General features: G+C 29.6%; 3 protein-coding genes across 6 annotated transcripts; all 3 read left to right on the top strand.

The window, feature by feature from the left end:
- Nucleotides 1–827: 827 nt before the first annotated feature.
- Nucleotides 828–1716, top strand: LOC112694463 (craniofacial development protein 2-like). The gene is made up of 2 exons (XM_025569926.1): nucleotides 828–1216; nucleotides 1677–1716. The coding sequence occupies exons 1-2, from the start codon at nucleotides 828–830 to the stop codon at nucleotides 1714–1716; spliced, it is 429 nt and encodes a 142-aa protein (XP_025425711.1).
- A 384-nt stretch (nucleotides 1717–2100) lies between these two features.
- Nucleotides 2101–2693, top strand: LOC112694462 (craniofacial development protein 2-like). The gene is made up of 2 exons (XM_025569924.1): nucleotides 2101–2434; nucleotides 2530–2693. Exons 1-2 carry the CDS (start codon nucleotides 2101–2103, stop codon nucleotides 2691–2693), a joined length of 498 nt encoding a protein of 165 aa, XP_025425709.1.
- Nucleotides 2694–52426: 49733 nt separating this feature from the next.
- LOC112694564 (transient receptor potential cation channel subfamily V member 5) lies at nucleotides 52427–141442 on the top strand. 4 transcript variants are annotated; one of them, XM_025570075.1, is made up of 16 exons: nucleotides 52427–52744; nucleotides 57981–58159; nucleotides 79733–79817; nucleotides 79913–80089; nucleotides 80492–80681; nucleotides 81284–81437; nucleotides 90102–90252; nucleotides 92411–92514; nucleotides 97463–97545; nucleotides 105889–106345; nucleotides 108983–109162; nucleotides 110565–110716; nucleotides 113642–113751; nucleotides 116932–117113; nucleotides 120326–120442; nucleotides 141254–141440. In XM_025570075.1, the coding sequence occupies exons 1-16, from the start codon at nucleotides 52654–52656 to the stop codon at nucleotides 141398–141400; spliced, it is 2559 nt and encodes an 852-aa protein (XP_025425860.1). In that variant the 5' UTR covers nucleotides 52427–52653; the 3' UTR covers nucleotides 141401–141440. The 4 variants fall into 4 exon arrangements, with proteins under 4 accessions (XP_025425860.1, XP_025425861.1, XP_025425862.1 ...); XM_025570076.1 differs by lacking the exon at nucleotides 120326–120442 and having other exon boundaries at nucleotides 141254–141442; XM_025570077.1 differs by lacking the exon at nucleotides 116932–117113 and having other exon boundaries at nucleotides 141254–141441.
- The last annotated feature ends 2737 nt before the right edge of the window (nucleotides 141443–144179 follow it).

Genomic DNA, 144179 nt, shown 5'->3' with positions numbered 1-144179 from the left:
ATAAATATAGCGGTACGATAACGTTGTGATACCAAGGAGTTTTCAAGGATTTGCAAACGGTCAATTATTTCAACCAAAACATACCAATCTTTTTCCGATCTACCGAGTAATACATTACATGATAAGTATTTTTAAAACTGTTTTAAATTCTTTATTATGTGTACGTATAAGACTCAGATTATTATACTTATACCATTAGTACTTGAGAGATTGATCACTTTAATTTTTCAAATTTTAATTCGTAACTATAAATTTGGTTAGAATATTTTAAAATGTAAGAAATTTTAAATGTTGATTGTTCCAAATAAAAATAAAAAGTTGAAATGTGATTTGATCGATCTCATGTAGACAAAATAACGAATTTAAATATTTCTTTTTTGTAAATTTTATCGCATTACTAAAATATTATGACATCACGCAAGCTCACAAATAATTTCCCTCATATCAGGATCGTCTAAACACAGGAATGAACCTTAAGCATTCTGCGCATGCGCGTAATTTATTCACCACTATCATAATGTTAGGCTGTTTTACAGATATATATATATAATTAGACCCCCTGTGGATAGGGGGCCAGAATACACCCATCGTAGTCCATGCCTGTCGTAAGAGGCGACAAAAATGGACCTGAAGGTGAGTAGCAGCGCCTTCAGTATTGGCAATAGGTGGATGCTTCGTAAGCAGGTACAGCTATAGCCAGGTAGAAGTAGTAGGCGTGCATGGAGACCGTGAACACGGCTACCACACTGCGATGTGGAAGGCAAGAGGAAACCACCACATTAATCTCCTTAGTCAAATAACAAATGACCAGCACAATAAATGATAACATGTATGGAAACGACCTTATCGGAGAGGTTATTCCCGGCAGGAGGCCAAACAAGGTACCTCAGATCGTCACCAAGCGAAATCCTTGTAGTATGATAGGAACATGGAATGTCAGAACCCTGTTACAAACAGGGAAACTAGAAAATCTTAAGATTGAGATGAAACGTCTCAAAATTGATATTTTGGGAATAAGTGAAATGAGATGGAATGGTCAAGGTGACTTTATATCGGGAGATTACAGAGTCATTTACTCCGGTGGTGACAATGGAAATAATGGAGTTGGCATTATTCTGAATAAAAAATGGACACAATGTGTGAAAAGTTACATAGCTTACGATGATAAATTGATAATTGTAACGTTTGACTCTCCTCTATGTGTCGGATTGTCAAGGTATACGTATATATATATATTTCCAAGTATATTAGACAGTGTTTTTATATAAATAGATGATAATAATATTTATTTTTATTTTTTATGAATAAAATTACAAATATGACACAAACATATATAGCATTTATATGAAGATATATTACTGATTATTTTAGTTTTAAATGTTAAATGATTGATGGAGAACAGTTCCTCCCAAACCGTAAGAGCTGCTTGGCTTGTTCGCGGCAAAAGTGTCGGGCGGCTGAACCAGCGGTGGGATGTCCTGGATTGAGTTGGTAATAATAAATAATAAAACACAACTGGTAGTGGCACTGTGGATGGCGGCTAATGTTCTGATTGCTAGGGAAGTTGACGATGTCACAGTTGATGAAGTTCAACTGACAAGTTGTTAGGTTTACTTATCTACGGAGAACTATGTAACATACAGTGAAATACAACTAATTATATTCTATATGCATAGTACCCGTAGAAGTTCAACTGGACAACTGCAAGAGAGGTGATTTTGAGTTTATTCGTTAGGGTATTTAAGCGTGTAAGATCTGGATGTGTATAGCAGAGTGTGGATTGGCGATGTTTTTGGTTTTTCTTAGTTTTTCTTTTAAATTGAAGATGTATTGTGACGCGGAGTAGTTTCGAGAAGTGCTTACAGATATATATTGATGATTTTTTAGCAGTGGAGATCACGAAATTAATTTGATAGATTAGAAAATGTAAAAGGAAGTTCGGAAAGAAAATCGTCAGTGAAAAAAGAGCGCTCTATATTGGGTATTAAATGACGCGAAAGGTACGACGCGCCGCGCATATCAAAGAGAGCGGGTGCGTCGGTGTCGGTTGCATAATCGGACACCACTAGGTGGCGACACATACGTGGTTTACGCTACATAATGATCAAATTAAAATCAGTTCCCAATGACATCGCAATAATACAAGCATATATGCCCATAACACAAGCGAACGACGGAGAAGTGGAAGAGATCTACGAAAAGATAGAAGAACTCATTAGTCTCACAAATAGTAAGGAAAATTTAATTATCATGGGAGACTGGAATGCGATTGTGGGTGAAAATATAGACGGCAGAGAAGTTGGTAAATATGGACTCGGAACAAGGAATGAAAGAGGTGATCGTCTTGTCGAATTCTGTAGACAACATGATTTAATTATAACTAATACTTTATTCATGAATCATAAAAGAAGACGCTACACATTTAAAATGCCAGGTGATATTAACAGATACCAATTAGACTATATCCTATATTAGACTAGGTAAAGAATAGATATAAAAACCAGATCAAATCGAGTAAATCTTACCCAGGAGCTGATATTGACAGTGATCACAACCTGGTAATGATCAAATCCTTATTGAAATTTAAGAAATTAGAAAGACCGAAAAATAAAGGTCATGATTGGAATTTGTGTCAACTAAAGCAACCAGAAATAAGAAAACTGTTCGAAAAAAAAATGCAAAGAAAAACTTGATATCAAAGGTAAGCCAAAGACAGATGACTGTTATAATATAGAACATGGGTGGCGTTGTATAAAAGAATCTATTGTCCAGTCTGCAGAAGAAGTATTAAATAGGGAGAAACCAATACCGAAACGCGAATGGATAACAATGGAAATAATTCAAGATATAGAAAGAAGAAGATTGCTTAAAAACAAAACAGATGAAGAAAGTAAAAAACAATATAAGACGTTAAGAAATAAAATAAACCGTGAAGCGAAAAAAGCCAAAGAGAAGTAGATCGAAAAGAATTGTGAAGAAATAGACAATATGATGAAATGCAATCAACTGGACAAAGCATACAAACTCATCAAACGATACTTTAATGAAAAAAAGTCACACACGTAAAGGATAAAGAAGGAAATTTACTTATAGATGAAATAGCGATAGCGAATAGATGGAAATAATACGTAGAAGAACTATACAGAGAAGAAGAAAACACCGAATTACTCGTTGAGAACCTAACCGACGGTGACTTTGATTTAAATGCAAATACAAGGATCCTAAAATCAGAATTTGAAGACACACTTCAATTAATGAAGAAAAATAAAGCACCAGGCCCAGACAAACTAAACGCAGAACTCCTACAACAGTCAGGTGATGAAATAAAGAACGCCCTTTACGAACTGTTATGTCAAATATACGAGACTGGGAAAATTCCGAGAGATTTTGGATGTAGTAGATTAGTTATCCTACCAAAAAAACCAAGAGCCAACCAGTGCGAAAATTTCCGGATCCTAAGCTTGATATCGCATGCGACTAAATTGCTGACAATAATTGTAAGCAAAAGGATTAGTAAAAGGATAGAAGCTAGATTAGACAATGACCAATATGGTTTCCGGAAAAACAAAGGGTCCAGGGAGGCTATTTTAGGTCTGAGAGTAATAATTGAAAAACAAATTGAGAGACAAAAAATCACTTATATGGCTTTTATAGACCTGGAAAAAGCATTCGATAGCATAAATTGGGCAAGTCTCTTTAAAATTTTGGAAGAAACAGAGATAGATTTTAAAGACAGGCGTATTCTCTATAAGATTTATGAAGAACAAGAAACCATTATCAACATTAATAAAACAACAGTGACTGCTAGAATCCAAAAAGGTGTGAGACAAGGGTGCCCACTTTCACCTGCATTGTTCAATGTATTTATTGAAAAAGCAATAAATTTCATAAAGCTTCGGTTAGAACAAGAAGGAATCGGAGTAAAAATAGAAGGGGTACTAATACCAATGCTTCGCTTTGCTGATGATATAGTCGTTCTCACAACATCTGAGAAAGACTTACAAGCAGCACTAAATGTAATGAATATTATGTTTAAAGAATATAGAATAGTCTGAAAATAAATGCAGCCAAGACCAAAACCTTAGTATGTTACAAGAAAAACGTACCATCTATAAATATAACATTAGAAAACAAAGAAATTATCCAAGTAGATTATTTTAAATACTTAGGCAGCATTATAACAGACGACGGAAAATCAATTAAAGAAATCAGAAGCAGGATAGGTCAAGCAAAGAATACATTCCTTAAAAAGAGAAAAATATTAACATCAAAAAATATGAACATAGCAACGAAGAAACGGTTCATAAAAATATAAGTCTGGAGTGTGGCATTGTACGGAAGTGAGACCTGGACAATTAATAAGAAAGAAAAAGATATGTTAGAAGCTCTCGAGATGTGGTGTTGGAGAAAAATGCAGAGAATAAGCTGGACTGATAGAAGATCAAATGAAGATATCCTGAGAACAATAGATGAAAAACGATCATTGATAGACACCATAAAGAGAAGGAGATGGCAGATGATAGGACATACGTTGAGGCATGGAGATGAACTGCATAGTATAATAATCGAAGGTATGATAGAGGGTACAAGATCAAGAGGAAGACCTAGGACGAGATACATCAGTCAAATAATACAAGATGCAGGAGTCATTTCCTACAGGGAGCTTAAGAATATGGCAAATGATAGAGAAAAATGGAGAAGTCATTTATTGTAAAACATTTGTTAAAAACCAATCTCCGGATTGAAAAAAAATATATATATATAATTAGATAGCCGAATCCTTTAAATTATTGAAGTCTGGCAGCCATATGCAGTTTGGGCAATGTTTACACTTTGTTATCATTATTGATCATAGTGATAAGTAACTGATTATAAAAAATCAAATTTCAAATATTTAATTTTTATTATTCTATTGGTAAAAAAATAATATTTATTATTGTGTAACACTCAATTACCATAACTGAGTGCCCAATATCAATAGTGTATATTGGCCTTTGAAAATTTAGCAATTGCACCACTAGAAAACTGTGAACAATTGCATAGGTAGGCACCTACAATTTTTATTTTCAAATCTAAAAATGTACAATTACCTATTTGTATAATGTATATTGTAAGTAATATTTATTTAATGTTGCACATACAAAGAAATCAGGTTAAATTAAATAAATTAATATATTATATAATAATAAAAGATTCAATAAATTATCAAGTGTTAACATAACAATACATAAATATAAATATATACATATTTACATAAATAATTAACACACCATAATGTGTTTTTGGATATAAAAACTGTACAATAAATATAATTCAGTAAAGTTACAGCAAAACATAAGACGATTTTCGAGTCACAAAAGTTTACCGTTATACAAAAAGCAATTAGAATTTTGATTAATTAATAATACGAGGATTGATAACATCCATATTTTGTAAACATTGCCCAACCTGCATATGGCGACCAGGCCTCATATTTGTATGCATAGTCTATACATAGTCGGCTATCTAGTTTAATATATATGTCTGTGGGCTGTTCAATAAAGTTACTCTATGGGCTGTTATCAATATATAATATCAAATCACTATAATACGATAATAATATGAGTTATGAATCAAACTATTCAAAATTTAACTGCATATCTACTTCTTATGTAAATAATACATTGTCATTTTATTTTAGTTGTTAAATAATAATTTTTAGTTTCGTTATATTTTTTTTTTTTTTGTAGTAGTATATTATTAAGATGTTTAATTTCAAATCTAGTGTAATGTACTATGTATACATTATATCTTTTCATACGTATTTTATAGTTCCTATGTAATTACAATTTACAATTATAACCATAAACAAATTAATAGATGTAATATGAACCACGTACGAATCGCAAAATTTCGAATAGGAAATAGTTGAGAAACAGCATTAGCAACCAAATGTATCCAGCCATCCAGTATATACGCTCCGCTTATATTTGTTACTATCATTTACTTTGTCTATGTTGATGTTAAATTAAAAAGTGTTAAGTAAAATATCAGTAATACCGTAATAAGTATTCTTGATGAAGTTATTAATCTAACTCTAAAATCCTTATATCCTAATACTGTGTAACCGATATGAACTCACAACTCGGCACACTACACTAGTTGATTTTAATAATTCATACTTGTACTTACTATTAAGATAATTGTCATTTATATAGATATTAGATAATATTGAATTTTTATGTTTAAGATGTTTGTGAATTGTATTGTTAATAATCAATAAAACATTAAGTAAATAGCCTTTGTATAGTAAATTTTGATAAAGTCTGTTTATGAAATGTTCAAATAGGTAATTGGATAAATGTTGATATAAATAAACATTATTAAAAGCCATCTCAACATATAAGATAGCAGACTTGGATAGTATTCCGAATACAATATTCGGAATACTGATTCAGAATACTTTTTTGTTCAGAATACTTTCGAAAACTTTTTAAATATTTTTTTTGAAAGTACTCAATAAAGTATTTTGAATACTTATAACAAGTGTTCTGAATACTGTATTTCGAATACCGTTAAATCATCTCTTTTTAAATGATTTTATTATTTCTCCGTCGTATCTTGTATAAGGTAATATCAGGTATTTATTATTGTTGTAAATCATAAACTATAACAATTATGTACTCGTAATATAAAAATACAATACAATAACGTATATTTAGTCTACAATTTTAAATATTTCTGTTAATTGGCCATTCATTATTTTTATAGTACGAAAACTAGAAGTATTTTAAAAGTATTCGGAATACTTTTGAAGTATTCTAAATAATGTATTTGGAATACAATTTGTATAATGTATTTGAATACATATTCGGAATACTATTTTTTGTAAATATTCGAGTATTTATACTAAATACTTTTAAAAAGTATTTTAACCAAGTCTGTTAGATAGTTATTGCTGTTTTGATTTTTTTTTTCAAATGTATCTGGTATGTATAATGATTTATTTACTGAAGTGGTCGAAGCACAAAAAAAAGAGTAAAATATGTAAGTAGTATGTTCAAATTTTGAAAATTTGATTCAAAACTTATATTGTTATAATAATATTATTATCGTGTTATAGTGATTTGAAATAACAGCCTAACATTATGATAGTGGTGAATAAATTACGCGCATGCGTAGAATGCATAAGGTGCATTTCTGTATTTAGACGCTCCTCTCATATCACGTAATGTCACGAATAATCGCGAATAGTGATACTAATATCATGCTACATATCACATCGTTCAGGGATATCAGTGTACTTTCATTTAAGATAGAATGTATTAATGTGTGGGGGATAACTTCAAACTAATAATGACTAGTAAAATTATTTTATTTTATTATATTCCTTTTTAATAATTTAAATACTCAATTTAATAATATAACATATGATACACGTGTATACATATAAACTATTATTCATATCATTATCACTAGGCTTAGGGACTTCTAGCATTTGTATACTTTTTTTAATTATTGCTAAATATAACAGAGTGCGAAATAAATTCTTTTTTCGGTGCCATGATATCAAATCTAAAATTTGAATGTGCATATTTTTGCATATTTGATAGATTTTGCAGAAGAGTGCTTATTTTAATATAATTATGTTTATTTTGCATATTTTGACAAATTTTTCAAATTTTATTATTTCAAATTAAAAACTATAGATACATATAACTATATATACATATTTCAACCAATCGAGAAAAAATGTACCAAGAGGACTTTTAGTAATATTCTATTTGCAAACTACCTCTCATATCTCGTTATAATTTTTGTTTAAGTATAAATAATACTATAACCCCGTATCGACCGTATAACCCCCTGGATATCAATCGGATGTCGATAAAGATAATAATAGATTATTTGTTTAGTGTTCAGTTGAGTCGATTATTATCCGTCGTTGTTTTTGCGTGTCGCAACTACACATCGTCGATTCTACGTAAAACATCGTATGCGTATATTTTGTAACATTGTGTAATGCCGAAAGTACAACAGTTTACGAGTAGCCGAATAAACGAACAAGTCAATAATACATAAAAAATTGGTTACTTACATATACTTAGTTTACTTTATAAAATGTGTTAATAAAACAATATACACTAAAAGTATGTTTAAATATATTTTGAATTGATTAAGCATGTCCTTAGGCCCCTCCCTCTTTCAATGTTTAACATCTCGGAAACGGGTTAAGCATAAAGGACGGAAATAAAAGCACAAACGAAACACAAACGACTGTACAAATTTTAACTCGAAATTCCGAGATGGGCGGGCTGGGGACATGCAGCTAATTACAACGGTCTACAAGTAGCCGACTATAAAGTTTTTTTTTCGGAGTTTAAAAGTATATTTAAAATCGATGGACACGTTTTATTTTGTGTACTATGTGGTCATCTTTTTTTTCTTTTTTTTTTTTAATGCATATAAAAGCATATTATAATGCATATTTTAATCATTTTAGAAGCACATTTGTATACATATTTGTGTATTATTTAGAGCTATAAATCCCTCAGCCTCATTATCACAGTATAAAGTGCTATTATTATTTTGTAATAAAATTAATTTACAAGTTATACAACATTTTAAACCACGTAGTGTAACGGTGCATGACTCATACTCTCTATCAAGATAGGCAAACATTCCACCCACATATACGCACTACCGTCACTAGCGGTGAAGCTTTAAAGATTACGCCCAGGTCCCACTTGAACATTCCATTTCATGTTAGATGGCGCTGATTGCCTCTACCTTAATGCACAACTTTAGATTATGAGTTCATCAAAGAAATTAAAACTCGTTAATATGTATATACTAATTGACACTAATTATCATATTAATGTCATCAACAGTATCACCGGTAAGATACATCAAAACCATCGAGTCAATTACGTACACGAATTAAATGTTGTGCTACACTGACTATAGTCTCGTCTCACATATTATAAAACGGAAAATCAACATGGCCCTCATGACCAGTGCAGTATAATCTCGCGGTATCCCAATATTGGTCTGGATACATGTTAGTATATACACTAGTATTCCCGACTCCTCCCGTGTGATGATTATACAAAGCACAAACCCGTACAGAAGCGCTCTGTTATATTCCATACCTCCATACCTCCGCAAGGTCCATACTCTAGTATTTTTGCAAACTTTATAGTTGACGTGTCTCCAAAAGAAATTTGTACCCAGCCAAATCTGTAACAATTTCGCAGCTACGACATGAAGAACTCGCATCAACCAGCAGTCTCTGTCATGTCCAGTTTTCCTCCCTACTGCTTACTACTCTACTCATTCCACAACCCATTAAATTGAAATATAATGAGATCAACTTTAGTGTGTAAAACACTAACATTCAATTCTGTGTTCATTTGTGTTATCACGTTCACGGCCACGTGTCAACTATAGTTGACATAGAGTTCTCTTTAGATGAATCCATGGCAAGTATAGTCATGGTGTCCATTTATTTGAATACATAATTATTTGACTCTGATTTATTCTAATAAATATTATGATAACATGGTTTTTTTAAAAAGTTTTCTGTGTATCGGTTGATGTACTTGGTTTTAAAATCCAGCAGCTGGATAGCGATATTAGTAGTGCTTATTGTAGGCATACTATGTATGTTTTTTAAGAGTGACACTGTATGATTCTTGCATATGTTTACAGTTTGATTTTTAACAATTTATAATTGGATAGAGTAAATGCAAACCCTCCATAGTTTTTGACTATAATAATAATATGTCAGGTATAGACTGAGCAAACCAGATGATAAAATACTACCCGACTCTAAAGAAATGGTTACGTTGGTATATTAAAGTTTTTTTTTACACTATGGACATATGCTTATGGAATGCTAATTATTTGTATAACAAGTAAAAAACAAGTATGCCACATTTAGATTTTAGAAGAATTTTTACTTTAGCTGGTGTTATGTGTATTTACGTGATATATTATTCCATATATTGTATTTAATCCATTGATTGTTTATATTTCCAAAGATAATACATAATTCTATAGATTTTATATAATCCTATAGATAATATTTAATCTATAGAATGTATATAATTCCATAGATTGTATTATATTATATTCTATGGATTATATAAAATCTATGGAATTTTATGAATTTTATGTTGCGGTTTTTTTATACGACTTTTCTAATTATGGGATGGCCGTGAACGTAGCCGTTTACAAATTATTGTAAATCTTTCGGAGTATTTGTCAATTGAAAAGTATAATGTACATATATGCATGCATGTGCATTAAACTAATAAACCATTACACCTATACATCTGTCTTGCATTCCACTTCAGTAATTAAGTGATTGTTAAAATCATTATATAGTATATAATGTCTTTGTCCAATAACACTACCAGTTGCAGAATACATTATATGACGAAAAATTTCAATAATCATTTAATAGAATGTGTTGGGTACAAATGTCACGTGAGGATCGCGGCGTCTTGGTCGATAATATGATCGATTGTTCGAGAGGGGGTGGTTAGCTGTACTGTTTCCGATCGCCAGCCCGTCGCTCGATCTCGAGACCGATTTGTCGTCAGTCGTCTGCGCGTTCATCGCCGTCGTGTGCTTGTGTTCCTGTTTTTTCACGTAGCCGTCTAGGCAAAAAAGTATATCCGTCATTGTGCTTACCGGTGCGTCGCCACCGTTAACACTGACAATCGCCGACGTCGTGTACACTGTACGCCATTCCGTCGTTAGTGATTTTGTTATATATTTTGCCGCCCGTAACACGTGGTTTGACCGTCACCGTCTTATTCACTCCGTTCTCGTCATCGTGAGAACTCAAAAAATCTTTTACGTGTCGTGCTCTCGTTGGAATTGTGAACTTTCCGATCGCCACCGTCGCGTTCGTGTTAGCCTTTGTCGCACCGTTTTTTTATTATCGTTCCGTGAATGTTTTATTTGTTCGCCGACGTCGAGTGCGCCATTAATCTCGTCACCCGAACGGTTGGGAATTTCCGCATTTCAGTTTATGACCTTGTGACGTAATCGCCGGGTGCCGAGTCGACGTTCTGCCGAATTTTCATTCGCATTTGCAAGTGGCGCCCTCCACAGAAGCGACAAGGAACCTTCCAACTATTGTGACAGGTTGGTCACCGACCATACCGTTACCATACTTCAATTCTGCATTGGTATTAACAGGTCGTACACCGTTATCAATTTTTTATTTATTATTATTATTCTTTTATTATTATTAATTATTGTTATTTCGGGCGACCGTATGTGGTCGACTCACTTAGTCTAGAAGTTGCAAATATAGGTATACATTATTTTTCTTTGTACGATTCTTTAATATAATTTACAATTGTTATATTTATTAATTACTCTAGTCGATTACCTCACCTTCATCCACATCACATCCAAACCAAATCCATACAGTCCATTCTTTTTCTCACTCTCTCAGGATTTATTCCAGACGACGATTTGACTATTTTACGATCGGATCTCTGTTGGGCGTCGTCTGTGCTTACAAGCACTAGCCCACTTAATCGTCGGTTCCGGTGTATAACCGTTAACTGTCATACAGAAAGTATAAAAATTAAGAAAAAGCATTTAGGTTGCAGCTAGATGAGTCTACAGATACTAATAAGGATGTTCATTTGATAAGATATCTAAGGTCCATAGATTATATCACTTCTGATAAAGCTAAGATCTCTCAAGATATGATATCCTTTTTTGAAGATCATTTATCACAGCTAGTCATCTGATTAAATTCAGACTGATACATTAGCATAGATCCAACATATATTCAACTACATTATTCCGTTTAATTCATTTCTATCAAAATAAAAAAGTTTAATTAAGATATATTGGATAGTAGTTTGAAAGCAAAATTTACCAGCATGGAAATTATCAAATTATAAATTTCAATAAGAGATGAACGTTTTTATATACCTAGGTTTTATCAAGAGCGTCATAAGAAAACCTTAGTTCCAAAAAAGCGACGTAGGTCGAAAAAGTTTAAGGACCACTGCTTTAACACATTAAATTTCATTATAACGTCAAAGTGTTAGAGCATAATTTCTTTAAAACTTTCAAAAGCATATCCTGTTTATGACGTTTTAATTAATAATATAGTAAACTAAAATTTAACTACATGTAATATTAAATTAAATACTGTTATATTTGTGTATATTTATCTAACAATTGTTGTCTATATTTTTTTCATTATTAAAGTTTTAGCTTAAATCTACTAATTTATACATTTTGTTGTATTTAATTTATATATGTATCTAAAGTTAACATGTATATCTACGTAATTATTTGACAGTAAAAACGATGCCACGTTAACATAGTTTAATCAGATTAATTATAATTATTAACGCATAATGTTTGTTGTAAAAAATATATGAAATTATTCATCAAGTTAGTTTGTATGCTTAAATAATTTTTTAAATAACTTATATGACAAAATATAAATTTCCACGAAAAAATCTAAAATAATATTCTTATTGCCAGGGCTGAAGATTTACTGCTCTATTAAACCCAAAAATGCTCCTAATCCTGAAAAATGTTAAATAAGTTATACTATAAAAAATTAATTGTTAAAAAGTTTTAATATGTTTTATCATTAATATTTTCCAATAATATTATCAAATTAAGCGTTTTAAAATCTTAAAATGCATTTTTAAGTTCGAATTTTCGATTCAAAACCACAATGAATTCTCTAAGAGTCTTAAAATATTTAAAAAAAAAGAAGAAATTGTCTTTTAAATCAGGAGTTAAAGAATTATCAAAAAATATTAAAATTTTGGTTTCTTATTCAAAAGTCTATGAAATTAATTTGTGAAAATACGATCATTGCATAGAGAGCTTTAGATTACAGTAATAATTGTATCGAAATACTATTCCTAGACTTATAACACAATTTATTTTGTGTATTGACGTCTTTTAATGTGTGATATTAATACACATATAATAGTGTTTTCTAACCTGGGGGTGTGAATACATTGATGGGAAGTTGCAAGCTGCAATCATCAAGGAGTTAAATTGTTTTTGAATTATTTATATATTTATATTAACGGGGAAAAAGATCAAAAATGAATGAATTTTTTTTAATTTTTTTTTGTATACCACCACATATTAAAATTAAATATTAAAAAACCGTAAAGGAAGGGTTTCTATTTTTACTTTATTATTATTTATTAAATAATAAAAAAAAAAAAAACAATATTTTTTTTAGGTACATTTAAATGAGGAATGAATGCGTGGGGTTTTTGAAAATGTGCAAGAAGACATAAAATATAAAAGCTGGGGAAACACTAACTTTAACTAATATACCTATGCCATATTAATATCAAACTCTCGATAGGACTGCATTCGTATGATATTCGTTGATGTAAAAGCAAAAGATTTTTATCAATTTTATCATTATTTGAATTTAAATTAAAAGAACTGATGTGTTAACGCTTTAGAAAAATATTTACTATTTGAAACGATGATGACTGAATCAAAAGTGTACGATAATATTATAAGACTCCAATTAAATTCTCTAATGATAATGCATCTTGGGTACAAAATATAGTGGTATACTGCAGTATTAAATTTGATCGTCGCTTCTGAAAAACGACTTTACGAGTGCTAGGTTTGTTTGGAAGTGATCAACGATTTGTGACAATCTACTGTTTGCGCTTTATTCTTCCCATCCTCTTTTAATGATTTTCTTAAATACCACTGAGGGAAAAAAATTAAACTAAAAACATACCACTCTTAAATGTCCAACCCACATAAGTGATACCATCCATACGAGATTCGTATCGAGAAAACTAACTGAAAACAATTCGTTATAAAAACGGCAATAAATTTGGATTTCTGCTCACAATATAAAACTTACACTGAATCCATCACATTATTTCGCACGAATTACTGCATTTAAAATGGTAAACAAATCTGATTGGTTACTTTTTAGATTTTGAATGTAACGAAAACGACATATTATTATAATAATATAGTGTTTATTATTTTTTTTTTTTTTTTTGTAGTGTTATCACAATTTTGACCAGAAAGCTTGCATAAATCATAAAATATGTTTTTGGTAAAAATATTGAATAATAAATATTGATGAGACTCAACAAAATGTTCACTGTTTGTTAAGATTAATAAAACTTATAATTTTTACACCAAAGTTTAAAAATTGAATACAATTTAATGATACAACTACAACAGTAAACATTACATTTATCTAAAATAGACATAATTTTGAAGAAGTTAATTCTGTGGTGATTGAACCGACCTAATAAAAAGTATAAGTATTAAAATACTTATGTAACAATATTATGTACATACATATAGAAACAAAGAGCTGCTGATTCATTCGTTGTCTATCGCTCAGAATCGTTTTTCTAATTCAGGGAAGCAGTCTTAGTTTCAAATACATACTAAAACTTTACCTAATACATCATTTTTAGTCACCCGTCCCTGTATTTCATTCCTTCCAAATGTTAATTTTTCTTTTTGTAAATATAAACCTAATTTTGTCGATTGGTATTAAAAGTATATATTTTTGATCACGAACTGAAATGTATTTAGAGTTTTAATGTCCCAGGTAAAATTTTATTGCCACCCATATACACGTTTTATACGATTATTCAAGAAAGATAATACTTATTATCTATAGATTTTACGCGGTCAGCTTTTTATAATTTTATCATGAAAATAAAAATCACTGTGTGATTGCTATACAAAATCTTAAAACATTAAGATTTTTTAATTGACGAATGAAAATGGATGATGGATTATGGTTATAAAAAAATGATGCCACTCCTTAATTTCAAAAAAATGTGTCACTCGGTGCGATGGTACCAACTCACTCCCACCCCCGTAAATACGTCCCGGAATCCGAACATTTAATTCGTTTATCTAAAACGTAATAATATAAGTATGAGTAATATTTGTCTTATACACTAGACCATCTCAGCCAAAATTATATTAGAATAGTAAATAGTTTTGTTTAAGAGCATAAGGTATTGAATCAAGGGGCGTTTTTTTTTATACTAATTGTGTTTTTCGTGTTAAGGCCTATTTCGCAAAGAAAAGCACTAACTATGTGTCTACTGCAATATTTACTACTAAAATATAGTCAAAATATAGTATATAATTAATATTTATAGTACATAAATCGTACATATTTTTCACATTGTAACACAACAATATAATTATGGTTCATGTTCTGTTATAAAATCTGAATCGATCATGACTATTGAAGCATCGCATTAATTGAATAAAGTTTACTTTAGTTAAAAATAAAATTAATTGTTCAGCATATAACTAACTAAAACTAAATATGACTACGAAGTATACTTACACTAAGTTCAGGTTCTTAATAATATTTATTTCTACAACGCACAAACTTCTCATACATTATAAAAGTTTGTTTATTTACACACCCACCGTTCTGTTCATTAAAACCATATAGTTAGACAGTGAACTCTATAATGTTTTGTCCATATCAAAAAATAGATATTTTATCAACTTACCAGTGGTGTCGAACACGTATTTCAGGTAGTTCATTTGAACTGTCTAGAAAATTGGAATGTTAAAAACAAAATTAAAATTAAAAACTGTAAATTAATTTTTTATGCATTACTTGGCAAGTATTTTCTATTTAGAATAGTATACTTAATAATGAAATATTATATAACATCTTTAATTATTAAAAATATTTGAAAAAAAATATATATTTTGGTATTTAAATAGGTTATAAATTGGAAGAGTGGGTAGGTAAATCCAATTATTTAAATTGGCAGTTTAAATTTCATTTAGCGCTACTGCTATTACATACACCCTGTTATCAAATATAAATAAGTCCGCACACGTGTTTCTGTTTGAAACGATTTCGGGCGAGTCCAAAATATATTCTGCTAAGTCGTTAATGAGAAAACATTATCATCATACGATATGATATTGTAATAATATAGACTTGTGATCGTATGTGTAAATAGTAGAACGTTAACATTGCAAATACTGGTTATTATTCAAGGTCAGGATCGCCCGAGGGGGGGTTCTTGGGGGGCTCCCTCCAACGAAAACACCAGTCGGCAGTCGGACTGGTTTCATTGGCTATAGGTGAGTTGCGGCCCGACATGTCCTTTACGTGTTGAAGACCGGTGAATTGCGGCCCGGTCATATTTTATGACTACGTTAATTGCGGCCCGGGAAATGTATTTATTTTCAATTTTGTGCCGGCAGTATCGGCAGTATCTTATCTAAAGTAGATACCATAACGTCAATAGTTCAAACGAAAAATATTACAGTGTTAGTCTGTTTACCACTTAGTATCTATATCTACGAAAACTAAAAATTCTGTTTGAGTGTGTTATACAGTTTATTATAAGTGCGTTATGGAGTTTGTAAATAGTAAAAAATCAAAACCAATTATTCTCTACGAAGGCTACAGATTTCGTTTCCACAAAACACTAAAAAACGATGTATAGCGGTGGCCTTGCAGTGTCAAAAGTTGTAAGTGCTTTTTAAAATTATCTCCTTTAAATAAAATAGTTGACAGTAATACTAATCATAACCACAATAAAAACGACGAAAAAGTCCTGAATAGGCAAATATTAAGTAATTCTCTGAAAAGAAAAGCCATAGAAGACATTTTTTGCAAACCTTCAAAATTAATTCATTCAGAATTGAAGAAAGGCGATATATCGACTTTGAAAACGAATGATTTATCATTAATTCGACACAATGTTCATCGTGCCCGTTCATTTTTACATCCGCCCGTTCATTTTTACATCCCCCTCTGCCAAAATGCATTAAAGAATTTAGAGTCTTTAGAGTCTATGAATATCAAAACTAATATAGATGAGCCATTTTTGTTTATCAACGACAAAGAAAATTTTATAATTGGTTTTTCTACAACACAAAATATAAAAGTGCTGTGCGATGTAAATAAATTTTACGTAGATGGAACTTTCAAAAACTGTCCTAAACACTTTTATCAACTTTTTACCATTCATTGCCTAAAAAATGATGTATATTTACCACTGGTGCTTTTTTTACTACCCGGCAAGTGTAATACCACGTACAAGTGTGCATTTTAACATTTAATTTGCTATTCCATGTCCATTGGTCTAACGTGCTCTCCTACTGAAGTTGTTATAGATTTTGAACAAGCTATCCACAGTGCTGTAGCGGAAGTCTTCCCTAATACTAAAATAAGAGGATGTCGATTTCACCTAGGGCAAAGTTGGTGGAGGAAAATTCAAAGTTTAGGACTCATGAAAATGTATAACACAAATACAGATGAAAGTTATTTTTTAAATTTTTTTTTGGTTTGCCATTTTTGGATTCTGACAACGTCATTGATTGTTTCACGGATGACTTTTTATCAATACTGCCCGCTAAAGATGATCGGATTGTACAATTTACCGACTATGTTTTCGAAAAAAATATATCTCCGGATGCTATGTTTCCCCCAAATATTTGGGCACAGTTCTCAGCTAGCTGTAACCGTACCACTAACGGCTGTGAAAGTTTTCATTCACACCTAAATTCATCTTTCTACTCTAGTCATCCTAACATCTATAATTTTATTGATGTGTTAGTAGAAATTCAATCAGAAACATATATTAAATGTAGAAGTAATGGAATAAAAACGAAGAAAATATGTGAAAAAGAAGCATTTATAAGACAACAGATGACAAAGCTAGCACAAAAAGAAATAGAACACTTTGATTTCGTCAAATCATTAAGTTTTAAGTTTTTGCCCAACCAATAAATATATATATTTTTACATATTTTACATAAATATTAAAATTCATTTTACCATAAATTACCATACATTTTGCCATTTTTACATAAATAAATAAAAACAAATTTTTGAGAGACGACTCAGCCAACCTCTTCGTGGTGTCTTCTGGGTAACGCTGATAGGCTGATATGAAGTGATAAATAAAATGTAAAATGTGGCCGCAACTTTTACGTCTATTTTATAAACACAGGCCGCAACTTGCATGTCTGTTTCATAAACACGGGCCGCAATTCGTACGTTATTTAGGGATCGGGCCGCAACTCACCAACACCGGTTTCATTATAACCTAAAAGGTCCTAATTTTACTTACGGAAAACAAATATTATATATTTCGTAATGCAGTGTATACATGAATAAAATTTATATAACTACTTATTATACAATATAAAATATTATTATATATATATATATATATATATATATATAATTAAACTGTCGTTTTTAAAAACGTGCTACACTAACACAAATATACATGTTAAAAAGTAAAAATATGACTACATATAGTTAATTATACTACATATATAGAGTAAAAAAATTGTAGTCGGTAATTATCATATTATTTACTCCCCCATGATTTTCATCTTCAGGACGGCCTTGGTCAAAATTATAGGTTATGGGGGTTATTGTTATTAAGCTGAAACTTAATGATTCCGAAAAAATAATTGCTTTTTTGACCTCATGATATTTTCTCTTAAACACTCATGTACACAATAATATGCGCTGCACGCGAAAAACTCCTATTATTCATATTATAATTTTCAATAAACCCGTATTATGATATCGATATAATTAGAATACAACTATCGTTATTTTTCTTATACCTTAATGTTATTTAGATTTCTTTAAAAATATACATTGTACTTTTGGGGTTCGTATTTTCCATCATAAATCTCGAAACCAACAATTATAACCATCGATCTAGTGGATATAAAAGGTCTGGCGAATTGACTAACTTTTTAATTCGACTTCTTTCCAAAATCGAAGTTAGATCTATCTGGGCTATTTTAAGTAGCTAGGAAAGAACTCCTCCCAGCAAAACTCGTCATACGGTTTCAGAATCGAACAATGGTGGAAGAGTGAGAATAATTCCGGCATTGTATCTCTCTCTCTCTCTCTCGGACCATCCTATAGAGCAATAGCCAAAATTATTCTGGTATTGAGCGGTATCAAACCGCTCGATCAGTTTATGAATTAATATTTAATAATATATAAATTAGTGTTCAATAGCTGGAATGATAATCAAAAAAATTAAAAAATGACTGAACGTCTGGATGCTACGTTATAGTTAGTATGATTATGAACAATAATATTTAACAATACAACGAAATATCGTTCCATAATTGCGTCTCCAAACTATCATTTGCTTGCACTACTTTATGGTCTGACGTAAATTTTTTCGAGCTAATCAAGTCCAGACAGTTTGTTTGGGATGGTCAAGATTATATTTACGAAGAATCAAGTGTTTTATAACAATCCTTTAATTTGATGTTATATATTTAATTATTGAATGATGTTTCATAGTGGATATAGTTTTTATTATCATTGTTAGTGTACTTTATCATGTACTTTGTCATTTTTAGTGAAATACAAGCAGCAATTAATTCATCAGTCAATGTATTTCTTTCCTTGCTTACAGTTATAATAATAATTATAATATATGCAAGTTAGTGATTTTAATTATCGGCATGCACGAAAATTGGGATTTTCGGTAGTTATACACTGACAATAATAGCATCGAACACGTACTATAGGTTTTTCGATTGAATTATATAGACAATTGTATTAATAAATAAAAATTAAGATAATTTTCATTTACAAAATCAAATTAATTATTTTATATACTAAAGGTAAATGTTTTCTATTTCAAATTATTAAAATAAATAGTATATTTATTTACAGATGCATAACAAAAGATCTTTGGATATTTGAATGGGTGGTAAATTGGAAGGCGTGGTTGGTTTAATCTAATTATTTGAACTGGTAGTTTCAATTTCATTCGGTGCAGCTGCAACCTACCATAACTCAACTACTAATTTTAACAAAGTATGAATAAATAATAATAAATATAAATTCACGTGGTAACCACAATCTAGTTTTCGTTGTTCACCATACACAAATTAAATAACAACACGTTTAAAAAAGTAGATGAACAATTTTATATAAAAAAACCCAATTAATGAAATAAGAGTGATGAATATAAGTGCATTCACTAAGTATAATACATTTGCTAAAATATTTTGATTCATTGTATTTGTTAATACAAATAAATAATACTGTTATTAAGTTTTCCAAATTTTTGTTTATTCTATCAAATCAATGTCGGTAGGGCGTACTGCCTCTTGATTTTTTTCTGTTAGGTATTTAGCCACTAACCTAATGTATTAGTTTTTTCCCAACCTGGCATATATGATTTACCCACTCTAACCTTTTAGCTTTTAGAAATATTGGTAGAGTTGGTTTGTTGAAAATTTTTTCGGTTTCTTCATTTTTTCTCCTTTTGTAATTTCTTGATTCCGGATTTAATGCGACACCATTTATTTTCCTTAGGATTTTTCTTTCAAATATTATAAGATTTTGTTCACCACCTTACATTTTTATCCATGTCTCGCATGCATACACAACAATGTTTTATAATTTGATTCCTGTTAACGATATCGTAAGTCTGCTTAAAGCCGATAAATATCATGTAAAGATCCTTATCAAATTCATAATATTTTCCCATCATTGATTGAACAGTAAATATATAGTCACTAGTTCATTTTCCTTTTCGAAAGCTAAATTGATATTCACCGATTATCTCTGAGGTAGACGTTTCCATTCTATTTAATACAGCAAAAGAGAGTACTTTTTAAATAGTATCCAACAGACTTATCTCTCTATAATTATTGGTATTTATTGAATTGCCTTTCTTAAAAATAGGGTTTAGGATAGCTGTGTTCCAGTCATTTATTATTATTTCACTTTTTCATATACACAAAATAAGGTGATGAATGGTTTTAAAAGGTCTTGGCTAGCAATTTTGATTTGATCCGAGTTTATCTTGTGTTTTTATAATATTTTTCAAAGAACTAACTGTTATATAGATTACATTATTATATATGATATATTTTATCAGAAATAGTGTACCAAATAAATACGTGTATTTTAATGACTTAAAAATATTTTAGAATAGTTAAAAGTTCAGTGCTAATGTGGAGTCGTACGAGTCATAAAGTTTAATAACACTTAAGTATTTCAATATATGTAATCATTTTTTTTTCTTTTTTCCGTTTAAAATCTTTAGCTTTAAATTCAACCGACAATTCATTACTTTGTCCTCCTACCTGGAAATGTAACATAAGTTAAACACTCTTTTTCTATGATTCTTTCAGTGGAGACCAAGTAGACCAATAGAAACAAGTAGGTGCACGAGATTTTTAATGAAATCAGAGTGATACAATGCATTATGGATTAAGTAATTTACGCAAAAGCACTAGACCAACGAATACTTTATTATATATACTCGTATATGTATGTATATATGTATTCAATTTTTAATTTCTATCGTCCTAACCGTGACAAAAATTAATCGTTCTTTACGTATATATATACATAAAATAACAGAATAATATAAATTCCAACAACTATCATTAACGCTAAGAGGATCACGGACAGGGATAGATATCTTCGTTTATACGAGTACTATTATATTATTATACGTGCGCGTGATGAACGATTATACGGCTATACGCAAGTTCGCCTTAATTTTTACGACTCAAAATGAGTTTATTTATACTGATCGGAATCATTTCAATAGATCACTGAATCAGGCACCGGAAAGACATTTTAAATGTCGTTTTACGATTTGTATATTGCAACTATATTTTATCGAAAGGTCTGTACGATTTTTAAAACTAATATTTGCTAGAATACATTTCAACACAAAAGTGTTGCATACGCAAATAATAAAAAAAAATTTTTTGTAACAGTCAATATCACTTTTGGTACAAATTTCGGACTTTTCGATACGAAATATTCCGATTTAGAAACCACATAAGAGTTTGTAAAATTGACGTATTTTAGAAGAGTAATTTGTTCGATATATAGTGTCAACAGTCGGCTTGTTGGGTCCAGAACAGGGTGATTCTAGACCATTTTTTCATGGACTCTTAAGGATTGATGGTTACTCGGGGGTTTACAGAGTGACTCTTTTCAGAATAGTTTCAAATAATCATAAAATAAATCAAATCAATCTGTAATTTATAATTGTAATATAATGCGATGATAATACTTGTCATATGAACATTAAAACACTAAATAAAATCAGGATGATAGATATTTCTTTTTTTTTCTTGAAAATAGTTTATTATATCTTAAATAGATCCATGAACCATATTAGGTAAATATTAGCCAGTCAAAAACCTTTCGGCGGCGATACCACTTTGGTGTAGCTTGTAAGTCATTTTGGCACAGGGCCGTTGTCATGTTAACTTGATATAAAAATATATGAATTTAAAGGAACGTATGAATGAATGTTAGTGCAGGTGAATTGATTTCCGATAATTCCCTTAATCCGTGTACTAATGGATTATTGAGATTATTTGGATGGATTCCCATGTAGCATAGTTTGTAACGGTATAGCAGGAATTGACTCATAAACGACTATTTCGATGTAACAGGTATCCCAGAAAGGAGTCAGGCAACAAGTCATTGAACGGTCGAACAGATATGGTGACGTCAAAACATCGGGATTCACGATTATAATTACGTTGCAATAACGATTACGTATATTTTCGAAACACAGGAATCCGTATACGACATACGAATTCACAATATACAATAATATATCTCATGTCCTTTGCTTATATATATATATGTGTGTGTGTGTGTGTGTATAAAGATAGGTTAGGTAAATATCCGGTCACATGGTCGTTGACTTGATGATACGTAGACACGGAACTGTACTTACGAAAGCGTGAAGTAATAATATTATTGCTACTTAAAATGTCGATATGACACGATAGTGTCGGACCGGAAACCACTCCCCACTCTCAATTCCGTAATATTTATACACGAATTAAATATTAAAATTAAATATTATTATTATAATATGATTATTTATACAAATATGTAAGTGTGTGTGTTTTATCGCGTGCGCGAATCCTTCCGTCGGCTCAAAATGCGCCGATTTATGTGTTACATTATGTATTTATTTCGGTTCCCGTGAATAGCGAACTATGATTTTTTTGTATGGGGTATATTCAGAAGGTGAACTTTCTTACTTTCTTACTTACTTTCTTTCTTTTCTCACCACCACCACACGTGTGACACAAATTTCCTATGAAACCAATTTGCTCGTAACTCGAGTGAAAAAGTTAAAATTCGGTGTGAAACGTTCCCCTGAGGACGATTTTCGCGGCCGCGGTTGCATACAAATGTCCCGCATTTTTCATCCGGACGATTTTCGTCCAATAACTAGGGAATAGGCGAACATTTTTCAGTGTCAAGAGAAAAACAAAACTGCAACGTCTGAACAGGAGATTTGTTTTTCCCTATTGTGCGCGTATGTCCGTACCTATGTGTACATGTGTACATACGTTCTGGGTATATTATACAGAGTGACCCAACATGATTGCTCGACATGGAAATATTTTCCAATTTTTTTCCGATTAATTTTTTTTTTTTTTAAGTACCATAATTTTACAGTGTGGAACGTTATACACAAATAAAGCAGTAAAATCGTATTCCTCATATCTTAGCTGGCTTGGCAAAATAACTTTTAACGCTTTCAATTCTCTATAAACTTTCAAAATTGTTATATTATGAAATGTTTAGCTATGAATATTTTAAGGTGTTGTGGTTGAAAATCCTATAGTTGGTTTCGTACTTGTAGCTAATGCAAGTTTTTAAAACACGGCTATTGCAATCAATCAGTATAAAGTAGACAATATTTTCAACAACAGAAGCTGCGTTATGTTGGGTAAGTCGGCATTAAATTTGTACTACGATAAGATTGCACAGATAAAACCACACAAGATCACATTCTATTGTATTATAAGCAGCTAGGTATTATTATCGATATAGACATATACAGACTTGTATTTCAAGGGATGCCTGTATTATTTTTGAGCCCTATCTTAACATAATATGTAGGTATATTTAATACATTATAATGTATAAATAATTAAATAAACACAAATTTAATTTATTATTTGGTATTGTAGTATATAAGTTCCAATTACTATGTTTTTCTCGACTCTATTATACTTTTCATAGACAGCTTCAATTATTTATGATTTGATCTTTTGCAATCAATTTTAGCCGTTATATTATCATAATAAATCTATCATAAATTATACTATTATCATAAATAAATAAATAAATAAATAAATAAATAATTGTATTATATTATATGAAAACATTAAAATATTAGAAAAAAAACGAAAACATAATCGTATCAAAGACAGAAAATCAGTCGATCGTATGAATATGAGTAATAGAAGTTATAATAATTATTAGTTAGGCAAGTCATAACGACTACGCTTTTTGGTAATCTAAAGGAAAATAAAAATTTAATGATACTAGCGAATTTTTTATTCTTAATATACCTAATTATTTTTACCGCTGATAATAATCTATATTATCATAATAAATCATAGTAAATAAATCAATTGTTTCCACTTCACTTCAAAAAACTAGTTAAGAATTCTGAGCTATCAATATATTATCAAAATGTCAGAAGTCTAGTCTCTAAAATTGATAAACTCATTTCTACAATTAATACTAATTTCTTTGATATAATTGCGTTCTCTGAAACATGGCTTTCTAATAATCTATCCAATTCTGAGATCAACTTTAATAACTACATAATTTATAGATGTGATAGGTCTCTACTAAATAGTAATTGTATTATAGGTGATGAAGTTTTAATTGCTGTTAATTATAATTTAAAAAGTAAAAAATTACATATATCTATTGACAGCGTTGAACATGTATTTGTTCAACTGTAATTAGGCTCATCTACCTATATTCTTTGCTGTGTTTATATTTCTCCACATTCAAATTGCATTATGTATGAAAATGTTTTTTCTGCTCTTGTTGAACTCTATCAGAGAAATCTTGAAGCTAAAATTATTATTCTAGATTATTTTAATTTGCCGTCATTATCTTGGTCAAATTCTACCTTACCTATTAATTGTTATTTACATATAGATTCATATTTCATTAGCATGTTACCTTATTTTAATTTAAACCAATTTAATTATGTTCGTAATTATAATAATGTTACCTTAGACTTAGTATTATCAAATATTTATGCCTGTGTCTCTAATGATCCTGACCCATTATTGTCTATTGATGAGCATTACCCACCGATAAATGTATCACTTTACTATAATCAATTTAATATTCCACCTGTGTCTAAATCATTTTATGATTTTAAAAACTGTAATTATCTGAATATTATTAAGTACTTAGGAGACTCTTTTTCTAATCATGATTTTAATTCTTCTGATGTAAACATCTTAACTAATATTCAACCCTTTATAAAGCAGTACATATATTTGTCCCAATAAAATGTATATCTCTAAATTCTTTCCCTAAATGGTATTCTAGCAAACTTAAGTTGTTAATAAAAGAAAAAAAATTGCTCATTTAGCTTATAAACAAACTAATAATATTTATGATTATAATAATTTTTTACAATTACGAGCTAAATGCAAAAGTTTAGCAAAGCTTGACTATAATAATTATATTATAAAATCTCAATGATCTATTAAACATTACCCAAAGAAATTCTGGCAATTTATAAATAATTGTAGAGACAAGACAGCCCTACCTAAAATTCTCACGTTAGATTTCACCTCAGTGGATAATGACCAAGATATTGTTAACCTGTTTGCATCTTATTTTGCTAAGGCATATTGTAATCCTAATAATACAACTCATAATAATTATACTAACAAAAACTTAAATAATTATATTAATAGTTCTACCTTCTTATTTAATCAACTAACCTTTACTGAAAACGATGTTTTAAATTTAATTTCTAATCTATCTTCTATTTCTAGTTGTGGACCTGATGGTATACCCCCTATTTTCTTATATAACTGTAGGTTTATTTTAACACCTAACATATATCTACTATATATTCTAACATATATCTACAATACCTCACTTAACATAGGTACTTTTCCAGAACTATAGAAAACCTCATTTGTTTCTCCACGCTTAAAGAAAAGTAACCCCTCAATAGTTTCAAATTATCGTCCCATTTCTAAACTTTCTACTATTCCTAAAATATTTTCTAATTTAATTTCAACTAAACTAACAACTTACTGTTCCCCTTATCTTTTTAATAATCAACATGTTTTTATATCTAAATGATCAGCGTGTATTAATTTATCCTTAGTCAAAAATTTAATATTAAATTCATTCGTCTCTAATGCACAGACAGATATCACTTATACAAACTTTTCCAAAGCCTTTGATCGAGTTAATCTTAAATTATTGTTCAGTAAATTACACAACTTTGGATTTTCTAATCCTTTGCTTTCTTGGTTTCGCTCCTTTCTATTTGTTCGTTCTCAAATTGTTAAACACCTAAATTTCTATTCTCCTAAATTTAATGTACTGTCAAGTGTTCCCCAATGCGCTGACTTATCAAACCTCCTTTCTAATATTTTTATAAACAATTTACTTAACGTCATGATAAAATTTGAAATTTTCTTATTCGCTGATGATACTAAACTTCTCAAAATAATAAAAACTGATCAAGGTGCTTTAGATTTACAAACAGATTTTAACAATTTACAAAATTGGTGTACAGAAAATAATCTCTTCCTAAATATTGAAAGATGTAAAATTTTACGCTTTAATTTAATCAAAAATCCAATAATATTTAATTATTCTTTTTCAAATTCTCATCTTGAACTGGTCTCTAATTTTAATGATCTCGGTATAATCTTTGATTCTAAATTTAATTTTTCTTACCATACCGAATTCATTAAAAATAAAGCAATGCATATTCTTGGTTTTATAAAACGATCATGTAAAGATTTCCATGATCCTTCTGTGCTAAAACTTTTATATTATTCTCTATTTCGTTCAAACCTTGAATATTTCCTATTAATTTGGATTAATTATACACAAAAACAAAATGAAATTATTGAGTCTATACAAAATAACTTCTTAAGATATATGTCTTTTAAATGTAATAAACAAAGACTAAAGCATGGTCCATATGATAATATTCTAAACTATTTAAATCTTATTCCACTTAAAGACAGGCGTTTACAATTGCTCTCTCATTTTCTACAAAAATTAATCTCTGGTGGGTATGATTGACCTGATATGCTTTGCTTAATCAATTTTAAAATGAATTCCTTTAATTTTAGAAATTCTATATCTTTTTATCCTAATTATTCTAATAAAAATTATATGTTAAATGCGCATGCTAACCTTTTAATGATGGCAGGTAATACTTATACTTTTGATTATAGTTAGTCTTGTTTTATTTATGTACTCTTGTATACCTATTTATTGTATTCATTTAGTTAAATCTTATTTTTATCAAATAGTTTTATAATTATTGTTGTATATTATATTTAATGTACCATATTAATTTTATTAGTGTATCTTGTTACTGTTATTATAAACCACATTGTATAAAGACTTAGTCCGTTCAATTCAAATAAATAAATAAATAAAATATGATTTTGCAAAAAAATTAAGAACATTTTATTTTATTTTTTCTATTATGCGAACTATTAATTCAGACCCTAATCTCTTAGACTTTTAGTGGTAGGATTATAAAATCTTAGACTAGAATCACATAACGTTTTGTTTTCATTGTATTTAATATGTATACTTCTATAACAAATTATTTGCTTTCCATTATTTTAATGTTATATAATTATATATTAATAACAACTGTTTCTTTTAGCATTAATTATTATCTATATTGTATTAAAATGTATGTATTTTCTTTGTAAATTACCGTCAGGCGTAGAAATATAAAAATAAAAATAAAAAATAAATTAAATAAAAATTATAAAACAGCATTTGTTTTCACCAAATATTTTAGAATTCATTACATTTAATTTAAGCAACATCAGTCCAAATATAGCCTCCTTAATCTTAAATTTAAATTATTGATACGTTTCGTGCACATGCCTATGATTATAGATCAAATAACAGAACATATCGGTTAGTCTGTTAGATCTATAATTATTTGCGTAATCATCAAGACAATTACTACGGAAAAGTATTGATTAATATATTCAAATATAATTTATTGTAATTAAAAATAGGTATTTACAACTAAATTTGATGGTCAATGGTTATAAAACTTTACTAATAATTGCATTAAAGATGTCCGTGACATTACACGGTTATAAAACAAAAAATCTAGGTACAGTGTTATTTATTGTTGATAAAAAATTAAAACTTATTGGTATCTACTTTAATGTATCTTGTAATCATAAATACATTTGTACTCTATAAAGTTTTAAATTTTATTTAAATGTGAACATATAATCGACTTTTTATATTTTTATTAATTATTTTGGTTATCATGATAAATGTTTACTAGTCTCTTGAATTCCATAATAAACGGTTACTAGTGTATAGTATTATATCTACATTTAATTAATATTCAATTTATTTTTTCTATTATACTATTTCAGTAGTGTTTAGTTGTTTGCTATTGATCATCAAGAATCAGAAATTTAAAAGTTTAAAAATATTTCATGCATAGATATTCGATATACAAATAAATCGAAATTTTAAGTTAAAAAATGTTGCTAATATTTCAAGTACCATTATTTTTCATAGTTGTACGTCGTACTTCCAGTAATCAGTTTTATCATATTCTACCCTTTTACGATGTCTAATTAAATTTGTAACATGATTTGTAATATACCGTTCACAATCCGACCACTCTATTGTGTGCAGTAGAATAACATGTTATTTCGAGATGAACGATAATAATCAGCTTAGTATAGGTATATAATGTACTGGTTGGTGCATTTATACAAGTACATATTATTATGTATACAATTAATTTTAGTATTACGTTTCATTTATGCAAATTAATTAACACAACCATTCAGTTCTTCCACATTCGTACATCTTTTTTTAACAATTATTTACACTTTTTATACTTCAATCGTAATATCGTCTAAATATCATGGTAACATAGAATATCATGATAATGTAGTGTGACCTGGACGCCACGTTCTTTTTACTTGATGAAATTAATAAATATTAAGGGAACTGGAGTATATTAAAATTAAAATAATATTACACAAATATGAGACATGAACATCACAATAAATAAGTAAAAAGACTATTATGCTATAGAGGTTCTGTTGGTTAATGTCCCAAGGCACTCTAACACCTCATTCCGTACAGGTCCCATTGGTTACCATTCAAAATTCCGAAAAAGTATATTTGAGTAGTCGATGTTTCCCTCGCAACACATAATAAAATTCAATAATAAAATAATAGTAAAACTAACTGACAATAAGCAGAAATCGGATTTTGTAAGCATTTAATTTTTTCTATTGGTCTATAATTTAAATAGCTATATGTTTGATTTAAATTGAAATTTACTTTTCCTTTTTTATTTTTTTTTTTTTAACCTTTTATCGGTCTCATTACTACAAAATTTATTATTTTGTATTTTAATAACATTTTTACAGAATTTCTTCAATATTTTAAATATCTAAAAGGTTAACATTTATTTTTCTACCATATGTAGCTTTATTGGTTTTTTATCGAAATATTTCAGTTATCAGTTTAGTTATTAATTCTAGCATATCTATATATTGTCCTTGTAATCATTTGTTTAATTTAGAACTTTATCATAACTTAAAGTCTTTAACCTGTTAAATCATACTTATATTAATCACATTGTATGAAATTAAATAATAAGATTAAAACAAATACATCTGTTTAAATTTTTGTGGATTTTTAAAAATGAATTCTGCTACTTTTTATAGGATTTGTTGTTTTTAGTACTTTTTTGCTTTATTACAAGTCTTTTTTCGGAGTTTTTTAAAACTACAAATCCAAAAACTAATGATAACTACTAATTAAGGTCCAAGGTTTATTTTATCTTTAGTATTCATTATTAAGTTCAAGAAAACGGTCCATTTTTATTTTAAAACATTACGTTTAAAACTTCAACCCAAAATTTAGTTGTAAAAATCACAGGAAAGTCAATTTTATTAAAAAAAAAAAAAAAAAAAAACACTGTGAATAATGAAGAACTGGACGGTGTAAGATGAGAAGGGTATTTTCTGAACGTTAAGATAACGAGATAGCATAGCATAACGTTTGAAAAATGATAAGAAGTTCGATTAACTGTAAAACGTACTAATATTATGAACTCGTACAAAAAAGGCACTTGAGATACCGGATACTATTAGAATATATTTACTATAAAATATAATCTTGAATTTAAATGTCATGAGTTAAAACACGAGATTACTTATTTTATCAAAAGAAATCGTATAAACAAAAACCCCATGTGTCGACATTTTAAAATTGAAAAGCTATTTTTTTTTTAATAATACATCTCATATTTTTTAGTTTCCGATCAAAAGAGTTTTTTCTCTCAACTGTAGTAGAAATTGTATTTGGCTATTTGAAAATATTCCTGAAAAACTTGTTATTATGTATAACCTTCATTCTCTAAGAACCAAATAAATATTGTCGAATTTATTAAAAACGAATGATTTCGACTATATTCGATTTGACAACAATAAATAAACTAGTGGTTAACTAAAGTGGTTAGTTTTTAAATTTTTGTTTTATTCTTCCTTGATATAAAAAAATTACTGAACCCACGATCATATATACTATAGAGAAAATGTGTATATTCACATATTGAAAAATTCAAATTTTTCAAAACAAACCACAATAACAGGTGTCTAACTATACACAAATAATTTAAAAATACCAAATTATATTACCTATTCCCCTTTGAGTCTTGTTTTGATTAAAATCTTGAAAGAAAAATGTTTGATCATTTAAAATGTTAAATATTATAATACTGACGATAACATAATATTCCAGGTAAGTACATGAGTAGCTAAAAATAGTACTGCATACGGATAAATCGTTGTCATTGGCTCAACAAAGAGCTCTTTTTCTCAAATTTATTTTAGCCTCCCTTCAAACTTGTTTTACTTGAATTTTCCCTAAATATGAAATAATATTATTATAATCTTAATAATATTATTCATACTCATATGTACCTACTAACAAAAAATTGATGTTAACCAATAATCAGTATAAAATGTATATTTTATAAGATAGTATTCAATAATTACGCTAAAAATAATAGAAAAACTAATCCTAAACTATGAATTGTTTTTCTTCTTCTTCTTCGCCTTTTTCTCAACTATTTGAGGTCGGCCACCCTTGTCCTAAACCTACACTCCTCTCGATTTTTTACATCTCATACACGCATACCAACAACTCTCATATAATTTTCATACTTAATTAACCATCTCTTTTTTCGTCTTCCTCTTCCTCTTTTCCCTCCAATGTTCATTTTTATAACATCTTTTACTGCATTTGATTCCTTTCGTCATAAACATACCCAAACCATCTCAGTGTATTTTCTATCATCATGTCATAAATCATACATTATAATTCAAAAATTTTTCATGTGTAAACGTAATTGTTTTATTATAATATTCATATAGAATTGAAATTTGTATGTAAAACATGTATACCTGTTTTGTTTTAAATAATTATTATATGAGTTGAAGACGAAAAAGTTGCCATTCATAATTATGTAACTATAATTGTGGAATTACTATCCTATCCTCCCTTAACATTTTAGATCTAGTGACATCAATGATTGATGTAATGTTAAACATTCCCTTTTAAGCCGATTATATCTGTTATGTAATTTATATCGTGCTTCAATTTCGAGTGAGGTACGTGTTAGATTAGCATCGGTATTTTTTTTTTTTTATTATAAACATTATTTCGGGTAGTAAACTAAATACAAAAACTTTCGTACGACAACTTTATATATATTAAATGTAATACAGATGGTATTTTAGACAGATCATTTTTCAATTTTCTGATTAATTGTTTTTAAGTGCATCTAATGAGAGCTCAAAAGTAATTCCCAATTTTTTCAAATAACACTTATAATTTAATAAGCAATGTAAATCTTAAAAACTGATTTAGTCTATCGAATAAAATTACTAGACAGTGAAAGATTTTTATATTAGTATCGGTAGAAGGGTTTTTTAAACTTATCTCTGTTTTTCTCAATTATTCGGAACACTGGAATATTGGTAAACATTTTAAAACTATCAACTTAATGTATCAACTAGACACCAAAACCTATAATTTACTTCTTATCTACTGATGATCGGAACACTCCTTTGAGTCAAAATCGTGTACACGCACAACTTCAGAAATAGATTTTAGTAAAAGTAAAAGCTTTCTCAGATGATAAACATTTATACGGATAAAATGTATACACTTCACATAATATAGCGAAATAAATTTTCGTATTGTTATTATTATTTAAAGTAAAAGATAATTCGTATAGTTCACTTTCACTTTTAAAAGGTTTTTACTTACTTAACTAAATTATTAATTGGTCGAGTAACCACTTATTATTATCGTGTATTATTTTCTATATTGTAAAATTCATCTCTTCGTATCTGCAGGTTTACTATTTTGTGCATCAAGGACAGCGGTATATTTTTAAATTTCAAAAATAACTACTGAGCCAAATACCCCCATGAAAAAACAAAATTTAAAAAAGCGATAAATCGAAAAAAATCATAATCAATATACAGTGGGGCTTTTTTTTCAGGAATATAATACGCATTTTACAAGACATTTAATATGATCATATATTTTTTACAGTATTTGGAAATAATATATATTGTGTATGTGTATACAATTTGGAGTGTTAGTTTATATTACGCAAACTTTAAAGGGATAACATTTAAATACCTACTCAAATTGTTAAAGAGTTTTTGGACGAACTTTGCACAACCGTCACATCGTTATCTCGTCACGCCCAAAGCAGGAGTAACAACAAAAATATTGTGTATGAAGTCTACTGAAGTCGAACAATAAAAGTTTCTTTCTGTTGTTTGTTGTTTAACCGTGAACGTAGAAGCAATACGTGGAGCACTTCGTTTCACTGCCGGGTTAAAAAAAAAAAACATTCGTTCGGTGATGTTAAAACAAAGCGGCATGTACAGTGAAATGTAAACCGATCATGCAGAAAAACTAAACGCAATATTTGTTAAGGTGGCATAGCTTTTACCGTGGACCGATTTTCGCTAAGTATAACTCCAGTCGTCTTAATTAAAATTTGTTGGCGTAAGACACTCACTACTTTCCGTATCGCATCATAAATGTTCATTATATTTTCAAAATTCAACAACTAACCATACGTATGCATTCATCTAACATCAGTAATCATCATTAATAAACGATAATCATTTAAGTTCAGGCATAAATAATAAAGTAATTGTGTTACGTGTGCACTGCACGTTCCAAGTACTTCCATAGTATAGTAATTATAACACTTGTAAAAGTTTTTCAGATACTATTTAAGATTCATGTGGCCAAAACCATGAAAACCACATTATTACAGCAACGCGATCTATTGCATCGCGCTTTTTACACGATCGATTTATGCGTCGAAAAATATTAACATCGGTTTAAAATCACCACAAATGTATCGATATATAAATATAATGTTGATTAATATACTATTATCATCTAGGTTAGAATGTTGATAACATTCACATTGTCTTACAATTTATAGATATTTAACTTGTCAAGGAACTTTTAAATATTTTCCATAAATAAAATAATGTATTTATTATTTTTTCAATACTATAATAATATTATTTTAAATAAATAGTCGAATAATATAAATGTATAATTTCAATTGCTGAATTCCATAATTTCCTTTATATGTTTAGAGATAAATAAATAATTTTTAAAAATGTTGTTTAGTATTTATTTAAGACACTATTTTGGGTTTTTTGGGTTATTAAAGGCATTAATATTCAGATCTTCATTATCAACAAGTCACTTAATCTGCAGTTATATATAGTTAAACAGTGATATAATTACCGCATTAACTACAGCCTAGTGTTATGAATGAATTTCAAATAAAAACGTCTTCACTTAGAAAAAAATAAAAAAATTGTTTTTGGCTAAGGAATAATTGAAACAGGGATACATGTGTTTGTAACTGTAAAAATGCTCTATCTGAACCATGACTAAATCAATCGAAAAATTAACAAAATAAATGAGATACTCGTATGTCGGTAGAAATAAAAATTCTTCAGGCAATACGCAATCAGTGCACGATGAAAATTACTGCCAGCATTGAATACCGATGGATGTTATTGTATATTATATTATTCACACGGTCCAATATTTTATTATATTATCAATTTTTTTATTGACGAGCCTATGGACTAAGCAAACATTGAACGAGATGTGTATAAGTGGTCTTAGTGCACTCTTCAACAACTCGAAAATTGATTAAATTAAATTTATTAACAATGAGTTGTCATGATAATAAAAGATACACATATAGTACTGATATATAGATGTACATAAAAAAGACCAGAGAAAACATACCCACGTATATAAAATGTTTCTTTTATCGTTTATACAAATCATTAGAAAAAAATATAAATACCAGCAAAATACTCCAATTTCGGCTAAATATTTATAATATACCTACTGGACGAGAAAAAATGACTAACTTTACAACAATAAGTATTATTCATTAAACTGTCTATTTTATGTATTTAAATATCTGTTTCACTTACTATCAATATTTAATAACGATAATTCAAGTGGTGCTAAATAGTGTGTCATTTGGAATTCGTCGAAATGTTTGAATTGAATTCGATGAATATTAAATATCGTTTGATATGATCAGCTCGTAAAAGTGGCGTGACAAATATAACGCGTAAAATTTCAACGGTCGTCAATGGTTTTTACGATTAAAATAAAACGTGTTTTAAATCCTTATATATATAAAAGAAAAGGCCTTTTATTGTTTTCCAATTTTTGTGACGACACTATTTAACATTTTCTAATTTTTTTTTCACATAGTTGTTTCAAATACCTTCCTGAGTATTACCACGTCACCCGATTTTTCATATTTTTTATCGGATAGAAGGAAGAGGGAGAGATTGGAAAAATGTTAAATAATGTCGTCACAAAATCAGAATATAAAAATACAATCCCCCTACCCCCTCAGATATAAAAATGAGAAATCAGGTGACGTGGTGACACTCAAAAGAATATTAAGCATAACTCAGAAAAAAAAAAAATTCTTTTATATATTTAAGGATAAGGATTATAGAATCATTTTTAGTAATGATATGTGCATAGAACTATTAGAATAATTTGTAAAAATTATTATTATTATTTATAATTCAACTTCTACTACTATTTAGCACTTGATTAAACTAAGTTAAATAAATTTGTTTCTTCTTAAAAATACAACAATGTTTGTAGATGGAAGCATTTACTTTCGAGAAAAAAAAACTGGTATTATACAATCATATATCAATCATATACAATCATAATCAAGTAATTCGTAAAAGCCGTATAAAATAAATAAATAAAATAGATCAGTTTTTGTAATATTTCTTAACATTTCGGAGTAACTCGTTGTACAATACGCGTTGGGTTGGACGCACGCCCATGGAAACTTATTTACTCGCACAAAACCCTACGCGTGCATCTCGCGATTTCACACCGGACACAACAGTTTCGGAATGTCCATTGAATGGCTTTAAGCGACGTGGCTAGAACAAACAATCAGATGAAGAATTCGAATGCGCATACGTGTCCGCGTAGACGTGTGCGAATACTCAAACCATCATCGTTTCTTGATCCAAACACAGTGACCTAAAATCATGGTCACGAATAATTTTTGAAAGGGTCATCAATAAATTAAAATGTCTCATCGCGATACATTTTCGTTTTAGACCACCTTCATCAAATAGTTGTGAAGGGGAAAAATATAATGAAACATTTTTTGTAAACTTTTCCTCTGTGCAAGCAAATTATGGACTCGGCGTCTTCATCTTTTAGAACTGTAAAAGTATATCGAAGTCATAGGTTTCATAGATTATAATAAAATATTATTGTAAATATATTGAATATGGATTGGATTCGACAAGATTTTGACGAGAACCAATTGACTTGCATTTTTCTCGCTATCAATACTATCAATAATGTTCACATCACTAACAGGTACGCCTATTACTGTTCAAACGGGTACTGACTGTCTGCGTTAAATATGAAAGGTCACAAGACTGGACAAATATTCTGAGTCATCTCCACACGACGAGCAAGAACCATTGATTCACAGCACTTGACCAAGATCTGCATGTACTGTCACGGTTGACCGCGGATAGTGTCACTTGAGAAAGTCCTCGAACGCGTGGCCGGCTTTTAAATGTAAGCTACTGCGGTTTCATTACGCTCGGTTGACCAGCAAACTATTTATTACGTCTTATACATTGTTTGATCGCATAGCAAGTCGTAAACCGTGTCGGATCGTGTGATAAAATTTCAATCACTAATCGACTTCTACCAAGTACCTGGACGCTTTGGTCAACGACATCACATAAAGTATAACGACACCGAGAAAGAATCCATCCACGTGTTAACTTGACACGTGGTGGTGGTTTTAGCGTACGAGCAGGGCGGGACAGTTGTCCTGTTTGTTAAAAATGCCTCGACGGCCATTCTGCAGCGTAATACATTTACGTATTACTGTTCACTCGTCGTGCTACCAATGCGACGCACCGCATAGATATGTACGATAAATAAATAAACAAATAAATATTGTACACGTCTGTGATGCACCGTTATTGTTTTTGTTGATAACAATACGCGTGACTGGGAGCACATAATTTATTAGTTTGTTTACGTCGCGGTGGTAATTTCGTTTTTCTATACCACAAATTTATATTTTTATTCAGTATTTCTTGAGATATTTTACTGATTTTTTTTTTTTTTTTTTTTTTTTATGTATTTCATTTAATATTTTTATTACATCCCTGCACTCGCAGGAAATTCTCTCCTCAAGTATAATGGAGATGATGAAGAGATCTTCTTAACTATTGATTTAATGTAATTTAACTCATGACTAAGTGTCACTAACGAGTGGCTTCTTGATCACGCAATCAAATTGTTTATTGTTTTCATTTTACATATACCGATTGTGCTAAATAGTATAGATTGTATATTACTCGTAAAAAAATTAAAATTAAATAAAAAACATTTGTATTAATGGTGTTGAACATAAATCAAAGAAATATTTTTTTCAAAATTTAAGATTGCATGAACAATGATATAATGTTTAAATTCACTGAAAAAAATCAAATATATGTATAGATTCAATCAATTATAAATGTATTTATTAACTAATTTAACAAATACGTGTGTATTAATCATATAACAATAATAACTTAGTAGAATTGATAAAATAGCAGTGATTAATTGGGAAATCTCTGTTGTTAAATGCTTCAAAATTGTCTCACGTACATCAAAAAATATATGGTGAAGCCTTTACTAACTAGAGAAAAATATTTATATTGTTTTTGGTAATCACTGTAATCAGAGCTGATAGTAGTTTTTCTATTATGTGACGTATTAAAACTTACAAGAGAACTACAATTCAAATTTCAAGATTAAGTAATCTAACTGTATTATCTATAGATAAAGAGAATCATGAAAAACAAAGAACTCTAAATGATCAGACTCCGGTTCTAGAATTATTAGAAAAAATTAAAAATAAAAGATTACAATTTGAAATGTAATATTAGTCCTTATTTCTAAAGTGTATATGTATTTTTTTATAATAAATAATTAACATATATATATAAATGGAACCAAAAATATATAAATTTCGTCAATTGAGAACGGCTGTGCCGATTTGGCTCAAATTTTATTTTAATTTTTCGTAATTGCCAGAAGAAGGTTTTTACAAAAAAAAAAATTGTTAAAAAAATGCTATTGTTTAATAAATCGTAGCTTAATTCAATAATTTTTTACCAGGTTGATAACTGTGCAATTAAAAATTAATTATTAAATGATACTATTAAAAAACTATTAAGAACTATTTATTATCTATTAATTATATTTTTGGTATTAAATGACGGGTATTGCATAAATATTAAACAGCAAGATCCCGCAACAGGTGCCAAACCAATCAAAAACATTAGTTCGAAGGATTATTATGCATATCAGTTGATGATTAGATGCGATCAGGACAATGTTATTTTACGATGTCGTGAGCTTTGTCGACTATTCATGGTCGACATGTATGTAAGGATAGAGAGCGAAAGATTACGATACTTGCGATTCAATCAAAAAAGCTGCGTGCGGAAGATTCTCAAAACAATTGTTAGATATCGGTGATGAGAAAGTTACTATAGATGAAACGGTATCCATACAATTACCGATCAATTTCTACACAATTATTGATTCGCAAGGTACTCTCATTGACCAGATAATTCCCAATGTACATAAACAATACATAAATCATGAGCGGCTGGCAGAAAGTGCAATTTTAGCAGAAAAAAATGTGGACCTTTACGAATTGAATTTAAAGATACAACATTTGTTACCAGGAGACTTAGTGTTATACAAACCTATTGATACAGTTTGCGATGCTACTGAAGCTGTAAATTATCCAACCGAGTTATCAAACTCATTGGATTTACCAGGCATTTCACCGTATAATTTACAACTGAAGGTTGGATCTCCGGTTATTTTGCTTCGTAATTTAAACCCACTACGGTTGTGCAATGGCATGCGATTAATCGTTAAAAAAATTAATGAAAAATTTTATGGAAGCCATTTTAAATGGCAAATTCTGAGGTGAAAGTATATTATTACCACGAATCACTATAATACCCACATATGTGCCAATATAATTTAAACACCTTCAATTTCAAATTAGATTGGAATTTACAACAACTATCAATAAGTCTCAAGGTCAAACTATGCCTGTCTGTAGCTTAAATTTGAGCACATCATGTTTTTCACATGGATAATTATACGTGGCGTGCTTTTAAACCATCCATTAGGTTTGCGTAGGCAAAAGATGGAACAACAAAAAATATTGTACACTGGGTGCCACTTATTTACTTAAGATTAATTTTTTATGATTGTGCCCCCTAATTTTGTTTTTATATATATTATGAATAAAAATCTGTAGTTTAAGCTTAATTGAACAAATTTAACGCATGGCGACTTAAACAGAAAGTTAAGCGATAATAATTATTTCAGTTATAATATAACTATTATTATGGTTATAATTATAAATGATAGCGATATCTATCTGATTATCATTATTACGCAATAGCATGTATTAAATATTATTAATAATCTTTTATCGTGCTTGGCAATATTCCGTTGACTTATATCCATTTAATTCCACTGTAGTTATCACACCAAATAATAAAACATAGTGTCAGTGTTATTTGTTGTGTAGTAACAGTAACTATATATTTAATTATTACATCGATACAATCGCTACAGGTACGATTTTCAACAATTATTGGGAGTACCGAAAGTGTTGACGGAGACAGGGCTTGAAATTTCACCTGCAGTTTTCGATACTTTAGAAAGTTGGGAACTACTAAATAAAACTCAAGCATTTGTTTTTGATACGACCGCGTCGAACACTGGCAGATATAATGGCGCTTGTACATTATTAGAAAATAAATTAAATAGAGATATTATTTATTTTGGTAGTAGACACCATATATTTGAGATAGTTCTAGCTGACATTTTTAGAAAATGTAAAATCTCACCTTTGACAGGTCCAGATATTCCTTTATTCAAACGGTTTAAGGCAAAATTAGATACTATAAACTTAAATAAATGTATTACCGGAATATCTTACATAGATATTAAAAATGCATTAGGAAACAACTACATTGACATTGTGGAATATGCAAAACTTAAACTTTCGATAAATTTAATCCGAGACGACTATATAGAATTATTGGATTTAATAATTATTTTTTTGGGAGAAGTACCTACCTCCTGGAAGAATTAAGTTTAAAATGCCAGGTGCATACCATCATGCAAGGTGGATGGCCAAAGACATCTGTCTCAGAATATATTCGGCAAGATTTTAAGTTAACAAATAATAAGATTAATTATATTTCTCATTTCAATTTGTTTTTAATTAAATGCTATGGCACGCTTCTGCGCCAAATTCCAATGAAGCTCCATTAAATGATATCATGTTTTTGAGAGCCTGCTACGAGTATCGCACAATTAATAAAATGATTTCAAATTCTGCTATTCAAATGTTTCTTAAACATTTGTATTATTTAAACGAAGAATGTATCGCGTTAGCACTGTTTAATGACAGAATAAATGAAGACACCAAAATGAAAATGGCCCAAAAAATGATAACAATTGATAACAAAGAGGATTACGAGGAAGAAATAATAGAGAAAAAATTAATTTTGAATAATGAAGAATTAATTTGTCTTTTAGAAAATTACAATAATAATATTTTATTAAAACTCGTGAACCATAAATCTAAACATTTTTTAGAACAATTTAGTATTTGAATTGCATTTTTAAAATCAAATCCAAATACATGGACTAATTTATCCGAATTCATGAAAGGGAAAAAAATAGCAAGTGATCTTAAATTATTAAATGATCCTGCAGAACGGAGTATAAGATTAATGGAAGAGTTCAATCATAAAATTACAAAATATTTAAACTAAAAGCAATTTCTATTAAAAGTAAATGATAAATATTAACTTTGTGTAATAAAGAATAATATATTAACAAACATTTTTATATTTTCAGATTGTTCAAGATTATCGTAAGAAATATCCAAAATCTGCTACTTTGAAAGATCTTAAAAAATCTTTATAAATATGTTGTCTTTTAAATAAGTTAATTTATAGTGTTATAATAATTAAAACATGTAATTGTATAGTATATCGGAAATAAAAATATAAATTTTTTCAAATTTAAAATTAAATTAATTATATACCAAAAACCAACATTTTACTCTTTTCCATAAAACTTTGAGCTTAAGTCGCCACCTGTTAGTTAAGTTCGATCAAGTTCAAATTTTACAGACATTAATTTTAGATGTATTGTAACAAAATTCCGGTCCGCACTTTAAAAAATTTAGCAAAAAATTTTCTCTTCACATCAGTAACTGGCACCCTATTGTACACTTTGTTGCATAAGAGATTGGTATTGATTTTTACTAATATTATCAAAAATAGTGATATATATAAATTTAATGGATCAATTTTAGTAAATTATAAAAAAAATAAATGTTTAATGTTTATCATTTTTATATTTTGTCACCGTTCACAGCACCCCATACCTCTTCCACTTAAATACCATATCCTTGCACACCTATATCATATTAGTTATTTTTTTTCTAGCAAAATATTCTCTATAAGTAATTTATATGACAAAACAACGTTTTTTCGAGTCAGCTAGTAGTTTATATTTATATAACATATTAAACTAAATGTTGTTTGAAGAATAAAGGAAAATCTACCCAACGATTTTTGAGTGTACATTTTTTCTATATATCCATTTTTAAAGAAAAAAGTTGACAATTAAGAATTACCATCGACTAAATGACTTATCGATAAGTTCATTCATATTCATTCGAAATTTGTATCCTAGAACTACCCAATTAACACAATTTTCAACGATGCGAAATTCCTACTGTAATGTAATAACAAAATGTCATCGTTTTATACATAATCTTTTATCATTTGATTAAATATTTTGTCGACAGCCATAACTTGATCCATTTGGATTTTTTTAAAAATGTATATTGTTTCCCTTTAATAAAAAAAATCAACAAATAGGCTTGAATTTTTAACCAATTGAAAAATATGGCAACTGGAGAAAATAAAAATAAGAACTAGAAGTACCTAATAAATAATTTGAACGTTTATTGAATTAAATTCTGAAAAAGCAATTATAGTGTTATAGCTTAAGAAAATAATTTTTAATCATTAAATATGTTCTAGAGTCCTAAACTTAAAGGATTATATATAGTTTTGGATATCAAATCATACACATTGTTAGAGTACATATCTCAATGGATATATAATTTAAAAGCAAACATAAAAATAGTTCAAATATTTAATTATATTTCGTTTAATATATATAAATTTACAATTACAATAAGCTCGATAACGAATATGTAATATCAATATAATAATTATTAAAATAATAATAATAACTATAATAAAAATCAACTCAATTTAAAATATTACGATTGATTCAGTTTATTTATAAGTCAATGATGAATACGTAATATTTGAAATATAGAATTAGAATAGTAATACTTTAGATAAGGTACATTACTATAAAAGAAAAAAATCAAATGGATATATTTATTTAATTTATAAGCACATTAAATTACAAATTTTGTGCTTGTACGTAAATTCGCTCGCTATCGCGGTTAGGCACCACTAATATATGTACATTATTACACTATCTCGATTATCTACTTAAAAATGTAATATAAATAATTAAAGTGTAATACACGAACAAAAATAATATAGGAAATAAATGTGAAAATTATTACGCCATTTATGTTTTGAATAGAACGAAGATCGTAGTGGGTTTACGATGATTTATTATGTTTATTTAAAACGTACACTTTTCCTGGTGGCATATCTGCACCAAAGTTTCACGTACCAACTTTTTAAATAGGAAATTAAACACAGGTATAGCTCTTCGGCTGGTCGTATAGATCATATATCATAATTTAGGAAATAATAAAATGGAGTAGGCAATACAATAGTTCCCTGTTTCTACATTTCCCTCATCAAAATTTTAAATTATTTCAATTAATCAACGGATGGTTTAAAATTTAATTTTTGTGTATAAATTATTCCATGCGTTTATAATCATATGTTTTAAGAAATATACAAAATTATGTTACATAATATTTTATCATAGATATATTAAAAATGGCTTACGATGAATCGAGGGAAATTATGCGTTATATGAATATTCAATTTTTAACCACAAGGATCCTCCTAGTTTGAACTTAAGTGTTATTTGTTTCGTAAGTTGTATTATAAAAACATTATTGGTATATTGAAACTTAAAAAAAATGTTTGGTATTGTTTTTAATTTTCATAATATTCGTTTTATAAATGACTTATAGGCAATTTTTTAGGATGACCATAAACAAACATACATATTTGATTTGAAATAATTTACAGTCAATAATATTTTCCACGAATTATTAATATATATATTCTATTTTCTATAATCTTAGATAGTACAATTATTGAAAATATTTTGCCGAAAGTTAATTGTTAGTGCGTACATAAATTTTGAAATTATTTAATGTAAAGGACCTTTGAACTAGATGATTTAGAAAGGTAATATCTATGATTAATTCATAAAACTAAATAAACTTTAACAGCAATAAAAAAAAAAAATTACTAATTAAAAAGTAAATATTATTTAAACGGGTAATATTTTCGGCTTACGATACCTTTAACTGTGATCGATACGAGATTACCAAAAACAATAAATCACTTATATAATCACGTTATCGCGGTTACCGACCCACAATTATCGCACGTTGTCATCCGAAACGCGAGTGTTTATTTTTCCAACGCAACCAATTATTATAACTGTGTTTGCTCAACTCATCAAGTATATGCATATAATTGCGTTGAAAGTTGGGGACCAGCTACAATACGGAATGATGTTATTTATCAAGATTTATGTAGAATATGTAATAAAACACATTCGTACACACGCGCACACATACACACGTGCGCGCACGAACATGCACACAATATGCTCGTGGAGAAGTACAACGTTGTAGTTCACGACAAAGTTTACACAATCGAGATTAACTACTGCAAACAACTCAAATATTCGATGATTTATATTGCACATACATTAATTAAAATGAACGATCGATGGCAGCAAATCTGCAGTGAACCTTCATGAAAGTGTTTATTGTATACAAAACATTGTATTAATAATAATAATCATATTTAACTACCATGCGTCTTGAAATATTTACAGGCTTTAATTTTGCAGGAATAATGCCTTAATTAATTTATTTATTTATTAATTAATCGAAATAAGTTCATTATAGTTTTAGAGAAGCTGTGGACAGTAAAATATAAATAAAAATAAGTAACAAAAATGTGATACTGGTACCAAATATCGCACAGTAACTACAGGTTCCTTATATGTGTCTTGTTGTAACAGTTTTTTGAATCGGTGTACGATTAATAGTAACGACAAATATTTACAATTATTTTGATTCACAATTCGATCGAGTTAGGATCGAAAATATTCTTTTTATAATACTAGAATCATATGCATACCAGGTGGCCCATAATATTGTCCTGATGGAGATAAATTATCTTTGAAGATATTAATTTTTTGTTTCAACACAGTTTTCGTCATATCATTGTCCTTATACTAAATAATAGTTATCCGATAAAATAACCGGAAACGTCCTCTCCCATAATTGTATATTAGCAACTTATATTAAAACCAATTATTTGATTTTCTCCACTGTATAATTTTTAGGACAACAATCGCAGTATGCAGTAAAAAGCTGCTGTTAATGCGGTCATAATGATAATACCTAGAGTTCTTATACATTTTTAATGTATAATGTATACAGAGTGCTGTCTATATTCACAGAATATTCTGTTATAATATTATCATTTTAATTATCAATTCATCGGTTGACGTTAAAAACAATTTATGTTCCGCTTTTATTTCGTTATTTGTGCTAATGAGACATTAAGTGTTTATAACGTTCAAGAATAAAATAACGAACTACTAATAATATACACTAAACTATGTTGCAAACAGTTTTAAACCTATTTTTAGTTTTCACCACTAAAATTAGTAAAATTATATAATAAAGCGATCTTATGTCCTTAACCTATGACATATTTTTTTAATGATCAAAGTTCATATTGAAAAATCAGCCTCATTTTTTGACAAAATTATTTGACCGCCATTGCTCCAACCCTCTTTAAGGACTCATACGCCCACCATTAATTTTACATTATAACCCGAATATATTTATGCTAGGCCGGCGTTTTCTTTATTATTAATGGCCGTATGGTTATTCATTCACGTTATGCTATTGTTTTTCGAAGAACATTACGTGTGCTTTATTTCAGTTCTTTACTATAAAAACGCTTCTCTGGGATTCACTATTGTCTCGACGGTTTCAGTAAAATCCAAAGACACGTTAATACCATATAATAACATTATATTATTAGACATAATTATAATTATAAGCATGTTATTACCATCAATCATATCATTATATATATATAATAATAATATCATATCATTATCATTATATCATCATATAATATATCATTATAAGGCGAAATTCCGTAATAAATTATTGTTTTTCTATTATTCGACATTTTTTATTATTGTTCGTCTTAACCTCTGGTACCACACGCTCCCGAATACAAAACAATATTTTCTGGTCCAACTGCTCTTCTGTCCAATTAAAAATAAAACTTGAAATAATCAATAATTACTCATTTTGATCCAGGCACGCCAAACTCGTCGGCAATGTTCGCAGTCACATTTAAATAAAACACACGGACGAGTGTTTGGTGTTTATTACGAAATCACTTGCATTGTTGTTCATTCGTCTGACAATAAACACTCGTGTGCGGTCTATTTCCGTAATCCTAGATAAATCGTAACCCCGAAACTATGCTGTAACAGTATGAACAACGATGGGGTCGGCTAATGAGTTTTGAATATTGTACCGGTGTCATGACGGACATGTGTACGAAATCTGACAGCGTAAAGTGTCCAGCGTATACGAGACGCAGTGTTATATTTTATGTTTTAGGTTGAACATTTACCAAAACGTAAGTAGCGCAATACACGCACAATGTGACTAATATTTATTGCTATCGTACGTTTTTTTTTTTTAAAAAAAAAACTCTATTGTACCACCGCTATCGTACCAGTTTACTTTACGGTAGTTTATTCTCAGCAATATACAAATAAAAATTTTTTTTCTAAAAAGTTACCCACGTGAAAACGTAATACGTTTATACCTACAACTGTGTCTTAGGTAAATAAATAAATGAAATCGAGCAAACTACAATGTGTAGAGGAGATTGCAATTGTCGTAATTTCGTTTTTTCAACTAATTTATGTTACGTCTGCAGTTCTAAATAACCTCTAAAAAAAACTATTGTTATTAAAAACAAATGGAATCGTTAAAAATAAAAATAAATACCATTACGTACCTACAATTATTATTTGCAAGCATTCTAAATGCAAAACTGGCGTTCGGAATCTTTTGAATGTATAACGGAGAAGGGGGAGAAAAAGTTTTGAACAAGAATTACTAAATTACCTTAGTTGAGATTATATACTCGGCAAGAAATATGAGTGTTGGTGGGAGAACCTGCGGTTACTGTTACATAAATATAAATTTGATTTAATGTTATAAAGGTAACGTGATAAATTACAACAAAAGGTCTTTGTCACTACAACATGTTAGATAATTTATAGTATTTTTTTTTAATTTTTTTTTTCTTCAAAACGTTTTTAATTTTTTATTAATCAGGACCAAGTAATAACACCTTTTCTTTTTACCACATGTATTCGCACGTTATTATACTTATCAATTTATAAAACTCGAAAAGAGAACCATTACACTATCGAATTATCAATTAATTCTCCGGGTCGAGAAAAAACATAATGCTCCATGTGACAAAATATTTTTAACAGAACGGTAATAACGAAATAGTATCATACACGTCATGTTGTTGTTTTTCGAAGACTATTACGTGTGCTCTATTTCAGTTGGATTTTATGTTTGGAAAAGTTAATACCGTTCTGAATTGGCTTAAAATTAAAATAAATTCAAGGGCATGATTCGTTCATTTTTAACAATTTTCCAAAACTACCCACTATATTCAAAAATATGTTCATGACCGATCTATTTACTAAATAAATAAAGAAATCAAAAATAACGAAAATCAGTGCATATTATATTGGTACTTATAAACACACTTTTACGCAGAGTTGAACGTTTTAATACTCAAGCACTCTACTGTTTTATCTATAAACGTTATAATACTCGTATTTAGAACATTGTACGTATATACTTGCAGATTTTAATACATTGATGTATATAACACACTTTTCCCATAGATTTAAATACAATTACATTAAACACTTTACAATGTGTGTATACGTGTGTATGTTTATGCATAACATATAGTCGAGCGAGTTCTAGAGTATCCAGAGAGATTGTTTATTTATGAACTCGCGACTGAAATGCCGATCGATGAACGCGAATTTTTAATACCGTTTGAAGAACGAATTCAATAAATATTACACACTATATCATTATTTATTATTTATTTCGTTCTTTATCAACCGTGTTGTGGGTCAAGAAACATTACGGACCGATGTTTATAAAAAATAAACGTGCACATAGTCGATGTTTTTACATTGTACTAAGACCCATTCATGAGATATTTTATATTCAAAGGCTTACAATATACAAAAATAGTAAAAACGCAATTCAAAAATATTATTTAGCTACTTCCGAGTAAAATTATAAAAAATTTAAAAAATTGCATGTGACCATGAATAGGAAAATAATTTATCAACGTATTTCATAAGCAACACATAATATTAGTACTAGGTAAATGTTTCATGTTGCTGCGATTGGTATTTTTAGAGTAACAACAATACAAGTAATATCGTTCAATCGAAATTCATTGATGTTTGGTATCCAATTTCGTCAAAATTTATTTTTCTTACGCTTTTAGTGCGACGGCCCGCAAGAGAGTCGACACAAATACATCGTTGACGAATAAATTCTTGAACTTTTGACGTCTGTGACAACAGCAACAGTAGCTGTAGTTAACGTAGTTCGGTAGTTAAAAGGACTTCAAATAACAAAGCACTATGGTTTAATGTTAAACCAACAAATATAATAATGAGTCATACATGGTTAACACATACGAAACAGTAATTAGTAGGGCTGTGAATTTGATGTACTAAAGAACCTTAAAAAATGCATTAAAAATTTCAAAAAATGCAATAAAATATGCACTTAAAATGCAAAAAATGCGAAAAAATTCAATATAAAATGCCAAAGATTATAGTATAAAATGGTTTTTAATTTAATTTTATATTTATATTACTATTAGATACAAGGTATTATACATTAGTACATTAAATGCATAAATAAATGTTTATTTAATAAAAAAAAAAAAAATAATCATTAAGAAAAATAATCGAATTTGACTTTTCTATATGTACTATGTTTTAGTATATATTTTGTTAAAATAAGAAAAAAAAACTTTAATATATTTATTTTTAGGTACCTTTTTTAGTCTTTAGTCTTTAGAATTTGATTAAAAATACCAGAAAATTAACTAAAAAAGGAAAATATGATCTAAAAATGCACAAAAATGACCTAAAAAATTAAAAACAAGAAAAATGCAAAAAAAAATGCAAAATAAAAGTTGCGTAAATGGATTCGTAGTTACATAATTTAAATTATGTACTTACAAAGCTACGATTTATAATCAGCAAGAAAAAATGCACTTTTCTACAAATTCTCAGCCCTAGTAATTAGGTATCTGAGGACAGTGTGTGAGCTCTGGCCGAGAATAGTAAAAAATGATACTCGGAGTTACTGGCGATGTCAGGCGCACGGGCTTCACGACCAAATGAGTATTGGGGCCAATAAGCGGACTTATTCAAAATACCTGGGTAAATGGATACGGTATTAATAGGTAAGCATGGTAGCCATTTTGGATAAGGTAATATGCGATAGAGATTCTGGTGGATGCGGAAGAGTGTGTAGGATGATTATTCGAGAATAGTAAAGCTTGATTCTATATAATCAAAATGGGTCGCAGAATCCGTCTTCTTGAAATATTGTATTAATATCCGTTTACCTTATGATAATAACAGAATCAATATTAGTTTTTCGGGTGATTTACTATACACGTATACTATTTTTCGTGTGATTTACATATAACATTTTTTTTTTCGTTGCCGGCGATTAAAATTTGTGAAGAATCTAATGTTAAATTGTTGTCTTAAACTATACCGAAAGTTTTATATATTTTCACTAACAAAAATGAAACAAATTTTTGAGATTGTTTTCAAATTTGATCAACATTTAAAATTCAAACATTTGGATAAAAAACTATCAGTAAAGATTTCCCAGTTTTTCTTAAACGAATAAGAATATATATAATATAGTAAATAAAACATTTTATTTTCAATTTTCAAAATTATTGATCAAATTAAAAATTAACTTTTCGAAAACTTTACAAAAAAAATCAACACAAGAATATGAAAATGTCAACCAGCGATAAATTTTACAAAATATTATAAAATAAAACAATCTTTATAGAAGGGTATAATAATATTCATATTTAATGAATATTTCTACGATTATTATATGTTGAGAAAATAATATTCGATTTTCATGTACCGTAAATATTGTTGTTGTTTTTTCTTTTTCATTTGTCAAAAAACTTTTCAGATTTCCAAAAATCACATTCCAAAGGCACAAACTAGACAACATTTATTATCAGAATAAAATACAAGTTGATGATCGAAATAATCCCTCTAACCCAAAAATCACTCATCATTGCCCGCTCAGAACCTAAAATAATAATTTTGTAAGTAAAAACTTTAATTGTATTTATCCAATAAACGAAATCTATAATCTAATAATGATATTTGAAATGATTTAAGAACGTAATTCTATGCAATTAGCTTGGTAAATAGTACTGGTCCGACGGTTTTCGGGGCCCGGTGCAGAATTTTGTGGGGCCTCATACAAATATATTAATTTATTAATTAAAACAATTATTGTTTATATAAATCTATGTTTTTTCGTATTATTACATAACTAAATATATACTATAACTGTATTTCGAACTGTCATCGACGATAAACAATTTTACATACTATGTGCGTATAATACTTCAAAGCTATGGGTAATTGGTACCATCTTAATTTTCATCGATAACAACCCGTTTACTGAAAAGACCACATGACCACGCGAGTGGCCATTTGCGTACTGGGACTATATTATTTTTATTTACAAATTAAGTAATAATCATAATATATAATTTGTGGGGCCCAAGGGCGTATTTAGATATTTTTTTTTTTTTTTAGGGAGGCTGTGGTATTTTATCCAATTTAAATTCCCCAATTCAGCCTATTAAAAACAAAAGTTGGAAAATTATTATACAAAATTTACCTATAATAGCAAAAACAAGTAACAACTATACAACGTAAACCGATCACCGTGATAGTGTTATCGGTCGTCACCGTCATTTCTCGAAAATTTTTTAGCTTATAGGGGTTTGCATAACAATTGTACGGTGATGGAGACGCCATAACGCGTGTATATCAGTAAATCAATTCTAGGTAAAAGAAATCGAAATTGCAATAATGTAGCAGTACCGTACGTTAAAATTAAACACAATGAACCGATCTCAATGATATAATTGTTACAATCAAAATCGTCAGATCCTTTACATGAATAACTTGTTCGATGTTACTAATAATTCTTTATAAAATTATATTGAAGTTTTACGATTTACATCTGATAGGACATAATAAGCAGACTTAATAAACAATCCCTGGATTTCGGGGAGGGGGAGCTGAAGCCCCCTTAGCCCCTCCATAAATATATCCCTGTGGGGCCCCATACAAGCGCGGGGCCGGTGCGATCGCACCACTTACCCCCCCTAGGGCCGGCACTGCATTGGTAAATGAAAGTATACTTCGCACTTTAGATAGGATCTCAGTGTTTAATCAAGTCTAGACTTTAATTATTGAAAAAAAAACACTGAATAATAATATAAATATATAGAGAATAAATAAAACGAATTTGCAAATTTTACACTGATGAAGTAAAAAATACCATAACAATAACGAAAAAACATCGCACATGTACCAAGCGTACAATTCCTGGTTAAACTGGCAGACGCTTATGTAGGTACTGTTAGAATAATCAAATAAATAATTATTCTATATGACTATTGTGTATTGTGTTCTTAAACTAGGAATGCCAGCGTCTTAATGGGCATAAGGGTTTCCACGTGATGAAAATTTCATTATACTGAGAAATTAATTTATTTTCGAAGATTTCCACCCATTGTGTCGTATTGCATTGAAAACACAACCACTATATATAATGAAAATTATTCATACTTGCATTGAACATTTCATCGTTATCGCGGTAGCGACAGAACGATAGGCACTTGTAGGTTCTACAGTCACCAAAACGAATAATATTTCCGGACACTCCACAGAATCGATTTTGTATGTACACATATATCCGGTCCGTACAAACTCAATCTGAAATTTTGATGGATTGTAAATCATTTTTTCATATAAACATACAATTCGAAGATTGCACTCTCAGAGAATATATTTGAAAATTAAATGGTTTATTATTGAGATTACATTAATTGTTTATTGTATAAAATATTGATTATTGGGGTGTGTTGAGTATGATTCAATAATGTACATAAAGTAACATCATATTGTGCAATAAAAACAACATCGTTTTTTTTCTGCGAATGGGTAAATTACGTCTTATGTGTTATAATAACAGGGTCACTTGTATATAAGACTGATTCTTAGCGTACCGTAGGCATTACATTATAATATTATGTCTACGTTATGCGTTTAGTAAAATATTATTCATAACTGAAAGTAGTTTAGTAATTTTTGTCGAAAAATAAAATCCTCATCTGTGATAACGACACGATTTAACTATACGAATATGAATAACAGAATCCATTTAACAATTTTATCGTCTTTGAATCGGTACTTATTTACTCTTTGATTCTCATCAATAACAATTATAAAAATAACATCAATGCAATAACATCATCTTCATCAAAATTCAAACTTAAGTGTCCGTAGCCGAGATATCTAAAAAGTGACAGCATGACATAGTACAAAATAATAATCGAAAAAAAAATGTTCAACTAATATTTTCATTTTCAATACCTATCATATTCGTACATCTTTCTGCTTTCGAAGAATTATTAAAGTACAGTTACCCCGAGTATATTGAAAAAGGTATAAAAGTTATGGTTTTCATACACTTTCGTTTAGCAAATACTCTTAATTGATATGTTATAGAATGTTTATTAGTCGACGACATCGACACCCGTTAAATTACTTTGGGAAAAATATGAAGTTTTTTTTTTATAAAACGGGGAGGAAAGAGAAACACTCGCCCCCTCACTACCTCATCAACCGAGAACTTGTATCAACAAAACTATAACAAACGGTTAAACGCGTCGTCCAACCGACTAGGCACCGTTGCAACGGTATTCTTACATTAACATCAAACTACGAACGATATACGCGCCGGGTGGGTTGGTCGGTGAGGGTGGGCTCGGTTGTGCGACGAACGGATGCAGGTTACCGTGTCACCCTGTGCCCGGCACCACGGCGAACGCCCCTGGCCATTCCCTCAAGGCTGACGTCGTGCGTCGTCGGGTCGACCGCTGAATCTCGCGACAGCCATCGAGTCTACGATGGGCACATCTATTCTCCAGTACGATCGAATCCGACCTCGCCCGGCCTCGACCTAACAACCGGTGCCCAAACAGTACACGTCGTACACACCGCGTACTACACAGCCATATCGTTGTATATTATTCTCGTCCGTTTCCCCCCCGTGTCCGTCCCGACCGGCTCGTCACGCGTTCCGAACAGTCAGCGGTCGTGACCACGACCGTGGTCAGTGTCAGCCGCGAGACCACATGGGAAACACCGAGAGCAATGTGGCCAGTGGCGTCAAGAAGCAGGTGGACACGTCATCATTGCAGATTTACAATCTGGTCGACCTGAAAGGTAAGCGAGTGTCGTGTAACACCGTCATGTCCGTCACGGAATCCAAGTGTCGATATCGGATCCGCGTTAGGTGGACGACTCGAGAAAGCTTATTATGTTCCTTTCAAAATGACGTGTAAGAAGATGAAATTAGATCTGTGGCCAGTAATAAGGTATATTTAATTCATTAATCGGATCCGGTTCTGGTTGAATCAATAGATCGAAAACGCATTTAAAATATATTTATAAATTAAACTATTTATTCACAAAATGTTAATCCATTTCTTTGCCTGCGTTCGATACAATTAAGTAATTCTTAAGGGATTTGATAAAAATAGATTATAGTGCAAAAACTATTAATTCATTTTAAGAATAAAATATTTAGTGATTTGATTAAAAACGATTTAACTAGTGATGTTTTTAGCTCCGGTCAAATTTAAAGTTTAATAATTCGTATATTGCATTTATTTAAACAGTATATTTAGTTATAATCATTACAACACAAACATTGGGTAAAAAATATTTTTGTTTCTTATATTTATAAGTGTTTTCATACGCTCTCGAAATCGTTGTGTCTCATTAAATAGAAATACACTGTGTTGTTTTTGGACTTTGCCTAAAGTCGATTTCCACCGGTGATCGTCAAAATCCTCCACGAATGAGCTCAAGGTTGGTTTGATGACTCAATTTTTTTTTTTTTCTCCTCTCGAACTTCTCCGAGATTCAAGATTTTACACGGTACATGTCCCATCAATGTTTAACTCAACGGTGCTATCCGATCGAGCGATATATTTCGCTTGCTAGTTTATGTACTTACAACACTATACGTTGTAAGTAAACGAGTCGCACTCGAATAAACCACATTCTAAACAATACGTATGCGTATATATATATATATATATATATATATATACAAATGGCTTTAGAAGGCACGCGAATACGACGAGCCTATTGTGTAATGCGGTTTTCCCGTGGCACTTGTTTTTCGTCCGAAAACACGTTTATGCTTTCAATTCTACATCGAGACACACACGTGCGTGGCCCTCGCACACGCGCAGCAGTCGATCGATTGACAACGGTGTGTCAGGAAGCACGACGTATACTTCGAGATTTTTGAATCAAGGTTTTGTCCGACACAGGTGATCGTGAAAATAACATTAAAAACCACTACCAACCTATTATTATTCCAGTTTATGTGTGTGTAGGTGTTTTTTATATGCATAAACACTAAATGTTTTCATCTTTCGAGAATGTAAATTAATTGTTATCGTTTTTCTTGTAAAACGTTCAAGAAAATTAATACTGTAGACTTCATACGCCGTAACAATAAATAACAAAGTAATCAATACTCGTATTATTATTATGTTCGACTTAATGCTATTCATCTTACTAATAAACCGTCCAACATTTTAAATTATTATTTATTTAATTTCGTAAGGTTATAATTGTAAAATACTCACAAATTGACTTTCTAACTTTTCTTACAATAATAATCGAAATTAGTTACGTTTATAAAATATCTGGTAACTTTAATCACTTTATTTTGAACTACTCCGTTTTGTCAAAATTGCTTTTTAAATTACTTAAAGAATATTAACAAAATTACAAATTTCTATCGCTTAACTTATTAATTTCATAAAGTATATTTTAAATATTACATAGCTTAAGAGGTTTTAATTATTATTTTTTATATGAAATTTCGATTTCCGGTAAGTATAATTTTTTTTTTTTTTTTTAAAAAGAAACTATGGTTGTTTTAAACAAGCTACGTTATAATTGTAATAATTTTTATTATGTACGAGTAGAGTATACTCATTTAACTCTCATTATATTTTATATTTGAATGCTAATTAATTTCATATATTTTTGAAATAATGCAAAAACATTATGATGTTGTGCTATTTATTTGACTAAATGGTAAAAGTGGTGAACTGAAGTAAAGAGTCGTGTTAGTGGAACTTGTTATTTTTATGAGTTTTGACTGGTAAGTAGAAAATATAAAAAAATTAGAAAAAAAAATTATTTTTATAGTTTTCTTTTACCTTTATTAGCAGTTCAATAAAATGTTTGTATTTATTCTTTGATATAACAATGGGCAAATGTATAAAGCGGTTTCCAGGTTTCCAAGTGTTATTTTAAAATGTTATAATTGAAAAAAAAATGTTTCCGTAGGGGCTTCTATAACTTACACTTTTATTATATTATTTATTGCAAAAATTCTTTTGAAAATTGCAAGTGAAAATAATATAATATAGTATACTTTTATAACTTGAGATTAAACCAGAAAAAAATAATAAATAGTAAAAGTACGAACGCTTTGGTTATTGCAAATGAAATAAACAATACAATATAAACATGAGACAAAAGGTAAATTAAAAAAAAAAAAAATGTTCATCCATATTATTTTTCTAAAAAAACTTCTTATAAATAAAAATGAATATAAACCAGATTTTTATCACAATATTTGTACGGTTCAAGGAAGTTTTTTTTTTATAAGTTATTATAAAATAAACTATAAAGTAAAAAAATCGCTTATAACCGATAAGTCTTTGCTAGATCGCATAATATAATATTATAATAGAAATACAAAAGGATAACAAGAAATTGTTTAATGACAAAGATTTAATGAAAGAATGAAAAATATTTTTTCTTCTTTTTTTTTTTAATGTTCAATATAAGTATATTACATTAAAAAAAAAAATCGAAATATCATTTTAGAAACGAATCATATTTTTTTTAACATCTGCCATTGCCCAGACTGCAAAAATTCGTTGTCGTAAGATTGACTAAATATCAATTATACAATCAAAAAATTGTTTTAATATTGAATGTGAGATTTTTAAAGTCCGTATAATATTACATCAATTTTATTTGGCCAGGTAAAAATATTGAATTGATGTTGTGTTTTAAATCATAATGCAATATTTACAACCAATATTAAACATTATTGCACTTATATTCTTTAATATTAATCAAATTTGTCATAATTAATATTTGTTCAATACTTCTGCAATATTATAGTCAATTATTGAATACATAACGTGTTAAGAATATTTAAGCAATGTTTATACTATAATAATAATTATTGAAATTATTATAATCAAATTTTGGACATTTCGCCGCAGACCGGTTTGCCTCCATACTACTCGCTGTTGCGCTATTCGCTGCCAAGAGAACATTGCCACGAAATATTATTATTATCGATTATGTACTTATTATTAAATATTGATAAACAACAATACTAAAGTTATGATATTTTTTCAAACTTCACCACTCGACTTTTTGCATGCGTTCATCCCTTATTGACATTCTTTGAGTTGTGAAACATAAATTTTAATATGTTCCTCAGCAGAGATGGAACTAGGAATTTTTACACCCGGAGGAAATGTTAAAATTACGCCCAATCATAGACTAATAATCAAATACTCTTCTCTAGAATTTTTTTCTAATAACTAATATACAATCATACTTAGTGAGTTTAAACCTAATATCAGTATTTAACAAAGTTAAAAATATCAAATTAGTTGTTATTAATTACAAAAATTACACCCTCTAAAATTTTACGCTCGGGGATGAATCCCTGTCTTCCACCCTTAGTTCCACCTCTGTTTCTCAGTTTGAATCAAGTACATTTTAACACATTGTTATATCTACATTATAATATTATTTTCGTCATTAATATAATTTGTATGTCAATAAAATTGAGGCCCTCAGTAAGTGACTATAGTCTATAATAGCAACATTACAGACAACATAACTATAAATAGGTACTAAACTACTAAATAATATAACAGCCATGATTTTACTATCGCACCGGATTTCCATGGAAAATAATTACTGATATCATCGATACCTATATACAGTAAAACCGAATTATTTATTGATTCATTTTAAAATAGGTACTTGCATAATATTAATTATCATCTACTTATCCTAATAATAAATGTATTGAAAATCAAATACAAAAAAAATCAAAATACTTTCGATGCACAAGCCACGAGAAAGCAACAAATAATTTTCTTTTTTTTTTTGGCTGAATATATTTTGAAACAGACCATCTTCAATTTTTAGCTATTACTTTGGGGGTCCCCAAAGAACCGGAGGCCCGGTTAATCTTAAAATATCAATTGGCTTTATAAGTACAAGTTAAAACAAAAATGATCATAGTGATGCTTTCAGCATCACAATTATAGCTGGAAACCAACTACTGCATGATTAGAATATGTGAACAATAAAATATAAGTTATACAATAGAAAAAGAAACACATTTTTAGACGGAATCAATATTATTATTAATAAATATAATCATCATTTTTTCTCAAACGTCCAGGTAAGTCTTGAGCAACTTGGGTTCACGATTTCTCGATCAAAGAATTCGGATGCACAATAGATACCTCTTTCGTTTCATCGTCTTTGTGTACGCACAAAAATATTAATGAAAACCCTTATACATGCTGCGTGCGCATTAATTGCATTAAGCGGTGAAGTTCCGTCTAAGTGTATAAAAACTTGGTATTACTAACACAATAGCCTGGATGTTTCTAATAGTTATTTTATGCAAATATTGTTCGTACAGAAATCTCTGCTGCAAACGTTTTGTTGTAAACATACTTCAGGTATTCATTACCACGTGATTCAATCTATTCCTGCGGCCCCATACCATATAAGCAAAATTCGTTAGATTTCCTCCGTTCAGTCACATATCATAACGGAATGTAATATTATTTAATATCAGTTTGTATTACGTTCGGATCGGTGAAACCTAGACTAACGTATAATATTTCACGTCAAAAATTGACGTAATGATTTACCGATCAGGGATATATTACATCGGTATTATTATATTTTGTTTAGTTTATTTTTTAAAATTTGTTGGCTGACCACATAGTTTTTCAAAAATAATACTCGTATAGCAATATGAAAGCTCTTTAACGAATGGTATAGTAACATTTAATCATTATACTATTATTCATAACAATGACAATAAGCACTAGGTTTGTGATGTGGTTGGCATTCTATGATTAGGTGTGCAAAGAATGTTGAGTAGTTTTTGATGTGGAAAATACGAAATACGAAAGAAATTGAGGATATAGAATCGGATCTGTTCAGAGTACCGTTCCATGGAACAGAAATACAATCAAGATCGATGTTGTGTTTGATGTTTTATATTGTGTACTTTAAGTACAATGTTTGCATCAAGTTTTAGTTAAAAAAAAAAAACATGATATCGTACACCGTTTTTTTGTTATTATTATAGGTTGTGGTCTTCTAGTGGACCTGATGAAAAAAGCCGTACAGACGAAAAACTTCACGGAGTTGGATATTGCGATCAAAACGCAAGTGGAACCGATGTTGTACAATAAGGGTGAAGGCAGGATGATACCTATCGCCAAACTCGTGTTGCTGAGAAATCGCGATCGGTCCAGAGCGAAATGGGTAAGTGTGCTTAAGAAATGGCTGCAGAATCGAATGAACAAAACAACGCAGTATGCTGGTTTCAATAATTGCTTTCTATAGTCATAGGGTTACAGCTTAATGTAAGTTTTAAGACAAAGAAACGCGTTTTCGTTTAATATATTATGGCTCTTGCAACAAATATTACAAAAAACACGAATTCGATATTACTTTTCAAATTACTGTTGTTATAAATTAGAAATATTTAAATATAAAAAAAAATTATAAAAATAAATAAGAAAGTCCATTTTGCAAGCGTGGTGAATTCTCGGTTTTCAAAGGTGCTTCAAACAATAAACAATAACTGTATACAAAGTTTATAAATAATTTAAAAACTCGTAAACCAAATACATTTTTGTGTAGAAACCTATATAAATCAAATACTTTAATTTGTAAATAAAGGATTTAATATTAAAATTGAAATATATTATACAATATATACAATATACAAATGTGCAAATGTGAATCTATATTATAATGAATACTTATTTTTGGATATTTTAGAAACACCTTATATCTCCGTTGTGTTCATCCGTCCATTAATTACGATTGCTTGTATTTATATATATACCTATTTATTTATTTATTTGTGGACCAGGACACGATATAATTCACAGAAATTAGATTAATGGTAGATTTAGATAGAACTCTAATAATTATAAATAAAAATATTGATTTAATTATTTTTAAATTCATATTAACCAATTTTAAAAAAACATCAAAATAAAATAACATAACATATTGCTAATTATACATTTCTATACAAGTTGTGAAATAATTATTTTCATTAATAGTGTTAACATATAAATATTAACCATATCGTATCCGGTAACGAATGGACGGATGGACACGGTAAGATGTTCTAAACTCATGTTCAGAAACGTAAGATTAATATCTATGGAGATATTTTCAACGGGAAAACGTGTTGGACCGCCCTGTATGCGATACTCGGCTGAACAACCGTGAGTTACACGTCACCATGATGTCTATGAATGGTGAAAAACCGCGATCAAAATACGCGTTTTCCAAACAACACATCGGTCGAACGTAACCTGCTGGAGGTGACGGTAGTTCTACGTTCAAGTATTTAAAACCTCTCCCAGCCGCGACGAGAGCAACATGAATTAAAGCATAGTGATTGTAGATTATTTAATAAATAAAACGGGAAATCCGCGACCTCTTCTGCAAATGCGTATTGAATTTTCAATCTACTTTTATGTAATACTTACGAAACGCTAAAACCTTCTGGAGTTTTTTTTTCATTACCAAACATCTCCCACAGGAAAACGTTTATAAACGTATATACATTACGTATTTTACTCGACCTTTAAATACACGTATTTCTTCTGCATACGGTAGCGATGCCATTACAAATTGGTAAACTTGAAATATAAAATTCCTAGGACCTAAGCCATGCCAAGGCGGTGGTTTTAGAGCTTTAACCCCTTCCACTAATAGTCTGGTTTTTTCCCGTACTGTTATTAAACAATCATAATTAAGAGTTTAAGATTTAAATTTTCCCTCTCCTTCTAATAATGGCATTATAGAAACGTATACTCGTGAACAGTCGATCGCTCTGTTGGCAACTGCTGTTTACATCATGTCGTACTGAGAGTTACTTTATTCCGATCACCGGTATTCGAACCATGTTGTTAGTGTTATTAGTATTATTATTTCGTGTTTCTATTCGTTTGGTGTTTTCCATCCCGGTACGACGTGTCCCGTTAGTCGCGCATCTGCAGTATGCCTCCATGTGCGACTAACATGCCGCGTAATCACACTGTTATCTGTATACTGTTTATAAATGTTTATAAATAATACTATAAATCCGTATCGACCGTATAATGGATATCGACCAGATATTAATAAAGTTAATAGTCAATAGAATAATAGATTATTTGTTTAGTGTTCAGTTCAGTCGTTTATTATCCTTCGTTGTTTTTGTGTTTCGCAACCACGTAACGTCGTATCATACGTAAAACGTATACGAGTAACCGACTATAAAGTTTTGTTTTTGGAGTCTAAAGATACATTTACATCTAATGGACACGTTTTATTTTATGTGCTACCTATGCGGTAATTTTTTTTTTTTTTTTAATTCATATTAGTGCATATTATAATGCATATTTTAACGATTTTAGAAGCATATTTGCAAACATATTTGTGTATTTTTTGGAGATATAAGTCCCTAAGTCTAATTATAATATATTTATAACAATTATGATGCATGGAAATTTTATCAAAAAAAATTTTATTTCACTAATAAAATAATATATTTTCACTACTAGCTTTTACTATAAAATATTAATGATAAATCTTATATTATAATTCCTTGCTTACAATAACAGCATATTATTTATGAAAATCTTATCGTCTAAAAGCAAAAGTTCGGAAAGTAAAAATGTTTCATTATTCCCACGACTTGATCCATGATAATAAATAATGTAATGTAATATTAACGAAAGATTAATTTTTATTTATCGTTTGGCAATACAATTTTACACGTATTTTATTATTACACACATGGTTATTCAGTATAAATAATCGAAACGCAATCGGAATTCAGACGTTTTTCTATTACAATAACTGGTACACAATCACGTTTACAATTAAACTGTCCATTTTTGACATGAAAACGAAATCGACTCAAAATTAAATATATTTGATATATATTGATAATTAAAATAAAATGTGAGCACCAGTAATAATTTAGAACTAGGTTTGATTTTAGGTTAGTAGAGGGAATAAAATATCCCTCTCGCTTTATGAATTATTTATTTAGTCGGCAATCATTAACAAATTAAGTAATATTAGTGTTACAGAATTGTGTTGTATAAAAAAAATTTAACAAATTTGTAAGTATTTAACCCATTTCCCCCCCTCCGTCAATATTTGTTATCGGTGGCCCTGTATGTCACCAAATTTGGATTCTTATAACTAGCAAACACTTAGAACTTATAACAACGCATCCCATTTTTCATCCAACCGGCATGACACTAGCTATAAGTTTACTCAGGAAGAATACTGTATATAACTTGAGAAAGAAATCTTTACTTTAACAATTTTTTTCTCCCATTAAAAAACAGACTGTATAACAAATGTACAAGAAATCCTTACTGCATCTTTGTAACTATTTTAATTAAATTAATTATATAATATATTTTTTATGATTTAATTTTAATATTTGAACTTTGTTATTACGAGTATTCTATCCAAACGGTGAAAACTTTTAGTTTTTAGACAGAGATCCATGTATTTTGTTTTTATTTATGAACAAGAACATTTTTCTAAACCTTTTGCCGCAAGCACCGTAATTGAATATTTATCATGCAGTTATTTCACTAAATTAACGTTTAAAGTTTAAGCGAATATTGTGCTGGTAGTGGTGGTTGTGGTGGGTACAAAATATATATTATCTCCAAGACATAATGTATTTATTTCGCTGTGCCTTATGTCTGCCTAAACTTTAAACATTAATAGTTAAACAACTACTACATGATTAATATTCGATTATGGTTCATTAAAAAAATAATCTCTTTTAACGGTTTTAAATAAAAAAAGTAAAATCACACTTCACAATATAATAAGTATTATAATATTTGAGTAGGATATCCCGAAGTGTATTTTATACATATTATTTGATAACCTTCAGCGTTGTATTCTTGCGATGAACTCGTTTTAGTAACTTACGTCTAAACTTTTATGATATTTTTACATTTTAGGTTGTCTACACGCAATGCACACCACAATGAATTATAACTTGAATATTATTGTGTTACACGTATTTATGTGATTATTATAATTTTTATTATTAGCGGTTGGATAATTTTATTGCGTTTTTGACATAGGATTTGATGAACTGATTGGGCACTTTTCGACACTCGCACAGAATTTGTGTTTAGATATTATTAATCACATTGCACTTGAATCATAAAATCAGCAAAGTCCATATGCACAACATATGCACGATAGAACTTTTTATTATTTTAAACAATTAAATTTCGACAGTTAACATTCGATGCGCCATGCAGTCATGAATTGTAACAAAAAACTCCTTGAAGGGTCTGATGAATATGATGTGTCACATAGAATAACGGAACGTTTGATTAAAATCAGTCTATTTTGAGGGTAGATATATTTATGATAACAACGGTGCACCGTCAGGCTCTTATTATTTGATTTGTGTTTATTGGTATTTATTAATTTTTAAAATATGACCATCTCGAATGACGCACACCGTTGCACGTCATCTACGAGCCAATTTGAGTAACAATTTACCCATTAGTGACACGGCCAAGAATTTAATAATATTTATTTCTGGTTTTTCACATTTTTTAATATTTAAGTGAAATTCAATGCAAATGTTGTATAATTTATTATATTACACATTAGAACAAAATATTTTCTGAGAAGTATCAATCATCATTGATCTAAAATTAAACATTATTTTCTTTTTTTAAATCACTTAAAATGGTCGCCACAAAATTTTAATAATTAATGTTTTTGGTAAATTTTACTGTAATTTTCGTCGTAATTTTCGGCAGATAAAATGTCTCAAATATGTTGAATAAAAATAAACTGAACAATATTTAAAACCAAATAATATTTTAAGTATGATAGTATGAGTATCATGCGCATATGTGGTGTTGTGTTGTATGAGTAACTAGTAAATATTTTGATTGTAAAAATACAATTTATTTCGCAAAAACGTTTACATTAGTATAAAAAATAAATCGATCGCCATTGCAAAAACTATATTTTTATTACTGTGTTTTTTTAATAAAAAAATTAAAACTTTCTCGTAAACACGGTTTTTATACTTATACCTGTATACACATATTTATAAATATATATATTATATATTTGTATTTATACCACAAATAATGTAGGTAGCGTATTTCATGTTATAAACGTTGAAAAAATGGTCCTTAAAATTAGGCAAGAATCATGATTTATGTTTTAACATAGATATGTCTTATCGCTGAGGGTCGTGCTAAAATTTTGTCCGAAACGTCAAGCCAAATATGACACTCGTCGAACGAAAAGTTTCAGACAAATGAGTAAAACGCACCGTTTCTCTGACAACAATTATGTCACGCATGCATTGTAGCGAATTCATCGTAAAACCATAGTCAAAATCACAATAAATATCGTGTAAATATTTTAATACAAGTATAGTCAATTGATACCAGTGACATAATTTTCTATAGTGTAGAGTTTTAAATACAATTTTATTGAAGACTATGATTGTTAAACAGGCTATGCTTTCCCCGTCTACTCGTTTTCAAATCTAAGCTTCGACTGAACAGTAAACGTCTCCTTAACTAAAATTTAAGGAAAAAGCTTTCAAACGAAGTCTTGAATAAGAAACACTATTGTTAAAAAGTTATGATCGTTGAGTAGATTAAAAACGTGTCTCTAATAAATTAGTTTTTAATTTTTATTTACTTTTTAATTATTACCGCACTAGCGACTTTGTAAAAAAATAATATTATTTATACAAATTAGAGTAAAAATTTAAGGAAAATAAAAATACACTTGTAAAGCATAATATAAAAATATATTCCATTAAAATGTAACAAAAGGAAATCACTGTATCTATTTGTACAGTGCATTAATTTACAATTAAGAAAATCTCCACTCTCGAAAAAGTCTAGTCTGGACTGATAAACCGAAAATTGATCATTTGCCCTTCTGATCCGACCGTATGCTCCTTCCTTCCTTAGTTTATATTTTTTTATATTAAATATATATATTTTTATATTTAGTGCACACATTATGTTCTTATTATCTCCGTGTATGTGTATCATCTAGACCTTGTAAATAATTGCGAATATTTTAAACTCAACAATTTCATACATTTAATCGTATTAATGCTATCGTGATCTCAGCATATTTTTTCATAATGTGCACTGTCTCTATATTATGTAATAAAAATTGTGTTACACATCTACGACAGTGCCACGATTGTATCCGTGTGTAACGTGGACACTGGACGTCGACAGATGGTGTGACGTCCGGTTTGATATCGTTTAGGATTTTTTACATGACCGCTTCAATATTAAATTTTTCCCTTATGACCTAACTTGATATCATTAATTATTATTTTACGATTCAAAACATGAAAATATTATTAATAATATGACGTATGCTCTTCCCAACACGTAGTCGACACAGTAGTGGGTACCTTTTGTAAAGATTTTATATTAAATCTAACATGTTTTAAATAACTCCTAGTGGGGATGTTAAAACGTAGTTGTCTTACAACGATATCATGTTCCGTTCTAAGTATTTCTGTACAAACACGATTATAGATCGATGAACGTGTGTGCTCGATTTATTTTATATTTATATGTTTTTTATGACGACCGTACGCATGTATCACTACGGATTCGAAATCGGGCTCGTACATCAACATTGCGATAACGTTTGAAACGTTCAAATATATTTCAGGGAACCTGTGAGATAATAGTTACCTAAAGCGATCATCGATTTCGAATAAAACAAAACTTCGGGTTCTCAATGCGTAAATCACCGACACCATGGTAAGCATAACGTTAAATCCCTGTAGTTTTTTTTTCGAATTCGCATATACAACAATTGTATTGATTCGAAGAAAAAAAACCACATTCGGTCATCGTTAGGGTCAATCGAGAGGGTGATCAGTACAAACGTGCAGATACCTGAAAACGTAATACCTCGTTTTCCGTTCGGTAACAACGTTATATTCCATCACATACGACAAGGATTTAAGCATGCTCACTCCTTTTTTACGCTTGAAATAGGTATGCATTTTATTAGAATCTAGATTATGAAAAATATGTGTGACTATATATTTTCAAAAACATGATATTATTTTAAAGTTACAGACGTTGTAGCGACTTGTGGAAATATAATTTTTTTTCTTATAAACGAAAACACCATTATTTTTCATAAATAATTTATTTAATAATTTAGTTCATTTTTCTGAAAATATGAGCATAACATAACCACAACGTAGATGCGTACTTTAAGAATTGTTCAAATTCCAATACGCGCAACGTGAAATATTAGTCTTAATAATTTGGGCGAAGGGAATGAGATACAACCGACCAGAGGCTTAAATATAAATGCTTTCTTACTATACACTTTATATTCAACTTTTCGTTACCATAGGGAAGTGCGAAGCTGATAGTATATTAGATAGTTAACTGCCGTTATCTGTTAAACTTTTATCAAGATGGCACCACTGTTGACTTGAAGTTTGAACTACAACTGTTTTTAGTGGCTTAACATTTATGGTAATATTATGATAAGCGTTTATTTTATAATTTTACAAAATTTCAAACTTTATTCATGTATATGAACTAATCAATCAACATTTAAATGAAGAAAAAACTGTAAAAAAAACATTTACTATTTATTACAATCCATTATACACATTTTAATTTCGTATTACACATAATTTTAGTCAGTGCAACGTAATTATCGATGTTAATTTATCTATACTAGTGATATTTATATAATGTTTACAACACATGCATTATGTTTCACATTAAATTGTATTTATAATTAAACGTATAGTTTTGAAGCTATTACGGCAAAAAAAATTTAAATTTAAATTAAAATTAAATCATCAATATACTAATTGCTTTACACTTGTTAAAGTATGTTTTAAACCAAAGTTACGGTTTGCGTATATTACAATACAAAATTACGTTATGTCAAAATCATATTTCAGTAAAATGAATATATATATAATCTATAGCAAGTAATTAATAAATCGAAAATCTGATAATCCGTAAAACTTTAAACATCACGTGAAACATTAAAATATATTATTTATGACCGTTGTTTTTGGCAAAAATAAACCATAAAAATATAACTAAGCTAAAATACCGTTGGCACAAGTAAACTTTCCTATAATTTATTTATACACGTAGTATGCAATTCACGAAACATCAAAAATATATATATATATATATTTATGTTATGAACAATATAATTGGTTATACGACAAATAAATCTTACATGCGTACGAATGTTGAAATGTATACAGTAGTGTGGCAACAGGACTCTTTGCTAGGGACAAACACGTTTTTATGGTATCTACCAACCATTTAAAAACTGATAATGTCTATTTAATTTTAACATAATGTCTCAATTTCCACAATTAAGTAATAACTGAACAACTAGTACATAATTTAGTTTACTATATCTAATATTACATTAATTAATAATTTAATTAATTAATAATTAATAATGATTTATAGCACAAACAAATACAGTCAGTTAGAGGATACGATACATAATACCTAACCTAGTTATTATTAAATATAAGCAATAATATTGGCGTGTTGATTTAAAATTGAATTTTTCATTCTTTCACGTAAAACTTGTAAAAATGTAAAAATATTATTTCACGCAATATTATCAAATCTACTTATTTATATTAAATATAACATATCATAAATATATTCTTGTCATACGGGTATACATAAAAAAAGAATAAATGGCATTTCTGTATTTTCCTGCCGTAAAGTGATCGTCATTTATTCGAGATTACTGCAAAACCGACGGTCAACGGCCGATCTTGGTCCACTTGTCACCCGACGTATGCTTAGACGGGCGCATGTACAGCTATAATGTTAGCCAATCGATTTACATATGCAATATTATGATGCGCTGCGAAATAAGGTCCAGCACGTGTTTAACTCATATTGCGCGGAACTCAAATATGTTTAAAAAAATAAAACACGAATAAATATTTCAAGTTATCGTTGTTTTTCCAAAAAAATCTATGTTGGTCGGCTAATAGCGTGGTAACACCGTGGTGGAAACAATCGACGATATACCGCGGTTAACCCTATTCGTATTCAAATTAATATATATATTTGTCCACTAGCCGTAAACAGTTCACGTGTTTAACTGTAGATGTAGTTTCAAATGAACACATCTCACGTTCAATCGGTCAATTATACCAGTCAATATTAGACACACAATACCGGTTAAAAAGTATCACCCGGTCGTTTTCATAAATATATATGAAATTTCACTTGCATAATAATAATATGTATAATATAACGTGATATACAGTTTTGCGCAAAGATACCTAACTAAAAATGTATCTAGACAAAGATAAAACACTATTTATCTAAACGAAAAAAGGTAAAAACGTAACATTTTTTAAATTTTATTAATTAATTTACAATTTTTTTTTATAAATTTATACTTTAAAATAAAATTAATTAAAAATTAACTTAACGTTGACCTAATAGGTATCTTCAATATAAATTATGAAAAAAAATTATATTATGTACATTTATGTATGGGAAACAAGTAATAAATAATAAGTACTTAGTTTAAAAAAAAAATAGTTTCTTTATAGGTATATTATAATTTTATAAAACAATTCATTACAACTTATATAATACTTATTTTAGTGTAATATTTATGGTTAAAATATTAAAAAGTTAATTCAACCATTATCTGTATTATTTATTATTTAATTTTCTTTCTTAGAAGTTAATATTGTAAGTCACTAGAAAGTATAAATTGAATAGTCTTTATTTAATATGTAAACAATTCAAAAAAAGTAAATACTTATAGGCACAATTTAAATAATATAACTAAACATATATTGGAGTAACGCAACTTTTAAAATAATAGTAATTAATTATAAAGTTAGTAAAATCAATAATATTAATAAAGTTTTCATTAATTTTAAATTCTTATTAGTTTTTAACTAAATAATTTTAAGTTCAATTTTTTTTAATTGTTCTAATAAATATACTCATATTTTTTTTATCTAGATGAATTATGTTAGATAACTCAAGAATTCATCTAAGATAATTCATTAGATAACTAATTTAGTTTACTATCTAGATAAGATAAAACATATTAATTATCTAGAAAAAGCTCAACACTGGTAATATACTATTCGAACAACAACGGATAATGAAAACTGCATAAAAAAAATAAATTACGACTCGACCGACAAAAATTACTCCTAGCTGCTAAGACTTACAATTAATATATTATATGTGTATGTTTGTACATGGGTGTTGACGAATATTTCAGTCATTATAATATTATTTTCATGGTAGTTGTATTAAAAAACATTGAACTATAATTGGAAGTAATTTTGACAAGGAAATATTGCGTTTCCACTGGTTAAAGGTTAGTATTGTAAGGTCGTGTTTTTCAGCACGTTTAAACCACTTACAATTTTAAAAAAAAATGAATAGTATGCTTAAGCACATAGTATTTAGAAATTGATTAAAAATTAAAATTATAGTTAAAACTCTTAAGACTATTAAAACTCTTAAAACTATATTCTGGCCGTCATGGAAGAAATGTGCTTTTTAATATTTTCTTTCCGGGTTCATTAAAGTACGAAAAACAAATCAAAGATAAATGACTTACTTACCAGTGATTTATACAAAAATATCATGGCTGTATTTTTTTTTTTTTTTTTAATAATTTACAAATGAAAAGAAAAATAATTTAGGTTGATTAAAAATATCAATATTAAAAAAAAAAAAATCATCGTACAACGAAACGCTAATAAAAACTGAAAACAAAATATATAAACAAAGTATTTAAATACTCATATTTTATATTTTAGCTCGGTTTTTAAAATATTTATTTGTTTTGTGTATTTTTCTGTCCACTGAAAATATAAAATAAAATGTATGATACTCATTATGATATTGTTCCGTGACTATCTATAAGATGAAAGCGAATTTTCACCGATAGTTAGGTATTTCGTGATATCACTACGATATAGCTAGCTAGACCATCTTTGTATTATAGATAGTCTAAAGCAAGGTGGTCCATCTTTTTGTATTTGGCGGAACAATTTACATTTTATAAAAACACTAAGGGCTGCAAAAAAAAAGAAAAAAAATGATATTTTCATCCTTAAAACCTGCAGTCAATAATCGCCGTCTAATAATAACCATAACAATAATAATGACTTCTATGATCTCCCGTCACAAGAAATCGAATTCGCTGTGGCTGCTATAAAATCAATTGGAAGTTACTCATTAAAATATACAATCATATAACGATTTTGTTATAATATTTTTGTGACTTCTTTTTTTAATATAAGTCTCTTATGGAGGAGTACCAAAAAAAATAAGGCTTCAAGAGCCGCGGATTGGGCAACCCTGATCTAAAGCACTCAGATTGATGTTTGTAGGCCAGTTGCGGCATCCGAGGACTCATCGACCTCGTGAAATATGTATATATTTATTACTTAAAATACCTATAAAATACAATCAATTAATAAATACACCTGATTATCGAACCAGAGCATTGAACAACGATGGTCTGAATCAGGATCTTTACTAAGGCGTTGTTGAACGCTATTTAAGTTGATGAGAATTATTTTTTGCGCAAAAATTATGTATCACCAAAATCATCAAATCAACCATTATAAAACCGAATAAAAATGAAAAGTGGGTGAATGATATCAATAAAGGAAAAAAACAACCAATAGTTTAAAAGCACATTTGAAGAAATTATTAACATAAAATATCAAAAAAAAAAAAAAAAGAAGAAGAAGAAGTAGAAGAAAAACCATTAAGTGTCAAAAAGGCAAAGTCTTAGTAAATATCCAAGAAATGTTTTTAAGGATTATATTATAATTTCAATTTTTTTTTTTTACATATTATAACTATTAAATATTTAAATCATAAACGCTTATTCAACGTTTAAATTAAAAGTTTTATGTCTAAATATATTTTATTATTTATTAATATTACTTGTAGTGAATATTTTAGATGGAAATCTAAATTAAAACTCACTATAACAATTTTAACAAATATATACGGTGTACCGTACACAGAATACGAACCTATTGCGACAAATAAATATTGGAACAATGCGTTTGTAAAATATTCTCGCTGTTGACGAAAATTCATAGAATAGACCTGAGTCCGAACGACAGGCACGCACGAACGTACTTAATATTATTGAGATGTTAAGTTACTTCCGATAAGTTTGTAACGTGCCAACTGATATTATGGCCGTTAAGATTGACCGTTGATGTAGTGAGATATCTGTCTTCCTGTCGCACAATGTTCTATTCGAAATTTGAACCGATTCGGCAAAATAAAAAAACGGACAATTGTTTGGCTTGCATGAAATATCCGTAACAATACATGCCATTATATGGTATATTATAACGTAATATTAAACATTCACTTCACCCACGCAGTCCCAATTACTAATTCTTTTTATTTCACGTATATCGTTTGTTCTTAAGTGATTGGCAGTTTTTTGTTTTTATGACTCGGAAGAAGAAGAAAAAAAGTAAATATATCATCGAGATTAATGCAAATGTATTGGTTGTAAGTTTGGTCAAGGATAGAGAGGTTTTGAAAAATGTTATTGTATTTTTATTTGCATTTAGTTAAACAAAAAAAAAATGTTGAATCTCATAAACATGTATATTATTATCGTTTATTGTGTAAACGATTTTATAGTTAATTTTAATTTTATAATGAACAGACAAAGCGAAGAATATATTTGGCATAATAACAATAATAATAACATAAGTCATTATTTTTAAGCTTTTGATCGAGTTTCTGTTTTCTTACTTTTCCGGTATCGAGCACTGACAACGGAAGGCACAGGCCACTGGACAAATATAATTAAAACTTGATATGCAATGGGTATGAATAACATCGCATAGCTCCACGGAAAAAATTATAACTCGATATTTTGGTTGGAAATTAATATCACGGTATTTACTGCGAAAAGTGAAAATGTGTTTTTATCGGTCTATACCTACAAACAATTTTCATCATTCATTTTTGCTAGATTTACTCTTATATCTATCCCGTAGATTATAGGTAATTTGTACTGTTACCTTATCTACAGGTTCAATCATAATTTGGTTGAAATATTAGTTATTTAACACATTTTCAAATAATGCTCTTTCGCTCTACTCGTGTTCAAGTCTGGACACAATCATACATTGTTCATGTCGTACATAAATAATATCAAATTAAAATTGCATTTCCCACGTGGCCCGACGGAGAGGGTGAATAATTCAATATATTTTCAAAGCATTAGAATCGGATAATCGCTGATAGGTGCGGCGAAAAAATATTTCCAAACGTAAATTACGTGATTGATACATACATACTATTTATATAATAGTGTATTTTCGGTGGGAGAGGGTCCTGGGTCTCGATCTCCCTCCCAGGAAAAAAAAGGTTCAAAAGTTAAAAATGATTTGCTACAAAAGTTCAGAGAATGAGAACATTAATTTATGTATTGTGAATAACTCTTCATCAGTATTTATAGTAACAATAGGATAATCGTTCTCCTCGTTGAAAAAAAATGCCTCGTTAATTGAACCTACAGTTAAAATCAACAAGACGAATTTCAATACCATTTCTAAAAGTTTTAACTGGAAGACACAGAAATCGGGAAAAAAGCAAATTAAGTATACTAAGTTATACGATCTGACAGAACTTCTGGAAAGACCCAATATTTATGTGTGTCATACATCGAGATCATCCTCTGCGCAAGAAAAGCACGCAAATCCACAGAGAGAATCTATTAATAGACCAAAGCTTGTAAACACTTGTATTATAGTTATGAATAAGAGAACAGTAGATAAATCGTCGGTGGAGCCAATCGCCCCTGCCGATACTACAAGAAGTAAGTTATTGATTGGAACAAAATACGAATTGTACTAATAAAATAACCAGTAAATATTACATAATTCCAATTTCAGATAAGGATATTTATGAGCCGAATAATTCGTTGGAAAAAAAGTCAACAGCCCTCGATGTTAAAGAAAAATCTGAAAGTAGAACTGCTAAGAAGTGCAAGAACCAGCGAAAGAAAATGTCGAAAGGATGTTCACTCGACGTTGATCTCGTGAGAACTATTCGTTGTTCGTTTTCCCTTCGCAGTATTTTCACAGACATTACTGTGTGCTTAATCCTGGATTATTCACCATTTCTGCCTTTCACACGACTTCTTTTCGCATCTCTTACCATCAACACTTGTGATTTGCATTTGCGTACTATTCATATTAGTAGTACCTCAGTAGTTGAATAACGAGACTTGTTAATACTTTTTTATGTGGACCTCCTTTGTAATAATAATCGAAAGGGCATACATATATGTATGTCCGTAACAAATTAATGTGTTTAATAAACAATCGTTTTATATAATTTATTATTATACAACTTTATATTTTTATTTTTTGTAACTATTATTTTAAATTGTACTACAAATATTTCTTGTTATATAACTGTAATTTTGGAGCTGAATAGTTTCATACTATAGCTCTAAATATATATATATATATATATATATATATATATATATATAAAAATAAACAATCGTTCAAAAATTAGCTGTTCCATAAATTGATAAACTGTATCACTGACGTTTTGAATTTTATTTTACCGACGTAAAATAATATACATATTGTTTTTTATAAAAATGTCCCTACGTTAATTATTAGCTTATGCATTAATTTTTAGTATAATTAGGAATATAAAACACGTATTCAATTAACTACAGGTAAAAAATAGATTATTGCTCATATACAATAAAGCGCATCAACTGTATAAGTATTATTTTACTCTGTATTTTAGAAATATGGAAGAATTTGGAATATGAAAATTGCAAGATAAGTTGCAAATTAAGACACAAGTGAGGACGAGATTGATTTTTCTAACAAAAAAAACATATTTTATGCTGCATTATTATTTTTGTAAATAAGTCATTAGATGTAGTTTACCCATTATATATGAGAATGAAGGAATGTATACAGTTATACTACTGGGTATATCAATTAAAAATGCTAATGATGTACCTGATGAAGCTCAGTCAAATTTACCATTGCTTTTAACAGATTTTTCTTTACAAAAACCTACATCTACTTCATTTACAATCACTTAATCATCTGAAAAAGGCACATAAAAAATTCTAATAGTTCCAAATTCTACATCAAATAACAAAATTATATAACCGAATCTTTTATGATATTCAGTCAACTTATATAGTAATAATGCTAAAAATGCTGCTCTCAAAATCGTAAAAAAACAAGAATTTATTAACTTATAATTGAAAAAAAGAGATTAAGTGAATTGCCCTACACTTATAAGCCACAATGAAAACAATATTAAAAATAATATTACACAAATGAGTACGACATATCAGTTTCTTCTTATTTTAAACATTGTGATATTTTTGTTTATAAAATATTATAAAGAAAAGTAAAAAATAATTATTTATTACTAATATATAATACTTATACAAATTAAGTCTGTTCGTGGGTAATATTGCATTGATGCAACAATCTTAAAATTGTTTGATTTTCCCAAAAATGATGACAGGATTTTTTATTTTATATGAATTCGGTAACTAAAAATTAATTTAAAAAAATTGAGTAACAAAAAAAGTAAAATTACGCATTGAAAGGTTATATTATATTAAATTGAGGAACCAAAACTAATCATTAGGGCTCTGGAGTTATTACATTTTAATTTTTTTATTGGGCTATTCAATTTATTGCTAAGTAAGCTTGAAATGATTTTCATGACACTACGAAATACAGATTAAAAGTTTGTAGTGCATATTTTTGCATATTTAGTGATTTAATAATTTTAAGCGCAAATTTCTTAACTTTACAATTTTTAAAGCATATTTGTTGATTCTAACACTAGTTATATTACTATAACTTGAACTATTTGAAATATCCATTACATATGTAAATTAGTAAATAATAAAATATTATATATTATAGATTTTGATCCTTATCGTAGTTCCGAAGATTCGTAATGTAGTCGATGGTATGTATTATGAGCCATTATGTTTCTGAGCAATCGACCTCACTTTTTAGTGGCTTAAAAAAAGAACGTGACCGTTGGAAATGTCGGATTTACAGGTTTGTGACTAATGGCTTACGAGTGTTTGAAAACGTGGACATTATAATTCGCGTGGGGAAATACATCCATGCAATCAAAATGTTTTCTAAATTTTAAAAATTAATTTTTCAAATTTTATACTTTAAATAGACTAATTGGAAAAATAATTGCATGGAAACCAAACGCAAAAAGACCCAGAGAAAAATGGGCAGATAGAATAAAAGAAGATCTAAAGATGTTGGGAGTAAGGAATGTGGAATAAATGGCAAATGCCAGAAAAAAGTGGAGACAATATGTTGTTGCGGCAATAGGCCTAAAAGGCCTGTAAAAAGCTAAAAAAGAAGAAGAAGTATATATTAGAGCTCTGCACGGTCCGTTTTTTTTAAACACCGAACAAGATTGACATACTTTAACTAAGACTAAAACCAGACCGACGTTTACAAATAAGCGAATGTATTACAACCGAATGTTAAACAATTTTAATAAACCAAACTGTACTTGAATATATATCTTGTATAAGACCAATTGAGAGTAGATTTTTTTAGACAATTAATTAAAATAGATTAGATAAGACTAAGTCGGACTAAATAATAATGCACACAAAGCACAGACTGTTTTATATTTTAATTAAAATAATTAAAATAAAACAATAATTTTATGAAGATAAAATAGTAACCAGATTTAAATTATTTTTAGTAAGTATATAACAATAAAGTATCATTAAAGTATAGAAGTCTCTAAATATATTAATTTTAAAATGCCATATTATATATCAGTGGTTTTCAAATATATGGGTTCACCACTGTGATATATATAGAGTTATTAGTAATTTTTGATCATAATAGTTAGAGACTTAAAGTATTGGTTTGATAAGTAAAATAAGTAACATAAAAGTGTCATCAAAAGTCACTATGACCAAAAACTGATCACGATTGCACTTTTGTCATTTTTCGAATTTTCCAATAGTTCCGCACGAATTGTACACAAAGTTTTAACGAAATTTACCGTCCCGCTCATGGGACTTATAAAATAAGAATAACATTGAGACCAGAGATGGTGCAATTTTTATTTTATTTTAACTTTTTACAACTATATACACTTGAAATAGGTAGGTTCTTTGCAGACTTATATTTTCGAAAGTTATCGAACGAAATAATAATAATTTTAACTTGTGTACATATTTCATTGTGTATTTTTTCATATAGGTACATTTGGGTATTGATTAATTTTTAAATTCTGAGTGAAGTGGGAGAGCAAAAGAGCTGTTGATTTTAAAATGAAATATTATTTTTTTCCAACTAATATTTTGTGACTATAAAAAAGTATAAAATTTTCATTTTACTTGTACACTAATAACTATTACATAATGTAAACGGAACACATGTATTATCAAATAACCTCGGATCTATAATAGTTTGCAAGTGTTCCCCGTGACCCAGTTTTCGATTGAAATCGTTTTGAAATCAACTGAGCAAAATTTTTTTCTAAACGTGATACTATATAATATTTTGGCGTTCAATATTGAATTCAGTTCTATGTCCAAACGATATGAGAAAAGTAGATTGCCCAATTTGTTTAAGAATAAACCAGGAGTAGTAAGTGTTGGCCAATCAGTAAAATTATGTATGGAAAAAATCGACAATGATAAATAGAACTCTCCACTGTGCAATTTAAGTTCTTAAATATCCTCAAAATGTTAATTTGTAGTCATAATATAAGCATAATTGTATTACGTTAACTTTATGTAATATATTTGTTAAACTAACATTAATTGGAGGGGAAAGTCATGAATAAGAATACATACTTAAATACCTACGGGTAAGTACTAGTTTTTAATGTATATATATCTGCAACAATAAATATGGGAATTCTGAAATTCTTTATAATTTATAATAAATAATTTATTTTGTAAATTGCATTGAATTTCTTTATTATTCAATTGTTTTGATTTTTTTTTTCTTTTATTGAAAATATAACATTTACAATCTGTACATTTTTTTGCGCAGTATGCAAATTTTCGAACACGATATATTATAAAACTAAACAAATATGAACAAGCGATAAGGGAAGCTATCCAATGATAGGACCCTATATTTGATTAGAATAAAATGCCTAGGTCGGGAGACCACGGTGCCAGCGTATTTTAAGCCGACGAGGAGGGTTTTCCAGTATCGTGAAGAAATATTGATTTGACACAAGTGGGTTGAAATAGAATGATAGATTAAAATGGAATTTTTTATAGTTTGCTATGGTTAAATTATCGACGGTATCAATATTTAGGTCTTTATGAAAAGAGCAGTTGCTGACATACCAAGGAGGATATGTAATTTAGCGAAAACAGAAACTTGGAAGGATTAGATTTTTATTTTCTGAGTTTGTTTGGCATAACCCCGAATTTGGACACCATAAACCCATACAGGTCTAATCTTGTATTTATAAATTAGGAGTTTATTTTTTAATGGTAGTTTGGATTTGAATATTGGTCTTAAAAGATGAAGTCTCGTATTTAATAACTTTCCTTTTTTTTTTTTTTAATTAGGGCCGTCCTACTTAGATTAAAATTTATGATCCATCTTTTTCTTATAAATTACCTTTTCAAAACTTCATAAAAAAAATCTAACATAATAATTAAATGTAAAAGTCAAAATATTTAGATAACAAAGTTCAACCTTCTTTTAAATTGGGCAGATATTTGTACAACTTCAACGTGGTTTAAATTTATGTCTCGATGAGCATGTAATATTGTCAGTCCATTTAATCATATCTCTGATATTCCCTAACTCTAATAATATATAAATATAATAAATATAATTCCCATCTGTATTGTATATCTGTGTCTTGGTGCGAGAAGGGTCAATTTCAAATTATAACAATGTTCAGAAATAAAAACATTAATTTTGCCAATTTTTAGTGTATACATAAGTTGTTTAAATTTAATGCAGGAACCCTAAAAACGATGTTGCTTGATTACATTGTGTTTTTTTTTTATTGTATGACTCATTTTGTGTATAGCTACAATAATATTGGTCCAACTATCTCAACTACATTAAAGTATTACATTTGCCCTTCTTGCAACAAGCCCCAGATATAGTTTGTAAATATATAAAATTATAAATGCATAAACTTTATAAGCATACGCGAATAATACGATACAGTTAGCCATTTGAAGACGTTACGCGGCAAACTGAATAAGGATTATGTATGGAAATGTTGTATAAAATATTATAATCCGTAAAATATATCATTATAATGTATATATGTATAATTTAATGTAATTACAAAGGAAAAGGGAATAAATGATTTCTCTATTCCATGTCCGCTACAAGTCTAAACGTTATTATTATAAAGTTGTTTATACAAACGCCTTACGAACTATTGCCTACATGTATGTGTGTTATACTGTATTATATTTTGAATACGACGGCGTTATTACACATAATAAAGTGATTTACATGACAAACACAATATCATTACTTAATTGGAAAATTACGATTTTAATTGAATTGAAAATAGTTCACAAAATTTCGTTACGCAATAATTACTTTAATTATCTGTTTGACATCACTGCAAAAACTTTTTCTCCCTCATTTGGAAACACTCAAACGTGAAATCCGACTAAGCTACGTTTAAGGCCATGTGGCTTTAGTACATAATGCACACTTGTATAGAAGTCAACGTTAAGACTTATCTAGATATATCAATATTTATTCACTTTTTATCTTGCCTAGATAAATTCATCTAGATACATTTTGATCACCAGAATTGTGCAAACAAATCTATTAAATTTATTAAATATTTAAATTATCGATCAAAGCTTTTAAGTTGTAAAACATAAATAAATCAAAAAATATATATTTTTTCCGTTTCATACCGATACATATAATATTTATAATTCATAAATAAATATAGAAAATGTACTATTTAAAAAATGGACACTTGCAGTTATCAACTAAATGATGTTTCTATTATTATAACACTATTTATATTAATATTTAATTTCAAAAATATGTTATTCATTTTCGTCTGTTCAATATTTATTTTTTCATTAATAAATAATAATAAAAATAACTGCACCGTTAGGGATGCACTCGTAAAAATTGTTTTTTTTCTTCTAAATAAAAAAAGTATTTATATTTATCTACATAAATATGAATTAAGTTACCTTGTATCTTTATCTAGGTAGATTTGAGTTGCATTTTTTTTTTGTCTTTATCTAGTTAAAAAATTACTTATTTTATCCCAACACTGATAATAGTAAGACTTATACCTACAAAATGAAAATGCCCATAAACGTTCTAAGTGGTTTTTTTTTTTGGGGGGTTTTTTCCTCTTTGCGTCTTCTTGAAAATTAATCGACTTTCGAATGCTAATTTACACTGCGGAATGACATAACAAACTAAAGCTGAAGATTAGTAGATGAAAAAAAACGCTATTAAATTTACACTGTCAATGCTTAATGTAAATGTAATTTATTTCATTTTAAATTTAAAGTGAGTGAGATAAATAAGAATAAATTAAATACTGAAATTATATACTTAAAAAAAAAAAAAAACAATTATTAGAGTTCCAATCTGAAATAGGACTCAAGTTAAAAACTGATACGTTCATGATAAAAAAAATCATAAATCATAGTTATAAAACTTAATAATTTAAATGAAACGTGTAATACATCAGTACAACATTTACTTTGCGTTATTTTAGTATGCTAATTTATGTTATATTACAGAGTAACTATAGCATCTAAATCACTCAGTAACATGTATATACACTACACTGTTCGGATAACTTGATAACCAAAAATATATTAAGAAAAAAAAAAAGAACGAACAAAAAAAGTGATGACACTGAAAATTACTGAGATTATGTAAAATTAAGTCAATACAGAATTCAGCACTTTTTTTTAAAAAAAAAATATAAGAAAAACTTCAGTATTTCCGGCAAAATGGAACCGCATTGTACTGGTTGATAGTGGTAATGACTACACATTATTTATACCACCCAGCTAACATTTTTCGCAAACAAAGCACAACATTAAAAAACAAAAAAGTGTACAGAAATAGAAATAAAAGAAACTAACGGTAATTTTTACTCCAATCTAAATTATATCGCATCATTTCTGGCCACGCACTGAGAACGAAAATTATATTGTACGACTCTTATAATTACCGAATTCGATTGGTTAAATATGGATGTTTCCATCTCGTTTGTAAGATAATAATATAAATATGGGAGATGAAAAGAATTGCATTTAGTGGTGTATCAGTGCGACCTCGTCGTATTTTATGAGTTAATGGACAGAGCATCTGCCAGCTGCGCACGTTTTACTTTTCGGTCGTTTATTACAGTTGCTCGACTTTTAGTCAAAACTTTTCTAATAAATTAACTGTAATTCAATTCCGGCGGGTCTCTCCGAAACCAATTTGGGAACAAAGTCGATTTGATTTTTGTTATTCTTTTCTTTCCCCGTTGCATACTATTATTATTAATCCCGCACCTCCTGCTACTTTTCCAATTCATTAGGATCTTACCGAATTCTTTCTACTCTCTCTCTCTCTCTCACTCTCTCTCTCTCTCTCTTTCTCTCATACACACACACTCTTCCTCTTTATCTTCTCGCTATTTTATGTGTTCTCATTATTTGTTACTTAAACATTATTCATTTTACATTGAACAGCTTCCGCCACTAAAGAACATGGAGGATCCCAATGAATATGACATCGAAAAAGACATTCCCACCATCGAAGAATTGGAAAAGCTGGGTAAGTGCTTGATAATGACTACAGCATCGTCGGCTGCGATTTAACGTCTATAATATGTAGTCTCAAAGAGTATTTATAAAAACTTTTACTCGCAGGAGAAGTGCAATACCGAGAAGTGTGTTGGGATCTGAAGGAACGGGGTACCGTGGGTGAGACGGCATTACATTTGTGTTTGCTTAACGCCACGTCGATACACGCGGACTTGGCCAAAAGGCTATTACATTTCTATCCAAAACTCGTCAACGATATTTACATGATCGACGAGTATTACGGTGAGTTACGGTCGAAGCCATTATTGTACTATGCAAATTATTTCTATTTAAAGAATTGAATGCGTTTGATTATAATGCATTGGTGTATGAGGTACATTTTTTGTGTGTTTTCTATTTCGACCAAAACAAAACATAAAATATTGGAAATTATAGTGTAGCACAGTGTGTTGTTTATTAGTCTAACTAAAGCAAAGATAGAAACCACTTTGAAATACATATACAAAAAGAGTGATTCACGAATCACAAGTATTCCAATTAAATATTATTATCAATGTAATCTATAATAAATACTATGCGCATGGACAGGTACATTCAGTGTAGTTTGGCTCCCGGTTTTGTCCATAACCAGCCGTGTACGCACGTTTAATTTTGTATAAAAACGATATACGGTTTCTGATGTAGGAGAGAGCGTTTTGCACATGGCCATCGTCAACGAAGACCCAGCTATGGTAAAAGTTCTGATGGACAGTGGGGCCAATCTAAATGAACGATGTTTCGGCAATTTCATGAGCACCGAGGACCAAAAAGCTTCCAGATCGGATTCACTAGACCACGAATGGGTGAACCTGTGTCCCGATACCAACTACGAGGGGTAAATGGTCTATGAAAGGCATTATAATACGATGATAAATACATGTTATGCACAGCTTTGATTACCCTCCCACACATGATATTTTTTAACCTGTCGGTTATTATAATACTATGCTGTTCGACATATATTTATTTATTTTATTATTTTACGTTTGTTTTAAACGCTCTTAAAAACATATTTTCGTTGATTGTGATTGTTCAAAAATTGATTCCCGACATTTCTAACAAACATTTTAGTGCTTTTTGAGTCTCCGTAATGTTCAGTTATAATGAGAAAATATTCCGATGTATGAATGAATAACAACTATTAAATTGGGTGTACCTTTGATGTTGATATTCATTTTTAAAATATACTAAATATAGATAGCAATGCAAGAATTACAATTTTTCATGGTCTCGTCGATTTTGGGTACCGACATACTATTGGTATTTGGTCAAATGACAAAATCAGATGGTGAATTACATAAAAAAATTAAAAACTTTGACTACTAAACCGGGCATTTAACAAAACTGATGGTTTGACTATAATATGGGCTACGACAGTCGTCGTAGACACAGATTCCGAAATATTAACCTGTTCCTAATCCGAATTGTTTACTGCAGATACGTTTACTGGGGCGAATATCCACTGTCGTTTGCAGCGTGCCTTGGCCAGGAGGAGAGCTATCGTTTGATGTTGGCCAGAGGTGCGGACCCCAATAACCAGGATACCAACGGCAACACAGTGCTGCATATGCTGGTGATTTACGAAAAAATAGTGAGTACGCAAGAAAAATAACTAAATATTTATGCCGCATATAGATAATAAAGAAACGTGAACGGGCATTACCATTGTTTTTCAAATAATATACAATACTTTTACTGTTGTTATGATTTACGAGTATGTGTTATTTTTTAAACTGATAGCGACAGAGTCAAAGTCATTATAGGCATCACTTTAATCGTTTGCAGAGGTGGAACTAGGAGATATTAGGCTAAAATTCAATAAGTATGATTGTATATTGATAACTAAAAAAAAATTCTAGGGAAGAGTATTAGATTATTGGTCTATAATTGTGCGGAATTTTAAAATTTTCTTCGGCCGTAAAAATTTCTAGTTCCACCTTTGATCGTTTGCGATAAAACTGGTAAAAACAGGTTTTCAATAACAGATAACTATTAATAATTCTTGTTTCTATAGTTAAAAACTTATTTTTATCAAGTTAAATGCAACGTCTAGTGGTAGCATCCACGCGTTAATCACTACCAATGTTATCAACAGAATGACGTGTGTTTGTAATCAATTAAATCAATCCTCTACTTCAATTGGTAATATTGTTACTATGAATAAATTATGCGAAACATCAGAACAAGTGTGCACGGCCCCGGTTCAATAGTTAAAGTGGGTTTTGTAGAAACTCAGTAGTGGTCATTTCAGAAACGTGCGCATGTTATCATTAAAATAAGATATCGTAAATGTACATGATGGGATTGCATTACGATTGAAATTACCGTGCGACCATATGTGTACTTGTTGAATTATTCATATATAATGGATTCTAAAATTATTCATTTTTAGTTCGTCCTGTATCAATTGCCTAATCAACGCAAATTATCATATCACAGTTACCAACGCGAACCGCTGCGAAGTTCAGCGTTCCGTGCTCTTGAACATAACGTGTGGGTAGGGCGCATCGAACGACCCATTTTTGTATTATCTACGGCGCGCACAACACGTGCACATTATACGTTTTATTGTTTATGGGCTTCGCTTCGGGGTACCGTGTCGCGTTCTCCCGACTTCCCGCGACGAGTGAAACGCGTAATTTCCCTTCCGTTACGTTTTCTCTTTTGACGACGACGGTCTTGTTTGTACAGTATTCGCACTTCGTTTCGCTGTCGTGCGGATAAACAACGGAAAAATCCGCGCCGCCGTGTAAAACATTATAATAATAAAATGTACGGCCGGGAATCCGAGTTAGCATAAATTTCGAACACAAACAATGGACCGGGTACGGAGCGGCGATCGATAATTTTCTTTTCTCCGTACCTCGCGCGCCGTACGAACAACCGGGTAGCAGTAACGCGCGCGTGTATTGTGAACACAACAGACGTTCGCCGATTATTTTTAATCTCCGCGTAGCATTTCGTTGGCCCGTGCAAAGTTCGAAAAACTATTCCCCGACCGCATCTAATGCACTTATGAACATTTTGTGATGTTTCTTATAAGTTTGTCACCTGAAATATTATGTGCGCGCACCGGGGCTCGGAATCTAAATAATTTTTTTGTCTATTTCGGTTTGGTTCCGATTTTCAATTTTTTATTTTTTCTGGTTTTGGTTCAGTTCCCGTTTTTTAATTTTACTTTTTCGGGGTTTCGCTTCTTACAACTGATGATTGCGGATTTTAAAATTAAAAAAAAAAAAAAAGGTACTGGTGTTCATAAATATCGGTATTTTTTAGGTTCTATAAATAATTTAAGTTCGAAAAATAGGCATAAAATGTAGGCGATAGCGACACTCAAACATGCTGTACAAACGAAACAATAAAAAAACTATCGATTAAGAAAAAGAATTAAAAGAATAATCCTTAAATTAAATAATCCTTATACTACAAAGAGTACAGCACGCATACGATTGATTACAAATTGACAAACTAAATTTACTTTGACATAAGTCATTAGTATCATGTTATCGCGTTGGTAATTGGTATGGACCATGAAGGCAAGTGGAATTATTATCGAGGAAAACCCATACTCTAAATTATTTAACCTTTATTGGTCTGCATTATGACATGGTGTGAAGTACAACTACAGTGTATTATTTTCGTACAGTCCCTAATATTTTTATCATACTCATTTCAGTAATAGTAAAAGAAAAAGAAAATTAATGCATTTCAACCAAGATTATTTATAGCAGATACCATAGACGTGAATAATAATTCACTGTTTTATATCTGCAATAATACTACATACCATAGCCTGTACCCACTATGGAACCATTGATTCCTAGTAATTTCAACTTCAGTTTTGTCATAGTATAATTTCTGTAGGTAGTATGTTACACGGTACATAATGTTGTAAATCGTGGTATTAAATCTTCTTCTTCTTCTTCTTCTTGGTGATATTCATCCATCAATACCTTATCGTCCAACTTAATTGCTTCCAGCTTTCCTTAGCCAATGATATTATTTTCCAGTATTCTCTTGGTCTCCTTCTTTCCACATTTTCTCTTACCCTGTCTTCCCATCGTAATCTCGGGCGTCCCAGTAGTTATTTTCCTTGTGGAGTATTTTATAGTACTGTTCACAGCAGAGATCCTTCCTTACGCCATGCGTGATCTACCCATGTAAGTCGTCTCACGGTGATGTCTTGCACGATACATGGGTTTTGATATAGTACTTTTAGTTCTCTATTTTTTTTAATTCTTCATTCTCTAATATTTCGCCTTTACATGGTCCGTATATTTTTTTAAATAATTCTCATTCAAAAATACCTAGGGAGTTTTTGTCTGTCTTCCGTAGCGTCCATGTTTCGAATCCATACCTTACTATTGATTTTATTAATGTCCGATGTATTTGGGTTTTAAGTTTGTAATCCATGGTATAAATATCAATATAATTGCTGCCCTTTATTCTCAGAAACAAAATCTGTAACAAACTAATAGATAATAAAATGTGTATCTGTAACACTCTATTACCGCGATTAACCGAAAAACCACTACATTTTAAGAATTAGTTCGGTTTCAGTCCCTGGCGGGCATATGCTCGCAACTTTCTTCAAAACAGCCAACTCGAATGCACTACTGGTGAATAGCGGAATATGAAAACAAAAATACTTCTTGCTCATATGGAATAGACGCGTTAATATGATGCCACCGGTCTGGCATGCGGCTTTTATGATACAATCATATTACCATTAATGAAATCAAATAAACCGTTAGGATTTAATTATTGAGAAATTTTCAAACATATTAATATCAATGGTTCCAAAATATGTTTTATTTTTATATGTATTCTATAATTTCGTTTACACGTTCAAATACTATCATGTGCATAATGACCATTTCATTTATCATTCATAAATCAAATACGGACTATTTTTAGGTTTAATATAAAATTTTAAAATTATACTACTAGCTAATAAGTTATCGTACACTAAACTCCAATATTAGGAAAACCCATGTCTTGGTCTTGTCGTGTTCAAACGGTCGTTAGATCCACCTTTGGAATGGGCATAATTTAATTTGTTAAATTAGAAAACTCTTAAATTAGAATTGAAAAATTATAAATATTCGTCGACCTAGATGTGCGTTCCTGTGATAAACAAAAATTAAAACTTTAAACTAAATGTAAAAGCAATGAGCTGGAATGTAATAGCTCATGGATGGATGGATGGAGGACGTTTGTCCATCTCTACGACGAAGCAATAACGGTTACAAGCGTGTATAGGTCAAGGCTATACACGTTTGATATGTCCTGTTACGATCCGTCTATAAGTCATATATTATTATAAGGCTAAACGCACTTATAACTTTATCATACACGGCCCGTTTAACGGTGACCGAGACGGATTACAAAATAAAAACGTAAAAAAAAAGAATGATTGTTTTTAATATCATTCGCATCATAATTTAAGTACGAGCACTGCGTGTACGTGATGTACTGATGTGCAACAAAAATTTTGTTTTTTTTTTCTCCACCTATAAGTATAAACAATAGCACTTTCTCCGCCCACAGCTCACGCATCAACGCCACCGAATCGCCTCTACCTTCTCCTCCCCCTACTCTTCTACCTCATAGTCACCCTTGTACCATTGGCAGTATCCAAAAGACATTAACCATCGGGAAGAAAAGCGATACACGTACAAAAAAATAAAAAAATAAAAGATATAAAAAAATAAATGAGGGAAAAAAAATTCCGATGCAGCAGGATCGGTTCTCGTGCGACGACAGTAGCAGCGATAGAACGTGCCGGTACTATAAATTATTCTAATACATAACGGCTTTAAAATGATGACACATGCCTAGCACGAGTGTACAAGCAATGAAGTCAAGTTGAACAGAACGAGGGCGTGAATTCGAAAAATGACGAACATCGTCGTCGGCGCGTATTATATTAAGTCTCGGCACGCTTTTCGTTATCACCCGTCAAGTCGGTATTATATTCACGTTATTATTATTATACAGTCAACACCTTTTATAAGTACAATAATATGATATTTTAATTAGTAAAATAGCGTATATGAAAGCGTACTCAGTCCATGGTCCATGACGATATCGCATAACGTTTAATAGTAATAATAATATATTTTTACAAATAATTCCGTATATTACATAAATATAACATAATTTACAATTTAAAATATAAAATTATTAAAATAAAAGTTACAGTAAAAATTTGTAATATTTTCTACTGTCCTGGAGATTACGAGATAAATTGTTGGATTTACGTATAAGCTACACAGCCTGTAACATTATTGAGCATAAGAGGTTGTTTTTATGACACGATTGAACAAATTTTTCGGCATATCAAAAGGACATAGATCCACAAAAGAAACCTACTCGATTGACCATAAAAAACTGCGATATTGCCAATTTCAATTTTGAACTATATTAATACTAATATTCTCTCAAAATATGTGTTTCAATTTTTCCAGTTGAATTTTCAATGTTTTGTGTTATCCAAAAGTTTCAATCACATTACGTTTATATAACCCTTAGAAAATTATTACTGAACATTTATTATTGGTACTACTCAATTTTCAAAGATAAATAATATACAATTAATATATATTTGTAAAAATTCACTAGGGCCAATTCTATATATCTTTCCGACATAATTATTGTTGTATCCATATTAAATAGAAATTACACTACATAACTATACAATCCTTCACAACGCATTATAAGTGATCAAACATTTTATAAACTGAATTATTTCTATAATAATTTTGAATTGGTGACTATAGTAATTATCTTATATTTTCTCCCAATGTTAAATGTTTAAAATTTCAGTTTTTTTCGGTCCGATTTTTTTTTTTTTTTTTTAGTAAACAAATCCATAATTTTTTTCCTTGTTTAAACTGCCATAAATAACATATTTATACAATTTCAGAAGAAAAAAAATTATTTTTAACCAAATTGTATGCAAATTTGCATTAACTACTTATATAAGTAGGTCGGGTTGTATAGGAGTAAAAAAAAAAAATTACCTACTTCTACGAGTAGATCGGGTAGTAATGAAGTAAAAAAACAAAATAAGAACAAAACCTTTTAATATGAGTTTATCGTAGAAAATAATAACAAGCCTATTTAAAACTTAAAATAAGCCTAATCCAATTTATTTCCATCATTTAACAGCTGAATTATATCATATTCTCTCAAAGGTTTGTCTGACATATTTAAAAATATTAGTAAAAATGTATAACGAATAAATATATAAATAATAAAATAATAAAATAATACAAATAACGGAAAACAAAAAAAACAAATGTAATGTTATCACGTTCACGGCAATCTAATGTTGATATATTATACTCCGTTGTTTACCGACCTACTCGTAGAAGTAGCTGATAAGACTGATAGAACTTGGCGGTAAAATCGATGATTTATTTATGATAGCACATTGGTTATGGTTGATACGAGTATATTAACGTGTTCACTATTGATTTACAAAATCCCAGATTTTTAGAATCATATGTTAAGTAGTTTTGGCGGGAAATGTAATCATGATGATAAGACCGTATCATCACTACAATTTTTTTTTATTATGTCAAGAAAATAGTTAAAATATTACAACTACACTGAAATATTGATGAATATTATTATTTTTTTATGAATGCTCATATATTAAAAATTATTTTTTTATAACATTTGGTTTACTGCGATGAAAACTTAATGTAATACAATTTTTCGAAAGTTGCCTACCTATACAAGTAGGTCAGGACCGAAAGGGATATTATGGATAAAACTAATAATTATTGCACTAAATAAATCGATAATGTTGCTGATAAAGCTGAGCTCGACCTTCGGCTCGCGGTTCATTGAAGTTTAGTACCTTAATAAATGATGTAATAATACATAAAGAACTTAAGTTGCAAGATTTCGATAACGTGAAAGTGGCAATATCGCATAAATTGCATAAATCGCATAAATTACAATTGCTCAATCATGTTGCTGAATACGAATATATGGAACCCCCGGCCAACACTAAAAAAAATACTCACACAAAATACATTAACACAGAGAAATATTTCTTATATTGAATATTATTTTTATGAGGTAGTAACTTTGAAATTAATATTATGTTTCACTATATTGTTATAGATGTGTAAAATTATAATGTGTGTCAAAACTGTATAAATATACATTTATTTTTATATTAATAATCAGTGATGGTTTTTATTCCATAAAATAAAAGCCAACAGGATTCTGCAAGTTATTGCAGTACATATATACTTGTATTCATTTGAAAACAATACTCAAAAATATCATGCCATGCTAATAACAATAATTTTGCGTATGATCCATATTTTTTACATCTTTTCTCCGTCTGGAAAAGATTAACTTAAAATGATTAAAAATTAAATTTGAAAAAATACATATTTTACGTTCATAATATTTTATAAAAATGAAAAAAAAAATGTGAATACAATAGATAGTTTTAAAAACATTATATTTCTCAATTTATCTAGAATTCCCTAAAATATTTGTTCACTTTGATCAGTAACACATAGCGTTATTTTTATTAATAAATTTTTGGCGTAATAATTAAGTAACGCATAATTACGTAGAATATAATTATTATATTCTATTGATTTATAGTTTGTTTGATGTTGTCAAGACGGCATAACATATAGGCAAATGTACTACACGAATGTGATGGGAGTCGGTAGTCTTACATACCTAGTAAATATTCACTAATAGTATTTACGTTTCCAAGTAAGTCTAAGTTTAGACTACAAAGTACCAGGACAATGTTATTAAAACATTGAATTTCATCATGTGTAGGAATATCAAGTGTATTGTATGAAAACCAAATACTTGATTCTATATTTATGTTTATGTAGACTGGTCAAAGTCCAATTAGACTGGTTTTAACGAAAATATTTTGTGGTGATTTAAAAAGAAGTTGATACCCCTTACAAGTATATGCAATATAGAAAAGACTTAAGGAGGAGTTGAAAAAAAATCCTACATATTTTTATAATCATTTATCATTCTAAAATAACACATAATAATAATGATATTTATTAGACTACGACTTTGTATTTTATTGTATTTTTGGAAGAGGTTAAGTGGCCCCTCCTTCTGAATAAACACTCGTGGATATACCAACATGGATAAAATAACGTAGGGTTATGTATAATATACAAAATATAAATATAACGGAAATCGATTTCGTATAGTTATAATCCAATATGTCGTTACGCTGAATAGATTATAATATTAATCGTTGGACTTGTATATGGCTCGCTGTTAATTTATTATTGCTGGACTCTATACAATATATATGGCCAATGACTAGAAAAAAGTTTGATCGCACATAGTGCACATACAGAATGACCAACTATAATATCCCAATGGATAAATCAATGTAGATATTAATTTATTTTAAATTGTTTCGTTTTAGTACAGTTTAATATAAGAAGGTTCCATTAAAAACTTACAGTAGTTTATGTATTTTATCCATTAAACGAAATAGAAGAAATAACTTTTGAAGGGTTGGTTTCTATAAAATTAAGAAATAGGTATTCTTCGGTACAAATAGTTACGAATATTTTAAATAATCGGTTTTATAACCGCATCTTACTTACGAGTTTACAGGAGATGGTAAGCACTAAATGCATTTAGGAATTGTATCGGTTAATTGTAAACAGATACAAACTATATAACCTATTATCTCATACAAAGGTTTATATATGTCACTGTCACAAATTATATATCTATTAATTTAGTATAATTTACGACGATTGAATGTTAAATTTTCGTTGAAAATGTTTTTATTTATACTAATTTATTTATTAAACAAAGAAGCTACAGGATACACTCTTCTTTAGACTTACATAGGCTGTATAATTGTACAATTACCGATTTGAAATGCATAGAAATGTTCGCAAAAACTTGTACCGAAGATTGGCGTTAATTTTATATTTTTATAGAAATTACAATTCGGTAAAAAGACATTCAAAGTTACCACGGCGGTTCTATTGAACTGTACTAAAAGAAACTAATATTATATATATATATATATATTTATGCATAAGAATATAAATAGAAATTAATAAATCCATTGGGTACACACAATTAATCAAAGGGGACATCATCGCGATGTGATACCCTGTGTACGCGCGATGCATATCGTACCTGTACAACGATAATTTAGACGCGTGTAACGACGAAAATAATGCTTATTGATGTGTTGACCGTACGTTGTCCGCAGCCAACGTTCGACATGGCCTACGAGATCGGGGCGGAGCTGAACATCCGTAACGTGCAAAATCTGACGCCTCTCACGCTGGCCGCGAAACTGGCTCGGATCCAAATGTTCTTCCACATACTCAAAATCGAACGGGAAATCTATTGGCAAATCGGTACGGGACCGTCACCGAACACCACTGACAACCGTATTGTTGTATTATACACGTAACGCAGTAGTCGTTCACAACACCACAGTAAAATAAAATATTCGAAAACAGAGTGGTCCGGGAAATCAAGATGTCGATGACATAACGATTGATATTATATGTATTTACAAAAACAGTAAAAATAAAAAATAAAAATCTTATTGACTTGGTATAAACCCGATGATGAATTTTCAATTCGAAACCAATCGTAATTTACTCGTACAGATATAAAATACTCTTAGATAAACATTTATTTATTTATATTTATAAACTATTTAATTTTTTTTTTTTTTTTTGTTTATTCATTGATATTATGTTTACATATGATTCGTGATAATTATAAAGCGTACACGTTCTCGTATAATCCCAAGTGTCTGGTGCGTATAGTTCCGGACGTTTATTTGATTTGGTAATATTCGGTCCAATCGTAAATGATGTCAACGATTTTTAATCACCCACTAGGTATTTGTCGACATGTTAAAATATAATATCGTCACCAGCTGATCAGCTATATGGGTAGCCATCGGTAAATTTTATATTAAAAACGTAACCATAAAATATAATAGGAGCCGAAGCTATCTGAATTCCTTTGTTCACCGAAAAACATTTTCATTAATGTTTAAATCCAATGTTATCATTATTTCCATTGGTGTCGCAAGGCTATTGTTATCTATATATCTTTGGACACCGAAACATTGTTTGATATGGATACAACGTCATGTCGAGTCTCCAGAATAATCGATTCTAACATCAACCGAGCCTCCAGAGAAATATACAAAAATTGATTAGCTGATTGAGTGTTTATTCTATTATGTTCTATCACATAATTTTATACGTTTCGAGTAAGTCCTAAACACGTCTGGAAAAACACGTTTTGTAGCATCTTAATTTTATAAATCGATTCATTCAAAATATCGGCTACGGGACGTAATTTTTAAAAACAGTGCACTGAGTTAAGCCGCATCAAGAAAGATGAGAAGTGAAAAAAAAATTCCTCTGATGAACTGTACTTTTCTGTGGTGTTTTATTTATTATTTCTTTAATTGAAATATATTTTAAAATTAAATATAAATTCAAAATAGTTGTAAATAGATAAAAAATATAATCTTTGTGCGTGAGATGTTATTGAAGTTTGAATTTCTAATCCAATTATTATGACGTATTGCTGCAACCAGAAAGGAAAAAGAAAGTGTAATTAAAACACTTACTTGTATTATTTTATTAAGTGAAACTTATTCTTCTTTATCTCCTCTTGTTCATCAATTTCTTAGTTTATTATCTTAGCCTTGAGATAAAAATGATCATTTTTTTTTGGGTACCCTTCATGTATTGTCAAAAATGAACGTGCAGATCATCTAACATTTTCAACAAAGTTTATTAATCTTTTTTCCACCTTTTAGCTTCCGGATTCGGTCATGTCCACTATAAACTCTTAAGTAAGGCTAGGAAAGCTGAATGATCCATTCTACCACCCAACTTCGCCTCATGATACAAACACATCGTTCCCGTTATTACTCAACAACCATGGTTCATAAATCTCAACATCCTTAGGCACCTGCATTCACCCGACTTCAAATTGGGTATAAGGTACTTCCTCACCATGTTTTCAGACTTTCTCTCAATTTCTCTCCTGTATGTACTAGAGCCCACGAGAATTTAATTTGCGATTTTAACAACACCATTTTTTATTATCCTTAACCTTCTCTTACCGACAATTTCTTCTTTCTTTCCAATCTTTTTTCGGTAGTAGCACTCCTAAAATTAATCTCCCCTACTCAACTCTCGCTCCATTCCCATCATATATTCCATTATTAACTTCATATACTCCTCTAGCTTTCTTATTTAACTTTTTGTTGGATTTCTTTATTTATATTTAGTTTTTTTATCTATTTAGTTTTCATAATGAATTGCTTTGCTTTAATGTTTTTTTTTTTTTTTTAATAAAAGCAAATTTAACTAAAAAAAAAAAAAAAGTGAAAAATTGGTCGATACTTTTGAACGGACTGCTTCTGTGAATAATTATGCGATAAATATTATGACATGTGCGACTCTGTAAGCCGTGCATAACAATGGTGAAATTATAATAATACGTACGGCCTAAACGTTTGTTACATTTATCACACAGGCAGTATTACTTGTGCCGCATATCCTCTGACCCAAATCGATACCATTGACAACGACACCGGGCAGATCAGCAGAAACTCCGCACTTAACTTGGTCGTGTTTGGCGTAAGTCAATGTAGTTTAACAACTAGCAATAATCATTTGTTTTACTATTTCGATTGGGGTTTGTACGATGAACCATCTTACCAGGTATGAAGAGTCAGATCCAAGACACTTGAGTACTCCGGGAATGCTCAAACTTTTTTCGATTACATCAGACATGAGTCTCAAAATCAAAATGTCTACACCAGGTGGGTCTCGGATTTTGTTCAGGTACTACACTTGTAGATGTTTATCTCCTTGTTTTAATTGACCAAGGAGTATTTCAATAATTATTTTTAAACTCAGATATGGTCAAACACGTTTTTTTCCGAAATAATAAAAAAATTAAGTCATTGGAATTTTACAAAATATATTATAAACGAAAAAATATTAAAATACATATGATATAATTGAAATATAAAATAATACAATACATTTGATGCAATATATTAATGCACAGTTGCACCAAGGGTCAATAATTAGTTATTAAACCAATAAATTAGTAATCAAATAGATAAAAAATAATCAGTTACACAAAATAAATTTATGTTGTATCGATTGGATAAATTGTAGGTTCGATTTCAGGTCAATAAATGATTAGTGTTCTATAACTTAATTGGCTTTATAACATTTATATTAATAATTATAATACCTAATATATCCTGATCGTTTCAACCCCCTTGAACAGTATGATTAATGTGACTTCAAAATCAGATTTAGGTATAGTTGATTCATATTAAAAATATGAAGTATTTTTAGCTACTTATTTATCATACATAAAATGTCAACATTTTTCTTTCAGCATCTGTTAAATTCTTGCCTACTTTATTAAATACTGCCATATTTTAAATTCAGTTTGCAAATATTTAAAAAAATAAATAAAAATATTTCGATCAAAATTAAAAGTGTATGATTTTATTGATAACATAAATTGATTTACCACTTGTTTACCACCTAGGACGAATCTAGGAGGGGAGTTTAGGAAGTTAGGTAGCCCACAGTTATAATTAGTAGACAACATTTGCCTTTTAAAGACGTCATATATTTTTTAAGTGTACCAAATATAAGTTCAAATTAATTCTCGTTGGCTGGGGCAAATGGACAAGTTGCCACCCCTTTCTCCTCAAATAACGTTATTGGTTTAATTATATAGTACAGTAAAATATTTTTATTAATACTCTATAAAATAAAATAAATATTCATTTTTTCAATTACAATCATGAGTAAACCTTAAAACACATATTATATATATATAAGATCATTTTATGTTTTTTTGTTACAAGGTATACTTTTATAATCTAGTTTCTACCCTAATAAGTGGATTTTGAAGAAGCATAACTAAAAGTTCAGTAACTGTGGATTAGCCCCTGAACTTAACCACGGTCTAACGAACGAACTATTAAATTTTATATGGAAATGTTTTTGCAACGCAACATAATTAGTAAGTTCAATAAAGATATTTATTGAATTGTTTATCGAACTGTTATTATAACTTACAGACCCGTTTTTGATGACCTTTTGTGTAACGAGGCATAAACCTACAGAAACGGAAAGGATAATGTTAGCGTAGTAGTTCTTGCTGAACTAGTGTAGTACCTGAAATAATCCGAGACCCAAATGTAGTATACTACTTTTATTACCCGTTAATATTTGATACCCAACTCAAGTGCACTGATAGAACCGAATATTTTACTTTAAATATCGCCAAAGTTCATATTAACTTATTCTGCATTCATTTAATAATAACATAGAAAATGATATAAACATCGTTTCCACCATATAACAATACAAGTATACTGTTTAAGTAATATGTTATGTATCGAAAAACAATATTATTACAATTTTATATTATGAAATAAACGGTTTATTAAGTTCAATGCATTTGATTCCAATTTCCAAGCACAGATTATCTAAATGGGTTAAATTATTTCTAAAAAGACTCACCATCCCTGGGATTTGATAGATTATACAAGAGAAACTCGATAAATTGAGATCAGAGAGGATTTTTTTTTTTTTTTAAGTACATCAGAAATTTAAATGATCATAAGGTTTTACATTAAATTTCTGAAATTAATGACTTATCGAGAATCCACTGTATTATTAAGTATATTATAGCCATATATATATATATATATATATATTAGGGTGCCACTTATTTTCTTAAGTTTAATTTTTTATGAGTGCGCCCCCTAATTTTGTTTTTATATATCTTTTAAATAAAAATCTGTAGTTTAAGCTTAATTGAACAAATTTAACACGTGGCGACTTAAGCAGAAAGTTAAGCGATAATAAGTATTTCAGTTATAATATAACTATTATTATGGTTATAATTATAAATGATAGCGATATCTATCTGATTATCATTATTACGCAACAGCATGTATTGAATATTATTAATAATCTTTTATCGTGCTTGGCAATATTCCGTTGTCCTATATCCATTTAATTTCACTGCAGTTATCACACCAAATAATAAAAAATAGTGTCAGTGTTATTTGTTGTGCAGTAACAGTAACTATATATTTAATTATTAACTCAGTTGTTATTCAGATATTTAAAATGTCATTACGTAAAAAGATATTTCTTATTGGGTATATGAATCATCAAATAACAGGTTCAAAATTGCCTTCTAGAGGTGATTGTCTAAAAGTTTTATTTTATAATATGAGAATAACAAAACTAAATTTAAACGATAGCGCTTCACTAGTGATTGAAATATGTATAGTGTTTGGAAAAAAAGCTGGGACTCCGACACAAGTGCTAAGTTAATTAAACTTTATGAGGAGTATAAAGGTATTTTAAAAAATAAAAATAAAACCAATCAAACATTTAAAAAAAAAAAAAAACGATTATTTAATGATTCTATGAATGATATTTTTGATATTGATCATCAAGATGCACTTACTATGATACGTATAGAAGAAGATAAGTTATTTTTAGTTAAACAAAGAGAAAAAGGATGTCTAGGTTCGATGCTTGGCGTAGACATAAACTTAACAAATATAGAAAAACGAAAGCAATAAATTTTTCGTATATTTGTTAGTTGCATTTTTGGAAACTGTGTCATTAAATTCTGCTGACAATATTATCAATAGGACATCTATACTAAATGCTAGAGCTGTCTATCGGGAATCATATGATCAACAATTAAAGCAAGCCTTCATTAATTTAAATGTAAAGTCGGTCGTTGTTCACAATAAAATAATGGAAAATTTGTCGATAGATTAGCAGTCATCGCTACAGGTACGAATTTTCAACAATTATTGGGAGTACCTAAAGTGTTGACGGAGACAGGGCTTGAAATTTCACCTGCAGTTTTCGATACTTTAGAAAGTTGGGAACTACTAAATAAAACTCAAGCATTTGTTTTTGATACGACCGCGTCGAACACTGGCAGATAAATGGCGCTTGTACATTATTAGAAAATAAATTAAATAGAGATATTATTTATTTTGGTAGTAGACACCATATATTTGAGATAGTTCTAGCTGACATTTTTAGAAAATGTAAAATCTCACCTTTGACAGGTCCAGATATTCCTTTATTCAAACGGTTTAAGGCAAAATTAGATACTATAAACTTAAATAAATGTGTTACCGGAATATCTTACATAGATATTAAAAATGCATTAGGAAACAACTACATTGACATTGTGGAATATGCAAAACTTAAACTTTCGGTAAATTTAATCCGAGACGACTATATAGAATTATTGGATTTAATAATTATTTTTTTTGGGAGAAGTACCTACCTCCTGGAAGAATTAAGTTTAAAATGCCAGGTGCATACCATCATGCAAGGTGGATGGCCAAAGACATCTATTGTCTCAAAATATATTCGGCAAGATTTTAAGTTAACAAATAATAAGATTAATTATATTTCTCATTTCAATTTGTTTTTAATTAAATGCTATGGCACGCTTCTGCGCCAAATTCCAATGAAGCTCCATTAAATGATATCATGTTTTTGAGAGCCTGCTACGAGTATCGCACAATTAATAAAATGATTTCAAATTCTGCTATTCAAATGTTTCTTAAACATTTGTATTATTTAAACGAAGAATGTATCGCGTTAGCACTGTTAAATGACAGAATAAATGAAGACACCAAAATGAAAATGGCCCAAAAAATGATAACAATTGATAACAAAGAGGATTACGAGGAAGAAATAATAGAGAAAAAATTAATTTTGAATAATGAAGAATTAATTTGTCTTTTAGAAAATTACAATAATAATATTTTATTAAAACTCGTGAACCATAAATCTAAACATTTTTTAGAACAATTTAGTATTTGAATTGCATTTTTAAAATCAAATCCAAATACATGGACTAATTTATCCGAATTCATGAAAGGGAAAAAAATAGCAAGTGATCTTAAATTATTAAATGATCCTGCAGAACGGAGTATAAGATTAATGGAAGAGTTCAATCATAAAATTACAAAATATTTAAACTAAAAGCAATTTCTACTAAAAGTAAATGATAAATATTAACTTTGTGTAATAAAGAATAATATATTAACAAACATTTTTATATTTTCAGATTGTTCAAGATTATCGTAAGAAATATCCAAAATCTGCTACTTTGAAAGATCTTAAAAAATCTTTATAAATATGTTGTCTTTTAAATAAGTTAATTTATAGTGTTATAATAATTAAAACATGTAATTGTATAGTATATCGGAAATAAAAATATAAATTTTTTCAAATTTAAAATTAAATTAATTATATACCAAAAACCAACATTTTACCCTTTTCCATAAAACTTTGAGCTTAAGTCGCCACCTGTTAATTAAGTTCGATCAAGCTCAAATTTTACAGACATTAATTTTAGATGTATTGTAACAAAATTCCGGTCCGCTCTTTAAAAAATTTAGCAAAAAATGTTCTATTCATATCAATAACTGGCACCCTAATATATATAGTAGAATACGTTTAATAAGAACTTTATTTTTCTATTGCGGTTTTAAAGGAAAGCCCGGAGCACTTGGAAATGATGGACGGTGTGTTGGTGGATCTGTTAAATGCCAAATGGAACGCGTTCGTGAAATTTCGGTAAGCTGCCTACTGACTCTGTGTACGATATACACTGTACACCACGACAACGGTTTAGCCAGTATAGATATAATTTTATGTATTTAGAAAATCATTGTGGTCACGTATTCTCGTTGGACAAAACGTGATTCGTGTTTACACAATAGTATATAACTATTGCTTTTATTATAACTGTACAATTTTGATACCGTGAATATGATATTTTATCAAATCGGGAGCAAACAATTTGAAATTATGAGTGTATTCGTACATCGAACGAGATAACCTGTTTTATTTTATCCAAAGGTGTTAACATAGCTATGCATATGATTCAAAGTATATACGCGAAATATACAAGCGTGCATGTATGTGTTTATGTTAGTGGGGAGAGGGTGATGTGTGTGAATGTGTAACGCGAGGATTTAAATAAAAAAATCGTGAAATCCGTATAAAGTGCCGTAAATGCCTTGCCGGGAGGAACGTGTTTGATCACATCTCAAAATGCAATAAATAAAAATCACAGTTAGGAAAATAATATCCTTGGTTACACGTGAGTTCTAAAAAAAAAAAAATTAAAAATAAACGAAATTCGATCATCTTCATCAACGCTGCAAGTTGTTCAACGAATCATAGTTATCATTGTACATGGTAATAACTTGCACAACCTCGTGTTACGTTGTACTACGTTAACTATGTAAAGTCTTTGGTTAGAGGACTGTGTAGGACAATGAACAATGTTTTGACTACATTGAGATATCCGTAATATATCCGCGTGAGATTTTGAATTTTTTTTCGATCGATTTTAACGTGGTATATACTACAGGCTCGTCATATGTACAACATAGGTGTTCTTTATTTTTTTTTCTAATATGATAATTTCTCCGCATCAAAATACGTATCAATCAGGATCATACTAGTTCAGTGGTTCCCAACCTTTTTTATTCTATGCTCCTCCACCCCCTTAAAAAATTTCTCTGTTTTATTTTAGTGATACAAAATATTTATGATACAAATAATTATAATCACATATATGTTTTCATCATTTTAAAAACAAAATATAAACTAAATTCGTCAGTGACGTATTTTCAAATTCAAATTTTCAAAATAATGAATTATTAATCACATTATTCTAATATTATTATAAATACGAGTTATTTACAATTACAGGATATAAATTAATTTTATTTTTCTCTGTTCCTTCGTAGCAAGTCATTTATGACTTTTAAACCTTTTTTCTTTTGGCAAAGTGGATCGAATCTGGGAATCCCCCTCCTTAAAAATATGCCACTGGACTTAATAATATAATTTTACACATTTTTTTAATACAATTTCACACATTTTCATAATAAATATTATGATTAAAAATATTTAATAAGAAATAAGTTTTATATTTAATTGTTATATTTTTTTTTTTTTTTTTTTTTACTAAATCCATAATTCATGGGAATATTTTTGACAACGCGCAATGCATATCATTTTTCACATCCAACCGATATCTTTGATTTTATTTGCAAAGTATTCAAAAACCACACTCACGAAGATAAGTAGATACAAATGGAAAAAAACTACGGAAAGCTTTTTCTGTCATTTTTGGATAAGAGTTAACCTAACCTGCGAAAAAATCAATCATTATAAAGTATTCAATAAATTGTTTTCAATGGATGACCGTCCGAAAATTAATTCATTGTTTTTAATTTTACTAACTGTAATATTATTATTATTATTATTATTATTATTAACTGTATAATTATTTTAACGATCAAAATTCTTGTTATTTCACCATCACTTTATTCTCCTTGTGATGAATTCCCCACGGTTAGGAACCACTGTTCTAGTTTTTAATTTAATAATCAGTAATTATAACTTTTACAAGGTGGAAACTTATAAATTAATACGTTATTAAAATCGTTTTATTAATTTTTTATTTAATTTTATTACAATCAATAAAACGTATGATACTAAGAATAAATAATTATTTATAATAAAAAAATCAAGCATCTTTTATTTTATCAGTTCATCAATATTCTCTTTAATTTTTATTAAGAATTTTTTTTATTGATAACATCAGTAAACCGTTCAATCTTCCATATAAATGGAAAACAAATATAACATTACAATCACATGATAAAAATTAATGTTCTTTTTCTTGTACCTTCGTATGAAGTAATTTATGATTTTTGAAACTTTTTTTCTTCCTGATGGTCGAGACTCGGGATCTCCCACCGTCGAAAATACGCCACTGGATATAACGGTGTACATGTATCCGATTCAAATTGGTTTAAACGTTTTTCTCGGTGACACCTGCCGGTACAGACCGATCGAGTACACCGCTGAAACACGGTCTCGTTTCACGATCCAGTGCACCGCTATAGACTGGGTTGCAGAACAACATTAACGTCCATTCTTTCGATCTCCTCCAGAAAGTTCTTGACGATTTGTCGGACAACATTGGACAACTTTCGAAATTTGTTGGACTTTGATTTCCATCAGAGAGTATGGAAAATCCGAGCTTATTCGCATTGCAAAGTTCACATAAAGTAAAGATGCGTCGGTGGAAGAAAAAGGTTTTGTGCTATAATTCGTACTTCCCTACTTGTCAAACAACTCTAAGTGTATCTATTGCACCGCGATACCCGACCGTGTGACATTATCCTAACAATAAGATTGGCAAACCCATCGTCAACGGTTCAATTGAGGCGGTAATATTCATGCAGTGTGCACATACCGTACACCACAAATTTGTCGATAAAACAACGCATGGACTGCATTCGATGGAACTGCAGGTCATCACAGCGATGATATTGTATCAGACCAATGGTGTTTTAACGGTCGAACTGCATTTCGGTATTAATTCAAATACTGTTGATAAGGGAGGGGGTAGGGAACATCTGAAATGTCCACATAGCATTACCACGCGTGCCTGTGACCCCCAGATCCCGTCACCGATCTTTGTAACGTTGTTTCGTTTACTCTGCGAAACCGCTACATTTTGTTTGCACTAATTAATATTCAAACGGTTTTGCTTGAAACTCAGGAACCTTAATCTAACCCACAGAATACCAAACGGTTCTGTTACTGCTGATACTGCTGAGATTACTTCATAAGAGTTTGGTCGAATTTTTTCAATAATTTATTTTCAAATTTTTCTTTTTTTTCATAACATTATCACAGACGATATGAACACCGTTTTATGTACTTTTATCATAAGCATGTATTTTCCCACTTGTAGATTTACGATTTTGAACCACCATTTTTTTCTTAACATTTATGAAGTAAAATCGGGGTTAAAACAGAGAGGTGCTCTCTCTTCCATTTTGTTTAACCTTGCTCTTGAACATATAGTTAGAGATGTAGGAGAAGACCGAATAATAGAGCTCAATAAAAATATTACAATGCTGGCGTATGCGGATGACGTTGTCATACTAAGAAATAGTAGCCAGAAGGTAGGACACGCTATGGAAAAATTAATTGCATCTAATTGGAAGATGGGTCTCACAATTAACGAAAAACAAAATACATGCTAATGACACGCCACACGCCCGCTAAGAACAATCTGATAGACCATACACCTTCGAACAGGTTGATGATTTTAAGTACTTGGGGGTTAATATCAACTATAAAAATGACATGCATAATGAAGTTAAACTTAGAATTGACTTTGTAAACCAAGCATACTTCTCAATGAATAGATTATTAAGCTCAAAAATGATATCATATGCGACAAAGGAAAAATTCTATGTATCATTTACGCACAATAGTAAAGTATGCTTATGAGACGTGATCGACGACTAAAGAGGATGAGGGGAAACCTAAGAGAAGTGATGAGAAAATATACAATCCTGTCAGAAATTAAACAACAGGGGTCTATGAAAGGAGAAAAAATACCATTTTGGAATCTCTGTAAAAATAAACCAAGTATTAAATGCTTTCTGAATTCCAAGTGTTTAGAATGGGCGGGCCATGTGTGGCGCACTAAAAAAAGCATAATTCGAGAGGTACTGATAAATAAACCAGCTGGCAAGCGCCCTAGTGGAAGAACTCGACAACGCTAGCAAGATAGAGTCAATGCAGATATAAAAATGATAGACGGAACAGCAGACACTGACCATAAAGCAAAAAAAAAAAATTTTGCCTTACACTGCCGCAATGATTCTCAAACTGGGGACTCCCTTAGGGAGGGGTGACAATATATAAAAACTATAAAACAGGGGTCAGCAACTAGCGAACTACGGAATGCGAACTCTGGACCTTGTCAACTTTGATTTTCATACTTCTAATATTATAATTTTTAATATAAATTAATTGTAATAACCAAATAATTATTTTTATTTTCAGACTGCTGTTTTTAAAATATAAAGATTTAAAAAAGATTTTTTCACTGGACCTCATTGATTTATTATTTTAAACTTTAGGACTCCAATGTGAATTACAGTCAACTCGCGATATAACGAAATTCGATATAGCGAAAATCTTGATATAACGAATAAAATTACCGGTCCCTTAAAAATATCGCGGTATAACGAACAAATGTAATGTATTTTGGTCCCCTCGATGTAGCGAAGCGTTTTTGATCAAAACTCTCACGATGTAACGAATTTTTATAAATTTGGAGCTTTCTATTACGAATTTTTAATTTTAATTAAGATAAGATACATGTCTCTAGTGTATAATTCTATGAAAAATATATAAAAATAAGTATGTTGCTATTACCACATAATAGATTACGAAGTTTTTCTGATGATTATCATGCGATAGTACACTCAAGTACAGTATCGCAATTAAGATAAGACTTATGTCGATTAGTGGCTCTATGCAAAATGTACGTAACATACTATGTAACATATCGGTACAGTTTTAGTTCTGTTCGTTGTGTTAAACGTGACCGTACATTCGAAAATACGTTGTGTTTTACGAGTTACAATTATGAGTTCAAAACGAAAGTGTTTGTCAATTTCGGACAAGAAAAAAATTATTGGAGAAATCGAGAGTGGTAAAAAGAAAAAATAAGTCGCAGATAGTTTTAAAATTCCTTTTTCGTCACTTTCTACAATTTTGAAACAGAAAGAAGCAATTCTTAATACAACTGACGCACAAAGTAGCCAGAAAAAAAGACGACTAAGTGAGTTTCCCCGTATAGAACAATGTTTATTCACTTGGTTCAATCAAGTTAGGCAGCAAAATATTCCCGTGAGTGGTATTTTAATCAAAGAAAAAGCTAGAAGTTATGCTGAAATGTTTAGAATCTCTGATTTTAATGCTAGTGACGGTTGGTTATCTAATTTTAAAAAGCGACATAACTTGGTGTTCAAAAAAATTTGTGGAGAAAGTGCAAGTGTCGATGAAGATATCTGTAACGACTAGCAGATGAAACTTCAAGACTTATTATGTGAGTACGATCCGAAAAATGTGTTCAATGTTGATGAGACAGGACTGTTTTTTAAATGTTTACCTGACCGAACACTAACGTTTAAAAATGAAAAGTGCCATGGAGGGAAACTTAGTAAGGAGCGAGTCACTTTACTTTTTGCGGTAAATATGGATGGATCGGAGAAGTTAAGGCCTTTATTTATAGGCAAGTCCGCTAAACCTAGGTGATTTAAAAATGTCAAATCTTTGCCGGTGACGTATAAAAACAACAAAAAATCGTGGATGACAACCAAACTGTGGAACAAATGGCTTGAAACTCTCAATAATGACATGCGAAAACAACATAGAAAAATTATAATTTTTGTTGATAATTGCACTGCACATAACAACCCCCCAACTCTCTCTAATGTACGAATTGAGTTTCTTCCAGCAAACATAACCTCAAAACTCTAACCTCTGGACCAAGGCATGATTAAAAACTTCAAACTTCTATATCGAAAGAAATTGTATCTGAATTTTTGGCTTGCTTAGATAATAATGATTCTCCGAAAGTAACCGTTTTGACTGCTATAATAATCAGCCACAAAGCTTGGAACAATGTGACTACACAAACAATTCGCAACTGCTTTAGAAAATGTGGATTTATGAAAACTATTGATAATAAAGAAGAAGAATTCCTTATCACTTTAGAAGTTGACACTCAACATAACACATTATCGACTGTTCTAGACGATCAATTGACGTTTGAAGATTATGTTGCTATCGACGATGATTTGGCTGTCTGTGGGTCTCTTTCAGACGATGAGAGTTTTGCCAGTTTTAATAATGAAGAAGGTTATGACGAAGAAAAGTCTCCTGAAGACCCCATCGTAAACTCGAAGGAAGCCAAATTAGGTCTTCGCGCCGTCTTAAGTTATTTACAGTCACATGATATTGACGACAATGTGTTTTCTAGTATTTTAAATCTGGACAATACTATTGATAAGGTAAACTCAAGCAGTAGCAAACAATCAAAAATATCTGATTTTTTAAAAAAATAAATGCACACATGTATAGCGATTTATTATATGTACATATATATTAAAAGCAATATTATTATTATAGCATATTTTTATTAGAAATATTATTACATACATTTATATTGAAATTAAACAATAAATATATACTTATATGACTCATATATTTTATACATATGTATACGAATAGTAAAATTTTGAATTTTTATTTTTATTCTCGTTATAACGAATTCAATTGGTATATTCTCTTGATATAACGAATTTCGATGTAACGAACTTTCGATATAACGAATTTTTTTCTCGGTCCCTAGAAATTCGTTATATCGCGAGTTGACTGTACTTACCAACCCTTGTTATAAAACATAAAAACATTATTTCCGATTATTTGTATATTATCGGGCATTATTGAGTAATTAAGTTATCTTCTATTTACGCGCACTATCACAATAGTCGACAAAAAATTAAAAACATAAAGCTAAACACTGTCAACAGTCTCGTCACTTTTTTTTTAACAGTAAGAAGGGCAAAATATAATATTTAAAAAACTTAATATAATATTATAATTAGGGTTCAGGAGTTATAGGAGCCAAAAAAGGCAAAATATTCACGAAAAAAATGATAAAATATGCATGAAAAGGTGTGAATTATGCAAAAAAAATATTTATTTATTTATTAAAAGTTAATTAGTAAATTCTAAAAACCAATAATTAAAAAAAAATGTATTTTTGAAAACTAAAATATGACCCATAATCGGTTGGCATTTGAGAACATTTATTGAACTGAAAAAATAGTTAAGCAAATATATTTTCTTTGTTTATGAAATACCAAGTAAATATATATTTTATAACATTGAATCATCAATATTTTCGTTAAATTCATAGTAAACAATAAAAAATAATAATAAATAACCACAAAAAATAATATTGAGTTTTATAGAATTTTATGTATACATACAGTATATAATATACGTTTTCCATGTTATTAGCATTGTGTTATTTAACATTATTTAAAATAAATTGGCTAAGAATGGAAAAAATTAAATTTTTTAGAAAATATTAAATATGCGAAAATCAATGAAAATCAATGAAATATTCACTTTTTCTCTAAAATTAACGAAATATTCTTAATATCCATTTTTAATATTCAATTTTTAAACTCAAAATTATATAACTCGGATTTCTAGATTGTTTTGCTATAAATCCAAAGCATACAGAACAATTTGCAACTCCTATAACTTTCGAACCCTAATTATATTAATTAATACACTTCGTTTTAAAAGTGTTAAAATGTTGATTACTTAATGATTAATATAATCATTCTTATCATGGTGAAAGGTACGTGATCTCATACAGTATTATGAAAAAGAGCATGTGCTTCAAAATATTGAGATCCCATGCTCTATCGAAATAACTTTGTGACTTCAAAAATCCCACAAATTTCTTGTTCTCAAAATAACATTTGACTTAACGTGCGCGCGTCTCTCTTTGTGTGCATGCACAACTTTTTCTAAAGATTTCGACAAAAAGTCTGAAAAGTGTAATACAAAGCTCCTCGTGTATATCTTTTACTGGTTAATGAACTTGATTTTAAAACTAAAAAAAATGTTCGAGTGTTTGAATTTTAAATAATATCACGAAAATCCGTTTCATTTTCACAGTCAAAAATTCATAAAATATTCAATGTTTATACCTCAAACTTGAAAATTGAATAAAAACTTGTTTTTAGGATATTAATTGTAGCCAGTAAAAAAAAGAAAAAAATTACTGAAAAGTCTTAAAAATTATTTATATCACCTGACATTTTTTCAACGAAGTTCCATTTAACGATGATTGTTGTTCAGTCATTTCATAGTTTCGATATTTTTCAATGAAATTTATGCTGTTTAAGTATGGCATTTGAGATTTGAGTTTTTTTTCGAGTTTTAGAAATTTGCTTACATAAACGTCGGTGATCGTTAATAAATTATTAATTCACCATTCAGTTTCTACAGGCAGTTCATCCTGTTCGCGTTCTACTTTTCCATATCCATGGTGTGCTTTGTGCTGCGTCCCGGACCGCCTCCCACCGGTCTTAAGCCACCGCTGATCAACTACACATCCACGTCAACCACGGTGGCCACCACGCCACTGGACTTCATGGACAACGAGTCGCTGTTACCAGACAACGTGGTCTACGATGAGATGATGATCGCGGGTGGTGGCCCGGTCGAACTGGAGCCGTTGCAGCCCGCGGTCACCGAGGAAATGATGGTGATGCCGACGGAAGATCCGTACAACGGTACCGGCGGCGCTATCACGCCACTGATTTACGAAGACGGTAACGGCGGCACCGTGAACCTGCACGGGAAGAGCTCAAGTTCAGACAGGGGCAAACACAGGAACACTTGGAACCAAGCTAACCGTACGGTCAGAACCAACTACACGTTCAATTACAACAAGGTAATTAACATGATAATAATAATAAAAATAATAAAATGGGCTGCAAATATTATGCCCGTGTCCCGCGTTTTACTTATCCTCTGTTATCCTTTGATACAATTTCTTACGAGGGTACTGATAACGCTTTGTGGAGTAGAATATGCGCTGAACGCAATAAATGATCATCTTCTGATAATCCATCAGTTTCAAAACTAAGTATATTATGATATTCAAATTTTAAACTAAAATTTGGTTTTTTAAATGCATGTTAAGTGTTAATCATTAGTTTGAAAACTGTAATCAGCAAAATATTTTGAGGAAAGTTAGAGAATAAATATGTATTTTAACTAACAACATTTAAAATCATTCAACTTTATTTTAAGAAAACATTTCGGGGGATCTAAACCCTAAGTCCACCTGGTTACAGCCTTGCTTAATTTCATATTTTATTTTTATCATATCCATATTAGGTATGTATATATAGACTATGTATAGAACTATATAAACAATTACTACTGTTGTATTTAAACTACATGGAATAAATCAAAACAATTAATTTAATTTCCATTTAATATCACAACAATTTTCGTTATTTTCACACGCAATAGAGCGAGAGGATTTGTGTTGGAATTAATTATGAAACACACACAGAACTGATAACTCATACTTATAAGTAGGGAACGGATTTATATGTAAATACATATTTTTATTAAAACGAGATATTTAAAATTTGATAAGAAATGTTCATGATTTAAATCATTCCTATTAATATGATGCTACTTTTATTTTACATATTTTTACATATTTTGGTATAATTACATATTTTTACATATTTCACTAATTTGTAAATATTTTTAAACATATTTTATTATTTCATCATTCATACGTCTTCTTCGTACAAAAATACAAAAAATTATTTCAAATTTAGATCCAGAACTTTTATCGCTATTAGAAAAGCTCAAAATATTATGCAAAATGAAACATTGAAAACAAATTTAATTTCCATCTTAATGAATTTTAGTTTTATTGCACATACAATTAAAAAATTAGAAACAAAAATATGTCCTTGAATGAAAGTATGCAAATTGTCAAATCAACGATTGCAAAATGAAAACTCGTAAACGGACCAATAGGAGAAGTAGTAAAAAAGAAAATTCATGTTTTGACAGAAAAAAATTTCAGGCCATATTGATTTTAAATCAATTAATAACATAATTAGTGGCAGACACCCTTCTAAAAATTTGGAATTATCGCCTTCTAATATTATGCCCTTCAAATATGCTTAAATCAACCGATGTAGGTTGATGTGGAACGATCATTTAGCCGTTTTAAAAATATTTTCAGATCTAATAGGCGACATTTAATATTTGATAATTTAAAATATATTGTAATTATTCAATGCAACAAATCATTTTGATAGTTTAATAATTATAATTTTTTTTTTTTTTAAATTTTTTTCCTACATATTTGGATGGTTTTAGTACATATTTTATAAATTATACTTACATACATATGTACATATTTATGTATTTTTATTACATATAAATCCGTTCCCTACTTATAAGTGTAGTGCAGTTTATTTATTTTAATTTAAAATTCAGGAAAAAAAGTTCAAACGTCATGTTGGACGTTTGGTAAATAAAATACGTTATTTTGATGTAACTGAAACTTGATTCTTCGTTATAGAATAATGCAAAGTGTATAATTTATTAATATTTATTGATAAATATACATATGAACGTGGATTTATAAACTCGTCATGTTTGTATGTGTGGATCTGTTATTACATAACTTTTTCAAGTTATAACTTGTAACAATATGAAATAAGGTTAAATGCTTTATAAACAACAGGACTGCAGTAATAAAAGTAATATTTTAATTATATTACAAAAAACCGTAGTTCTATGTTTCGCAGGACAATACATTTTAATGAAATACTTAAGAATAGTTTATTATTTTATTTTTTAAATTAAATTTTAAAGGTATTTAAAAACTTTTCGGGTGTACATACACAATAGTACGAGTCAAAGACATATCATTATACTTTGCAGTAACCTATGTGGCTCTAACTATAATAAATAATCAGAAGGAAAACTTTGAAACTCTATCGATCATGCAATATAATTATAATACATGTAATTGTACACATGTAATTGCGTAAATGCATCGTTAACATTTCTCACGTCAAGACGTGTATTTTCCAACACAGCAGTACTCGCTGTTACAGAAAAACGCATTTAACCATTATGAACTCGTTATGTACACCCGCCAACATAGTATTAAACCTGCATCAACGAAAACACCCGTCAGTCTGACAGCTACACGTCTAAATCCTTTTTAAGCAAAGGTAATAAACATAAATGCAGGGTAAAAATAAATCTTATAAAACCGCATATGGTTCCGATATCGATAGCTAATATTTTATACAGTGCTGAAAATATTTTCCAATTTACAAAATGTGTGGTCTTGTTATTCTTATACATTAATTATTTTCACGATAAATGGAACCTGGCTGGAGCGTTTGGAACGAGTGGCGTCAATAATAATAGGTACTATACCATACGTCTACGTATTTTCGAACGAGAATGCAACCGTATGGCTATTATCCAATACCATTTATGCCATTTATGTGTGTATGGTTTGTTTTTTTGTTGACAGTCGAGAAAATTTTGGTGGAACAAGAGACAAAAGGTTTGCAGACTCATGGCTGTGCATTCGACAGACGACTTGATTAGAATGGGCTCGGAAGTGGCCATGTTTATGGGTGCATTTTTGTATTTACTGGCCGCCGTCAGAGAAGCTGGTTTTTTGGGATTGCAGATGTTCATTGAAAACTTGGTTAGTTAACGCAAACGTCACCAGAAAAGCATACATATTGCTACTGCGATCGTGAAAAGTCAATTATAATTATCGTAGAAGTGGCTCATAGTCATAGATGTGTTTATGGGAGTGGCCGGATGGTCACTGGTCCCTCCGGCTGATTGTGTCTCCAACAAAATCGTGTTAAGTAAAGTCGTGCAATCTGTACTCAATACCGACGGTATCAGTAGAGTACAGTGCGTGGTATTATGTATGCGTTTTTATTTTAGTTTTAAAATGTATTATTATAGTTTTGACACGCCAATGGGTTATACTTTTTGGTCTTCGTTAAAAAATATTCCTATCATTGCGATTTTTTTAACACAACAAATATATATTTTTTCGTGTTAAAAAAAAAAAAATAAGTCTCATGATTTAAAAATGTATTATGCACCCTCAGCTATCAAAGTCTGAACACGTCTATGTTCATAGTGTAGTATTAATATTATCACGTTTGTCATTAAGTACTAATAAATTAATTCAATTAATTTCAATTTGCCATACGAATAAATAAATAAAATTAATTAATTTTGCATTTTTCATAATGTTCGTTATCTATTATGTATATAGATATAAAAATATGCTATATAATTTATTCGTATCAAATGTAAGTGAAACGAAATGAAACTTGTGCACGAAGATCGATTTGACTTTTAGCGTTTTTGAATTAACTGTTTCAGACTTTTTTTTTCCCCCAAGTTCAAAAGTCACTTAATAACATTTCACATGATTTTGTATTATTTTGATATATTTTCATTGCATCAAATACTGGTTTTAAAAGTAAATTTATCGGTAACTACCAACTGCACTCATCGTATGTAATGGAATACTCGTGTAACCTACAGAAAAAGTTCATTACTGTTAATAATCATTGTCTATCAGGAAAAGATTAATTAAAACTGAAACGGGAACAAGTGCGTTGGACCTGAACGTTTAATTTTTAGTTAATAACACCAATATGGATTATTAATACTATTAATAATAATACAAGCGTTCAACAAATAAATTTTTACCTAAAAATTTATTAAAATATTTTTTATAGTTTTCCCTATTTGATGTCCAATAAGGATTGTAAATGTTAGTTTTTATATATTTTTTTTTTAATCGATAACCGTTCAATAACAGTTACTCATCTTAAAAAAAAAATGTCGAAAAAAAAAATGCCACTCGGTGAGAATGTTTAAGCAATAAAATTTACCATAAAGTTATTATAATTTCAACTGCTCATTTTGTTTACGGGTTATATACAATAATAATACAGGCACAGTGTAGATAAAATCGCGTTCACGATTGCTACACGAATGTCGTCACATTTAGAAGTTAAATACTATATTAGTCCTGCACTTGCTTATTATGACCAACGATTTTTTTTCTCCCACAGGCCATAGCACCAGCAAGAGTGATGTTTCTGTTCTCTTGTCTGCTCATGATGACCATACCGCCGCTGAGGCTGACGTGCTACGACAAAGCCGAGGACTGTATAGCCGTAATCATCATGTTGACTACTTGTCCGTACTTTTTGTTCTTCTGCAGGTATGCCTTGACACGTGTACTATTACCATAACATACATGACTGACATTTTATTGCGTTCAACTTTCACGAACCGAGTACTCTAAGACCCTCTTCATACGGGAACACTTAAAAACTCAAAAGAAACTTCAATCGTCTGGGTACTAGGGGTCTAGTAATTACTGGGTACTGAAATCGTCGTGACAGATAAACTTATGCGACTCGAGAAGTTACCTGAAATTTATCTTTTTACTGTGCACCGAATTTGTATTGTAATATATTTTGTCTATTTTGGAGCAAAATATCAGTATGAAATTCGTACACGAAATTGAAAAGCCTCTTAAGCTATACGATTACACGTAAAAAAATACTTAAAAAAAAAATGTATCAGAAAAAGGTTGGAGTGAAGTAGCCACTGAAGTTACATTAAAGCCACATTATGAAATGTTAACAACAATACAAATATTAATATACTAATAATAAAAATATACATAATATTTTAATTAATATGGATAATAAATATAAATATACACGTATTGAAAAATACTAAACCATATTTTCTAAACTCTAAGTTGTCAAAATCTTGAAATGGCACTAATTTGGAATATCATGTTTAAAGACAACAAGCGACTTAAGTTGCCTAGTTGCCCTGTCACCTAGTATCCAAGCGGTTTTGGTTTCTCTCGAGTATCTCCATACGAGTAGGGCATAAATACTTGTTGAGTCGTAACAATATTCCGTCGTTCGGTTACCAATATCTATATTATTTTTTATACTGAAACGTCCATTCACATTATATAAACATGCTTGTATGACGGTTCATTGATAAAAATTTAATTTAGTGAAATAACTGTCAATAAATATTGAACCTATTTAAAGGCTATATTATATTGTATTTTTGACCGTATATACCGGTGATGTCCGAACTTTTTTCCTCGGTGGGTCACTTTAGTAAACAATTACCTTAAAACGGGTCATCAAATATAAAAGTATGATTAATTTCAGTATTAATCTAATAATATTATTTTTATACACAAAATAGGTATACATGTATGCACATTTGAATTGGTTTTCAAATATTTTATTGGCTACTCAAAAATTACAGGTTGAGGTACACATTAATTTGATCAGTACGCTCTTTTAAGGGCACGGGTTTTATCGTGAAATTTCTATTTGAAAATGTTCGGAAATAAAATTAATAAATAAAAAAATATCGTTTTTTATAATAATTTTACTTTCTTTTTACTATTTTGTTTTATTTAAAAAAAATGTAGCGGATCACATGTGACCCGCGGGTCATGAGTCAGGCACCACTAGTATACACTTTCCTGGAAGCGATTTAATACTTGTTTTTATTTTAACACAATAATACCTAGCTGAAGAGTACGCAAAATGTTTTCTAAAAAAAAAAAAACAAAAGAAAACAAATAGTAAGGTTTAAGAGAGTTGAACCATCGAAATGTTCGAAAAATCAAAAATAAAACGACTTCCGTTAAATTGTACAAAATACAGAGATAGTAATATTTTTTAATATTTTACGAAGACGGACACAAAATATTGACAAACGTAGGATTTGATCATGTGAGTCACGAAGAAAAGAAAAACATATTTTGGATATTATCGTTATTAAAAAGTGAGGAGGTACTTATCAAAATCAGTTGAGCCTCGCGGGATACCCAGTGCGACGGTAACAATTACGCAGCGTCCTGTTCCACCGTCATTCAAACGCAAATGAGCGCCTACAGCTAATCGAACGAGGAAAAGCTGATCGCACAAAAAAACATTTTATACATTTAATGGCGTTTTATATAATACATTACTATGTACTCAATTTGAAACACTATTTAAGTGATGTCCGTCTTTATAAATACAGGAGGATGTACCACGAATATTAGGACCCATTATAAGATCTCCTGAGATAATGATAATTGTCCAATTATGTTTTTATGTTTTATTAGATCTACAGAGATAAGCACTACAAATATTCATGCTTTGATTACATTTTATGTTTTCATAACAATTTTATTATTTTCATAATTAATTTTATGATTTTTGATATTAAGTTTTTTTAGTTTATAAAAATTTAGTCTACAAGGTTATAAAACAAAACTAATCCAAAAAATAGATGAGATAATATCAAAATACTATTTTGCTTAAGAAGCTATTTGACTGTGAACTAAAAAAAATATTTAAATCATGAAGTCAACGAAAATAAAATGGCTAAACTCAATATTCTCAGAATAATAAGCTCTATAAAGTGACTGAAAATGTTTCAAAAATTTACAATATTATACAAAAATATTTAATATACCTACAAGTATTACAAAAAGTATTTATTTTTATTTTTATACCAAAACATAAAAACAAATTTAAAATATAAATATTTGTCCTTGCCACTATAAGTCACAAAAGAAAAATCAATAATAATTTAATTATTTTCATAAGCTCACTAGATATCATAATAAAGAATTCCATTTCGAAGAACAATCTGTATACGCGGTACAAAGTCAAATATTTAATCAACATTTAGTGAGTTTATTTGATTTTTAATTTCATCGATTTTTTCTCTGTAGTTATACTCGTATGTTTACTATAAATGATTTTGGATTTAAGTACCGAACTATATTACATTTTATGTATTCGTTTAAAAATAACATCACGTAAAAAAAAAACTAGTCGTTTGCGTCGTCATTTGCTGCACCGCGAACTGTGTAATTTAGCCGAAAACATTTTACCCGCAGTTCACGTCTGCGACCATTTTTTTATTTTTATTTCTTTACGCTCGGCACTCGTCGAAAGTTCATCGATTGCAATACATACTAAACGGCGACGCCAATCGATTCCCTTGCATAAAATAAATGTAAAATATATTATAACACTATGAACCAATATATACATCCTATTTTAGTATAAAAACAATTAACACTTACGGACTTTCTCGTCGACAGGGGTTTCAAGACCGTAGGGCCGTTCGTGGTCATGATATACAGAATGGTAATGGGAGACTTGCTGAGGTTCGTGTCTATATACATGGTGTTCGTGATGGGATTCTCGCAAGGTGAGCGTGCACAAAAACATTATTATTATTATTATTATTCCACTTTGACACGTGACGCCATCGTGTCTCGTCATCGCCAATATCATTGTTATTACAATTTAACAGAATCTCCAAAACCCAAAATGTTATAATGCACAGGTACCAAACGGCATGCGTACGACGATATTACCCTAAGGGTTCTTCTAATGAAAATAATTAAATTTTGAAATCGTATGTAACATATAACCGTTTGGTCGATAAATCATATGAACTGCTACAGGTATCGTTAAGATTTTTACTTTCAAAGAAAAACAGTATAACATAACATTGTACAGCATACAATGAGTATAGTTTGAAACTATAAGTAATTTACTCACACGTTGTGTGTTATGCCAAATTCATGAAATTAGCAATTTCATGAAATCAACAAAGCTTTTTTAACGCATTGATCACTACGAAATCGCGAATGATATCTCAACAACCGATTCCTTTACCGTTCAGATGTTAATTTTTTTTGTTTCTCGTGGTTTACTCAGAAATAATGGTTCAATAATTTGTAAAATGTTATTGTTTAAAAATTATTATTAATGATAAACAGATAACATAAACATTAACAATAAAAAAACTACGCAATAAAAATTACTAATTATTATAACTAAATATATATAATAGATAAATATAATAATAGGTATTTACTAAACAGTTAGTTATTTGCAAACAAATGCCCGATTTGAAATATAAGTTCTCTAAAGCCATAGCAAAGTATTTCGACATTTTTTATCATTGGATCATTTGTTATTTGAAAATTTAAAACAATTTGAAATGTATATCAAAAAAATTAATTACTAACGCACGTGGATTTTATTTGAAATCAAAATAAATTATGGCTTTTATACGTTTCCAATACATCAGTAGTTATTTAACTTTAAATTAACATTTCCCTTTATATAACATTTGGACGGGCAAATATTAATCGAGTTTCTAGGGAAATTCAAAAATTAAACACTCAATATTCTCATCCAGACTTTTTTGAGATTCCGTTGCCACCTTTCGACGATAATTATCCAGTGTACCATTGAAGTTTCGAGATTGTCTAATTGCATCAAAACTACAATAAATGCAAATGATATCGAATAACGGTTTTTACAAAGCCTTTTTTGTATACATTTGTAATAAAAATCTATTTTGAGAATATTTTCAATTTACACATAAAACAAAATGAAAAACAAATGACATTAAATTAGTAAATTTATTGACTTAGTGTTTCCTAAAAATTGTTTCGGTGAAACTGTGATCTCAATTCTATTGAACTCGTTCTATTTCTACTGAAAAGCACCTATCAGTTCTGGTTATATCGATTTTTACATCATACACTGCAGAACATACAGTTGTACCGATCGATCTGATATTGTTTTAACGATACAACTCTATATTACATTCCATGTTCAAACTTTAAATTCCTTAATTCTTATTAAATTATAACACAACTTGTTGTGTAACGTCCTTGTAACGACCCGAGGCTACTCCGGAACTTCTCCACCCATCATCCGGTTGCTCATCACGTTTCCTTAGACGCATATATTGATTACTAACATGACGATAAAATCCCAGTTTTGTTTTTATCGTTTTGAGGAACAGAAAACGGTCGGCAGAAGCAATAACAAAAGCCTAAAGAGTATTAGAAATCATCGTAGATCACCGGAACTCGACCGTTAAATTATTGAACTAAAGTTTTTATCCTAAAAACTTACGCCGCAGTTACATTTTATATTTCACGACAGTAAATATTATACAAAAACAAATTATTATATTTCTCACGTTTTCTACAACTCAATAGGAGAAAACTATTATTCACCACGTTGCATACCTACCTATACGTGTATCAGTTATTATCACTAAACTGACCTGTTTGCGTACAATGTTACTGCAAGTGATTATGCTGCATTAAAACAATTACGATGACAATCGCAAAATAAATAATCTAGATTATGTGCACGGTAAAAATGATTCTGTCTATTCTACCATTTTTTCTTTCTTTTAAAACACCATTTTTCTATACATCTATATAGTTTCACATAATAGTTGTCGTAGCTAACTATGTTCGTTTCATGTTATGTTTCAAATCATATTATTCTGTACGATTGTTGTGTTTATACACTGCATAAAATTGGATAAAATAACTCTAGATATAAGATCCGATGACCATCATCGGTTTGTACCTAATTTATTTATGCTCTGAAAAATATAAATTCATGGTTTTTTTTTTTTTTTTTAATATTTAATATTCATCATTTACACTTATACTCGCTTAAACAAATGATAATCATTAATGATACCGCAATTAAATCGTACTTTACACTCCATACTCGGAGATCATTTCGAAATACTTTCAAGTGCTCTTTCACTGCACTTGATTTTTGTGTAGGAACTGGAATATTTTTCTTTTAATTTCATTCACGAGGATTTTTTATCGTATGAAAATTCGTATATAATTTTTATCACACAGTTTGCATTACATTTTCAGTAGAAGAAAATTACAAAGCTTAAATCTGTTCCCAGTATTGAATCATATTATCGTAAGCACATATTCAAACATAAATACATCAAAATTGTACACACATTTATTTCTATCGACACGACTAGGTGATAAAAGGGTTTTGTAAATGATAATTTTTTTTTGTTTACAAGGTCCAATCAAAACGATTAAATTGTTCAACTATTTTTTAACGTTGAAAAATCGTGAAAATGTAGTTGAAAGAACGGGATTTGAAATCAATACCGTCCAGTCATAATAGCATGGACTCATAACACGTCTGTACTAGGACAGATTTAGAAAGAGCCGAGTAGGCTGCAGCTCGAAGGCCCTTATTAACGTGAGCTCCCCATCCCCTCCAGTAATTATTTGTTATTATTTAACCGTAACCAGAGAAAAACGAGTTTAGTTTAAATGTACCCATAAGAAATATTATATAGTATTCGATATTTCAATAAGCAAACCATACATGTATATATGTTAATTTATTTGGGACTCCACTGTGTATCCCACTATAGGAATATCATATATCTAAATCCATCCTCCCCTTATACTCGAAATGGAAAATAGAAAATTTATAGAAACCATGTATTATTATAATAATAATAAATATATATTATGTGCAATGCACGGAATCGCATTACCGTTTATGACGTTTCGGTGTGCAGCTTATTACGTGATTTTTCTGTCGTATGACAACCCGTTGACACCCGAGGGCATCGACGACTCAGTGCTGAACCCGATGCCCACACCGACCGAGTCCGTCATGGCGATGTTCCTCATGTCCGTCAACACCTTCACCGATTACTACACGGCGTTCGACAAGACCAGTCACACGTTGGTTGCAAAGGTATGTTAAACGCGCGCGCTCGTATCGTGTAAACGTTTCGCTCGACGCAGAAGCAGTTCGAACACATTTACTCCATCTTACGGGCAATTAAACGTTGGCCCTAAAAAAAAAAATTACTTACATGTACAATTACTTCGTCCGTTTTATCTCGTAAGTTTTTTAAAACGTATGAAACGTTTGACACAAAACACACGGAAATAATTTAACTAAATTTACTAATTCATCCGACCGAAATGCGCCCAAAACATGCACTGTTAAGCTTAAGGATTTTCATCAAATCGTATTCACCAGTATGTTGTCCATAAGCTACCACTGGCCGGGCGAGACACAAGGTTGTAGGATATTATTGCGCTACCTACGTTTCATTGTATCTGAACCGATGAGTGTCGTTGGATTTGTTATAGCACTCAGGATAACGTGTACGAGTACTTTCGGGTATAAAAACGGCCGGGAATCGACGATAAAACTTTCATTATATGTCTGTTATAAAAGCATCGCGTTTTCCAGTTAAATTTGGTCTTTTTACGATAATCGTTTATCCACGCATGCATGCGCGCATTCTATGTATGCGTCCTATCACAGCGATCCCGAATTTCCATGCGATTATTTGTTGTAATAGCGCTCACAATTCAAAACACTAAAATTCTTAAAACAAACCACTATCCATGTAGTTTTCAAACTTGAATTAATCGTTTCGAAATGTCCTTTCGCGTGACTACGAGGACTCGAACCGGCTGTATATTATATTGCTATTTAGGATACATGCATAACGCATTAAAACGCAGTAACCTAATCCTAATACTCCATGTAATACTTTTGATAACATTATAGTTTTCAAATTGTTAAAAATGATAGAATTCAACGTTTGGTTGAGTATCAAAAATGTATTTTCTACCGGGAAAAGCATGGGAAACGTAGACGTGGGAATTTTTCGGTATTCTGTTTAAACGATAACGATTCATTTATATTTCTTCAAACATGTTTATAACCAACCTCGAATCTATTACCTTATAAAACTGCATCGATTTCTGTCGAAAGAAACCATTATATAAAAATAATTATAAAAACGCAATTTAAATAGAGAAATTAAAACGTTCATTAAAGGTGAATACGAAAAAAATATACATCATGAACTTCAAAAAATGCGTACTTTACTCGTATACCTACATGTGACTGCTTCGTTATCGGACTAATGCAATGATTCGAAAATGTTAACTTGAACATAGACATACATTTTTTTCTGATCATAATTTTAAAATTGTCTTCTCAAAAAATAATCATGAAAATTGATGATTTATTCATAGTTCGGTACGGTTATTGGATCATTTGCAGAGTGAAGGATTTATCCGTTAATGCAATTTCATGACGTGTGTGTAAATTTAATCTTAGTCAGTTTTAGTCAATGGCATAGCTAACGTAGAGCAAAGTGGGACAGCGCCCTGAAGCCCAAGAACACAGGAGGTTTTAAGATCCTTAGATATTTCTGAGATTATATTTATTTAAAATAATTGACAATATTTATGTACTAGACAGTAAATTCACAAATCATATGTGATAATTCCAATTACAATGAATATTAATATAGAATAATAATTCACGCAACATGCAATATGTTTTTCATAGTAATAAATTGGATTTACTTTTTATTTTGTATATATATATATAATATATATAATACATACATGTATAAATTATCTGTTGACTATTTTCATTTATTGTTTCATAATAAGTTTTCACGTTTAAAAAAAAAGTTTGAATTTTCATGTAAGTATAAAATATTAATAAGGGAGCCTAGTACACTTACTGCACCGAAACCCTTTTCTATGTAGCAATGCCTCTGGCCTTAGTCGCCCTCAAGGGTTCACTTAAATCGTCACCTCTACTTCAATATTGTAAAACAATTGAGTATGTTAATGCCACGTGACACGCACCACCAGAATAAAGGCATTCCACACGGTAAAAACGCGATTAGAATTCAAAACGTTGAATACGTACTGCAGTCTCAAAAAGTTAAGCGTAATACGTACCATTTTGATCTGGCCTGGGTTACCTTTTAAAATTATAACTAAAATTATAATAATATATAATAATTATTATATAAATTATAATAAAGTTGTATTAAAAATGAATAAATATAATTACAAAGTTTAAAAATAAATGTTACCCGATAACATTTTGAAAAAGTGCGTTTAACGGCTTAAGCACGGATGGCTGCAACAGTAACATGACGAGAACAACGCGGTTATACTAGCAAATTGTACGTTAGTCAATTGGTTTTAGTAGAGATCAGAGTAGTGTCAAACATATCAGCACCCCAGAGCAAAATTTTTCTACGGGGCCACTGGGTACAGGTAGCATATTAAATGCAGATAAGGGCGCCACCTTACTTTTACAAAACTACGACGCCCGGAGGCAATTGCCCCCTTTGACTCCCCCCCCCCTTAACGTGGCCCTGGTTGAGATACATGCATTTTACCCTCCAATAAAGGAACTTAATAGTTCTGTGAAAAAAAATCGTTTATCAGAGATTTAATTAAAAATAAGTAAAATGTTTTCCACTCAAAAATACATTTTAAAACACGGAATTTATGCAAATAATGATAAAATAAAAAAATTTAAATAATGTATTTCTTTTTTTTTAGCTTTTACGAGCTATTTAGGCTCTTTGCTTCTAAAACCAAATCCCCTCATACGTCTCTTGCGTAAGCTAAATCCATGTTTCCGTTCCAGTCCGGTTTCAGCTCCTTTAGATAATTTCTAACTACACCCATCCATCTTTGCCTTAGACGACCTTAAAAACCTTAAAGACCTCTTGGTCTTTTCCGATCTATTTAATTCACCATAACCATCTTTATAAGACACCCATCAGCTCTCCACGCATGCCCAACCCAAGCTATCCTCTTTTGAATACAAATTCATGAGTTCCTCATTTGACCTCCTTAACCATTTTTGCTCATTGACATCAAAAATAAGTCCATGCATTTTTTTTTAAATTTTCCTCTCAAAGACAAGGAGTTTACTGTAGTCCTCTCCTGTTGTGGCCCATGTATCGCATCCATATGTAGCAATGGGTCTTAGATAAATAGTGTACAGTTTCTCTTTGGACTTTCTAAATAGTAACCTTGACTTAAACAATGAAACCATATTATTATATTATATATATTTTTTTTTTAATCCATTCTCACACGCTACGTTTGTCTTGTGAAACGTAGTTCTGCTTCATAGTTTTCATGGTGATCGTGGCCATACTGCTGGTGAACATGTTGATCGCCATGATGGGCAACACTTACCAGAAGATCGCGGAAACCCGAAACGAGTGGCAGAGACAAGTGAGTTACAGTACATGTATATTCGTTTGCCCAAAAATAGTGTATTTAACTTGTTCGGAACATGTACGTATAAGCAGAGGTGGTTCGACGTTTTTTTTTTTGTGGTTCACCGAAACGTCAACCAATAACGGGTGTGAGTGACTCTTAGGGTACTTACACTTACGTAATTTGTAATATTAACACGATAATTTTATGGCCTACCAAATTTTTGTGAAAACCAATACATGGTACATAATGTAGATATGATGATTATTACATCAACTTTATCAACAGTTTAATGACAAAAATAATGTTTTTCAGAGTTAACTCTAATATTACCTAGTACTTTAACCTGTACTTGAACCATCAACTGAAAAAAGTCGAGCCGCCTCTGCGTCATATTAGAACAATATTTACTACAACTACAAATATGCTACTTTATGAGGCACTAAAATTGTACTTTATCTTAAAGCCGTACGAGGCTACACTGAGAAAAATCGTCATGAGAGACATTGGCCCGTCACAACCCCTTATGCTATTTGAGTTATGTGTATGGTAAAACGTTTGGCCAAGTCATACATTTTTTTTTAATACATAGTCGAATAGTTAATAGATAGTTCATAGTAGATAGTTAACAGAGCATACATAACTTTTTTTTAGTTCAAATTACATTGATTACTTTCACTTCATTATTTAATAAAATGCAATACTATATATGAGAAATAATACAAACCAAAATGTTTAAGTGAAACTATAAAAATATAATTTTGTCATAAATACCAATCACGATTTAAATGAGATTACACTTTTAAATATTTCAAATTATTTGGCTAAACTTATTGTTATTATCATAATACCCCAAGTGTTTATCTATAATAGTGCTAATAAGCATTGTACCGTATTAGTCGAGAAAGAATCGGAATGATACGGTAGATCAGTAAAAAAGACGTATAGAAAAATACACTAACATACAGTCCTCGCCGATGAATAATTCTGATTTAAAGCATCAATTTTTTCTTACAAATGTATCACTTCACTTTTGCAGATATCGATCACTGAATTGTTGATCCTTTAATATCTATATAAGCAGAAAACATAAACAAAACTAAATGTTCTAAAAGTCATTTGAATCAAGAAGCCGCATTCATGTTGCAGTTGAATTGTATATAAATCCTTTAATATTTATTTTAAGTAATTTAGCAATTATTTTATTTTTAAAAAGCTTTATAGTAAAATGATTCTGTTACTTTTAGTAATCTTTGATTTATTTCATTAATAATTCAGTGTCTAACTGTCTTTAAAATATATAGAAATATTTTATTTCTTCTTCCTTTTTTGTATTTTATGACTTGTTAATATTTACATGGTTGATTACAACATTATCTCGTTTTTTTAAGAACTCCTCGCCTCTACTAAAATCTTGGTTTAAGGTTATGAGCAAACTAAAATTAATGGAAAAAAAATTACAGTTGTTTTGATTACGAATTAATTATGATATTAAAAATACATTCGTTCTTTCTGCAATAAGTGCACTATACATATATACTCACGTGCAGTTTTACATAAGCCAAAAACTGTGACAAGAGTTGCATACCGATCAAATAATAATACGCGAAAGTGCAGTGCTTCAGTCGAATTCAAATCATTATATACAGCTTGAGGTGGTGGCAACGATTGTCCCCCAACTTTTCGCTGCGGTTTTATCCCTACGACGCGTAATATGGTGTACACGAAAACGTACTTCAAAACTTTCCGAACAGTCTTCTTAACATTTGAGGGGAAAGTTTCTTAATCGAAGTTCAAACAAACTGTTATTTAATCCGATTTCATCGCACCAAAAGGAAAAGCCAGATATCGTATTATATAAAAAATAAAAAAATAAATTTGTTTTTTTTTAAACATGATGATAATAATATAATGAACCATTATTAATTATTAGGATTGCATTATATGTAAACGTACCAGTTATTATTCGAATTCAATATAGAATACCTACAACTGGATTATTTTATATTTTGAGGTTAAATATAAAAAACCTTTTTTTTGTCGTCACATAAAAAAACAAATTGGCACAACTCGATCACTTCCCTACACAAAAAGCGAGTGTACCGGATAAATAAATCCTAGATCCCGATCCTTTCCAGTTTAAAGTTATTAACAGCACCGAGATTCCTTCCCATATAAATTCGACAACGACTCGACGACAAATCGGCATTTTAATTCAGGAATATCATCACGTCTCATCGTTTTCAGCAATAAGAAAACCGGTAATATTTATTTATTTAATTTAAAATGGTTCAGCAAATTGATGCTCTTACAAATTTGTTAAATTAATTATAGTATAACGTATGGTGTTAATGTAGTAGATGAAAGATACTAATGTTTAAAAAGCAATTAAAAATGTTGATTATTTGACGTACAATACAGCGAAGGAATTAAATATAAATAATGATAATTTTAAAGAGGTTTATGAATAAGAGATTTGAAACTGAAACAAACGATTATTATATGAAGTTTGTTTGAGTTTATTTAAAAGAACGGTAAGTAAAGAAATTAATGGATTTAATAAGATTTTGAATTCGTTCAAAATTCTCGACAGCGAATCGAAAGTATTGGATTTGGTTTGGCGGCTGTTAAGCTAGAGTTTTATAAACCGGACGCTGATACGTGATGACTTATGGGGACGTGATGAATTTGAAGTTATACTTTTTCGGTTTGTTTGTGAATTCTGTCAGTTGTTTGTATATTATACAAATTTTGTTTGATGCTGTATATGTACCAGATCATATAGTAGTTACGCGTATGACTATATACTTGACTTGTGTAGCACCGGAGCGGACTATTACGTTTTGCGTGTGGTTTTTCGATAACCCGATTATTTGTTGAATATTTCTTGGTTATCTTTCAATAAGAGCTACTTCTACATATGCGTAATAGTGGTAAGGGATAATGCACTCTAGATATTTCTAATTACTACCTGGTGTTGGTGTTTACAGTGTGTTCGAAAGGAATGAAATCCTGCATAGATATCGCTCAAGTAATCAATTATAATAAATATATTGTATATCATATGGATTTTTGAGCTGGACTATTAGGAATGTGCACTTGCACGAAAAACTGTTGACATCCATGTGTGTTATTACCTAGTTTCTTGTTGAATATTAAGAAACCGAAGACGTCTCGTAAATCGCCGGTATTCGAGCGGGTTCCGGTGTGACTTCAGTTTGATATAGTTGCTTACATCCAACTATATTTTTACTATATAGGAACATACATTAGTTTCAGTTTCATTGTATGCCTTGGTCAATGCAGCGTAGCGATTTATTTTTGTCATCATGTTGATGTGAAAGCTGCAAGGCAAGGGTTTTTTTTTTATTTTTTTTTTTTTAATACGTAATATACAATCTATATCAAACGACACAATAAGCATATATGATAAGGGGTACAGATAACATGAGTATACAAAATACAAAAAGTGAATAAAGAAGCCACCCAATGATGACACTTAAATGTTGATAGTTTATATGAAAAATGTAAATGAATTATATATATTTAATAAGTTAGTATTTTTTTATTTTATTTTTTTTTTCTATATTAAAATTTGTAACAGGTCTCTACACCATTCACGTTTTAATCGTCTAGGAGGACTGCCGAGGATTGAGAGGGAGGAAAGGTTTTTAATTAAAGGATTTGAGTGGGAGGAAAGACGGTTGTGGAATCTTTTGTAAAAGTGTTTGGCTTCCTCGTGGATAGTTTTTAATTTTAGGTCTGTATGGAGAGTATGGTTAGATATGTATAGGGGAGCATTTATTAATTTTCTTAGCGCAATGTTTTGAAAACATTGAATTTTATTTAAATTTGTATTTTTTGCACTTCCCCGTAGCTGTATCCCGTACGTCCAGATTGGTTTCAGTAGTGTTTTGTAGATGAGGAGTTTGACATGAAGGGAGGTGTGTTTATTAGAGACTAGAGGTTTGAGGATACGAAAGCGGTTGTTCAGTGAAAGTCTTTTTGCTCTAATATGGTGGGCCCAAGTTAATCTTTTATCTAATGTAAGACCAAGGTATTTAACTGAAGGAGATAATGGAATTGGAGCACCGTACAGAGTTACCTCAGGGGTAAGAGCTGGTCTAAGCGTAAAGGTGGTGTGTATAGACTTGCTATGGTTTAATTTAAATCTCCATTTGGTATACCAATTCTCCATAAGGTCTAGGTGAGTTTGAAGGTTTGCGGAGGCTATGCATGGGTTGTCATTCCTAGATATAATTACTTTATCATCGACATAATCTGCTACTGATGTATTTGGTGTGATTGGTTGATCTGCTGCGAATATATTGTAGAGAATGGGGGATAAAATGCCGCCCTGTGGAACCCCAGCACTTATACTGCCAATACTTGACGTGTCAGACCCGTATCGTATTTGGAAGGTACGTTCAGTTAGATATGATTTGATTAGAAGATAGAAGGGTGAAGGAAGAAATGTTTTTATTTTATGCAGGAGACCATCGTGCCAGACTCTATCAAAAGCTTGTGATATGTCTAAGAAAGCTGCTGTACAAAATAATTTTTTTTCTAGAGAGAAAGATATTGCATCTACTACCCTATGCAGTTGATGGGTCGTCGAATGCGAAGAACGAAAACCAAACTGGTAGTCCGGTAGAACTTTCTTGTCAGAAATTATTGGTAGGATACGTTTAAGTATAAGTTTTTCTAAAATTTTCGCAAGGAAGGGAAGAAGACTTATTGGTCTGTAGGAAGACCCATCAACGACGCTCTTGCGGTCTTAAGTTTTTTTTTTTTTTGTTTTGGTTGATCGGATAGTTAACGTTCTTGGAGAATTGCCCGGAACATCGGAAAACTCGGATTAGACCTAACAATATAATATTATATATGTTCAGCCCAACCGAGATCGTATTCATACAAAATGACGTACGTATTGAAATGGAAAAACTGTGTTTAAAATTTGGAGAAAAAAAAATTGAATATATCTTAGCGTTGAAAATTATGATGCTGTCGTAAACGAAACACCATTATTTTTGGTTATAACGGAGTGAAAAAATAAATAAACACCGACTAATTAGTGTTTGTTTCATAACAGCTGAATTAATTAAAGCTGTTACAATAACGTCCAATTAGAACGAAACACGTTTCGGCCATACCAATCCTCTGTGTTGATAATATCAGTGTCAGTGTTTAGTTTTAGACAAAAAAAAATCCTATAGTCACACAATATACGTATAACGAAAGTAAAAAATGTTTCGTTTTGGGTGTTATATATAAAAAAAATTTAAAAAAAGTGCGTATTTATTTTAGTAGTGTGCATACAAACAAATATTATATTTTACAACAATAATATCGCGAGAGAAATTATACCAGTTATTCAACACAATATTAGTAGAATATTTACGAGTATTTATACCGAATCAATGGTCGATGGACTAATTACGACAAATGACAATTTCTAAATATTTAATGAGTACAACACTCATATATCAATTAAATCACGATAAAGTATTATTTAAATTCTTCAGTTGACCATAAATTCGTTTTTAAATGTATTTATTGTCGAACTTAATGTATTGTAATTAAAACTCGTAGACAGTAATCAGTTAGAAATAAAAATTAAAATGATTCCGGCTTAATAGAAACTTTTTTCTGGAATTCGAAATAAAATCAAACTACGTATTAAATAATTATGCACTATGAAAATAAAAATCATCTTAAAAGCTTTACAATATTTTCTTGTATTTCATCAGTGATTTATATTTATCTGTATTTGAGTGAAAACGTAATAAAGTTAAAAACGAATTAACAGGTAACGTGAAATATAAAAATTATAATACAGAAAAATTATCAGTGGTGGAATAAGATTGGTTGGCTTAGGTTTATATTCTTTATTTGATTATTAAACTCACCCCTAAACATCATAATCACAACCGAGCTATAACAAAGATAACATTTATTTCGTTCGAATACAATATTTTACTTTGGATTCTGCAAGCAGTGCTCGAAAAACCTATGGATCTTGTTCAGACAATACTTTAGATTAAACGCTGTTTGTTTTCATGAAATCACGTGGAAACATTGAAATTTATAATATGCCTGATTATAACAAAATCGATTATAATATGGTTATTTCGTTATAATTTAGAAAATAATAATCCTATGACTTTATAGTGATTCAAGCGATTTATTCTCGACGTTTCATACTTGTTGCCCATGATTTTTAAATCTAAACAATTCATTTTTGGATGATTAAGAACTTATGAAGTGTTATAAAATCTCATTAATTATAGCTCTTCCCTAACACAACTGTAACTTAAAAAATATTATAAAAATTATTTGGTCGGAATTTCCATTTTCGATAATTATTATTCAGTGTAGGATTATTTCAAAACAATAAATAATATAAACAAATAAAATATAATTATTTTGAGTTTATTACAAAACAATAAATTTTATAAATAACAAAGTATAATTAAGTTGATATAATAAGAAAAAATTAATACAAATAATCATCAATCTGTTTTCATGTCATTCCACTCGATTCGTTTTATCTTAATTTTATATTATTATATCACCCTTTGCTCGTTATTTGCTTTAGACCAGTGATCTTCAACTTTTTTCGATCTACGACCCACTTTTCTTACCAAACATTTTTTGAGACCCATGTAAATTTCGTTAGCCGTGAAAACCAAATAAAAAAGTTATAATTATTTAATGTATGCCATTTTAGAAGTCCTTTATTACTGAATAAATCAAAATTTATTTATACCTAAAATATTTATATTTTTTAGGTATTTAGGAAATATTGAATTTTTAATATAAGTAACGATACAAAAAAAAATGCATGTAATGATACCGAAAAATGAATATGTTTTGATACACAAAAGAAATGAGTGCGATATTTGTCCTAGACTGTTTTTACACGAAATATCTCCACCTCAGTTCAACTTAACACAATGCAGTTTATAGATATATGAAATGTAAATAAGATTTATAAATTAAGTCGGGCTATTACTTCATTTGATTGTTCATTTTTTTTCTTTTATTTGAAAATTGAGGCTTCAACAGCAAATATTAATAGCTATAAGATGTTAAATATTATATATTGTGTTAGATGTTAGATTAAAATTACAATATTACATATGACATATTATAAAGGTGAAGTTAGATGTAAATTAAGATTTACTAATATATTTGTGATACTAAATAATGTGACAATTTTCAGAGTTTGTTTCTCGCTAAGTACTTTTACTATGTTGGATGGCATGTTCAGGTCGGTACGTATTGAGGTAAATTGCTTACACTCCCCCACTAAGTATTCGACAGTTAATGATTAATGGTTAATGTATGGTTAAATATGAGTGTTTGAGAAAAAAGTGTTCATTCTAATCTTCAAACATTAAAAAAAATAGTATAAAATAGTACGGTTTCGGGTTTATTCGAAAACATTTTTATGCAATATGATATGACATACATTATATAATATATATATATATAAATATGAATTTTTTAAATTTTAAACAGAAAACTTATTGCGACCCAAAATTGGGTCGCGACCCACCGGTTGAAGACTACTGCTTTAGACCATACGAATCAACATTTAAGGGAAATTATTTTTTATTCTATGATATCTAGTAGATATCATCTACTCGTAATTTTATTGCTACATTTTAATCTCGATGGTCATAATGTCTTATAAATCTCTTTATTGTAAAATAGAATATATTATGTTTTTTTTTCAGCCCTGAAAGACTGGCATTATTTAAGTTACTAATACCTATTGTTTATTTTACATTAAAAAAAAAAAAAAAAAAAGGTATTTGAGTAAAATTATTTTTTAGTTTATACTGGTAAACTTGTATATTAACAATGAATTAATTAATAATTGTGTATTATTATTTAGCAAAAGTATCATATAAATACGTAAAAGTTAATAAATACCGTATCTTCCGTATACTGATCGTGGTATAGCATCAATCATAGTTATTATTTGAAATATACACTCACCATTTTAGTGTAATTTCCATATGGATCAGGAGCATCCTCAGGAAAGACGAATGGCTAAGGCTCTCATGATTTTTGTTCTTCGAATTTGTGTTATTTATTATATATATATATATATATATATATATATATATCACACTAGGAAAATATATAAATGTGAATATATATATGAAGTTCACCCTTTCCTCCTATAAAATGGTCTAGAGACACCACTGATACAAAAATGGTGACATTTATTGCCTAAATTGTAGAAATTATAATAAATAAATAATATTAATATATTAAAATTAAATCGTGAACTTAAATTATATATACAGCCCTGAGAAATTGATAGGTTTCTTTATCTTGTATACTTATATTTTATTATATTCCATAAAAAATTGAAGATAATATATATATATATATATAGTCATAGAATAATGAATTAAAAAGATATTTTGTACTGGAAGAGAATACAATATCAACTTGTTTAACTAAAATAATCTACAAGACATTTTATGACGTATACTGGAACATTTGGAGAGCAGATAAGCAAACAAATGAGCAACACCACTGGCGCATTATTTTAAATAAATTCACTACTAACAAAGCAGTATTGAATATATAAATAATTAATTAAACACCTTTAAATATTAATTAATATAAGAGTATATTAATATACATAAAAATATAAGAGTTATCACAAAAATGTACTAAAACTTAATTGTAGAACAAGATTTTTTTCTTTAAAAAATGTTCCATAATATTACACAATATTTTTTATAAATCAATAATTTTCCTAGAAAAAAAAAAATTAATTGATTTCATTTATTCGACAAAATTGATTATATAATAGGTAACCTAAAGATATCAAGGTATTAATTTTAATTGTTTTAATTTTTATAAGCAAAATAATAAAATTTATTGACGTATTGGCGAGATTATTTTTTCAAACTTTTTATTTGTATTCCAAACTAATATATTTATTTTATTTATTTATTTCCAAGCATTCTGTAAACGTTTAAAAATAGCTATACTTGGACAAGACGATACGAGTAATTTTACCTCGTTAAATGTAGCCTGGATAATCAACTCTGAAAAATAATGTCTACAAGCAAAGTAAATAATCTCTCTATTTAATCTCTGCTACAAAAGCGGAGATGCCTCATTTAGAATGCCAATGTTTAAAGCCATAGTATCAAAAAAAAAAAAAACCTTGTATTTTGTCAAGTAAAAACTATTTTTCTAAGAAATCATAAACGGTTGATAATAATTCGCTACCAATTCCTGATGGGATTTGCAGAACTCCAAGAAGTTGTTCTATGTTTGGACTTGAGACAATTACTGGAAAACGATCAAATTTTTCTTGGCCACTTAAGCCGGGAAGAATTTCGTATTCCAGTGCACGATAACAAAATTAACATTTAAATCACTACAAAAATCCAAACGAACTTTTCAAAAACTTTCTGAACTATTTCTAATGGATGTTCGATTTATTATGTAGTTTATCGGGTTTAAATAAAGACTTGCTAATCTGATCGATATGCATATATATTATACTTGCATATCGATCAGATTGTACGAACGCGAAAATACCCGGAAGTATCCATATTATAATAAAAGTCATGTATATATTAGCAGGACATTAAATTATAACTAGGCTTGAAAATTCGAAGAAAACTACAGCTATATAACTGCTTACAAAACGTAAATTTCTTCCACATAACATTTGAGTCACATCACAACCAATTAAATTTTTAACATAGCATTTCCAACATGTTTGGACGTTTTCCACATTATTTTTTATTTTTCATCAATTCCTGTCTACTACATCACTTAAATGTTCACGTGTTTACACATACTGTTTATATGTCAATTCAATTCAAATGCAATCAAAATGTTTATGATTACTTTCCATAGAATACTTAGATGAATTGAATGGTTTTCTCCTGTATACAATTATTACCAATAAAACGGCAGTTGTATTTTTAAATATACCTGCTATTTTAATACACTCGCAACAAACCATGAAATTAATGTCTGTGGTGCACACACATCACATTCACCGTTTTACCACATAAATAATTTAAATACATATTTACAGTGCAACGCACTTACGCCTACTCCACATAGTCACCCAGGTACATGGTAGGATGGTAAGGTGTTCGAGATCCCTTCCTTCAAATAATGATAGAAGCATGTTTAAGTATAAAATATATTTTCTTTATACGGTTACTACATTATATAATATCTTAAACCGCCCTCGAAAAATAATTCTGAATACGTGCCTGCCTTTACCGTTCGAAATATTTGTTGGGAAATTATATGTCACGTGCAAGCACGTATCCTTAAATGTATATGTGTGAGTATGTGTGTGTGTGTGTGTGTGTGTGTGTGTGTGTGTGTGTGTGTGTGTGTGTGTGTGTTTGTGTGTGTGTTTGTGTATGTTGATCGTTGATGTAGTCGGTAGTAGGTACATAAAAATATATGCTCTACAGCTCCTCGGGTGGTCGTGTTGTTTTTGTTATTTTTTTTCGTATATTGCGAGAACTTTATTTCACGTCGTGGTGAAGTCTGAAAGCGTGCTCTAGAGTACTATATGTACACATGTAGATTCGTTCATATTATCGTATAATATATACACCACAAAAGCGAATAGTTAACCACGGCCGAATAATGCGCGCTTGTCGTTGAACCCCAAGTGATAGGTAACATCCAACGAGGACGATAATATGCATGCTCTCGATATTATATAACGTTGAACGTGTTCCTGTGCGGTACTTCGCGAACGCACCATGCAGCGCAGAATAACCAGCGTCGACAACGTAGCACAATAATACTTTCCCGCCAAAATGTCACATGTCGTGTTACGAAATTATAATAATACGACTAAGGCTGAGAATATATTGCCCAATAAAAACCCTAAAAAATACTTTTACTCCTCAAAAGGTTTGAATAATTTATAAAAAGCTTCTTTTTATTGTGTATATGATTTCGGTATAAATGATGTTCGATAAAGTCGATTAAATTAAAAAAATCAAGTTTAAACATAACATTTCTTATGGTCAATATATCTTTAATATCATTTTAATAGATTGACTAATGATTTTGTTTACCTGTACGTCCTGATTTTCAAATAAAAATCATATTGTACTTGTATCAAAACCACGTTATCGTGTAAAAAATAACATTTCAAATACCAAATATACCCTTAATAATACTAAAATTATCTAAATAACGAAGAAGATTACTAAAAGAAAAATTTCCTAAAATGTGACGACAGCAAAACTTAACGTATTGTACGAGCGTTGCATAGAAAACTTTGACGCAACATTTTTAAAAAAATACATCGAAATCCTAGGTCTAATTATTATGTCGTATTGGAAACCACATTAAATTATTCCATGACGTGTGTGTAAATATGTAATACTCGGAAGATTTAGTGATACGAAAATAAAAGCTATTTCCGATGACCTCCCAGAATTATAATTTTTCTTTGTCGTGTATTTATTTATTATTTTATGTACAGTTTCGAACATAAATATATTTTATGTATTAAATATATTAATCGTCAAACTCTCGAAAAATCAATCTTTCGAAAAACTTGAGTTTACTATGAAGATTGACTTCTGTCACTTAATGTGTAAATTTTTACATCATTGGATGATGCCAAACAGATAAAATCATAACATAACTGACCACCATTGTTATCTGTCGCCAAACGCAAGTGTCCTTAGTGACACGTGTGATAAATGTTTGTGGGTTCTTCGTCAACATCTGATTGAAACCGTTAGTTATTACGTAATGTTGCAAATCGATTTCCAAATATTGTGCCCAGTAAAGCCGAGAAAGTTTTTGGCCCTAGAAATCTAGAGGAATTTAACTGAAAATTCATCCTTCTCCAAAGTCAGGTTCAGGATTAAAAACTATATTCTACGCTGTAGCATAATGGTGGGACGGATAGATGGCCATATCCACCTGAGCCCTCCAAAAATTATATATTTGGGCATCAAGTTATATCTGACATTTTAAATGCTTTATTTAGTTCTCAGCTCGTTTCTGGTTCCGTGGATAATATTTTGTACATCTCGCACGCGCGTGTAAATCGTATTAATCGCTTTTATGTCATCATAATTGCTATGGTGTGTTATCTATATGTAACTGTTAAAACCAACGTGAAAATAAAAAATATATAATATAAAATGGGAAACAACGAGATCGTTTTAAGTATTTATATTTTCCATATAATAATTATTATTGTACAATTATTGTACGATTTATTTAATTAATACTAATCTCTACTGACTTATGGATCAAAACATTATAAAATCATAAAAAATCATGCGTGTAAAAGGTTCTCTCGATAAAACGTTCTGGTTGTAAAAAATAGATTTATTTTGACATAATTTCATCAAAATTGTGTACTTTGACTGTTTTATTGTATTTTTTTCGAAGTTAACAATTTGACGTAAATTATTTCGTTCAAACGTGTCGTACGAACTGATAACGCATCAGACCACTATCACGTATTCGCACGTGTAGGCGAGATTCTCCAAGCGCACTACGCGTCACACGCTTGTTGCAACGAAACCTCACGTGAGTAAGGGAAGGGTGGCAAGGGGGATGAAATCTCGCTTCGGGTCGTTCACGGTCTGAAAATTAATATATCTTACGACGCCCTAGCGACCAACCCCGACGTACGGCGCGTGTATTGTTTATCGTTATGCCTCAATAACTGTACGTTATGTATTTTCAAATTGATTATACGACGGGTTTAACGTTGAAATCTGATTGAAAAACGTCATGATACACCCCCGTGTATCATATATTCCACGCGTGTGATACCAGAAAGTCTGCGTTAGTAATAAAATACAATCACTACGGAAATGGCCGAACACGTGTACGAGTACACAACAGTAATAATAATAAAAACAATACGAGTATTATGTTCGAACCGTAAACGAGCGTTTAATTCTAATGCTGTACAGTCAGATTTAGATGACTATAAATTCTGTACACAGAATACGAATATACACATATATATACAAGGCTATAGCCAGCAAAATATTTGAGAGTGGTGGACTCCGAGTATAAATATGCTTTTTGATTTTCATATTTTAAAATTTCAAATGTATTAACTTTTAAAATCATTCAATTTTATTATAAGAAAAAAGTTCTGAGGGTAGAGGATTTGAATTCTACCCACTCCTGGCCTTGTATGTGTATTAGGGTGCCAGTTACTGATACGAAGAGAAAATTTTTTGCTAAATTTTTTAAAGTGTGGGCCGGAATTTTATTACAATATACCTAAAATTAATGTCTGTAAAATTTGAACTTGATCGAACTTAATTAACAGATGGCGACTTAAGCTCAAAGTTTTATAGAAAAGAGTAAAATGTTGGTTTTTGGTGTATAATTGCTTTAATTTTAAAAATGAGAAATATAATTAATCTCATTATTTGTTAACTTAAACTCTTGTCGAAATAAATACATTTTGAGACAATAGTTGCCTTTGGTCATCCACCTTGCATGATGGTATTTACCTGGTTTTTAAACTTAATTCCTCCAGGAGGTACTTCTCCCAAAAAAATAATTATTAAATCCAATAATTCTTTATAGTCGTCTCGGATTAAATATGTCGAAAGTTTAAGTTTTGTATATTCCACAATGTCAATGTAGTTATTTCCTAATGCATTTTTAATATCTATGTAAGAAATTCAAGTAACAAATTTATTTAAGTTTATAGTATCCCATTTTTTCTTAAATAGTTTGAATAAAGGAATATCTGGACCTGTCATAGATGAGATTTTACATTTTTTAAAAATGTCAGCTAGAATTATCTCAAATATATGATATCTACAACCAAAATAAATAATATCTCTATTTAATTTATTTTCTAATAATGTACAGGCACCATTATATCTACCAGTGTTCGACGCGGTCGTACTAAAAACAAATGCTTGAGTTTTATCTAGTAAGCCCCAATTTTCTAAAGTATCGAAAATTGTAGATGAAATTTCAAGCCCTGTCCCCGCCAACACTTCCGGTACTCCCAATAATTGTTGAAAATTCGTACCTGTAGTGATGACTGCTAATCTATCGACACATTTTCCAGATATATTTTCCATTATTTTAGTGTCCCGATGAACAACAACTAATTTTACATTTAAATTAATGATGGTTGCTTTAATTTTTGGTCATATGATTCCCGATAGACAGTTCTAGCATTTTGTATGGATGTCCTATTGATAATATAGTCAGCAGGATCTAATGACACAGCTTCCAAAAACGCAACTAACGAATGTACGGCGTCTCTTTCACTAATTTTGCATTTATCAAAAGTTGTATTATTTGGTTTGATAACTGCAGTGGAATTAAATGTATATAGGAGAACGGAATATTTCCAAGCACGATAAAAGATTATTAATAATATTTAATACAAGCTGTTGCGTAATAATGATAATCAGATAGATATCGCTATCATTTATAATAATATCATAGTTATATTATAACTGAAATACTTATTATCGCTTAACTTTCGGCTTAAATCGCCACGTGTTAAATTTGTTCAATTAAGCTTAAACTACAGATTTTTATTTAAAAGATATATAAAAACCAAATTAGGGGGCGCACTCATAAAAAATTAAACTTAAGAAAATAAGTGGCACCCTAATAACCATAGTTCACATAGTCGTTGGTAAAATGATAAAATGTAATTTCGGAAAGTTCCACGTTCGATTTCGATGTAAAGAAGTATTACATTTATCGTACATCAACGTTTCTTTTTCAGCCTGTACAATTGAAATTTAAAATAGTTTGATCACAATTAATTAAAGCGACGGTTCTCAGACTGCTCCGCGGAGCCCTAGAGGTCCGCAGAAGTAATCTAGGAGCTCCGTGGGCAAAGAGTTTATAAATTTACTTTTCAGTTAAAATATCAAACGATTAATTTTTTTTTTCAATTACAAATATATACAAATAGTGTATACATTTTCAATTACCTAATTTCTACTACTTCGAAATATGTTTTTAAATTAATACAGAAAAATTTAAATGTGAAAAATGTATTGAAGACATTTGAGACTATAAGTGTTATTATGTTATATTTTATTTATTGTTATAATTTTACAGGAACTTAAAATAAGTATATTATGAAGTATATATTGACACTTACATTCTACTGTTTGTCAAAATAAAATAATCTTCATTAAGTTTCAAACTTTTCTACATAAAATATTACTAATTAATATTCTAAGTAAATAATTCTAAGTTATTACTGGCCATGGCTACATAGATAAGCTGATTGTCAAAAAAGAAGATGACTACCATGATTTTGTACGATAAATATGAATTTAATCAGTGTCCTAGTCCTGATATTATTGTTTAAGATCGAATTGATGACATTTTTTTCAAAATAACTAGTTTTATCCGACCTCTATATAGCTATCTTACATATAAAACTATCTAAAACTTCTGAGCCCTTTCCTTCTAACCTTTCCTTTACTCAAAAAACGATCAATAAAGAAAATTCTAAATTTTCCAATACAAGACACGTGTAATATTATTCAGTACTTTATTTACAAGCTATATCGAAAATTATATAATTGGTACCTAAACAATTGTTTTCTATCAAGGAAAAACACGATAATTCACTCTCAAATATTAGATGTAGATTATTAAATATTATATTATTCGTCGATTTTCATTGGATATCAAATAATAGTAATTTTGATGATTCGTCGGTTATTTCATCACCATGATATAATACAGTTCAGTACTTTAACGTTTAAATAATATATTTTAGTATTTATCCGAGTAATGCCTTTATAATATGTTCACAGTACATCAATTTACCTAAATATACGTCTATTGAAATTATTAACACTACCGTCGACTGGCATGCACACACGCATACAAGGGTGCGTAACTAAAGCTTTTCGTGATCATCATTTATTTATCCACTTTCGGTAACGTGAATATAGTCTGTCTAGCTTTAAATTAGCACCTTTTGAACTTTTGCCACATGAGTATATGCAAATTTCTCGCTTTGGCTGTACACACGAGTGTATATATTTTAAATTTCCATGTGTGTGTGTGTGTACCGTATATTTTTCGGCCTTGTGCCACTGGCGTCGGAAAACTCCATTCATTGAGTGTCTAAACCTTGTACAATTGCAATAGTGAACAAAAAACGCGTACGGCAAAGTAGCCGAGGTGATATTCATGGGCGTACGCAAACTTTTAGTTCCGGAAGTGCACACTAAAAATGAGAAACCACAATAATTTGAAAGCCATTATAGGTACAGACAAATATTTATATAAAATTCACTAAAAATAATTTTATTTTATTTTATTCGTTGTAATAAATATTGCATAACAGCATATAGATATGCAATCTCTAATAATGATAATCGACGTTTAAAATAAATAACATTTTTGAATTCGTCAATAATTTCATTAAAATCTAATTTACAAGCTAATTCTTGTTCTATGAATATTAGTATTAACGATTCTAGTCTATATTGGCCCATGATACATTTGAGTTTATTTTTTACAATACTTTATTTGGAAAATATCCTTTCGCATGTACGACTTGTTATTGGTATAATGGTAAACATTTTTAATGCTAAATACATATTATTAAAAATGTCTGTCTACTCTCTTTAAACTGGTCTAGCCATACATACATAGATTCTCTGGATGTACCACTTTTTACATCAGACATGTGTTTGAGAATTTTAATTTCAAATTCCAGTTCATCAATTGGTAAATTGAATAATTTAGATAAAACATTTGAAAAACTGTTTTTTAATTCTTACTTCAATAAATTTCCCGCAGCACTAATTAAATCTTAGCTGCCTTGATTAAATATCATACTTATTCAATCGATAAGATTATAAATTAACAGATTAAATGCAGAATACCTGAGTTCTTCATACTTGAAATCGTAAACAAATGAATTAGAATAATTGTTATCTAACCTCACACTCGCTTTCTTTCTTATAACCGCAGGATCACTAATATCTAGAACAAGATATTTGGTAGTTACTTCTTCAAAAATGTTTTTAAAAAATATATCATTTCTCATAAATATTAATGAAAAAATATAAAAATATATAAAATATAATATTAAATTAATACTATAAAATAAATATTTTAATATAATATATTAATATTACAATATTTTAATATTAAGTGCTTGAATAGAATTCATAGCTGTTAATAAATAAATTTTAGGAAACTGAAGTCCTGAACTTACTTTTAAATCATTGTCAAAATTGGTTACATAAGATGTAAGCCTAAAATAAATTCAAAACATTGAATTCAGTGAATTAAATCAATACCTTTAGTTGGAATATGGAACATTACAGTTTTTACAAATTACATCAATGGCAACTGTTAAAATACTATAATTATTTTGCACTGCACTTAAAGCTTCTGATATAGAAGCCCAATGGTTAATAGAGCATGAATTTAAAGATTTTAGGTGTGATCCTGCTTCTAACTCAATTTTCTCCATACTGCATGTCGTATTTGACTTACTTCCATAATATTGTAAATAAATTGTATTATACCGAGAAATTTAAATTTAAGTCTATTGTTGGGTTTGCTAGAATTTTCACGAATTGAATAAATCTAGTTCTGATTGATTCAATTGTAAATAATTTTATTTTTTGTTCTTTGCACTGTGCTTGAATACTTCCTATATTAGGAAATAATAATATACATGCATTTTATGAAATCACTTTGTTCAATAAAATAAAAAGTTGTTTTTTTTTTATATTCATACACAGACAAAAATGTAATTATAATATGAATACATGTAGTCGTGTAGCCAGGGGGGAGTGTTACAGGTGTAGTAACACCCCCCCTAAACCATGTTAATAGTATACTTAAGTCTAATAAAGGTAAAAATTGATCATAAACCGTGATGAAAACACATTTATCATAACGAAATACATACATAACAATAATGTAAAGCAAGGATCCGGCTTCTCATTACATGGTTTTGTCTAATAAACCAAAGCCGTGGTTTTATGTCGTATCATGCGCGATTTAAAATAAATACATATGACAAAAATGTACATTTGAAATTTTAATAAAATATTTAAATATTTTCTCATACAATAGTACATTACACATGAATAGATATTCATGTGTAATGTACTAATGTGTTTGTATTCTTGTACAATAAAATATACGTAAAGTATTTATTTTGTTGTGTATAATTTTAAATAACATCCCTCTTTTGCAATAGCTACGCGACTGAATACATGTAGTCCTCAAATTCACAACACGTTTCGGATTCAGAATAATATATAGAACTTAGAAAATTTTACGTAGCGCATTCACACGTTTGCAGTATGCATATTTTATAAAACATAAAATGAACGGTTTACACATACCATTGTATGTCGCAGAAATTTTTTACGTACCCAAACATCGATGGTGCACGAAGTGTGACCCAAGTATTTTTGCACCTCTAATATGTCCGCTCAATACAACGCTCCACATTTTACTTTTGAGTTACGAACAAATTGATGATCGTTGTCTGTGTCGGGTTCATCAGTATTTAATCCAGTTCAAGCCGATGCTATTGTATTGAAAAATAAGTACTGTGAAGTGTACTTGAAACGTGAACTTTCAAATATATGTACCGAACTATGTAGTATATCACTTACCACGATTGTACACGAGAATGTACAGCATTTTTTTACATTAAGTATTATCGTTTAATACTGGTATCTACACACATCGTAAAGCTTATAGAAGTGAAGGCAAGACAACGAGTTGACAGACGAACGTTCCCCCGTACGTATTCTGCACACTGATATTATAACACGCGTTCGCAATTCACTTGTTTGTAACGTTTATGCAGTTTGCCGTATGGTAATTTAAAATGTAATCAGCACGTACGTTTTTTTGTATAAATCTGCACCGCGCATCCGCCGTAAAATAGTTAGCTATGAAATAAACCTCAATGGGTGTGTGTGTGTGTGTGTGTGTATTTTAAATATTTAATTGTACGTGTTTGTAATTAATATTTCGATCTTTCAAAGTAAATTTGTACGGAGCAATTCATGGTTTCCATTTCAAGTTCGGAATAGTTACTGAAGAAATATTGAACAGTTTTCCATCTAGAAATTTAGAGGATTCACTTGTTTTTCAATAAACAAGAGTTAGACGTTGGTCTAGAATGAAGACTAAATAACGAGTGCTGAGGATTTAGGTATATTATGGTTATATTATGATTGTTTCAAGTGGCAGGTGGTGATAGTTCTCGTTTTACAGCGAATGGCAAATATGAAGATTTTCCATTATTTATTATATTGATTTTCTATTCAATCACCATGATATCACGTGGCATTGTAGACCAAATGATTTTATAGGTTATAGCCAGTTATTACTCGACCTGCGCGTGAGAAATAATGAGGAAAATCCTAATTATTTCATAATAAAAAAAAAAAAACATAATTTAGATATACTATAAACTGAATTAATAAAAATATAACACTAAATCACATTTATTTTACAAATATTTGAATTTATTTAATAAATTAAAAACTGGGTGAATTATTTAAACAACATTTATTTGTATAATACATAAATTAAGACAATGATATGAAAAATATAATATAAAAATAGGATAGAAAATAATAGGGAAAAAATGAATTACTGTTTAAAGAGAAATGTTTATTTACTGCACCAATATTTTAAGTGTAAGAATGTAAAATTTGAATTTTTACAGAAACCTAGCTTCTAAAAATATTTGCATAGTTCATCACCTATTCGACTGTATGTATCGTTTTTATTACTTAGTCTATTATGCATAATTTTGTCTGTCCATGAACTATCGCTAACAGATGAGTATCGCTTGTTATAGTCATGTACAGCAGGGTTGAGCCTGTGTACCTGTACGTAGATTTGAGTTGTTCGCTAATAGAAACCGATGATACATACAATTGTATACATGACGGACGCGCATATATTATTATAATAACGCACTAAACTTATTATTTATACTATTAAATTTGACGAAACACATGCAATCATCGACATTTAGACTTATTCAACAGACATTATGTTCATCATATTATTATCGATATGTTTTCCAGCACTAGACTTAGGTCTTGGGAAGTCAGCGTGTACACAAACAAATATATAAGCAAACATATTACAGTCGAGTCGCGATAACTCGAAGTTGAAAGGGGATTCACTTCGAGATATGTATTATTCGAGGTATCTAACTAATTTATAGAGGAATAATTTTCTAGGGGAATAAAATACAATTCGAGTTGTCAAGTTTTTCAAGTTATCGAGGTTCGAGTTATTCGCGACTCAACTGTATTATATATATAAGATAATAATACATTATATTATTAATTATATTTTTTTATTGCTATTCCTTCAATAACTAAAATGAAATAATAATAATATGAATGAGTTTAAAATAAATAAATGTTCAAAGAACAATTTTATCATTTTGTCTAACACTTGTATACTATTCACCGAATTGGATAACGATTTAATATTTGATGGTAACATTATTCTTTATTTGTACCGTATTATCACAATCTGTATTTATTATTTGGCACCATTAAGAAGATCTATGACCTACATCCGAGGTCCCGATGTCTTGCACCCCTAATTAAATCCGGAGCTGAATTGATGTGAATATATATTTATGTACCGGCATTCGAGCACATTATAAATCTATATTTAAATACAATCTTACATGATAAGAACAAAAATTGTATTAACAATAAATAACGTAGTAATTATATACATTGTACTGCCGATTATTATTATAATATTATAATGTTGTTTTCGTGGAATTTGCAGTGGGCTCGAATCGTTTTGGTGGTGGAGAGAGGCGTAAGTCCGGCTCAAAGGCTGATAAAGCTCATGTACTATTCGCAACCGATGTCGGATGGCCGCAGAGCTCTGGTGTTGCGACTCAATCAGACGGTAAGACAAAATTTAATATAAATTAGAAATAATCAATAGTTCAATTAAATTAAAAAAAAAAAAAATTATCAAAATTATTCATCGGAGTAAATCATTTCGATGATCTATTATTATGCGATTATACCGAATAAAGGACCTTTTTTTTTTTTTTTTCATTAGAAGTAATCGAGACTTCTATTCTATTATGTACATCATATAATAAATTTAAATATATCTTTCATTTCGAGGCTCGTGCACGGAATACAAAGGGTTTAGGTAACAAGGTAACTGTACTAATATACATAATGAAAACAAGTTATTGTTTCTGTGTTGGAAATGTAAGTAAAACATTTAGGTATAGTAAAATAAATAAAAAAGTAAATTAATAAAAAGTCAAAGTACGGAGACGGATTACCAACGTAAGTGAATTGTACTTGTGGAATTCTTAAAATCAATGCACCACCACTCACCAGCACTAGGGGAATGAAATACCGGAAACTGCAGATTTCGCGCCTCCTGTACTCGGTCAGGCCGAAGGTACGACTTATCACTATACGTTTTTAGTTGCAACCATCACCGACAGAACAGCTGTCCCTCCGGGAAATATCGCCACTGCCAACACCACACAACGATCACGGTGACTAGGTCACCAATTAAAACTTTTCAATGGGAAAAAAGAAATTTGTCTCTTTTTACGATCGCGCGTATTTTTTTCCAAATTATGATGGGTAGGTGTAAAGTATTAAATTTAACAAATTGTTTCGTTTTTTCTTTTTTTCTTCGTTAAAACTTGTTAAAACTTTTTATTTTGTAACACGGCCAAGTTTCAGCCAATAGTATTCTAAGCCGGTGGCGGCTGCGTTTACTCCGGTAGTGGTAACTTCGGTCCTTGAGGTAAGCAGATCTAACGGATCTAAGGATAAAGAAATAAAAATACTCCCTCTGTACGGTAGGTAATATACTTTTTCTTATAGTTTTAAGGAAAATAGACAATAGTATATATATATATACTACAATAAGCTATTGATTTAGAACACGGTCAATCATTTTATAATAAATTTGATTATGTTGTAACACCGGAGCATTTAAGTGTAATTTAATGAAGTTCGCGCTCGCTTGAATGTTACATGTTACAGTGTGTACGTTTAGTTCACCAGTCCATCCGTCAGTTGTTCACGGTTTGTTCTCGTGTAACATCGTTCGCAATGTTTAATATCAATTTACAATTGTGAAAATATAGATTTATAAATATTATACATGTAATTCACACAGAATGCCCCATGAAAATATATTAGTTACAATTTATCCTGGGATAACGAAGATGACCAAATTCTATTTTAGTCACATGGCTCGTGGGCCTAAATAAAATCTAAAATTATTTCACATTTAAATGACACTTTTAGGTTTTGGTAAAATTTTACAGAAGAAAAAAAGGATTTTTTGTTGCCCTACTCTACTTAAATCGTATTTAAAAAAAAAATCATTACCTTCAATATCTCAGGAGATATCCCAATGGGTGTACACATTCTTGGTACAATAATATAAAACATACCATGAGGTAAAGACCTCAAATGTGCACAATGAGAAAATCTCATGTACATAATGTACTCAATACAGTTAAATGAATTTTGTAACATTTGATATTATAGACAAATGCATTGCAAGTATGAATGTTTGTTGTATGCAACAACAAAATAAAAAGATCGAAATTATTAAATATTTTAAACTGTATTATATGACAGTCACGAGATCGAAAAATAAAACAAACAAAAAAATAATAATTATAAATAAATAATAATAATAAAATAGAGTATAAAACACAGAGTAAAGAGTATAAACACAAATACATAAACAATAAAAATATACAGCGGTCGGGCTTTACTGGCGTCTGCATAAACACATTGGTTACTACACTACAATTTTACAAGAGATTCCGAAAAACAGACAAATAAATAAGAACAAACATAGTACTGGTAGAATAGTAATATAGTAGATCTGAAATATTGGCCGGTATAAATGTCAGCATACAATAAATAGTTGGTAACATAAAGTTTAAAATATTTTTGTTTATTATTATTTTTTTCACAGTCAATATTGTAATTATATTTGGTCTTAATTATTATTTTCGTGACATTTAATAATTGCAGGATGAAGATAAGGAGCAAATGAAAGAGATATTAGAAATGAAACGCATACACAATCGATATGTGGAAAGAATGAGGGCCAGAGACCTGAGCAGCAAATTGTCATCATCATGCAGGAAAAATGCCAACAACAACGGAATAATTAATCTAAAAGCAAATAAATAATATTTGTATAATAATAATTTAAGTCAAAAGTATGTACAATATTGAATTATGTGGATACATAAATATATAGACATATATTTACATACATATCTGTATCATATACATATTATAAATATTTATATATAAAATTAATTACTTGCAGTACAGATTTTACGTTAAACATAATAGAAAAAAAGAAAAAGAAAAATGAAAAAAAAACATAAAAACCAACAATATCATTTCTTAATATAATAAAAAAAAAAATTAATTTTATCAAACATACATAAACAGATTATAGATAAAAATTCTAAATGCCTAGAATATCAACAAATAAAAGGAAAATTTCATAATAATTTATGGCTAATTTATTATAAAATTGACTATCCTCAATTATAAATAATTGGTAGTGATTTTCAGTATTCAAATTGAAGAAGTTTTCAAACTGTATATAATTAAATAATTTATAACTTATTATAGCACACAAAAATTGTAATAGGTATTTATTTATTTTTTTTATTTTTAGTATAGGAATA

This window comes from Sipha flava, unplaced genomic scaffold (assembly GCF_003268045.1).
Source record: "Sipha flava isolate LNK unplaced genomic scaffold, YSA_version1 130_pilon_pilon, whole genome shotgun sequence".
Classification (NCBI taxonomy): Eukaryota; Metazoa; Arthropoda; class Insecta; order Hemiptera; family Aphididae; genus Sipha; species Sipha flava.
The sequence above is the reverse complement of the archived record's forward strand: the minus strand, read 5'-3'. Positions and strand labels throughout refer to the sequence as shown.

Bases quoted from the DNA above. Each gene is read 5' to 3' on its own strand.
- LOC112694463 (XM_025569926.1), top strand. From the start codon at position 828: ATGTATGGAAACGACCTTATCGGAGAGGTTATTCCCGGCAGGAGGCCA. The intron at 1,217-1,676 runs GTATACGTATAT...CTATATGCATAG, and splicing joins CTATGTGTCGGATTGTCAAG to TACCCGTAGAAGTTCAACTG.
- LOC112694462 (XM_025569924.1), top strand. From the start codon at position 2,101: ATGATCAAATTAAAATCAGTTCCCAATGACATCGCAATAATACAAGCA. The intron at 2,435-2,529 runs GTGATATTAACA...AATCTTACCCAG, and splicing joins CTACACATTTAAAATGCCAG to GAGCTGATATTGACAGTGAT.
- LOC112694564 (XM_025570075.1), top strand. From the start codon at position 52,654: ATGGGAAACACCGAGAGCAATGTGGCCAGTGGCGTCAAGAAGCAGGTG. The intron at 80,090-80,491 runs GTGAGTTACGGT...TTTCTGATGTAG, and splicing joins CATGATCGACGAGTATTACG to GAGAGAGCGTTTTGCACATG. The intron at 80,682-81,283 runs GTAAATGGTCTA...TGTTTACTGCAG, and splicing joins CCCGATACCAACTACGAGGG to ATACGTTTACTGGGGCGAAT.